The sequence below is a fragment of the Phoenix dactylifera genome, chromosome 11 (assembly GCF_009389715.1).
Source record: "Phoenix dactylifera cultivar Barhee BC4 chromosome 11, palm_55x_up_171113_PBpolish2nd_filt_p, whole genome shotgun sequence".
Classification (NCBI taxonomy): Eukaryota; Viridiplantae; Streptophyta; class Magnoliopsida; order Arecales; family Arecaceae; genus Phoenix; species Phoenix dactylifera.
This window is the reverse complement of record NC_052402.1, coordinates 12,750,458-12,891,961: the sequence shown is the minus strand read 5'-3', so window position 1 is coordinate 12,891,961 and position 141,504 is coordinate 12,750,458. Positions and strand designations below refer to the sequence as shown.

The following is a 141,504-nucleotide window of genomic DNA, read 5'->3' as shown; positions in this document are numbered from 1 at the left end:
CTCACCTTCACCAATGGTGTGGTTGATGCAACTTTTGGTGTATTTTATTATAACATATTAGTGAATCAAAAGTTTGTTGTATCTAGCTAGCCTTCTGACTCATTGGAGTTTTTAATATGAATTTACTGAAAATGTGCTACTTTTTAATCATCCACTAATGGAAAGGTAATTTGGAATAAATCATATAAGACCTAACTAATAAAGTGTCATCACTGATGAAGTGGCTACAGAATGATATATATGTTCGGTTTGGGGATGAAAGATGATCTCCTTTATCAAAAGTTTATTATTTTGCTCCTTATGTTAAACTTTTAAGAGTTTTGAGAAATTTCCTACAAGCTGCCTTTAGGCACCATGAGATTAAATTATAATTAATAAGATGAATCATCCTCCTTTCTAACGGGACAAGGAGAACAAACAAAGCTTCTTTTTTTTTTTTGCCACTTTTCCTCTAATACCAATGTCAAAGAAGAAACCTAAAAGTTAACTCTTTTTACTAATGAATCTATTGATTTTGTAATTAAAAAAATATACGGCATTTGCTTTTTTTTCTTATTTTCATAACATACTTTTTACCGGTACATACTACATGGTTAGATGATACACCACAAGCAAATTAATTACCTAGCAAGTCAATACACATCTCTAGGTAAATGATACACAATTTTGAGAATATAGTGTTTACTAGTACACAATATATGACCAGATAATATACACTTAGCAACTTAGACAAAGCTACAAAATTATATACTATGTATTAGTACTGATGAATACCATGTTATGGAAACTGTCTATCAATTTACTTAGATGTGTGTATTGACTTGTTAAATGACTAATTTGCTTGATGTGTATCGCCTGACTATGTAGTATGTACTAATAAAAGTATGTTTTGAAAATTGTGTATTGATTTATATATAGGTGTGTATTGGATTACTGCTAGGTGTGTATTAAAAAGGCTTGCAATGTGTATCAGAAAGCCGATGAGTGTGTATCACTCGGCTATATAGTGTGTACTAGTGTATATGATATTTTAGAAACTATGTATCAATTTGTTTGAAAATGTATATTAGATTATTAGATAACTGATTTGCTAAGTGTCTATAACTTGGTCGTGTACTGTATACTGATGAATATCATGTTTTGAAAACGGTGTATCAATTTATCTAAAGGTATGCATTAACTTGTTAAATGATTAATTTACTTGATGTGTATCACCTAGCCATGTAGTGTGTACATAATTAGATGTGTCTATGACTTTTAGATATATTTTTTTTTTTCAATAAGTATTCAGGAAAACATGACAAAATAAGAAGCACACTCCATATTTCTTTCTCTGGCGCCTGCCCCATATGATTTTTGTTCAGATGAGCGGGTTTTACAATAACCTCCTCACTTATGTAAATTTGTCTTGATGGAGAATTTAATATTGATACATGAGAGCTGGTGTTTGGGCCAATAGCTAACTGTATGATCTTCTCAAAAGTTTTTTTGTTAAGGCTCCTTAACTTGGAGTGGTGCTCCTCAATTGAAACCACATTTGATGGCTAAAGATTTTGATAATAATAATAAGTAGTTGTATTAAAGGCCTATAAAGTATTAACCCCAAAGCAATATCTGTTGGGTATAAGCAAATTTCATTATATTTTCTTTAAATGATAGTGCTTAATACATGAAAATGATCTATACATGATATAGAAATCGTAGAGTTTTGTTGCAGGCCAAATCAAACGCAAGTGCGAACCTAAATTTATATGTTGAGCGGTATCAATTGGAGGAGATGATATTGGCATCTATGTGCGCGCCCACACCCACACAAGCGCATGCACACAAACACATAAATACCGAGAGGAAAAGAATGAATGTTGTATGAGCTCCTTATAATGATGGGATGTTTCTGTTTAGCTTGTGAATGGAATCCACCTCACCAATTATCAAAAATAAATCCAATTCGCAATATATCAATAGCATTTGTTAGGATGTCATGCTATCCCCACGCAACTCTCCAAGAGAAAAACTCTATAATATGAATTTAGATCCTCCAATTAGATAATATATATCACATATCACGTCATACGTAGGTAGTTGTAGCTTTCTATCATATTTTGATTTTTGGTTTTTAATGAACATACTTTGATTTTTCATTTTGGATTTTTCACATATCACGTCATAGGAGAGAAGAGGATTAAGGCTCACAACTTTGACTTTTCTATCATACTTTGATTTTTCATTTTTGATAAACATACTTCGATTTCAATTCCACCTTTCTTTATGGTGCATGCGTAGGAGCGAAGAAAATGAAGGCTCACAACTTTAGACAGGTCGAAGGCATGCCTATTTGATCTTGACTAATCTCTTGCAACATCTACAATTTTTCAATAATCAAGAACATCGTAGATCATCCCCTACATGACAGGCAAATGCCTTCGTTTAACATTCATAAACGTTAAAACCATCAATGAATAGCTAGTCAGATATTTGATACCGGTAACCATGGTTTGCCATGTCGCCAATCCAATTGGTGATGAACTGATATGCAGTACAAAAGACGTATCGAGTATCGCTATGTCGAACTATCTCTCATATTGAATGTACTGATACAACAATAGAATGGTACCTGTATGGATATCGAGATGGTGAATTTTGCTGGTGACTACGAATCCCCAAGAACTTGTTCTTTCTTGAGGAAACAAGAAAACTAGTGAGATACTAGCTAGGTGAAAAGGAAGTAACAATTAAAGTGGAAAAACTGAACTCTACTCGTGGCATATGATATCACGTTGCTATAGCATGTAGCACTCCACTAGCTTAAAGATTGTATAAAAACTTTGTGTCTCCGCATAAAATCTAAAAGATACTACATGCCATGCGATAATGACCAATCTCTACTGCATTTGGGTGGCCGCAGCACTCTCCCGTTGGTCTCCCAATACAACGACAATGTGATCAAAGTCTTCAGCAAAAAATAATTGGGACCCAAGCTCCATTCGTTTCGTATGGCATAAATTAATGTATCTGTCGTGCCATTCTGTGGGCTATAAGTGAGCTTGTGCAAAGAAACTGCAGAGAGCTTTCATTTCCCTCAGTGCCTACCTCAAATAATTCATCGCACTTAATGAAATCTCTTGGGAAAGCATATGGTTAGGGTGTCAAACAGGCGTGAGTCTTAAACTAAACCTTGTGCCTTGGAGGAATTACGAGAGAAAGCAAAAGAAAGTTACAAACTGAAACATAATTTTCTGCTGCGAAAGACAGTAGCAAATTAGCTGGGTATTTTTCTTTTCATATATGTATCCCACTATCTGATGCAGGAGAAAGACGCCCAATCTTTAGGGTGTGCGCATGAAGTTTAGGTTTGATTCATGATCCTTCATCCCTTCCTTCTTACGTCCAATAGCTATAAACCATAGCCATTACATAAGAGAACATAGAGTAAGAGATCCCAATTCTTTCCCCTACGTCGTCACTAGCACGTGTAACCTCAAAAAGAAAAAAGAAAATTAAAAAAATACCTGAATTTATCTGTTTAGGAGTGTGCATGAAGCATGCCTCATGAAATAAATATAACCACTTGCTAGGATTCAGAGTTCCATGTCAAACAAAACTGGGTTTCGTCGAATAAAGAGACCAGACGTAAACTGGTCAAGAGGGAGACCTCATTCCCGCCTGCTCAACTACGTCACCAAGACTTTTTTTTTTAAAAAAAAAAAGAAAAGAAAATGCATTGAATACACCAAACAGCTACATGGACCCACCAAAACAATATATATGCTTTAGTACAGTGAATCATTTATTTTTATTTTTCTGATAAATCCATGTAAGATAATATGAGGACAGAGAGTGGAAAGGCGCAGGGACAAGGCTGATGCATCTTAAAACGGCCACCATCCAGGCCTTAGTTCCCTGTCCAGGGTACCTTTTACCTTTCTGGTTATCAGTAACAACCTAGAACTCCATACCACATAACTAACTGAAAAATATTTTTTTTAATTCGCCGATGTAAAACTAAACACATACCCGCACAGATCTTCACATACTCCTCCCAATACAAGCTCTGACGTCCTCGTTAAATTAAAGATTCAAATCCATTCAAATCTAATCACGTCCTTGCCAATTTAAAAATTCAAATTCATTCAAATCTAATTACAAACATCACAATCGACCCTCTATGAACTTGGACTATAATATTTCCTAATTCACTCACTCTGATACCATTTGTAACAACCAAAACTTCATTTAAAATAGCTAGTCAGAAAGTATTTTTTTAAATTTCTTAATCTTATATAAGTATTAAACATCTCTACGGCGAATAACCAATATGGGACTAACTACACGCCCGCACATATCCTCACACTAATAATTTCAACTTCTCGCATACACAAAAAGACATGGCTCACTCATTTCATCACCATCCAGCCAATATTCCATAGGCTCTATCATCTATTTTCAATAATCCCCATGCATTAGCCTCCCTCTGCTCGAGAAACTTTCTTCATCCATGCTCGGTAGTATATTGTTTGTGAACCGTTGCAATGCAAAATCATGACTAAACTGAAAGACCAAAACAAATCTCTCTCTCTCTCTCATAAGCTTATTAGAGAGATATTGCACTACTGCAAATATGCGATGCTTACGGCTGTTTGAGATGAAGACATATATAGGAGAGATGGCAAACATAAAACATTCCTGGGGTAGAAATGAGAGTGATAATATTGCCTGAAAAGCATTAAGCTGCAGCAGCTCATTTCTTCTACCAGATTCTTACATGTGACTCAAAGCTTGGCAGATGCCGAAGCTCTGAATGATTTTGTTGCTTAAGACTTCCAGATAAAAGTTCAAACCATGTCAATATAATAGACAGGATATTCATTATAACCGGCATCAGAGGCATTACAGAGATCCTATTTGTACTTAAAGTTACAAAATGAGATATAACAGCAAGAAAATGTAGAGTTAACAACCCTCTAAAGAATAAAATATAATATATGCAAAATAAATGACGAGACAAACATACCAGGCCAGGCACCACAAACAGTACCAGGTTAATCAGAATAATGAAGATGGTTTGAACTGAATGGGAAAACAATACTGAACTTGTTCAGGCTTCAGTGCAAGAAATTTCTAGCAGCTCCAACTCAATTGCATGCGAGAAGTTCATCTCCTGCACCATCACCAACGTCGCATGCAATTTCAACAGAGGAAACAGAGGTGGTTTACCAGGATGCAAGTGATAAAGTATAGCAACACTGCCATGTCCCATGTTGAACTCCCAAGTGGACAAATACTTGATGCACAGCCCAAAGAAAACAGGATTCGGCCATGGGTCCTGAATACTGACCTTACGTGCTATTGTATTGCCCAAGGAGTATTTCACTCTTTGCCATGCATTGTACTGATAATTTTCATAAACTTGACCATTTAAGAAAGCAATAGATCTCATTTCATGTTTTATGGTTTTATAAATGAAGGGTATTAAGCATGCACCATAACAACATGTCCATCAAAAACAAAGCCTTTGTTCCATGCAGAATATCTTTGCACTATCAACCTTTTATTTGGACTAGCATGTCATGGACATTCTCGCAAATGTTTCATGTACAATTCAGATCATCAACAGAAAATACCAAACTGAACAATTGATCACTCCACAATAGATTTCCTCCATTTGCCAAAAGTATCATTATATCCCATTATTCCTCCAGTAATTTCGTTGTTCCTAGGACAGCAGCGTATAACTGAATTGCAATAGATCAGATGCCAACAGTTAACCAAAAGCAATAAAACTTACATTTTAGATAGGTGAATCAGCATGCACCATCTATCTAACAGGTATAAGATGCATGATAAACAAAATCAACATACTTGGATTGATTTGGATTTTCTGCTGACCGTTTAATGGCTCCTGCTATCAGCCCCTGTAACCCCATTCCGATTCATTTTACTGAATTCCAGATACATCTCTTCTATCATGGGTTTCCATAGACGAACCCGTGCATTTATAAACCAGTTGGATACCTGAGATTGTGATAAAGAGAATAACTAATTAAAGGCTATGCTAGGTTGCAAAACCAATGCACAGGTTGGATTATTAGAGTGCAGTTCTAATTTGCCAACAACAAATGCATTGATTTCTAGCAGTAATATGAACTGAGCTGATCCTTTAATATAACATGGTCTTGATGAGGGAGACAACCAATCTGAAGCTATCCAAACCAAAATATGAGATACAAATATAGGAATGGACCTCATGCAGGAAAGGACCGTCCCCAGATGATAAATTCAGAATTCATTCTACCTGGCTCCTCGTCAATCCACTTTTTAATGCAAGCAAATGTTTCTCGTCGTCCTTTGGGTACCTGAGAGATGTTCAAAGCACATTCAGAATTAAATTTCGTTTTCACTTATCAAGGCCATTGTCACAATAACTATTTCTATTTTACAAGCATCCCAGAAGTAGGCAACTCACGGGTGAAGAAAATTGTGAAACATCCATGCTCGTAAAACTGAGACAGATTTTTCAGGCAAGCCCCTTTGGGGTCTCCAAGATTGCTGATCTTCCCTCATCTGCTGCAAAGCCCAAGCCCATTGTTTCTGGATTAAGGAAGATTCCAAGGTTTTCTCCTGTTCTTTGGTGCATTTGCTGCTTAGTTGTTGACCAGTGAAAAGAATCCTGCTTGTAATTCTCTCCCTCAGGTTTTTATAATTCACAGAGATTGTATGAAGAGCAAAGTGGGCATGCAGTTGTGGAGTTACTGACTCGGTTGCTTTATTAAATGCAGATATCACATTCTGGATCTGGTCTAAGCACTGATTGTATCTACAGTCAATCTGAATCTCATAAAGGGAGGAGTATGTTATTATTACTAACAAAAAGATTTGTGAATGTAATAGAAATCTGTCATAAATAATATGAATTAGGAACTATGCAAATGAAATATATTCCTCATAAATACTTCACTATCTTGTTGACCTTCTTATTTTACTTCTGAGCACTTAAAAAGCATTATCCTTTGTGTTGGACCTAGGCATTCCCAAAGCTGAGATGATCCATTGTCTAATTAAGAACTGAAGAATGCTGTGAACTTCCAAACTAAGCAGCTGAAACATTTCCTTTGAAGTGGGCACGCATTTATAGAGCACACGATTCCATTCAATGTGAAACCATGCATGATGTTGACATAGGAGAATAAACAGGACAAGGACATAGAGAGACAAGATACCATTATTACTGAGAAACAAAAAACCATGTGTTTGGGTGCATTCAAAAATTAATTTTTGCTAGAGTCTATCTACGATCCAAGCATTGGGACTTGGGTCCTGAATATGACCATACATGCATTCTTGGTTCATACATGCAAGCTTGAACCAATGTTGGAATTTCTAGCCAAACAGAGGCAACTCTAAGCTATAAATGACAAGAGAAGGTTCTTGGAAGATAATGAACCAGGTTGCTTGGTGAGTCTTGGAGCTTTGGATGCATGCTGTGGAGGGAGAGATTGGACAGGATTCCAATGAAGGGTAGAAGAAAAGCATTCCAACTGGACCCATAAGTGCCTCCATACTGAGTCCTACTTTGCCTTTAACTGCATCAGCGTGCTGATTGTAATAAACAAGCAATACTGATATGTACAGTTCCTACTACAGCAATAATTACTTAATTTCCAATTGATTGCAGGCTGAAGATCATAATCCTAACATGTTTGCATATTGGATCAAGAAGCCATTTACATGGTTTCACAAACTTTAATTATCCAATGCTGCAGATCCGCCGACAGCAGCCAATTCCCATATGCATAATTTTTCTCTTTGTAGGTCCAATCAGAGATCTACTTCAAGGCGTCACAAGAAGACCTATTAAAATCTTTGGCACCAAATTTCGTTCAGATCCAATGGCAGATCTGAGATCTGTGACTTTTACAATCCAGCTCAGTGAAACGAGATTCTGTGCAGGCCTGCAGGAGACCTAATGGTTCTGGGGCTTGATTCTAGGCACTATAGTCGCATCTTCATAAAACCAATCATCAATCCAGTTACAGGTCTGAAAGAAGGCTTATAGGACTTTATGATCTCAAATTTTCAGCCCAATCATTTAGATTCTGATTCAGTAAATTAAAGCTACAGTATGTTCATTAACACTTGCTAATTTAACAGCTCCACAGCCTATCTTATTAAAGATTTTCTTTTTTCAGCCAACATCCCATTGACAAAAGAATGTAATTTATCAAGATTCCCATGTTACACCTAATCCTTTCATTCTTTATCTCTTGTTTCTCACAAATAGTGCAACATCTGCTGATGATGTCTGTCTTGTTTTCTGGCGATCTACACTATATTTTGGTTCACGAGGTCGAATGTCATATGCCAGCAATGCCATTACCATCAAAGCACCGAAACAAAGAACTATCTGTAGGTTTCATTCTGTGACCAGATCAAGGTTATGTTTAGAATGGAAGCCCAAAACAAGATGAACTGTACCGAATCTGAATCATCAAGGGCATTCTACTGAAAAAAAAAAAAAATCATCAAAGAGCATCGGACAAGAGAGTAACAGATTCCCTGGTGCTAGTTACCTGAGTTCTCCCAACAACATGACAATGGGATTAGGTTTGCTATATATATTTATATGTCAAGTATCCAACTTCCATTCATGCAACTTCTACGAAATTTAATTTGCTGGCTTTCTCCAATCCCACGTCGAAGAGGTCTGATGTCTAGACCATTTACATCCTTTGACAAGTGACGATGCACTGAGAGAGGTTAACCGGCCTCTTCGATGCACATGCAATAAGTGAAACCTAGAAGATATTCAATCAAATGCATTGTGGATATTTTAATCCTAAAGCTAAGCAACAAAGTTTCAAAAAAAAAAAAACTTTTAGCTTAAACAGATTGAAAAAACAGAATGTGCAAGATAGATTATAAACAAGTACTACAACAAAATATCCATGACGCTGACTTAGGGGAGCAACAATTCATTATCAACAGGCAATATAGTAAGAGGGAGGAAAAATTGCAGGTAACTTTTATCGGAACCAGAATCAGACCAATTGAAACAAAGAAAATGGATATTTTATCGGCCACAAACAACAACCCGCAAAGCAATAAAATGAAAAAAAGATTGGATCTTAATTATTTTCTTTCTAAGCAATACCCAGGATTCAAAACCTGGACCTCCTGAAGGGCAGGCCATCAGGGTTAAGGCACCAACCAACTGCATGAACAATTGTTAGCTCATTGGATCTTAATCATTGAAATGTCAAACCATCTAATATAGCATTACCAATAAAGGAGATACATACCCTTTGAAGCATCACTAACAGCTGAGACTTCTCCTTTTCAGTTTCCAGCCTCTGCTGTCGGTCCATATGGTCCTGAGATTTGGTTCCACCAGAAGAAAGTGGGAACTCATGACAACCGACACTTACAATTCCTCTTTCACTGGAACAACTAGAAGAAAAGGGCATCCTTGCCTCACCCTTAATCCCACCAAACAAGCCATCCAGCTCTGCATAACTTGCAACTTCGGCGAGTATTTGTTGACCTATGTAGAGATATCTTGATCCTAAAAGAACGCGAGGAAAATAGAAGGGAGAAGAATTACGGTACAGAGATAGCTCTTCGCCAGTAGCAAAGGTTTGTGCAAGTCCCAGCGCCATTCCCACACTGACATTTTGCGAAGAACAGAAAACACGAAAGGAATCCTGCAATCCACTAGCATCTGGGTTTTCACCATCTTTTGATGAAACTTGAGTTAACTTGGAGCAGCTTAGTTCTGAGCACCGATCTGGAGCATTAAGCATGTTCATCATAGAAGTCTGGTAGGAGCCAAGCCTAAGGGACAGCTCATTATTAGGCACACAAGAACTTGGTAAATGATCAGATGTGATGGTAGATGCATTGGAATCCCACCCAGGTTCCGAGCGTCCTTTGACATGATAAGATGGGTGAACAATGCTTGTTCTACTCGAAGGAACTCGATGATCTGGAGTTCCATCACAATTCCAACCATAATCTAGTTTGCCATTCATATTGGCATCAACTTTTGGTCTTGAAAACCTAGCAACATCCTGTGTACCAAAAGTATTGCAACAGTCTCTGGATGATAAGGCTCTGATCTCACCCAGTGGCGATGCTGATGAAACACCCAAACCGGTAAGATCTTCCTGCAAACTATGGGAGCCAGGCAAAAGGTAGGCAAGTGAAGTAGCAGACACAGAAGCTCCGATCCGCTGGCCAGTTTTCCCAATAGAATCCTCGAAAGAAGCATCCCCCCTTGATGCATAATTGGAGATAGCACCATGGTTTGTTATATAAGGATTGTTCTGGACCTCTTCTGGCAATGTTGGGTACAAAATATTCCCACAAATCATCTGCTCATGGCTGTCATAATCTATCATACCTGACTGTATGAATGGACCTGAAAATATATCAGATGTAACTGCATCGATGTCCATATGATTATGATCTGTTTTTTGTAGAGAGGCATTAAAAACATCATTCTCCATTGCAATGGGATGCTGGAAAACTGCAGTCTGTTTCAGAGGAATTGTTAATAGAACAGTGCTGTAGACCAACTGAACTATACTTGTTTCAGAGTCTCTTTCATTAAGTCCTCGTATGGGTGGCAGTCAGATTACATCATACTATTGAAAAATCATAACATATAGGAAGGAAAATTGAAGATCAAGGTAATCCTAACTTCTATTCTTTCAATGATAGGTAACTGCCTATTCTCTTAATGATGCCCAAGTGCAAGTAACATAAAGAGATTCAACTCCAGATCAGACAGCACTTTCGGCTAGTGAGGTTTAAAATGTGCTGCAGTCATGATGCGTCCGATGTCTTCCGACATATATTTTCCTCTTAGAATCAGAATTAGTAAACGTGTTCCAAGTCATTGTATTACGAGGTCTGCGGATGATTCTTATAGTCATGTTCTCATATCCATTGTATTACCTGAAAGAATATAAGCTAATTAAGAACAGAATATCAAAAGCTGCAGCATTCAAGGAAAAAAAAGGGTTAATTACAACATGCAAAAGATGTGCCTCCAAATCATCTCCTATAAACCTACTCATACTCAACAGGCAGAGATAGATATTAGAACGGAAAAGGGAAACAATAACCTCTGAGACATTTAGGGACATGTATAAAGATATCAAATAAATTTCTGGACATGAGCATTAAATTGTAGAAAGATGCACAACCTTCACATATTAATAGTTCTTAAAGAAGAGACATAATAAACATGAAATTAAACACATAAAAATATGCTAAGATTACAGAAGTCACTTAAAGCATGACCACGTTCTTAGGGTGATGGTAAGCAACATATCACCTCAGAGACCTTTTTCAAACTTCCAGCTTAAGAGAAGATGGGTGCAAGAGAGAGTGACTGACATGAACCTGAAAAAAAAAGAGCATATATTTCCAGTTTCACAGGTGCAAAGTACCAGCTGGTGTAGACAATATGCTTGCTAAGTAACTAATGATCAATGCATGGTAGAAGATATCATAAGGAAAAAAATAGTTCCTTTCTTAATGAAAAGAGTTCCAAATGACATCTGTATCAAATGAAGAAAATAAGAGCGAGCAGTAGAGAAGTAAAGCTCAGAGATCCAACCTCCCTTGGGTGCATGACAGCACACAGAACATCCATGGCCATGGCCAAATGACAACTCGCAGGTAACTTCTTTCCCATATCCCGAAATATAACCAAAAGAACGGAGAATTAAACTAGGTTGATGCTGCCCTCCCTTTTCCTGTTATACAAAACCAAAAAAACCTTCTCTTTTACCAGCTAAGGAAAGTGATTCACTTCCACATCAAAAGCATACAAGATTGAATCGCATCATTAACCAAACGAAAGCAAGTGTAAAACAATCGAGCACCAATTTTATCAGACACATATCATCATTACATATGTTTAAATCAAGACTCAAAAAGAGTAATGCTTTTTTCTGAAAAAAAGAAAAGCATCCACAAAATTGGGATATTAAACACCGCACAAACAGAAAGAATGGTGTGCAGAGCTGAAGAAAAACTATGCATTCTCCCTACTCTACAAGCATAAAGCCAGAGGATACTGTCTGGAACATCAAATGACATGCTCTTTCTGATTTGATCAAAGAAGTGGGCTTTACTTCAGAGTTAAACCCCCAAAAGACAAGCATGAGATTGACCGCATACAAAACGATTCATCATTTTAACTCCCTATGATCGATCAAACCAAAAGGTTATCCCTAGCTTCATTAAAGCAAAAGCCAAAAGATAATATACACAAAAGGTGTTAGTTACCCTAAAGCCAAAGCAAAGGATTCAAGAGCCATCAAAGGTATGATGGGTTCTCACTCCTCCTATGATTCATCATGCATGGGTTCAAAGCTGAACGGGAAACTAATCATTCTCTCTTTTTTTTTCCCACACAGTGAGAGAACATAAGGTTGACATTTACAAGAAGCCCCCAGCCGGCCCCTTCCCCCTTGCAATTCTACCATTTTAAATCCTCAAGAAACCTCAAGAAAACATATCATACCACCAGGTGAGTCATGGACCCTCTCTCCGCCCCCTACCTTTCCACCCCAGCCACAAAATACAAACCAGAAAGCAGAAAAATAGGATTTTTTTTAAGACTTCCTTTTGAAGGACAGAAAATATAAAAGCAAAGCAGACCCAGAACAGGAAAAGAGAAGCGTTTTGAGGAAATGGCCAAGAGACTTTTAGCAGAGGAGAGAGAGGTGCATGGCCCATCAAATATCAATCAAAAGCATGCATCTGAAAAGGGAAAGAAAAGAGGAGCTACTCATGGTTGGAAAAAAGAAAAAAACAAAAGCAGGAGGGGGAGGAGCATTACCTTTGGTGCAGGCTTTTGTGGGGGGCCCTCCTCCCCCTCCTCTCCCCCGCTCATTTCTGGCGTTTCCACCTCCATCCCTTCTTTCAGGAATGATCATCTCAGCCAAAGTCATCAGGATTCTCTGTTCTTCGGCAGCTGCTCTCAGCTACACCTCCAAGGAAGGCTACCTTCCCTAGGATTATTTTCCATTCAAGCGAGTGCTTGGGATAGAAAGAGAAGGATGGAGGGGAGAGACGAGTCAACGACACCTTTGGCTGCAGTTCCAAAGATTGCTGCAGTGGGGAGGGAGGAGAGGACAGGGTGATGTCAGCAAAATCCATTGGGAAGATCTCTTACTCAGTCATGGTCAGAGTGTTTTAGGATTCTGAGTAGTTAAGATGTTTTTAGTGAGTAATTATTCGATGTTAATCCTTTTATTGAAAGGTGGCGGTATGGCAGGCCGCAGGAGAGAGAGCACGTCTGCAAGTACTGTGGGGGCACTGCATTGAAGGCAACATATGAAGGGATTAAGAGGTCAGCAGGAAAGAGTTTTCCTTGGGAAAGGGAGATAAAAAGCTTGCCGCCCCCTCCGGTTTCACCTGAGGGCATACGGAGGCATGCATTTGTTTGTACGCTAGCACATGCAGCGCCCTTCCCCATTGCTGCTTTTGTTGCGAGCTTCAAAGGTGCATGCATCAATTTTTTAATAAATAAATTTTCAATATTTATATATAATTAAAAAAATTAAATAATAATTTTTAATTAATTTTTTATAAGATTATAAATTATTATAAATAGTATATGGGAGGATCCGATCTATGATCTATATGGATTATAGGACACTACAGCACCAACTAATTAAGATTGACCATAAGTTATCTGGTGATTAGATTTGAATAAATTTATACATTTAGCCGGACAAGGACGTCAGAGTTTAAACGATGTGAGTATGTAAAGATCGTGCGGGTATGTATTTAGTCTCACGTCGATTATTCACTGGATAAATTTTGGATACTTAAGTTGAAATCACCACTTTTTCTAAAAGCTTAAGCTTATAGGATGAGGTAAATCTATTTATATAATTTATATTTTCTTACACTTCTTCTTATATGTGGGTCGGACTTTCATTTAATGGGCGAGCCCAACATGTGAAAATTTTAATAATGGGATTAAAGAGTGTAGAGATAGAATTCGAACTCAGAACCTCTGCTCTGATATCAAGTTGAAATCATTACTTTTTCTAAAAGCTTAAGCTTATAGGATGAGGTAGATTTATTTATATATTTTATATTTTCTTACAATTTATATAGAATTAAAAAAAATTAATAATATTTTTTAGCTAGTCTTTGTGAGTGATGTCTTGAATTACCATACAAACATCAAGCTTTTCCACCTCATCAACTAATGAATAACTCGGTATACAGAGCCAAGATAAAAATGTTGCAAATGGAGTGGCTCCAAGATTTAAAACGGCCATTGTCACAGTTTCAACAGCCTTTGATTAGATTATATAACGGTCATTAGTTTCAAAGGTAATCATTACGATTAAATATTGATAGTGAATACTGAAACATTAATTATTTTTTATTATAACGGCTAATAATATTATGACAACAATTACCAATATTGCACCCTTCACCCAAAATTTTGTGGCATTTGGAAAACACTGTTCGGATGGTCAAAAGAAATGATTTTTATTTGGTGAACGAGACAAATGATGGGGTTGATTTTTTTTTTTTCTTTTATTGTTGACTGTTATTTTCCACTGTACAGCCATTATACAAATTTTTTTACTTTAAATCCAGTACAAAACCCAATCTTATAGTAATTTTTTGACAAATAATGGTCACTTTAAACCGTTATGACAATCATTAACATTTTTGGTGAGGATTCATTGTAATGAGAATAGCAGCGTTGTTGAAACTTTGTTATATATGCATGATATAGTTTAGATTAACTAAATAATAATCATCATATAATTGTTATGGTACTGTATTAACTGTTATTTGTTGTTTTCGCTATTGGTTTATATACAAAAAATTTTATTTCCACCATCGAATTTACTAATCAGAATTGAAAAATGAGAACGTAAACTATTGTATGTGATCTATAAGTTCTAATATATTTACAATAAAAAGAATATATATGTTTTGGATATCACTCATCTGTATATAAATAAAAAGTCTCCGGGATTTTTTTTTATTTTATTTGCAAGCATTTTGGATTTTCATTGGCAGTTTTCATCATTGAATTTAACAAAAATGTTACACCCTGGATGTGTAACCACGTCCATGCATCAAATAATAAGCTTAAAACATAGACTTTTCCTTGGCGAAGACTAGTTAGTCATTTCTACCTAGGAGTCCATCCATGTCCAACCTAACTAATTGATATAGTTTAAAAAAATCTATAAAGTGAATTATTTTTTCTGCTACAAAGTTATAGTTATGCTATGAGAATTATATTAAATAATAAACAATCACCATGTAGGGTCAATGCATACTACACCAGAATAAGGAAAAAAAAAACCCATTCATGTCATATGGATGGCAATTTATGATCCAACCTATCAATTCGATCCATGAATGGTCCGATTTAAGCAGATTTAGAATTGACATAAACAAATTTGAATCGTAAATAAGTCAATTCGTTTAAACCTATTTGGCTATTTATTAAATGGATTAAGGTCAAGTTTAAATTTTTGAACCATTTAACAAAAAAATAGAAAGAATTTAAGAAATATTGCATATATTGTCTCGAAGAAAAAGACGTGTCATACATGTTGTCTTGACATATCTAGATAAACAAGTTGCAGCGTATGGGCTCAGTTTGGTTTGTGAATAACTTGGAATAAACATAAAGAAGTCCGTTCATCAGATTGTATAACTTGGAATAACTTGGAATAAACATAATTCCTTTGAATCTTCACCCGTTCAAACCTCTTCGACGGCCACCTCTTCTCACTATGAACGGAGGGCATCCAAACCCATTTCTCAACACAAAACACTGCTTCCAAATGGACCAAATCATCCCATCTTTCTTCCCCTTCTGACCCAAATAAACTACGAACACTTTCTATGACAGAGAAGAGAATTGGATAGATCTCGGCTACCTTTTTTTAGTTGAGGTCCTGAGTTAGACCGTGCTGGCTTCTGCAGATAATTGGAGGAGGTAATTGAGCTCAACTTGGAGGAAAGAGAAGTGGAGAAGAGAGAGAATGGAGTTTTGTTTCAGTTGAAGATGGCATTGCAGCTTGGAAGGAGCCTCTTTGAGATGAAGGGCTTCGCCTCACACTCATGTCAAGTTGGTGAAGAGTTCACAGACTTCGCCAGGAAGCTGTTCTGATTAAGCCAGGCTTCTATACAATCTGTTCATATATTAGTCCACGTAAATTGAGGATAAAACCAACTCATTCTTTTATTCGTTGATTCATTAATGACATTCTTATCTACAACCATTAATTGAAGCGACCATCACCATTATCTTCTGCCTTGAAGTTAAAAGTCTCTATATTTTTTATAATAGCCAAGCTAAAGGCTCTAAAGGTATGTTTAGTGCTTTGCAGGATCTGTTAGTATTATCTACATTTTCAAAAAACCTATAGCTGGCCTTCCGAAGAATTAACAAATGGGAAATAGAGTGCAGCTTACTAGCTTCCAAGAGGTACGCGCCCAAGAGAGTGATTTGTTTACAATTCAGAATACTCTGCACTTGGACGTACGAAACCACATGCTTCCCATTAATAAAACTATTGGATCTAACATTTCATTAATTTAAAAGCCCAAGCATGTAGCATGCTAAAAAAACCATAGATAAACTACATTATTTAAGAATAACTACGGCCTAAATTTGAGGATGCCAATTGACTCAGTTGGCAAAGTCTCTTGTATTGATCCAAGAGGCTTGAGTAGATCCTGCCCCTAGTCTCTGATATTTCGCGAGGCTTCCATCCATTCCCAATTCTCAAACGCCTGAAGCCTAAAAATATTTGCTGACCGTCCTATGGGAAGTGCTACGAAGATACTGCTCCAGTATTGGACCGAACGCTTGCATGAATCCGTAGGGACCTCTTTCTCATGTCAAAAAACCATCGGGTCTTTGTTGGAAAAGTTCAAAAGACATGAAATGGCAAAGGAAAATATTAAAGAAGCAAGCTCGATCTTCATCTTGCTCAGCTTGTCCACCGATAAAAAGATGCATATGATCGTGATGCAACAAAATTCAACATTTAATAATTGATTATTCAACATGTTTTTGTGGGGATACTCTTGGAACAGGTTTCGGTTAATTAAGTAGAAAGCCAATTATCTAAAGAAGGCCCCCACCCAAGGCTAGGCCCAAAACGCTTCACATTCCCTATGGGTTACCAGTTTTATAAGACCTCATGAGGTGTCACCCCCTATGAGTTCACACATCAAATGATTTGAGAAGTCCAACTTACAAGATCAAAAGCCGGTCTAAAGGCTATTGATGGTCTGGGCATATTTGGCTGAAAAGAATTGGACTCCAGAATGAGAATGAGAATAACTGACTTCCAATTCAGTTGTTTGGTTACGGAGAGTTCTGTTTTGATTCTGATTTAAGGAGGAAATGAAAATACCTCAATCTTCCAAAATTCAGTTTCGACTCTCCTTTAGTATTCAAATCTCATTTATTCCTATTCCAATTCATTCCGCTTGCAATTCAAATTTCAATTCCGGTTGCGAACCGAATGCACCCTTATTTCTTCCGTCCAACTATAGTTATCACTCTGGAACTCGACAAGGCTCACTCTCATCCGTTGCTCCTGGGAATGCTTTATAAGTTCTCGAAAATAGAAGAGCTAGCCTACTCTCTGGTAGCCAATGTGAGGATCCGTGCGGGTATGTGTTTAGTCCCACATCGGTTATTCACAGAGAAAATTTTGGGTATTTATACAAGACTAAGGAATTCAAAAAAAAAAATTCTGGCTAGCCATTTGTGTGGCGTCCTGAGTTGTTACAAATAATATCAAAGTGGATCTGGCTCATGGCCAAAGCTTAATAAGAGCCAAGATAGCACACAAGAGGAGCAAAAGGAGTGGAGCAAAGAACTATAAGCGATGAAGGGTGTTCTTGGAGTACTAAAGGGTAAGGATGAAGAGGAGTGCATGAGATGAGACCAGTTGCTGAAGTTGTATAGGATTTTAACAGTCTTGGGCCTCAAATTGCCGGTCTAGCTCCAATCAGAGCTGGTTTTATTGGAAGTCCAACAGTCATGCCATGGTCCATAGGCCCGCTGCGCAATCCATTATTATTTCCCCATCCATTGAAATCAAAAGGATGCATATGTTTTACAAAAGAGAACTTGTTCGATCCCATGTTGGTTGTGCGCTCGAAAAATCTTTATTTATGTAAAAACAAGCAATCTAAATAATATTTTTCAATTGATTTTTTTAGACATGGTCTTAAATTGTTGCTAATGCTATTAAAGCTAGGTTGCTAGGGTGCGTACAAGGAGCTATATGGGTACGAGGTCTAAAGATTCTTTTTTTTTTTGTTAAAAAAAAAAGGCAATCTAGAACTTGAGGGTGCATCCCAAAATGATAGAGAGAAGCTTATTATTTTTGATTAATTTATCTTTTTGTTGCACACTATCCATTCCCCTTCTTTTTTTTCTCTCTTTTTTTTTTTCTAAGTGCACCATATATACATTGCCTTTTGAAAATTTCGTAAACCAAACCCCATCTTAATAGCAAGGAGTAGGAGCAAGTGTCAACAGTAGGAAGCAACACTTGAATGAGGAATTCAAATAGTTGCCTAGCATTGATAAATAATCTCCGTTGCATGTAACGCAAAAGCCTTGGATGAAGATGATGCAAAACATCCATAACATTTCAAACTCCTAAAAAAAAAGAATCAACAATTCTATATACTTCCCATCCTTAATTAGCATTGTGTTACACCCTAGTAAATCTGATTCCACATATACAAGATAAATTTATACGAGGAGTAAATGTGTGTGACCAAGATTCTCCATGCAAATCATCCAAAACATCAGCCCCATTCACTCCTGAAAGGCTCTAAGAAGCGTAAAGAATCTAGGCAAGAACAAAACTTCAAATCGGATGGCAACCACGCGAGTCAGGACTAGCCCATCCTTTAGCCAATTGCACAAACGTTCCATGCAAGCGTTTAATCTACCATGCATATTGACCCCTCCATGCATGCATTTTTGCTCATGACCTGATTTCGTATACCATCAACCAATAAATCAAACGTCTATGCAACAACATTCATGCTCATCTATAGAAGATATCATTCGTTAGGTTGAAAAATCAAGTTACTTTTTTATAAAAAAAAGAAGGAAAAAAACCACCCAATCCCACAGGACTGCTATGGATGGCCCAGGTTGTACCCTTGTTTTGGAGTCCTGGATGGCAACCATAATCTCCTCAAAGACTAGAAAGGTGGGAAGGTCGTGCTTTATATTAAATTCCCACCTCACAAACACCAATGGAGGGATCAAAGTCCTGAGTGGATCACCAACAAAATACACTAGTTTTTGTAAGCCACATCCAAATTTAACTTAATCAACAATTGAAAGCCTAAACCAACAGCTGGAATCCTGTGGATTCGATCCCAATAGACACATGATCTCACCCATGGTCCAGCTCACTTTAGCAAGTTTAATTCATGTTTTGGGTCAGGCGAGTTTTTTTTTTAATTGGTTTGGACCCAGCTTGACCACAAAATCCTGGCTAACTTTATAATTTTAATCTAGTTTTAAGAACCTAGATTGGGCCATTATGATTCAAATTAATATAGACCTTTTCCAATCACATTGAAACCAGCAGAAACTTTTGCAAGCACTAACACAATTTTGTGACCCACCGGTCCTTCCAACCAGAATTATTTAAGACCATTTGGCTTCGCCAAACTTGCTCGCAGCACAAAGAACGCGACCAAAGCAAGCGTGGTACGCCGAAAATCTCGGCTTTTAAAGCATTTAGTGGTTTTCGCATTCGGATGGTGAGTTGATGACGTGGTAGTCATGTTGAACACTTCTTCCTCGCATTATAGGCTGCCGAATTCTAGGCTTGTTTTGTTTGCCTTTTTTATTGAATGATTAAGTTTTGTTTGTGTCAATGGGGAATGCATCTAAATCTTCTTTGATTTCCAGGGTTGGCACATGTGGGATTTGAACCCAGTAGAGCCCCATCAACCCTAAAAGAAAATGGAGGCACTAGGTCAACCTAGAATCAAGTTTTGGACATGGTTATGAATCCAACGTATTCTTTCCCTTGTTTTCCCATCCGGACTTTCTATTGGCAGCATTCTTAAACAAACAAACCAACCAAAATAACTCCTATTATGGTTCAAATTTGGCCCGAGGGTGACCACGCCGAGGAGTCGGGAGGGAGGGGAGAGGGTACCGGTCGGGATGGAGGAAGGACGTCGCTTTCTGTGCATCGGCGGACCTGCATAAAGTCTCACTGGTAGAATTCCGGTGAGAGCTCTCAGATGATTAAGTTAGAGTGGGTCTTAGCTGATCCAGTCAAAAAAGGTCCTTAGGCGTTACCTGATGGGGCTATTTATAGTCCCCGCGGAGATGCCCAAGTGGCGAAGGTATGGCCTGTCCTGATCATAGGAGGGAATGATGTAGGCCAGGTGGCGCATGTAGGTGCGCACGTGGATGCGGCCGTAGGTGAGGTCGGGTTCGCTTAGAGACTGTAGCATTTACTTGGTGAGTACTGAGGTCGGGCCGACTTAGGAGCCGCGATATATGCTTGGTGAGGGCAGCTTGGCAGACGCTAGGGTCGGCCTAGCTTCCTCGGCTCGAAAGTCAGCTCGGTAGGGCACCCCCGAGCTCGGGCTGGGGCGTCATTATGGATCCATGTGATCGATGGGGCTTCTTCGACTCTTGGTCGATCCTGCAGAGCGCCCTGAGCTCGGGCCTGGGACGTCGTTATATTAGAGGCGATCGACAGGGCCTCTTCGGCTCTTGATCGATCATACGGGCTCATGGCAGCAGAGAGATCTGGTCGAAGTTGGCTCGGCCTTTGATGAGGTCCAAGGTTGGACTGGCGCCCAACGGGACCGAGGTCTGGTCTGCTCGGTGCTGAGGTCTATTTCGCTAAAATTGGGTATTCCCACGCTGAGGTAGGATGATCCATTTTGCCTTCCATCAACTGCATTCATCTATTTGAAGTTAGGAGTTCTCCAAAGCCAACATATTAAGAGTTGTGTTGGGCTAATCTAGCCGATTTTAGTTTTTCTTTTTATTACTTTTTGTTAAAGTACTTTGTTGAATCGTTCATAAGCTTATGTCAAGTTTGTATGGAGATTTTTTTTTTTTTTTGGTTGGGGGGAGGGGGTATATATTACATGGGCAAAATTGAGACGAAAACCAAAACACAGAATGCTTTCAAAAAAAGAAACACGAAAAATTTCATAATGCTTTCAAAAAGAAATAGATTAAAAAAAATCAGAACTATGTTACCTTCTCCTCTACTTTGTTCAAAAAAAAACATGACCACAAGTTCACTGTAAATTAAGAAAAAAATCAAAAAAATGCTCTGATATTTAAGAAAATATTCAAATAATCAAAATTTTGTAAATAAAAAATAAATATCAAAATTATTTATAAAATTATGGATACTCATCTAAGTAAATACAAATATGAACAATACAAGAATTACGAACAATTACATACATGTTCATCCATTCTGTCTCTTGGTAAACAAGATTAGGAGGTGGTTAAGATTTCAAAACTAATCCGCATAAAAAACAAGAACGAGAGAAGAAAGAAGAAAAAAATAAAAATAGGTAAGAAAGAATGAGAAAAAAAAAGGAAAGAAAGGAATTGAAGAAAAATGAAAAAAATAAAAGATGAAGGAAAAAATAGATGATAAGAAGGAAAAAAATATATTTTAATGACAATAATTAAAAATAGGCCCTGGCTACCTGCCCAAAACATCAGGAGCAGTCGTCATAAGACCAAGAAGGAACGCCGGGGTCAATCCTTCTGGACTCCATCGTTCAAGAAAGGTAAGCCACGGAGTATAAGGCGGGCGCGGAGATCCGGCTGCTCCTATCCCGAATATTCCCTCCTCCCGAAGGCTCCAAACCATTGAGATTGCGCGACGGCGGCGTGCGGTCCACGCGTTCCCACCAAAGTTTCGGTGCTCCCCCGAATATTCCCATCCTATCCTCCCCGATTCTTCTCGGAACCGCGCCTAGTGGTGGCTATTCCACCCACTGTAGAATAAATCCTCAGGGATAAAAAAAGAAGAAGAAGAAAACCAAACAACGGCAAAAGAAAACCTGAGTCCGCAGCTACTCCCATTTCCCATCACCACGTGTCACATATTATTCCTCTGGCACCCCCTGCTCCCTATATATACCCCCCCTCTTTCCAAGCCATTGCATCCTCAAAATTCTCACAGAATAGAATTGCTATTCCAAGAGGAGTTGCGAAAGATTCGATGGCGGGGATCATCGTGGTGTTCGACTTCGACAAGACGATCATAGACTGCGACAGCGATAACTGGGTCGTCGACCAGCTCGGCGCCACCGAGCTCTTCGAGCGCCTCCTCCCGACCATGCCGTGGAATTCTCTCATGGTTTGTGCATCGATACCGCATCCCACCCGTTGCTTTCTTCTCCATTACAAATCCTATCCAGCTCAGTTCTCAGTGCATATTGTTGTCTTTTATAACTCTTTCAGGATAGGATGATGAAGGAGCTGCATTCGCAGGGAAAGACCGTCGAGGAGATCGCAGACTGCCTGAAGAAGGCTCCATTGGATCCTCATGTCATCGCGGCCATCAAATCGGCTTACGCTCATGGGTACGCTTTCTTGTTTCTTTTGCCATGGCCCATGGTTGCGACTCATCCGTTGTTTACGCATTTCTTGTGCTGATGGGTGGTTCTTCTTTGGTTTAGGTGCGAGCTGAGGGTGGTGAGTGATGCCAACCTCTTCTTCATAGAGACAATCCTCAAACACCATGGGCTTCTTGAGTATTTCTCAGAGGTTAATACCAATCCAAGCTATGTGGATGAGGAGGGGAGGCTTAGGATCTTCCCTTACCATGACTTCTCTACCTCTTCCCATGGCTGCAGCCTCTGTCCTCCAAACATGTGCAAGGTAACTATTTTTGTAAGAAATCTTTAATTATTTGTTCACTATGGTGTTTTGTGTCATCCAATGATGCAAGGTGGAATCCAATGGTTGCTTATGGTAAATATTCTCTGACCATGAAGAATTGAAGATAGAGGTTAAACCATGTCAATTTAGTGCCTTTTCAAGCCATAACTTCATCAATGTTTCCAAAAAATCTACAATTTTCTTGTTATTTAAGTTGTAACTTTTTTCTTTCCTCCCTTCCATAATGCTTCAGAAAAAAGAGATAGAGAGTAGATCAATTTGGTTTGAACTTTGGAGGTCAAAAGAGATTTTAATCACTTCCTTGAGCAAAGAATACAGAATATATCTTAGACAAATCCATGGCAAAGCATTGATGTAGACCTCTAAAACATTGTAATAACAAATTTACCACCCGGCTAAAAGCAAGATAATTAGGAACCATGGTTGCAACGGAAAGTAACAGTGTCTTGAGTTGCTATAGCCCTTCTATGAGTCTTGATTCTCTTATTACTTTGGCTCTCAATCCAATCCTTGATTTCGCCAAATACAGGGTAAGATCATCGAGCGAATCCAAGCACAAGCCTCTGTAGACGGAAAGAAGCGATTCATCTACTTGGGTGACGGGAAGGGAGACTACTGCCCTTCTCTCAGGCTAAGTGAAGAAGACTATGTGATGCCGAGGAAGGAATACCCTCTGTGGCAGCTCATCTGTGACAACCCTCAGCAGTTCAAGGCTGAAATCCATGAATGGAGCAATGGTGAGGAGCTTGAAAGGATCCTCCTGCAGCTCATCAACAGGTTGATCGCCGTCGATCGCAAAAATGCTGCCCAAGTATTCTCAGTAGATTGCAAGTTCGAGACAATTCCAATGCCACCCAATGAAGCTCTTCCCCTGCCTCTCAGGGTTCCTCACTAACCATGCTTGACTTGACCCTCAAATATCTCGCACAAGCGGGTCAATTTATTTGAATTATGGTCAAGGACCATTTTAGCACCATCCCTTTTTTTAAAAAAATTGTTTCCTCTTGCTTTCCTTTTTTTTCCCTCCCTCTTTCACCTCTCTGACCTGGTTTGTAATTTTACAGTGGAAAGAATGTCAGAGATGCACATAAATTTTGCTGATGTTTTATTTGGTCTAAGTTTCATGTAAAATTCACTGAAATTGTACTCTACTTCATAAACTGTGGAATTTTTGTGCAAATGCATGAAGTATACCATAACAAACAGAGTTCTCTAGTATGGTTAGTGCCTTCATCATTCAGCTCAAGTTAAAGTTAGGAAAATAATGATAGGAGGAAACTAATTGGATTATCTATTACAGAGTTCATGTCTCCTGAATTTAAAACTATGGATATTATTCTTTATAATACTCAGCAAAAAGTTGCAGTAGTGCAAAAGAAACCTATATATTCCACTGGAATATAAGATCAACCTGACAACAGTTCTTCACAGATAGCCATTTTGTGCTGCTCCTGTGGCCATTCTGAAAAGTTCTACATGTATTCCACCCAAGCGTAGTACTAGCAAACTTTCAACAAATCGGCACATTATGGCAGCAAAGTCATGATCACACTTACATTCTCAAAGAAGAAAAGAACTAGTAAACTGAAGAAAAAGATTTGGAAAGGCAGAAAATATAAGATGTTCCTTGTCAAAAGAGCATCATAAACCCAAAATCATAGACATCATGATACGGCTTGTTTTGAATTTCACATAACGAAAGACCAAAGAATGATCATTCTTTGCTGATTATTTTACTGCTTAATTTTATTTCCAATGTTTGAAAGTAGTTTCAATGAATATTCTGATGGCAGCAACCTCAAACGACGAATCCTTACTGAAATTGCCATTGATCCTTATAATAAACATTACTGCCATTATTTGTCCAGTCAGCCATTGTTTTTTTTGAGAATAAATCAACGTTACATCATCGAAGCCATTAAATCTGCTTATGGTCTTTGGTATCCTGTGTTCCTCATAAATTGCCTGGTTTTAGCTGAAAAAATCCTTTCTTTTTGTTTTTGTTGCAGCATTCTTGTTTTTAACATCTATTGGGTTGTTCTTTGATTCGAGCATGAAATGAGGGTGGTGAGTGATGCCAGCCTCTTCTTCATAGAGACAATCCTCAAACACCATGGGCTTCAAGTATTTTCACAAATTACCGAGTTAGTTTTTCCAAATCCCTTAATCAAGACAGATCGTATATCCAAATTAACTTATTTACGAAAATATCAAAGTACCTATATAATTTTGTACCATTTTCAGAGATAAAATACAACATGCTTAACCATTTAATCAAACAGATGCAGAAATCGTTAAAACTATTTTATCAGGCAATATAAATTAAAATTTTTCAAGATTTCTTAAAAAACACACTAAGATGTAGTAAATCGCTTATCTCATAGATGCCAATACCCAGGTAAATCTAATCACTTTCCTGAGATTCTTGAAACATGGTAATCTAAATCACACACATGCATACACATACCTACATACATATACGTGGAATCAGTACCAAAATGATATTTTTAAAATAATTATTCGAATCCTCTAAAATTCCAAAATTGTAATATCTAACTACTACTTTTATAACAGGGTAACGAAACCAGCCCTGTTTTCTGTCGCAGGGCGGGGGTATGGGAGGTGGTATGGTGGAGCCCCTTAGGCTTAACTGAGAGAGAACGAGTGTGTATGTGTGTGTGTGAGAGAGAGAGAGAAGGACAGAGTGCGTGTGAGAGAGGGCGAGAGGGAGAGGGAACGCGTGAGAGGAAGAACGAGAGGGCTGGAAGCTCTAAGAGAGGATGCGAAATTAAAACAAAGCGCCGCCCCTTCCTCTCGTTCTTATCCACGGAACAAAGGGATGGAAGAGAGGAAAGAACAAAAAAAAAGCTTGCTCTCTCTGACGCTTTGTAGAATTGTAGCCGGGAAACAAAGGGCCCGGGGCGCAATCGAGAGAAGGGAAAATAGGGGCGCCGTTTCCCCTTGAACAGGGGATTCATCCCCTGTTTTCTCAGATGAGCTTCTGTCAAGTTTGTATGGAGAAATTATTTTTTTTTTTTCGGTTGGGGGGAAAGGGGTATACATTACATGGGCAAAATTGAAACGAAAACCAAAACACAGAATGCTTTCAAAAAAAGAAACATGAAAAATTTCAGAATGCTTTCAAAAAGACATAGATTGAAAACAAATCATGATGTTCCGTGCAGTGTTCTTCACTTGGGAGCCCCACCCCCAAGCTTCTTTAAGATAAATTTTGACGGATGTGTACTGGATGGCGGAAGTTGGGGAGGGGTGGGCTTCATCATTAGAAGGCCGGACTCCAAAATGATTGCAGCTGGAGGCTACCAGATCTTCGACATCTCGGTTCCGCAGGCGGAGTTGAGGGTAGCCTGGTATGGCTTGAGTTATATCTGATGATTTTTGCCTATATGTGTTGTAGTACTGGAGCGCGAGGGGTGTGGGCGATAGCCACCCGTTGTTCAAGGATATTCGGGCTATGGTGCGTGGGCAGATGGCCGTCCAGGCTAAGCATGTGTATCGTGAGGCCAACGGGGCAACAGATTAGGTAACCTCTTATGTGACTAACCATTCTGGGGAGACTCTTTGGCTAGGGGATGAGAACTTACCAGGAGCACTCCGGAATGTGTTATCTTTTGACTTTGTTGAGTGTATCCGTACCCGTCGTATAGGATACGTTCGCTTTAGCAAAAAAAAAAAAATCAGAATTATGTTACCTTCTCCTCTACTTTGGGCACAAAAGAAAACATGACCACAAGTTCACTGTAAATAGGGGTGGCAAAATATGACCCGACCCGCCAACCCGACCCGTGTTCGACCCGCCATAAACAGGTTTGGGTTTGGCCTAAACAGGTTCGGGTCGTAAACAGGTCGACCCGTTTAACCTGTTTATTAATTGGGTCGGATACGGGTTTTAGATGTCTGAGCCGTTTAAACCGTTTAACCCGTTTAACTGTTGGGCAGGTTAAACAGGTCTAAACAGGTTAAACAGGTTAAACGGGTTAAACAGGTTAAATAGGTCTAAACAGGTTAAACGGGTCTAAACATGTCTAAACAGGTCGGATTGGGCAGGTTAAACAGGTTGGGTTGGACAGATTAAACAGGTCTAAACAGGTTAAACGGGTCAGGTTGGGCAAACAGGTTAAATAGGTCGGGTTGGGTTGGGTAAACAGGTTATCTGTTTATTAAACAGGTTAAACGGGTCGGGTCGGATTACCTGTTTAATAAACAGGTCAGGTTCAGGTTTGTAATTCCTGACCCGTTTAATAAACAAGTCGAGTTCAGATTTATAGTTTTCTGATCCGACCTGTATTTGACCCGACCTGTTTATGCCTGACCTGACCCGATTGCCACCCCTAACTGTAAATCAAGAAAAAAACAAGTCAAAAAACGCTATGATATTTAAGAAAATATTCAATTAATCAAAAATTTGTAAATAAAAAATAAATACTAAAATTATTTATAAAATTATGGATACTTATCTAAGTAAATACAAATATGAACAATATGAGAACTACGAACAATTACATACATGTTCATCTATCTCTTAGTAAACAACATTAGGAGGTGGTTGAGATTTCAAAACTAATCCGCATAGAGAGAGAGAGAGAGAGAGAGAGAGAGAGAGAGAGAGAGAGAGAGAGAGGAGAAAAAAAATGAAAATAGATAAGAAAGAATAAGAGAAAAAAAAGAAGAAGAAAGGAAGCGGAAAACAAGAAAAAAATAAAAGATGAAGGAAAAAAATAGATGATAAGAAGGGAAAAAAAAAGAAAAAAAAATTTTAATGACAATAATTAAAAATAGGCCCTGGCTACCTGCCCAAAAAATCAGGAGCAATCGTCATAAGACCAGGAAGGAACGCCAGGGTCAATCCTTCTGGACTCCATCGTTCAAGAAAGGTAAGCCACAGGGTATAAGGCGGGCGCGGAGATCCGGCTGCTCCTATCCCGAATATTCCCTCCTCCCGAAGGCTCCAAACCATTGAGATTGCGCGACGGCGGCGTGCGATCCACGCGTTCCCACCAAAGTTTCGGTGCGCCCCCGAATATTCCCATCCTATCCTCCCCGATTCTTCTCGGAACCGCGCCTAGCGGTGGCTATTCCACCCACCGTAGAATAAATCCTCAGGGATAAAAAAAAAGAAGAAAACTAAACAACGGCAGAAGAAAACCTGAGTCCGCAGCTACTCCCATTTCCCATCACCACATATGTCACATATTATTCCTCTGTATACCCACCCCCCCCCCCCCCCCCCCCCCCCCCCCCCTTCTCTCCAAGCCATTGCATCCTCAAAATTCTCACAGCATAGAATTGCGATTCCAAGAGGAGTTGCGAAAGATTCGATGGCGGGGATCATCGTGGTGTTCGACTTCGACTGGACGATCATAGACTGCAACAGCGATAGCTGGGTCGTCCACCAGCTCGGCGCCACCGAGCTCTTCGAGCGCCTCCTCCCGACCATGCCGTGGAATTCTCTCATGGTTTGTGCATCGATACCGCATCCCGCCCGTTGCTTTCTTCTCCATTACAAATCCTATCCAGCTCAGTTCTCAGTGCATATTGTTGTCTTTTATAACTCTTTCAGGATAGGATGATGAGGGAGCTGCATTCGCAGGGAAAGACAGTCGAGGAGATCGCAGACTGCTTGAAGAGGGGTCCATTGGATCCTCATGTCATCGCGGCCATCAAATCGGCTTACGCTCATGGGTACGCTTTCTTGTTTCTTTTGCCATGGCCGATGGTTGCGACTCTTCCGTTGTTTACGCATTTCTTGTGCTGATGGGTGGTTCTTCTTTGGTTTAGGTGTGAGCTGAGGGTGGTGAGTGATGCCAACCTCTTCTTCATAGAGACAATCCTCAAACACCATGGGCTTCTTGAGTATTTCTCAGAGGTTAATACCAATCCAAGCTATGTGGATGAGGAGGGGAGGCTTAGGATCTTCCCTTACCATGACTTCTCTACCTCTTCCCATGGCTGCAGCCTCTGTCCTCCAAACATGTGCAAGGTAACTATTTTTTTAAGAAATCTTTAATTATTTGTTCACTGTGGTGTTTTGTGTCATCGCATGATGCAAGGTGGAATCCAATGGTTGCTTATGGTAAATATTCTCTGACCATGAAGATAGAGGTTAAACCATGTAAATTTAGTGCCTTTTCAAGCCATAACTTCATCAATGTTTCCAAAAAATTTACAATTTTCTTATTATTTAAGTTGTAACTTTTGTCTTTCCTCCTTTGCATAATGCTTCAGAAAAGAGAGAGAGAGAGAGTAGATCAATTTGGTTTGAACTTTGGAGGTCAAAACAGATTTTAATCACTTCCCTGAGCAAAGAATACAGAATATATCTTAGCCAAATACATGGCAAAGCATTGATGTAGACCTCTAAAACATTGTAATAACAAATTTCCCACACAGCTAAAAGTAAGATTTTTAGGAACCATGGTTGCTATAGCCCTTCCGTGAGTCTCGATTCTCTTATTACTTTGGCTCTCAATCCAATCCTTGATTTCGCCAAATACAGGGTAATATCATCGAGCGAATCCAAGCACAAGCCTCTGTAGAGGGAAAGAAGCGATTCATCTACTTGGGTGACGGGAAGGGAGACTACTGCCCTTCTCTCAGGCTAAGTGAAGAAGACTATGTGATGCCGAGGAAGGAATACCCTCTGTGGCAGCTCATCTGTGACAATCCTCAGCAGCTCAAGGCTGAAATCCATGAATGGAGCAATGGTGAGGAGCTTGAAAGGATCCTCCTGCAGCTCATCGATAGGTCAATCGCAAAAATGCTGCCCAAGTATTCTCAGTAGATTGCAAGTTCAAGACAATTCCAATGCCACCCAATGAAGCCCTTCCCCTGCCTCTCAGGGTTCCTCACTAACCATGCCTGACTTGACCCTCAAATATCTCGCACAAGCGGGTCAATTTATTTGAATTATGGTCAAGGACCATTTTAGCACCATCCCTTTTTTGAAAAAAAATTGTTTCCTCTTGCTTTCCTTTTTTTCCCCTCCCTGTTTCACCTCTCTGACCTGGTTTGTAATTTTACAGTGGAAAGAATGTCAGAGATGCAGATAAATTTTGCTGAAGTTTTATTTAGTCCAAGTTTCATGTAAAATTCACTGGAATTGTACTATACTTCATAAACTGTGGAATTTTTATGCAAATGCATGAAGTATACCATAACAAACAGAGTTCTCTAGTATGGCTAGTGCCTTCATCATTCAGCTCAAGTTAAAGTTAGGAAAATAATGATAGGAGGAAACTAATTGGATTATCTATTACAGAGTTCATGTCTCCTGAATTTAAAACTATGGAGATGATTCTTTATAATACTCAGCAAAAAGTTGCAGTTGTGCAAAAGAAACCTATATATTCCACTGGAATATAAGATCAACCTGACAACAGTTCTTCACAGATAGCCATTTTGTGCTGCTCCTGTGGCCATTTTGAAAAGTTCTACATGTATTCCACCCAAGCTTAGTACTAGCAAACTTTCAACAAATGGGCACATTATGGCAGCAAAGTCATGATCACATTTACATTCTCAAAGAAGAAAAGAACTAGTAAACTGAAGAAAAAGATTTGGAAAGGCAGAAAATATAAGATGTTCCTTGTCAAAAGAGCATCACAAACCCAAAATCATAGACATCATGATACCGCTTGTATTGAAAGAATGATCATTCTAAGCTGATTATTTTACTGCTTAATTTTATTTCCAATGTTTGAAAGTAGTTTCAATGAATATTCTGATGGCAGCAACCTCAAACGACGAATCCTTGCTGAAATTGCCATTGATCCTTATAATAAAGATTACTGCCATTGTTTGTCCAGTCAGCCATTGTTTTTTTTGAGAATAAATCAACGTTACATCATCGAAGCCATTAAATCTGCTTATGGTCTTTGGTATCTTGTGTTCCTCATAAATTGCCTGGTTTTAGCTGAAAAAATCCTTTATTTTTGTTTTTGTTGCAGCATTCTTGTTTTTAACATCTATTGGGTTGTTCTTTGATTCGAGCATGAAATGAGGGTGGTGAGTGATGCCAGCCTCTTCTTCATAGAGACAATCCTCAAACACCATGGGCTTCAAGTATTTTCACAAATTACCGAGTTAGTTTTTCCAAATCCCTTAATCAAGACAGATCGTATATCCAAATTAACTTATCTACGAAAATATCAAAATACCTATATAATTTTGTACCATTTTCAGAGATAAAATACAACATGCTTAACCATTTAAACAAACAGATGCAGAACGTTAAAACTATTTTATCAGGCAATATAAATTAAAATTTTTCAAGATTTCTTAAAAAAGCATACTAAGAAGTATTAAATCACTTACCTCGTGGATGCCAATACCCAGGTAAATCTAATCACTTTCTTGAGATTCTTGGAACATGGTAATCTAACTCACACACGTGCATACACATACATACATACATGTACGTGGAATCAGTACCAAAATGATATTTTTAAAATAATTATTCAAATCCTCTAAAATTCCAAAATTATAATATCTAACTACTACTTTTATAAAAGGGTAAAGAACCTAACCCTGTTTTCCGTCGCAGGGCGGGGGTATGGGAGGTGATATGGTGGAGCCCCTTAGGTTTAACTGAGAGCGTACGAGTATGTATGTGTGTGTCAGAGAGAGAGAGAGAAGGACAGCATGCGGGTGAGAGACGGCGAGAGGGAGAGGGAACGCGTGAGAGGAAGAACGAGAGGCGGTGGGAGCTCTGAGAGAGGATGCGAAATTAAAACAAGGCGCCGCCCCTTCGACTCGTTCTTATCCACGGAACCAAGGCATGGGAGAGAGGAAAAAACCAAAAAAAAGCGCGCTCTCTCTCACGCTTTGTAGCCGGGAAACAAAGGGCCCGGGGCGCAATGGAGAGAAGGGAAAATAGGGGCGCCGTTTCCCCTTGAACAGGGGATTCATCCCCTGTTTTCTCAAAGTTGGATAAGACTGGCCATTGTCCCTTTGCATCCGGGCCTGGGCCGCAATTATGGGCCGGATTGTCACAGTAGTCATAATCATTCCCTGGAAGATGCGTCTCTTGTATTAATGGCAAATTCGCCCCGGGGCTCCAAATCTTGGAAATCTAAACTTCTTATGAATGAGAGAGCATTGGCAATTTGAGGGTTTGGTTTCATGCATTTAATATACCGAATGAGATATCAGACTAATTTTGTATGCAATTTTCTAGGGAACTGAGAGTTTGTTCTCCAGAATAAATCATTTTGAAGAATGCATCGATACCATCGTATGAATGAAACTATTTGTATGTGACGTGAGTCATGCCTGCATCCATACCTGTTTGTGGGAAAGCCCGACTGGTGGTCCGTGGGGGAGGCCGGTTCATACATCATAATAGCCGAAGTCCAGTTTAAGCTTCTCAGAAAATTACTTCAACTCCCTGGTTTGTCTTCGAATTACATATAAATCCTCACGTTGCTAGCTAAGGCAAAGACCGCCGAGGTCAGTTTCTGTAAGAACGATACGTTGGGAGAATATATATTTATAGTCCCCTGATAAACTTCGAAATTATTTGTAAGTGCCTAAGTTGTTTGCATGGTATAAAGTTGGCAGGCTATGCCACTTGATTCATTTAGCTTCAAAAATAAGCTTGATCTAAGTTTTTCTCAAGCTGCGCGATTCATCTGACAGACCTAGTGGAATAGAGGTTGGTTGTGGATATTTTGTTTCTTGGGCTGGTCTTTGCAAACCTTCTTTCAACCAAACCTCTCTCCCCCCTCTTTTGTAGTAAGAGAGCACCTCCTTGACAAGTGGGACAGACTCGTGTAGGCCCAGGCCCAGGTCCAGCAGTGTGGATTGGTCCCATGGCTAGGAGCCATGCTGCTCTCAGGTAGCAAGACCAGGGTTAGGCCAGTAATTGGCCAGCTGGATGGTCCTGGTCTCATTGCACTCATATATGGCTTGGGGCCCGTATTCCGCTTATATATGGTGTCCATGGGTTGTGTTATGATGACCTAATTCATTATTACCATGATCCTCGCTGTATTGTAAGTTTATCCATCTTGAGCTTAGCCATCTCTGCCACCTTTTCTTCTGAAAAATTATATTCTACATGGCATGCACCGCCACTCATCCTTATGGATCTCATTCATCAAGTGCTTATCTCATTGACCGTTAAAGAGATGAGCAGTTGTGATTGATGGTATGGAGAAACATGCCGTGCATGCCGTATAGGATATAATTTCTTCTTGCCTCTGCATGAATTATCTTGTTTCGAGCGTCATCATTCCTTGACCTGGCTTTGCGGTTGCCTCAACCAACTACTTGGTACATTGACGTTGACGAGAGTTAAAGCTTTAAGGGTTGGTATGAACAAGGGCTTCCTTGCCGCATCCTCCGCAAGCCCTAATATATTCGATTTAGCACAGCCTACTAATGATTTCCACAGGTAGCCTTGATGATGTGAGGACCAATAATACGTCACCACCAATAAAAATGTGGATGCCAGCAATTGAATTTAGCAGCTAGCAGAAATGATGGTGGTGACATTAAAGACCATTATCTGATATCGAATGCAACAAGCTAAATAAACTTTGGGTATTTTTTGACAGTGCTAATATCACCATGCACGACATTAGCAAGTGCAATGAGTGTGTGTTGGTGCGCCCCAAAGTGTTCCAAATTTTGGAGAGGACCGCATGGCACTCATTAACAGCTCTTCCCAGTGACAACATTCTTAATAAAGGTCAGAAAAAATAGTAACAGAAGAATAGATCTTAAGCAAGTGTATCAGGACTGAATAATTTATATTCAAGTCTGCCAATTTTTAAAACAATCCTTACGAGTTTCTACATCAGTAAGAAACACCACCAGTCAGCCAACATTCAAAGCATTGGATAAGAGCTCTTAAGAATATTACCTAACAATAATATAATCAAAAAACTTATCTATAACTAATGACAACCTTAATCTCTGGCTAATGCATGATTTCCATTGCTGTCCTGCATAGTACTCTACAAAGAAATAAAGAATTTCATCGCCAGCCATCCAAACTAAATGCTGAACTGTGCATCTAGGACTGAGTATATTGCTCATGTAATGGTAACAATTCAAATCTAAGATCTGTCATAGAAATCCAACATTTATATTGGGAAGTCATTTCCAAGCTTAAAGGGAGGTGACTTTAAGAGACGTGACAGGTATTGGAGGAGGCCCCTGAATAAAATGTATAGCTCCAGGCTGCACTGATCATATAGGCATAAATGATTCGAGAACTTATATCCACACAGCTTGTTTGATGCTTCAGACATCACCAAATGAACTACTCACTTCTTTGTAACCTCCGGCTACAAAAAAAGCTCAATAAGGCCAGCAACACAAATTCACCATTGAAACAGTTCCACTCTCAAGCCCTTACAAGAAACACGAAGTCAGTTTCTGAAAGCAAATAACAACAATTAAATAGAAGGTGTACCAATAAAGGTATGATTCTAGGGATCATGTGAATGACCAGAAAAATCACAACAATTTTATGATTACTAACCCTTTGCTTTCTTTAAACAAAAGAATAAAATAATTACTACAAGGACGTTTCCATTGAATATGAAACCACACAACACAAGTCATGATTGAGGATGCCACTACCTCTTATTGTTGTCAGCTCATCATGAATAATGCAGATTTTACAGGCGAGCATGATGCCTACAAATGAAAGGAATAGATTCTCTTTGCTGTCCATGCATTCCCCTGGCTGCCCACCAGAATCTTTTCCTTTGGCATCTACACTCCCTAAGAAATCCATCCTAGGTGTCAAAAGAGCTCGTATACATATTTATATTATCAGCTACAACTTCAACATTACAAAATGTTGAAGCTATCTTTACTCTTTCTAAACCTCGCTCGCTGACTATGCCCATCACTATCAAATGTGAAGTGACACCCTTGTCTTGATAGGCTTTAGCTTCACGCCCATGCTTTCAGGCAACAGCAGATCTGGAGATATGCACCATGGACTGAGCGGGCTGCGTGGGCTGCCAGTAAACTGCCTTGGCCTGTAGAGCCCATACCCTATGAAGAAGTATTCCATGGGTATCAGCATGGCATGGGGTTGCTCCTCTGTCACCACTGATCCACATGCCTGGACCTGCATTGTGTTCCCCAGAGAAACACAAAAAAATGCCAGCAGTGGGACTGAATAGAGCCCTTTCAAGCAACCATTATCCATAAATAAGGAAAAGCACCCAAGATGTACTGATTCAGTATATTACCTCGACCAAGGCACTGTATCTTCTGTCTAGTTTTGATGTCATGTGGAGGGCATCAGAATGGTATGGAGAATCTTCACCAACAAATATAAGTGTCTGACACTGTAGCTGATGTAATTGTTCTGTGATGTCATATCTCCTGCTTATAAATAGGCAAAAGTTAAAATGACAAAGGGTCTCTTTTAAAGTTGACATTTTATAGAGCAAAGGTGTACGGACATACCCATTAATTGATTGAAGAAACCGCCAGACATTTTCACTTGGCCTCTCATCCAACAACTACAACAGTGACAAAAATCATAGGAATCATTGCAAATGATCAAAAAAACCCCACCAAATGACAAAACAATGTAAAGCAATAAGAGTAAATCAAAACTCACACTTCTGCAAACTTGTACAATAGCTGACTCAGCGACCTGTCCACTTCCACGGACTTCCTGCCAACAAAGTCAGAAAGAAGAAACCATCAGACATCGGACAGATGGTAAAGTGAATCAGATATAAAGCTGTGAAACTGAAACTTGTTTACCTTACTAAAGTACCGCTGAAGTAAGAAATCCTTAACCAAGCCACACATGCCATAGAAATAGAGCAAATTGGAGATTACCTGAGGATCGGCGAAGATAGGATTCTATTCATCAGCTTAAACTGTGTTCTTTCTTAACTTACAAAAGGGATCTGACACGATACCTTATTAAACAACCACTCTGTCCAGGAGGGAGCCTTACATAGAGGAGAGACAAGTATCAGACCTGCAACACGCTCCTTATACTTTATCTGGAAGTAAGAAGTAAAACTTTAGTCATTGAAACAATAAACAGAGCAACATTTTCAAGTGGTACCACATACAGCAAAAAGGGTAAGGATATAAGCACCAGCCGTGACCCCCAAGCACATTACTGGACCTAACCTGGAAAGGATAAATTGAAAGGATGTAAAAATGTTAGATTTCAAATTGCCTTGCCACACATCTTCCATCCTAAGATCCACTCACACAAGCAGATATAGCACTTGAATATTACCCAAAAATATCAAGAACGTCAGCGATCTGATCCGCCAAATCATCGACAGAGGGTATGGGAACATCGGAAGAAATTGGAGCAGCTCCTAACTGCAACAACTCTTGAGGAAGATGACAAACTCATGTAAATACCATGTTCAATTTGATGGCAACAAACCATATTGAATAGAACTGTATGCAAGGTTATTTCTTATGGAAGCTGAAACCAAACTACTGACCTCGTGTCCTGGAGGACTAATATGATATATGCAGAAGTTGTGAAGAAGCAAAGAAGCAGCTTCAGGGCAAAAGAATAATCCTTGGAAGCACGATGCATCTGTTTATTTCAAAACAAAAGACAGAAAAGGGAGTAAAAAATCCCTGAAAACCATCAGGAAAATAACAAATAGGCAGTGTTACTGTAATTGAGTGAATAAATTAACTCAATCAAAAGGGAACCGGCGTAATTGCATTCTTGAATGAACCTTTAAACACGTACATTTTATAATCACTCCAAATGAAACATTAACAATGCACACATATGGAGAATAGGGATGACAAAAAAGAAAACAACGTTCACATAGAAAATGTTTCAGTGGAACTTACAGTTTAAAGCCACATCTGGATAGGTTACAAGTGCAGGCTTTTTCTGATCTCCAAACACAGCAACAGACACTGTGCCATGTCTTGTTTTTACAAAATGCTCCTGCAGGCCACCATAAAAATATCATTCTGTATTAAGAGACCAAGAAAGCAAAATGACGATGACTGAAATCGCATCCCATAAGAAAGATTGCAATAGAGGATGTTTAAAATAAACATTAGTGCAAAAATTAAAGTCAAAAAGATAAATAACAGATGAAGCACACTGTATAGATTTCAAGTTAATAGGTGTGTTGCAATAGGATTTTTTTTAAAAAAAAATAGAGTATTGGTTTGAAATAACTGCCAGACAATTTTTATATACAATATTCCCCAAACTACTTCACAGTAGAGATGTTTAACATAGAGCAACCAAATCAATGCAAATAGTTTAGTAGTAAAGAAGCTTGATATCTTCGGTAGCACCTGAATCAATCAACAGAATTATATCAGAACTCAATTTTACCGAGTCCCAACCTTGCAATAGAGAATAACAATATTGGCCTGTTGAGATTATCAAAGGAACGACATATAAACTTAGAAGCATAAGACATCAAAAGCAGATGATTGTAGATGGACCTAAGCATGGATCAATGGAACAATAGCATGGTGACGCTCAAAAATTTAAATTCAAAAAGACAATCCATTAGGGTTTGAAAACAACAAGAGCAGATTGAAGAATCGTAACAGAATTGAGACGAAGATCCACACAGAGAGCATCAAACTCATTGTGTAATTCAAGAATACAGCATAATAATAACTTTTGTGCCTTTTTATATGAACGAGGAAGTTTTTGCTACCTCTATTATATGCAAATTTATTTTTTGAGCAATAATATATACAACTTTATTTTAAAATTTTGCAATATGGAGACATGTCTTCTTGGCTTTTGGCTAGTTTAGAAGCCTTTTAATTTGTAATCAAGCAATTATAACACAAATAGTTAAAATAATACCCTGCCGACTTTTGAAGAAAGGAATAATCCTTTATTCCATTGTTCCAAGTAAAAAAAAAAAGAACTCAAGCAATCTAGCTTTCAACTGACTCTAGCATCATAAGGTCTAATATATATATAACTAAAACAATATAAAAAAAACTACAACCGAAAAGTACAGCCACATGAACATTAGCATTAACCATTAATAAATCAAAGATAGATTTACGTCTTCCAGTGATTAGAAATGTCAACTTATTTCTATAAGTTGAAAGAATTTATAAATTAAACAAAATCAAGAAAGGACGATTGTGTTTAGATTTTACGCCAACACACTAAAAAAGAAAACCAAACATGCAAAGCAACCCCAGTATTATCCCAGTTTAAAGTTTCCTGCACTTTTCCTTGAATTCCCCAAAAATGCAGCACTGATTAGAAGAACAAAACACTCCAATAACAGCTCTGCAGAAAAATAATACAAAATCCAAAATTTTATTACCAAAAAAACACTCCTTATCCAAACCACATTATGTCCTCGTAAATCCAAATAATCACCCAATAAAATCCTCAAAATCAACAAAATATAGCGGAAAAAAATCATAAACATAAAGAAACAACTTCTTATTGAAAGAACGTTATAATTTGTATCATCATAAATCCGGGTAATTCACACGATGAAACCATAAAAATCAACAAAAATAATAATAATAAAAAAACCAATATAAAGATCTGATGAAAATACATAACAGGAACATATACTTCTAAGAAAGAACCTGACCTTTCCACCGAGAGAGATCCTCTCCACATCGACCGAAACCGACCCACTTGATTCCCCCATTAGCCGGCTGAGGAGATTTCACGACCGATAACCGAGCCTTCCCTCCCCGGATCCCTTCCCCGCCTCTTCTCCGCCTCTCCCTTTCTCTCCCCGCCTCTCTCTCTCTCGGCCTCGCTTTTTTTTGTTTTAAAGCCCCCGAATCCCCTCCACGTTCTTGCTTATATACGAAGCGGCCCCTCCTCTAAATTTTATTTTTATTTTTAACCCCCCACCGACACCCCCTTATATTAATTTCTCTCTCCTCGACTCGAGTTTTCTCTCTCTCTCTAGCTGGCAGCCGGAGTCTTCCCGGCCCCCCGCACCCCATGAGCCATGAGTGAGGGTTGGATCACGAGAGGAACGATCAGAGCCGTCCGATTTGAGATGACGAGCTTTTTGGTGTTGTTGACCGGTTGACTTGTCGGAAACCGGAATGCAGGTGATGGTCCCAGGGTTTGACTGTATGAGCAGGACCATGGGAGATCGTGGTGGTCGGCACCGTCTGATCGTGTGGTACAACTGATGAAGGGCCCGGCTTTGACGTGATTGGATTTTTGGCTTGCAAGGGTGGTGCCGGGTTTCTTGCTATGCGATTCGGTGCATGACACCTGTCAAATCCAACGGTTGAAAAAGAGAGGAAAAATGGTTCGTTTGCCGGAGTTGGTGGCCGTCGCCTTCTTAAAAAGAAGGGAACATACGATGATTACGGGGAGCGCGATCGCCTTAAATATATGACGGCCGTGGCCACCCTTTTATTCTTTAGAAAAATCAAAGTTTGATTTTTTTATTTTTTATTTTTATTTTTTGTACTTTAAAGCCTTGCACCCCCGAGATGGAATATTGTTGTATTTTTAATTCATTTAATATATTAAAATTAAAATTGCATGTCAATTAAGAGGGCGAAAAATTTTGGATAAAAAATTATTGCAAACAGCATTCAGACGAAGTTTTCTGGACACATCAGGATCTTTTATTACTTTGGCATTTTTTATTTTTGAATTTTGTTGAAGGTACCCAAGAGTAATATAAACAGCCGTCGTAAAAAAAGAAAACAGTACAGTCATTTTTTTAATTATAAAAAAATAATTTTGACCACAAAAAATAAAAAAAATAATTTTGAAAATAACGGCCGCTAGGTATCTCCGTTAAAACGGCAAAAAAAAATGAGAGAGATACAGTAATCGGAGGGCACGCCTATGAATGGAAACCACGTTTTGCTTTACAAGACGGACAAAAGGTCTACCGCGAATCTCCGTACGATCCTGGCCATGTGATGATTGGACTCCAAGAGGGTCCAAATTAGTGGGGGGGCGTTCGTTCAATCCCAGCTGTTCTACGACAATCATGGCATCGCATGAATAGAATGTACTCACTGTATATGATGATACTCACGGACATTTAGAAATAAAAGTAGAAGGATAATATTCGTGCAATTTTATTTTTATATTTGAATATATATCTCTACATATATATATATATATATATATATATATATATATAAGTATTTGATTAATATTCGTTGTTTATATTCGTTAAAAAAAATAAATATGGATAGATAATTATTCGATCCATATCCAAATATTCGATTCTATGTGTAACTCTATTCAATTTTTATATGACATTTATTAACTTTTAAGAAAAATAAATAACTACATTAACATACTATTAACTTGATTTATCATCCACTTAATAATATCTTTGATTCTGTGGTCATAATGTTTAATTATCCAATTTATATTCGTATTTATATCTATATTTTTAGTATCCGACTTGTATCTGTATTCATTTAAAACAATTATAGATATAATTTTTTGCATCTGGCTAACATTCGTATCTGTATCTATATTTGTTAAACAAAAAAATATATCTGTATGGATATTTTTGTATCCGATCCGTATTCGATCCGATTTCATTCTTATACGAATATATTAGAAATATCTTAAAATAGACGTAAAGTTAAGCAAATTGTTTCCATACCAAAAACTGATGATTATATAGGTTGTAACGTATGCGAATCTACCAGCCCAACTAGGTTACACCACATGCTATCCCATGTATTCGCATAGGTCTAATCAATTATAATCATCATATAATATATACATAGTTATGATTGAAAGACTTCCTCTCCCTCTCTCTAGCTCAATCGTGAATTATAGAGAATCTTAACTTTCCAATAATAATATGCATACATATAAATACATGTTTCATGTGCACACACGTATGCTCGCATATATATATATATATATATGATTTTTTTTGCAATATAATCTTTGATTAAGAATTTTAAGAATTGAAATAAATTTTAAAGTTACTATATAAATTTTAGAAAACAAAGCCATAAATATTTTAGACTATAACAATAAACTATTTCGAACACAAATACCTTCTTGTTGCCCCCCTATATATGGACAAAAATTATTATTTCAAAAATTGTAATCAAACCAAAAATGTTTTATCACGAGAAAGGGCTGACGTAAGGCTTTAAAAATGGTCTATTTCCATACATTGCAGGTAGACTGTAAATAGGTTCTTGGACTAATAATGGAAGCTTCTTGAAGTTACCATGCAGGAAGTTTTGCTTTCCAAATCCGTGCATTTTTAACTTGGGCTGCTAAGAGACAAATGCAGCTGAGCGGAGACCTAAAAGTCATGCCATGTGTCAGTGTTGCATTGGAAGGTTGAGTTGGTCGAATTGCTGGCAAGTGCTCGTCACAGCCTTTTGATCAGAATAACTGAGTCCTAACGTTCAAGCATGATAGGAGCAGACCAACCTATTCAAACATTCTTGAAGCAAATTTTAATCTCTCTATGTTGCTTCTTCCAGATGACCACAGGATGGCATTTGGTATAGAGCGATGATCTCAAAATCTTAAGTGATGTAGATGGAGATGACGAGATCATCATATTTGATTGCATTCTAGTATTTCTATATGGTAACGATCCCAAAATCATCCTTACTCTTAAAATTACCACCCAACCCAGTGATCTTATACTCATCCTTGAGGACAGATTTTTAAGATCGCCCCGACAAGTTGAAATTTAGAAATAAAAATGCCCCTCGATCGAGTGAAAAAAATTATTTCCAAAAATGCCAATATCTGAAAAATAAAGCTCTTCTAGCTGAGAAGAATTTGATAATCTTTTTTTTTTGAAAAAAAAATCTCCAAGCTACGAGGTTCTGATAATTCTATAGAGTTACTTTGATTAGTTTTGATTAATTTTTGATCTTGCTGAATTAGTCTAAAATCATATGTTTTGATGATTTGATTTATGTTCATGTATGTTTTTCTATGATTTGTTTGAGAATTCTTTTTAATTGCAAAATAAATGGAATACATCAAAGGTAGTTTGGGTATTATATAGCTAGCGATTTTGAATTTTTATGATATACCAAACAAATTAATCATGGATAACCGAGGATATTTAATGGCTAGAACAAGCATACTAAATATGGCGATCTTAGATCATTAGAGATCAAGATCATCGGTGATCTAAGATCACCATGATAATTTCATTTGGGTCACCAAATACCATCAAAAGGTTTGAAACCTGTATCACCACTGCAATCATTAAGGAAGAAAAGAAAGTCGAGCCAATTATATACATCTATTGCAAAGTCATCGGATGAAGCTATCTTAGGATACCATCCAACTCACTCCGCAAATTAGCATAACAACATCGGCTTATGATGGTTCGTTATATGAATTTATTCAAACGTTAAACCATTCCTTGAACTACAAAAATGTTTTGCATTTATAGGTCGTTCTTCTCTCAATTTAACACGTAACTAGCTCAGCTTAAAGCAAGTACCTCTTTGTCTAGCAACTCATTGCTTTGAATATATGAGATGGATCAAATATGTTGATCACCTATTGTCCTTTTAGAAGTTGACATAGGCTCTTTCATGGATGGAAGGAGTACATATCATGTTATCTAGCTATGGAGATTGTATATTGTTATCTTACCATGGAGGAGTACATAGGCTCGATTTTGTTTCTACCACTCCTTTTGTTTCTAACTATAAATTTGAAATACAAAATGCATAGCATATATCAAGCCTCAAGAATATGAGAAAGAACAAATTTAAAAGCCAAAACCTGTGCATATAATCTGATGAATAAGAAGTTCGCTTGCCATCAGATGTCCCTGCATGTCAATGATTAAGCATAGCATTTATGTGAAAACTGCAGCCACCACAGGGAGAAACTAATTTCATACAATTCCATTCTTCAATTCAGGGTGAAAGGATATGAATAAGATGCAACTTGTCTAAATCATCTTCTATTTCACTGACTGAGTTTCATATCTGCCAATTGTCATACTTTGGTCCCGAATATTCCTGTATACATAAATGACAGCAAGAAAGCAAGTGTTCAGTTGTTTGGACATAATTTTTCAGGACAGTATACTTTCGAGCACGTCGCATAATATTGACATGCATGTTTTAGTGTTGAATTATTATGTTGGACCTTACATGCATGCTTTTACCCTTGCATTGCCTTTCAGCACCACTGTTGTATTTATAGTTTTACTTAAATATGTAGATAATGAAAGCTTCAGGAAAATATTTTAAAGCAAGATATTTTTAGCTTCCCATTTATGCTACGCTTGTTAACACAATAAAACTTTTGTTAGCCTATGGGGAACTTACTCTTAAGTGGAAAGTACCACAAACAATTATCAGCAGTGAGAACCGTGGTTTCGGACTTAATGCTTACACAAATGACAATTATCAGCAGTGAGAACTGAAACCATAAAGTGCAGTTCTTGTGGTGGCTGCTTCTGGAGTTGGAGCTACTCACTTCATTTGGACCTGACGAAAAGGACGCTGAGCCTTCACGTAAGCAAGCAAAGTAGAAGCAAGATGAGGAAGCAGAGCTACCATAGAAGCATTAGCTTCCCCCCCGACCTACTACAATACAACAGTTGCAACCATAAAATAATAGTAAAAAAAAAAACCTTTTTCCAAGCCTTTTAGTTTAAGGAACTCGATCTGGATGCGTAGATAAATTATTGTTGTAAATGGTTCAGATCTGAATGAGAATTTGCTTGAACTAGATCAGACCCAATCAGCCAATGATCGGATCTAGTCGGCATGACTAGAGAATCCCTTTGAAGGGCGAAGGAGGTGAGCAATGGTGAGGCCTCTCCGACGGCTCTCCGCTCTGTTTGCTTCTCCTTCCTATTGCTCTTGCTGCCCCAAAGAAGCCATCTCAGGCCGCCCGGACAGAAGACGTCCCCTTGATCAAGTGCCAGGTCTGTGTTTCTGCCCCAAAATAGTCCCTCCCGTCCTCCCTTCTTGATTCCCTGCTCGTCTTGCCAGATTGGCAGTGGATCTGGTTGATCGTTTGATCTTGTGTGCAACTTTTAGCTGATTTTTTTTTCCTTCTTAAAGATGTGATTGATATAGGTTTTGGAGTTTCAGATAATTGGGATAGATGAGAACATATTTAATCTCAAGAAGGAAGAGGTGGATTGGATTCTCCAGATTGATATTGTTGAGAACGGAGACAAATTGGAGGTAAAAGAACGATTTTTTTTCAGAGTTAAAATGTGACTCTCCTGGCATTCCGAAGTCACTTTGATTTAATGCCTTGTATTGACTAAATTATAATGGTCCTGCGGCTCGCTGCATATGAAGTTAAAAGGGTGTCTACATTTGATGAAATTTAGGGAGTTTTTCTTTTTTGTTTTGTTTCTTTTCTCTCTCACTTCGTAATATGTTGTAAATTTCCTTTCCTTAATAATTTCAGCAGCTTCCCACTTTCCCTCCATTTCATTTCAAATAAAAAAAGAGAAATCGAGTACCATAATATGAGTGTCTTGTACAAAAATAAAGGAATGGTGTTTTGGCAGAATATGCCTCATAATAAGTAGTTTTATCACAAAAAAAAATCCAGTCCTCTGGCATTACATACGTGGTTTTAATTGATAGAGAAACTATATTGCATCATAAGAGCTGTAAAAATGGGCGCTAGTTCACCCAGAAAGCACGAAATTCTAGTGATGCCCTGGACACTCTCTCTTTCCCTCACGCAGGCTGCAGCGAGAGAGTAATCGTTTCTTGTTGTAATTAATTCATTAAGTTATCTAGGACCAATTGATCTTACAAAGTTAATGACAACAATTAACTTCCTGTTAGGATCTATACCAGCCAGAATCATAGCATTAATCAAGAGTTTCACCTGCTACCATGGATGACTACCTTGGCTTAACTGGTGATAGTTTCCATCTAGGGTTAACATCAAATCTTGGATTGAAATGCTATGATTATTTTGTCGATGGAACAACAAAATAAACTCATCAAACATCATAACACATTGCAACACCAATTCTGTGTGCTGGCCTAACAGAATAAATTGTAACTTAAAAGCATGTCAATAAGTCATTGGGTACCTCTTGCAGATGAATGACGATCACAGGTTAACGCATTTTATAATGCTGGGTACTGGAGACCTGGCAATGTTGTCCATTTAATGAATACTTGAGCATAATCTCAATATCCCGTGGATTTGTCTTGTTGGGCTCCACAGTCATGCTCCCAACCAATGCTTCTCCCTCACAAATGGTCAGAACATCTTCAAGATACAGGACAGTTTGCTTCCAGTGGGTAGCTTTTGATCTTGGCCCTGTAGAGACAGTCTATTCGTTAGAGATCATCAAACATATGCAAAAGGTGAGAATGGATACAGAACCATGTAAAATTAAGAATATGCAGCACAAACAGGAGCTTAGAACTGAACATCTAATTTTCTGAACCATGAGAATGAGATGATCCTAATATTTGGAGAGGATGATGCACAATTAAGGCCTACAATTTGCATCATTCTTTTCATACTGGTACATATTGCTGTATTTGAACCAAAAGGAATGACAGAAATCTTATATATCAAATGGGTAACTGCTTATTACAATGTATGATAGTTCTCAAAATTGTAACCTGTCAACTATATCAATGACATAAACCACCTGGGCACCACACCAGCCGCTCAAAAGTTTGTGGGTTAACTATAGCTCATTGATTCAACTAGTTTCCTGACTCCAAAGACCGGGGCCACTATCAAAAATTCAATTTAAGAATCAGGTGAATTCCATATGACTCGCAGGTTTTGTAGTTGACAGGAAATTTTTTATTTGCATGAACATGAAATTCAATTGTTGAAGCAATGCTCTTAAAAGTATTTTACCCATTTACATAAACACAACTTTTCGAAGCATAATGGTATAGTACCATCTCCTGCTGTCTGGCCCAGTGAATTTCTTGGGAAATGCAGGTTGAGTTTGGGCGGAAGGCAGCAATGCTAAAATTCCAAAATGTTAAATAAAGAAAAGTTCACATGATACTCTTGTCAAAATGCATGCCCATTTTCAAAAATGCATGCCCATTTTCACAAGCTGCTGGAAGTCACAGTACATACATAGATCCAGAACATACATAAAATCTTCCAAGAAGTTCATGATTATAGCCAAGATAGAAAAAAAGAACCTGTAGAGAATCCCATCATCTTGTGACATTTGGTGAATGAGACATCAAAGTAAGCCACAAGAGCATGGATGTAATCATTGCGTTCTGCCACAAGTTTAAAAGGTGCTGTGAAAGATGCATCTCCTGGAGCCATTTTTGAAATATTCATAGTCTGAAAGTAGTGAGCAAGGAAAAAAATTAAGCAATCTGTTAATCAAATGAAGAATTAAGGCAACAGAGATAAGAAAAAACGGATCCACTAAATCACCTTGAGCAACTGGCAGTTGGTGACCATTTGATTTTGGTCCACGGTGTCAACAAGCGGTTCCATCATAGCCTGTTTCCTGATGCAACTCATGTCAAAGCCATATACATCATTCCAGACTGCAAGCAGAGAGATGATACACCATCAGAAACAGAATTAAGCACGACAAACAGTGTCTCGGCATAAACTTCACAGTATGTTTGAAAGACAAGAAGTTCAAAAAATGTTCTAGGGATATAATGTTCCCATCTAAAGGTGTCGATTATAAGTATGCAGAAACCATAATTTAAAAAAAAAAAAATCAAAAGACAAATAAGCTCACATTCAATCTTATCTTCCTTATATTCAGCATCCTCAATTGCTGTCAAATATAGAGAGGCTTTGTCTGGTAGCACAATTCCATCATTAATCTGCATGAAAAAAGGGACGATAAAAAAACCAAATAAGTGATGATATGGTATTCCATTTACTCTTGGATAACTAGGGTTCAATCAATATAGTGATCAGACATAATGAGACAGGCCATTTAATCGCCAGAAGATATCATCGACATGAATCAACACAACTAAACGTAATCAAATAACTAATGTAAAGCCATAAAGATTCAACTATCATCACTGTAAATCTTATTGGTTATGCAATGGACAGTCTTCGATGGTTGGACTCGGCTTTCTGTGAATGAAATCATATTTTGCCAAGGTTACAAGTATCAATGTCAGTTGGCATGCTGATCACCCACCTAATACTATGTGCCATGCTGTGCCGGCACACATACGCTATTGTACCAAAACAAATAAAAGAAAAATAAAACCCATTTGTAATTAAAAAATATTTTAAAAAGGGTATATTTTTAAGAAAGGATTAAATAGGTGCCAAGTCGAACTGTATCAGGTGCTGATATTGGCGCGATGCAATATGTGCTGACCAGAACAGACCAGCATTTGAAACCATGTACTTCACATAGCTACAGCAATATGCAATATGTGCTGACAAGCACATACCAGCATTTGAAACCATGTACTTCACATAGCTACAGCAATAAATGCAATGAGGTTGACTTCAAATCTAGCAGCATGATATAACAAATTTAATATGCATTGCCATCATGTGACAGACCTAGCTTATTCAAAACAATTAAACCGCGGAGAATTTGAGTGACTGAGCTGCATCTTCATTCAATCAAATTTCAGTTAAGATCATTACATATTAGACGTTCAATGTCACTTCACAATATTTTACTAGTAATGTCCTATTGAACTGCCTCATATATGAGAAGCATTTGCTTCCACTATGCTATCACAACCTTGCACAAACTGCTAGGATGGTGAAAAGTGGACCATGCAACTGCTAAAATCAATCTACATGTTTAACTGGTCACTCCCTTTTGATAGGTTACTGCTTTCCAAAAATCTATTTAGGATCTCATTGAGGCATAGCCATGTCTAGCCTATGCTTACTCTGAGTTTTGGACTAAATTGGTCAGACCTAAATTCTTTCTCGCACTGGATATTGTCCTAGAAAAACCATCCAATTTGGAGACACAGCATGTGAGACAAGAAGAAGAAGGTAAAATGAATGTGAAACATCACTTACGAGCCATTTATCACGTGCATACAGCACCGTGTTCAACATATTCTCAAAGAGTAGGAAATAACCCATCCATTCAGAAATAATGACATCTACATGGGTGACTGGAAGCTCAATCTCTTCAACCTTTCCCTTCAAGACTGTTATGGCTGTAACATTTAACAAAAGCAATTAAGATGCATAGCAGTGGCAGAAAATAAAAAATACAATGTACAGGAATGACCATTAGAAAATCCATTTGCTTGAACAATTTCTTTTGCCATGTCAGCCATGTGGGAGCACTCTATCTGCAGAAGGGTTTTGATTGCAATAATTAACAACATGAATTAATTACTGATGTAAAATAACTTGAAAATTGAAACAATCATAAGAGATCATCAGGGGAAAAGAATCCATGCTGCATGGCAAACAGTTATCTGGGGTAAAAACATCACTTTTGCATGATATAAACGGAAAAGAAGCCCCCTATGTCCAATTTTACTCTATCCACTTGGAACTCACCAGCCACCTCAGATGTCCTTCCACCTTTTTGATGTCAAACCATTGAGCTCAGGCATTTCAAGGCCTAATTTAGTATTTTGATGAAATTCTCACTCCATTGTTAGAAAGGGATAAGGAAAACAAGTTCATGCAAAGTCTATTGAACCATTGTAACAATGCAGAGGATTATTTGCACCACTACCAAATTGCTGTGAAAAAAGATGGACCTTAATATAAAATCCAAACTTCCAATGGAAAAAAATCAGAATTTTGTTGTTATATCTAATTCTAAGTAAGATTGTGATTAAAGAAACAACTCATGGAGATGATGAAGGATGCACTTGGATTTCTAGTGAATAGGAAAAAGAAAGAAATGGATTACGAAGACGGGCACATTTCTGCAAAAAATTGTATCCATAATCTAAGCAGGGTCCAACTTAAAAATAAGGGAAAAATATAAAGGATAATCCTGAATTGCTGATATAAGATAATAATGAAGTGAGAAGAATAAAAAGGCTGTCGGCAGCTGACACATAAGACTACATTGCTAATATTGATTCTATTTTAGCTAACTGCTGCTGCCATACAGAAGAGAAGTAAATAAAGAAAGAGAATACATGGAAAAAAAAAAGGTTTAAAGAATAGAAGAATAACAGATCTGAAACCTACCACAGAGGAAAATCTTTTGTTAACAACCATAGAGCATCCAAATTGAAAACCTAAATCATTAAACATGATTTACACTACAAAGACATACCTAGAAAGCAGAAATCATATATTTTGATGGTTTCTAAACTATACATTAAGTTGGTACAAAAATAAACAGTATCAATTGCACTAGTACAGTAACACACATTATAGGGCACATAAATTGAAAATCCATTTTATGGATCATGATCCACACATCTTAAAACAAGTGATTTTTTAGATCATAGTAAACTATAGTATTTAAAACCATCCATTTGACACCTACTTGATTAAGTTACAGATCCTCAATTTCTATACATTTTTTGTCGTGTATATCATGTTACCGACCAATCTGACCGCTCATTTCTTGAAAACAAGCTCCTAGAAGCATATGTGGTCCTCAGTCTCATCAAGTCAGTCAGCCTTGTCACATGTAATAATGCCAAATAGAGAGACCTAGAGAGAGAAAAGGAAGGAAACCTACCGCATAAACATGTTTTGCTCCTGCTTTCGCACAGAAAAGAGAAAGAATTCCTGTTCCTGCACCCACATCAAGAACCACCTTGTTCTTGAAGAGAAAGGTGTTCTGATAAATAACATTCTGATAAGTCTTTGTCCTGACAACGTCTTTCAACATTTCCTGCAGGATCAACATAGTCAATCGAAGCATTCCAAGCTTCCAAATCAAATAGTAATGCTTGATAGGAAAACACTTAAAAACTTAATGGTGTCTCTTCAGTACGATAAATGTAGCAGCATAAATTCAGAAGATTCATTCAGATAATAGCCCTCATGAGCTGGTTTATAACCAACATTTTCATGGTTGCCAATATGTCATTTTTATGAAAGAATAGAAAAGTTCCCTTTCTTACAATAAGATTTTTTCAAAAAAGAGGGCAAGAAGACAGTAAAAGAAAAGAAGCAACCTAAAATCTATTCACAGAAAACACGACTGATCATATGGAATTAACAAATAGCTATCATAACTCTCAAAAGATGCATCCTATTATTCGATACATTTCTATTCACATTGGATAAATCAACCTTAAATCACCTTAGCAGCCAAAAACACTATTCAAAAGAAAACAACGAGGGAATAACTTACTTTGAATTCAAACATAATAAAAGAAAAGATTGCCTAAAAACAACCTGCTTCTGTGAAATAAGAAAAATATCCTTGAACTGACAAATCCGGAGAAAAAAAAACTTGCAAATTATGTAGCAAAAATGTTTCAAGAGATGGAAATGGGGAATGTCCTTAATGAAATAATGAAAAACTAGCAGTTGGCACTTGAAATGGCCTTGAACATTTATGCTCCCAAAATAAAGCCTCTGAACATTTATGCCGCCACAAGTTTGAACTATTTAGTGATGTCAATTGATCTCGACCTCCATTTACCTCCTGACTCTCAACATAACATGTTTAAATAGATTATGAGGACTCAAAATTTCTCCAGAAACAGACCATGATAACATATCTTCACTGAATACATGAGCTATAAAAAAATCCCTTCCTTAAAACAAATCAAATAAAGACCACAGAATCTCTGATGAGAATAACTAAATTAATTACTATTACAATTGCAAATTCCGAAAATTAAAATACTAGCTAGTCTCAAAGATGTTAAAATAAAAGGTCCTGAGCATCCTTGTTTTATACAGCTACCAACTTGAATTGCTAAACTGCTTTCACTAAAGTAACACCTCAATAAACTGCCATATGCACCTGAAAACGTACACAATATCATATTACACAGCTACTTCAACATGATTGAGCTATTGCAGCCCACAAGCTCCCATAGGAGCAGCAGAAGGGTAAAATCATGGATAGCACTGCCAAAGAGGAATATATGAGTTTATAGTACAAACAAATGTATCCTCAAATTTTGGAAGCATAAACCAAAACTGCCTCTTACAAGTATACCGCACCTCCCTACTCCCTAAAAAGAGAACTAATAGGATTATGACTTGTCTAAGCACTTAAATTATCATGAAACACACTTCTAGTGCATAAATAATATCAAACACAATAACAGATAATCCACAACTCACTATTGCAAAGCATTATGTACATTTTCTTATATCACAAGTTGGAAGTACATGTAAGGATTTGAGAGAGATTAATTCAGGACACTTCAGAGAAAGCAAAACAGAATATTAACCAAAACATTCAGATGAGACTTAATAGACCAAAATAAAACATGATAAATCAGCTGGAATCAATGTCTGCTGATTATCCATTAGAGTTGTTCTTTTTGTATTAAGTTTCTTGATGACAAGAAGGAAGATACAAGCATGGTAGCTAGGAGGTAATAGATATTCTGGTTCCAAGCTTAAAAGAAAGTTAAAGACACTAATAAAAATCGTAGGGCTACATACTAATAAATCATATTTTAGCTTAGAACCCAAATCTCACATAACAGTTAATAATTAAAGCAATGTAAATGTCTGTCTGTCTGTCTCTCTGTCTATTCGTTAAAGCCATATGATCCTCTCTTAAATGCCAAAGAACAGGAAAAAAGTTCACTTTTCTAATAGAACTATAATTGTATGTAAGTCCTTTCATATCATCACCGTTCACAAACCATCATTACCAACACTTCTTCTGAAAGCTGAATGTGACGTACTTACTTCATGAATGCCTGCATACAAGGAGAACAGAAACGTAAGTTGCTGTGCTGACTGAGCTACAAACAACAAATTCAAGAGCAACTCTCACATATAAGAAACTCCTATATCTAACTCACGAGAACAGAAAATTATACTACTGGATGCCTCAAGTCATTAAATAAACAAAAATTGCTTTACCTTTGTCTAAATTATGATATGAAAAGTAGATAACGAGAGAGAGAGAGAGAGATGAATGAACAAAAACATTTTTTTTATTTTGTGAACGAACTAGTGCCGAGACTCTACATTCTTAAGAAAACCAGAAAAAATCTTCCTGCAGAACAGCAACAATACTTGGCACCTCAGAATAAGAATTAGGCATCCAATGAACAAAACAAATATTAAAAACAACAGCAGTATGCAAATGAATTAAATCTTGAACAACAGGGCAAGCAAAAAACACGATATCAGATCAAAAGATGACAACTTTTTTCGATTTAAACCACCAAAATCGCCCAAATGCACATAAAACCGCATCGAATTCGAGTCACAACAACGCATTACCGAAGTGGGAGTAGGAATCAAAGTAATAGTCGGCGCTGGTTTTATCGCTGCTGGATAGGGCTAGGGATTCGGGCGGGTTCTCGAGGTTGGAGCTCTCGGTCCTCTCCTCGATCACCTCGTCCACCTCCTCCCCGCCGGCGATGCTCGTACCGGTGGCCGCGTCGTGGAGGCAATTACTCGAGCTGCACTTCTGGCTGCCTCCCGGAGCGAGGCTCTTGTTTCCGCCCTTCCGCCGTCCCATTTCAGGAAAGACGGGGGTTTGGGGAGGAAAAATTAGGGCTTTGGGAGTGGGGACGCCCGGCTACGCTTGGAGAGCAGCTTGAAGCGGCTTCGGACTTTTGGACCGAGGGGCGACTGGCTTATATAAGGGTTCCACCATGGAGGCCGTGTTGTAGTGCCTAAAATGTCTCGCGGAAAAGTATTAGCGTGATCACGACTCACAGTACATTTACGGCTCGATTGGTGGGAATATTTTTTTTTATAAAAATATAATTTTTGAAAAGCAAATTTTAAAAAAGATAGATACTTAAAAAAATAAGTTTGGTATGTTTGGTTGATCATAAGAAAGTGACAAATTCACAGAATGCTGTTGTTTGGTTGACCATCCACTTTTCTAAAAAAGTTATTTATAATTTTATTTATATCCTTAATAGAAATTAGGTCTTTAATGTTTTGGATCAAATAAGAATTTTTGATTTGATGCTGAAGGACTTTTTAAAAAAAAAATAAAAATGTTTTGATTTTTGGATTACGGAAAAGTAATTTTTTCATATTGCTCATAAGAAAGACTTTCTCATGAAATGTGGAAATCATATTTCCACGAGAATATAACTTTTCTGTCTCTCTCCTTTGAAAACTCCAACCAAATAAGAGGCATCTCTTTCCTTTTCATTGACCGCACTTTCCTCTTTTTTTTCCGCGAACCAAACGAGCCCTTAGGATTTTAATGAATAGGCTTCTGTTAGATCTTGGGTTGAAGTCATTAAATCCCTTGGTTGTTGTATACTTCAAATCTCCACATGTATGATGCATATGACTATTTGATTAATAATGTCTAGTGTTGCAGTGTATTAGTAAGAAATTTATAGACCTAAGGTGGGTCCAATGCAGTTGGAACTCATTCCAATTGGAATCACATGAACTATTGATACTGATTCCCTTGTTTGGAAAAGAAAATTATCAATATTGGTTTCAGAATGCAGATATGTTAATAATTTGAGATGAAGAATAAATCTTGTGTCATCATCATTAGTCTGATGACCACACAAGGATTGTTAGAAATACAAACTTTTTGGAAAAGAAATAAAGGGAAAGAAAGACAAAAAAAAAAAAGAACAGAATGGTAATACCGTATAATGATTATGGTGACAAAAAGAAGTGAGTCAGTTGAGATCTTATTTAGTATATTTATAGGTTATTAATAATCACTTATGAAAAGATGCATTCCGTTACCATCGTGTCCCTTACCAACAGTCGTTTATAAATATGTGCTTATTGGTTCAAACCTATCGCATCCATTCACTATCATATTCCTTATCATATTTTTTTATTGCAACCATTGTTATGTCTCCTCATGACATCTCTTGATTTCAATTTTTAGTGCAACCATCCATGTAGAAAGTTCCACACATGGGTTTTCCATCTCACATATCCATTTTTACAATATTTGGATGCAATCATCCAAATTACATGCTGATTATATTATAATCTTGCATCATATAGCTAAATGATATATAATTAGTATGTGCCTTCAAGATATTTATTTTTTCTGTTAACGCCTATAGCGCACGCTTCAATTGAGAGTTGACTTTAGATAGATACACGATAAATTATGTTTTATAAAAGCATTCTTATGCTTCATAAATGGACTAATCCTAAAATGGATCTTGGATTTTTCATTGACTTGTAGGATTTACTATAACAGTATATTTATTATTCAAATAAGTTTTAATTAATATAGAAGTTATTAAAAAAAACTTAGAATCTTTTCTTGGGGGATATTATGAAGTGCCCATTTCTAGGTCACAAAAAAATTCCTTTACCACATGACATGAGGCAGTTGGTGCAGGCTTTTATATTTTGATAGGCGAGATTTTTGACACTACAAAGTTTAGAAAAGTTTAGAGATACACAATCTTATCCATTGTGTGGAAAGGCTGTTTTTCCATTTTGAATTCATACTATCTAAGTCATAATAGAGTAACCTTACCATTGCACCAAAATCTTGTCTTCTTGGATCTTAGTTTCATCAAATTATTTAAATCAATAATAATAGATAGCAAAAATTGCCCTGATTACATCCACATTATTTTATTTGATGAGCTATAATTGCTCACCAATTAATCACTTCATTCTCTGCAGTGTTGCTCAATCCATACATGCAAATACAAATAGATTTCTATTAGAGAGAAGGGGGGAGATGACAATGGACATCATTGTTATATCTGAGAAAGAGTAAATTAAGCTTCATTCTGATAAAAGATCATGCGGTGATATTGTTGTAGCTGATTCTATAATTCTTGAACAATAAATCAGGGATATAGTAAGCAACCTATAATCTATTGTTTTATAAATAAGTTTCATTAGATTCTTTTGCCTTTTTTAAATATGTCATCAAACAAATCAATGCACACGTCATTAAAATAGTTGATGAAAATAACTTGGTAAATATACATGGAAGGAAACCCTAACACCATATAAAAATAGCTATAGTTTTTTGTTTTTCAATTTCCATACATAAGCCTAATTAGATCTCCCCGTAGAGTTTTAAAAAATGCTGAATTTTTATAACGAAAGGATTCTTCTACCGGCGGAATCCGAAAAGAAGTTTAAGAGAATTTTTTTTTAAAAAAAAGAATTTTTTTGATTTTATCTTTAGAAAAACTAAAATATATTAAATAAAGTTTTGAAAAACTTACAGAGAAAGAATTTTAAAATCCAAGCTACATTATAATGTTTCTAAAATTTCTTATCCCATATATAAAATCTTTGTTACATTTGCACATAAGTTATAACTAGTATCGATTATACGCACAAATAAAAAAAATTAGGAAGAGGGGAACAATCCATTGCAGCAAACACATACTTCCAAGTTTATGCATGGAGGACTAAGATCGAGCGAGCGGAGAACTTTTGCTGCTGTAATTGTATATACTTTTTGTTTAACTTTACAAATGCAGCAATCTTTCTTAAATCATACATTTAAAATTTGCAGTATAAATATTCGATTTTTATTTTTTTGGGCATGAAACTCCCGTGGATATAATTTTTGAGGCTCAGCGGCAGAAGCGAAAACATCCAATGCCTCCTCGTGGCATTCCCTATGTTGGGTTCCTCCTTTTCAAGAGCCATGTCAAATATTTACAGGAAATTAATCCAGAGGACACGAACCTTTAGGCAGCCAACGAGTCCGCTGGAACCAAACTCCGCCGCTCACCACCTCTCCTCCCCGCAAACCGTCTCCCGCGTCCCGGCCCCAGCGCACAAGTTCGCGCTACCACCGCCCGGGCCATCGCCGCCGCCGCGACGGCGAGACACGCGGCAGCGCACCAGCGGCGTCACGCTGCGTACGGGGGTAGCCTTCGCGGTGGAGGATCGCCTCCGAGGAGGCGAAGATGAGCGCTTGGAACGCATCTAGCGGGCGGCGGAAAAGGACGATGGCGGGGAGCTCGGCTAGGGCGAGCCCCACGACGACGGTGGCGCGAAAGATCAGGGATTCTGGCGCGGTCGAGCGAGGGAAGGGAACCGCGATGCTGAGCTATCCATCGCCATAGAATTCGAAGTGGGGGGCGGCCGTGAATGGGGATTCCGGTTCTATAAAATCGAATCGGAGTTGGAAAGCTTCGGGTTGGGTTTGGAAGAAGGGTGGAGGAAGGGGGGATGACAGCTCTTTCTAGGATTTCGATTTTGGGATGGGATCAAAAGGGAGTTTCCTGCGTGAACCTTGGCTGGACTCGCAAAATAAATATCCAATCTCACTTATTGGAGAATTCAAGTGCCAAATGATCTAAATTTGAGCACAGAATCCTAGCCTCCATAATTCGAACCCTGTCAGGTTAGGGTGATTTCATGAAGAGCCATGCTACTGAAATTCCGGTACCAGTTCGATCAGGATATATAGCATGGATGACTCACCGATATTTGGTATGGCGAACCGGCTTGTATACCAGACGTATCAATATAGTAATACAATGGCACCGATATAGAGTCTGCTATCGGGATGGCGTATTTTGGTTATGAGATAATTGACATAATTTATTCTTTATGTTAGCTAATGCATCGGCTCTTTCTGAATCTGAAGTACTGCTACAGATCGTCCATTTCTCACCTCGTCAATGTCTCACCCTCTCAGTTCGCTGGGTCCTAAGTGGTGGTTGGGGATTGTGCGATGCTTAGAGGTTTTGGGATGCAGATCAGTTGATCATTGACTTCCACGAGATCATTGGCATAGACATTGGTGATATGCATCTTTCTTGAATGCAGCTTAAGTATGAATACTTAGTATTATAGAAAATGTGAGAGGCACTGGTTAGACTAGCGTGGGAGCAGTTAGAGTACATAGTGTTATAGAAAATGAGAGAGGCAATGGTTAGACTAGCGTGGGAACTTTACATATATATAGGATAAGATTTGGTTGTCTGAGGTTAGAAGCCAATTATGGTAGTTGGATTTGGATTGATTGTGTTGTCCAAATCTTTTAACCCGAACTCGACCCAAATCAAATTGAACCAGCCTGAACCAATATGGGTTACATCTGGTTGTCTCCAGGTTAACCTCGGAGAGGCAGCAGGTCTAGAAGCGTCGCTATTTTGAGTTTTGTTGGGCTTGTCTTCACGCAAAGCTCAAATTATGTATGAGAACAATAAAAGAAGCGCTTGTTACTGGCATCTGAATTCAATTCGGTCCAAGAGTTTCCACTTCGAGCATTCAGTTGACCCAAAGTGGAGCACTTCGACGAAGTAGGCTCCTGCTTAACCTGCTTATACCAAACCAAGCAAGCAATCTCCACCCCCTGCTTCAACTCCGTTCTGATTCACTGAACACTTCTTGGCTACTACGCTCGGACAGTCCAGCCCTTCTTCTGCTACTCCCTCTTTTAAATAAATACTCTCCTTCGTACAAACTCTTCAAAGAAAGAGATGAGGAAGCATGTCATTGAAAATTGTGATTATAGTTATCAAGTTTATTGGAAACAAATTGATTACTTCCACCATAGCCATTATCAAATGCTCCCTTAGATTAACCGATTCATATGGCTGACAACTGTGTAAACACAACCAATACTTTTAACATATGATGTATTACTTGCAGATATTTTTAGCTATCCCCGTCAGAGGCTAGACTAGAATAGTTCTAGCTGTACCTTAAAAATGTTATTTCAGTTGAAATTAGCTCATACTTATTTGACAATGCTTACAAAAAAAAAATCTATTGCCAGAACATGCAAACATTAAAAAAAGAACAGCAATAGAATAGCCACAGCGCTAAGAAGCTGTAAAGGGCTGGCAAGCAGTTTCAAGCAGTTGCCTTTCACGAGCTAATCACGCATCAAAGCGGACAAGCAACAGTCCACGGATAAACATTTAGCCGCAGGAGACAGGCATTACCTGTATCAAGTTTCATGTATAAGACCTACTAAAACGCTTTGGCTTTGCCACATTAAATCAAAGATGATCTCATCATCGCAGCGCATAAACAATTGATCACTCGCCGAGCACAACAGCCAACTCATTTCTGGCTGCATTCATCGAGCCGTCTCAGCAGAACCAGCCAGTTTGCTGCACAGAACCCATAATCTGGAGGAAAATTCAACAAGGTGAAGGACACTTTCTGATGATCACCGTGCAGTCTGACATGTTACTATGAGGTCCCAAGTCTCCAGAATTTTAATGATGGCAGGCCTGTCTCGAACCAAACATGCCTGCTAACAAGACCTACTCAATCTCAGCCTTCATGCCCATCAAGGGCATCACAAAAGCTCATTCAACATACACACACCTGATTATTACTGCCCATACAGGAAACAACCATCATTAATATATGAAACTCCAAGACAAGAGGCATATTTAGGATGAGGCCATCCATCCCTGGAATCCCAAATTTAGGTACAAGTGGTATTTGACATTAAATAGTTAATCATAGCCTACCAAGCAAAAACCCAAGCATTCAGCTATCAGTTATTCTGATGATAGACAAGAGCTGACAACTCTTTCAATATTTAAAAAAAGGGTTAGCACAGAAATGAACAATAATAATAATAACAGCTTTCACAAGCCTCAAAATGCTTGTCCTGAAGATACAAGCCCCGACACCCCTGCATGACAGGCAGCAGAACAGCCTCTTCATAGCATCTGAGACACAGACCCTTGATCAGCCTCTGGTTTGATTGTAGGAGAGCTACAACCACACCTTGGGGCTTAACTGGACATAATAATGAAAGACGTGAATCTTCTCCATAAAAAAGAAAATAAAAGGAAAGAAAAATCAGAGCTAGGCTGCCCTCCCGGGAACAAAAGACAGATAACTTCCTCATGGATTCTGACAGCTCCGCTGGCCCCAATTTCAAACACGTGTGACCATCCAATGGCACATCCTACTCCCGGTTCTTGCTGGTTTCAGGAAACGAGAATAGCTTCCACAAGAAGCAACCCCCTCAAAAAAATAGTTTGCTAATTCATTTCTTTCCATGGCCTTCTCTAAGCATAATACATGTACAAGCTGTTTGCAGCAGCACAGGCAATCGAATTCTCAGTTGGGTGCCATGCTAGATGGAGCAACTTGGTTGTGAAATCATATGAGTTTCCATTTGCATCAATGCCTGAGGTTTCTGCTCCTGCAACATTTTGGTATATGTGTTAAATATTATGAAGTGGAGAAGATTTCTGAGAAAACCTCAAACAATTATGCAGCATAGGCTGTTGCGAGCTACTAAAGTTAATGGGTGAACACTGACCTCGTCTGACAACACGTGTCAAACTGCTCAGAGACCTTGCAGGCCTTGCAGGGTTTTGGCCTTGTCTTCTGAATAACAACAAAAAGGCAAGATCGAGTAAATATGTTGGCACAAACCTTCCGAGTAAGGCATTTTTTATCAGTTGCATTTTTTATCAGTCACATACACAGTCACCCAATACCTGTTTGACCAAGTACTTGTTTCGTAGACCACCAGCAAAGAGTTGCAGTACTAAAGAAGAAATTGATAAGTAGAAATTTCAGAACCTTTAGCATTTTTTTCTGTTGTAATAAACTAATGATGTCAAACTAAATTTTCTATGATTCAGAAAACTTGTAACTTAGGGGTCATCAATTGGTGCAATGGTAAAAAGCTTGGGTTGACAAGCAAAATGGCACATGTTCAAGTCCTGGAGGAGCAGCCACTTTGTGTGAAAAAATGCTAAAAGTTAGGTCTGTCCCCCTCCCAGGATCCCCAGTTTGTTGGGACCATAACGGGATAAAGGCCTTTTTTTTCCAAAAAACCTATAACTTTTTTTATCAATGTCAATGACATACAGACATGCCAAGCATCTATTATTGGCATATCTGTGTTTTAAAGACGACATCAATGCCACATCCAACAACTCGCACTCTATCATCTCTGAAGCGCCCAATCACTTTCTTCAAACCCAAACCCATCATACCAGTAATTCCATCATTCATCTTGGTAGGGTTGTACAATGCATCAATAACCACAGCGATCCATGATGATGTGATCCATGCCACATAGCAATTACTACTGTTGCTATGTTATCGATCCACATAAACAATAGCAAAATTACAAGAACAATTTTAAACTTGTAGATTCTCAGACACCATAGTATCATCGGGTACCAGCACTTGTACATTATCGACATTAATCCCATAGCTTTCAAAACTAAACCAACAATTTGGGTTGACATTGCATACCCTTCCCCATCATTCACTAATATAAAGGGCTAAATCTTTCCCAAGTCCATATCCTTGTAATTGAAGCTACATATATATTAAAAAAACAGCATGCAAATTTTCAGCTAATATGATTCTAATGTGAAGTATAAAATTTTCATGTATTTTCAACCATATAAATTAAACATGTATTGGCCAGATCTGGATATGCGCTAAGATACAGTGGCTGCATATTATGACATTTCAGCGAATTCTACATCAAGAAAAACAAAAATGTTCATCTAGTTCTTTTCTACCCGCACCACCCCCCCCCCGCCCCCCCCCCCCCCCCCCCCCCCCCGCCAACACACACACAAGAAAAAAGGTTTTGAGTCTAATCATTTTGTCAGTAATAAGTATGTAAAATTACCATGATCAATTCAACTATACCTCATGGGATTTTTGCTGGCCTCCAAAGTCGCTGCCTCTGTGCTTCCAGCAACGCAACCAAACACACGGAAGAGATTGCTGGTTGTTGCACAAACAGTAGCAGCACTATCAATATTAAGGAAAGAAATAGCAACAACCTAACAAACAGGCCAGTAGGACGCACACCTGTAAGAACCAGTTGCTACCCGTAGTCCATCACCACTTAGGCAGCACTCAAATTTGTCGAAAATGGAGTCACTTTCATATAAATCACATAGCTGTATGAAAATAGAACCATCATAACCAAAGTACATGGTGCATTACATCTTTCTGCCAACTATAATTAACATGAGCTAAACTGTAACAAAAACAAATTACCTGAGGCCTTAAATATTCATGGACCTGAAAAGTTGCAACAGGACCAGAGTCCATGTTTATGTCCCATAACTGGAAAAATCGCATAAGAAAAAAAAAAGAAAAGTAAATCTAAATGAGACAACAAAATAAAACAAAAACCAACATCATGAGCTTCATAGGAAGGACTGCAAAAGATATAACAGACTAATGCTACAAACAGACATCAAAATAGCTACATGTAAATCCTACAGACACCAGAAATAGTTACACAAAATCAAGGTAGAGCTGCAATACTGCTAGACAAATAACATCATCATTCTTCATATTAAAAAATTAGCAAGGGAAGGGAAAAACTTTCATGTGTCTCAATTAAAGGGCAGAATTACTAGCTTATAAATGAACTAGAGCAAAGCTGTGCCATATATTTTACCAATATTTGTTTTTTATTGTGCCAAAGCCAGGGGACAGAAGAAAAAAAAAAGAGTTCAACCATTTGCTACCATCACCTAGCGCACATGAAGCATGTATGATGATTTCATAAAAATGTGTGCATATGAACGAGAGTCTGTGCATAAAGAGTATCAGCCTCACTCAGCCCAGGATGATGGGTGCATGACTTCAACCAAGGAGATGGGTATTCGACTTTTACTTTCTATGAACTTTTTTCATGATACAAAATGGAGCAAAATAGGAATTCGAGGCTTTGTCGGTACTTCTCCATACTGGGCATCCAGATTGAACCAGTGACTAACTAGGTCCTGGGAGAAGCCCAAGACCCTGATCCCTCAGACCCAGACCATCCAAGACTATATCAACCAAAACAAAGCAGGACAAGGACCAGCACCAGCTGGTTCTGCTGAATACCATCCTGGGGCCCTGAATGCAGTCAAAAAGGCACCAGTCCCATTTACTTTGTTGATGTTGGAATTCAAACAGGAAGAGGAAAGGGGAAGGGAGAAAAAGAAGAGGAGAGAGTGCTCAAATTCAGCTAGCAGAGCTCAGATCTGTCCTCCTCCAAACCCTTTCTAACACCAATAATGGACTAAAAAACCTCACCTGACCCTAATTTATGCCCCCCCGCCCCCCCCCCAAAAAAAAAAAAGAAAAAAAAAAGAAAAAGCCCTAAACAACAACAAAAAAATCAAAACAAAGGAAAAACATAAAAGAATTGATGTATCCTTACATACCGGGATGCCAACATGTCCCAAGTATCAGTATGGAACCACCCTAGTATTGTACCAACCCAATCTGCAATCAATACTGGGACTAGGACTTTAAACCTTGCAGCAAGAGAAAGAAAGTGTGTTTATATCCATAAATGCTACATTATTGATTGCCTTGAAGTAGAAAATATCATAATTTTGTATAACAAGGAGCTCGTGAATCCTCATTTGCCTACAAATTAGGAAGGATCACAGATTGTATTACAAGGAGAAACCTCATTTCTCCAACAGAAGTGTGCACAGCTTAAAACATTGACAAAGTCCATTCTTTGATCTTTTCAGACAATGGGAAAGTCATCATAGACTTGAAAACTGAAAGGGTCAACTGCAAAAGTCACATTGCTGCTCACAATCATGGAATACTGTCTAAAGTGACTTCCAAAGATCTAGAATGTGCAATCCAAAAGAAAGCTGCAGGAGTTTACACAGCATAAGGACAAAAGTGAAATTACATAAACATGTGAGATGAGTTAGTTGTGCCTCTTAGGCACTTAGGCTTGCATGACGGATATAGTTCTCATATCTGAACTTCTGATTCACAAAATTGCTCCTTATTATACTGCATTATATTACTTCTTCCTTTTATGCACCTTGTCAACACCATTATTACCATGCTCTAGTGCCGTTTGGGCCAAAGAATTGATAACTCACTAATAATATTAGACAATCTGTAAAAGAATAGGCAACAAGTTCTCTTGTGCAGTAATGCTGAACAGTAACATGAAATATCATAATCAAATACAGATGTTGCGAAAGTAGTGAGCTCTTCAAATAAATGGATTTGAACCTCTTGATCCCAGTAGTAGTAGGTCATTACCTTAATGTGAAGAATCCATTTCATCTGACTATTAAATTTTTAAACCACTTCCTTGCCTATTGCAGTAACCAGAAATTACTCAAACTACCAATTCAAAATTATGCAACCAAAACAACTAACAAAGCTTATGAAAAAAAGGAACAAAGTGTCACTTTACTGATATATGTTGAAGCCTTCGCATCAATGGCATCTTTAGAGTATTGTATTCTTAACTGCTTAACAAAAACCAAATAAAAGCAAAGTTTCACCTATTACTACAAAAACTCATATCATTTAGCACAACATCTCGAGGATTCTTGATTAATTAAAATGATCCATCATGTGCTTAAAAAAGGATGTAAAATTTATCAAATATTATGTTCAAAATATTTCTGACTTAGTTCCTCCATAAATACTAATTAATTATCTTGTCTCCAAAATTACTGCTCAAATTTAGAAACCACTGCACACAACTTCCAAAACAAAAGAATATTTTCTGGAATGTGTTAAAATGTAAAAGCATGACACGTTGCCAGCAAGCATAATTCATATTGCTAATCCCTCAAGAAAAAGCAAATAATTAAGAAATTAAATTGCAAGAGGGATACAACTGTATGAACCTTAAGCGTCATATAATCACGACTTAGGATGTGCCTTCCATCTTGTCCAAATTTAATATCTGAAATTGAAGCAATGATCTCAGTAAAAAATGACCTTGAACCTGGAGCCTCCTCAAACCTGTATATGGAGAAGTCCCATTAGCTAAAGCAACACCAGACATGCTAAAGAGTCTAAAAGACACTTGTAACTGGGCCAGTAGATTGCAATTTCATTGTCCACTCAACATAAGCACAGTTAGTTGCAAGATTTCATGCAAAATGCAAAATAAAATATGAGTGGTTACTTACAGCTGGGAATGATTATCGCATAAAGCAGATTGACGCAGATCAATAAGTCGTATTGAGCCCTTTGAGCTACTATATGCCAATGTGTTGCAACGATTCGGGTGAAACTCAGCAGATGTAATCACCTCTGGTAGTGTCAGAAAATGAGTTAATTTCATTTACTTTCATCACTAATATAATACATAATGGGAACCCAACAAATCAGTTGAGCTTAAGTCATATTTCAAACGAACACCAAAATAATGCATATCACAGAAAAGGGGCATGCTATATCAGGTGTTGTTTGTAGGCTGGTGCAGTCCAATCAGACAGAAGGCCCACCAAAGAAATAATCATCTCGAGCTCAAGTACAAGCCTGTTGGGCTAGCCATGGACTCAAGAGACAGGAAAAAATAACTCAGGCCTGATTTATGCCCAGCCTAGAATAAGAAACCTATGCTCAGGCTAGCTTCAGAGATGGTCGCTCAGGAATAAGGTTTGGACAGAAATCAGGTAAATCAACCAAGCATAGCCCATTGATACCCCTAATTTTACACTTACGATCAAAACCAAATGAGCTATGGATTAGCATCAAATTCTCAACATCTGTAATTTTATCAAGAAGTCCACATCCTTACATATGTTTGATTAGCTTCAGAAAATTATGATGCTTGCATAAACTTGAAAATTCCAGCCTCCAAATTTATAAGATAGAAGTATCACCTACTCGGGCCAACTATTCATAGTTTCATACCAGTTAGATCTTCCATATTTGCGGGTTTCACATCAACAATGTTAAAACTCTGGTTGCTAATTTCCAAATTCCAAAGGTTTATTCGCAAATCATCTGCTGATATGAAAGTCTCACCATCGCTGGCAAATAGGAAAATAATGAAATTACGTAAGTGATCATCAAATAAGAAATTTTCAATAAGAGAGCATGGATATCCAAAGAAGTAAAGCTTGAGTTTGTATCATGAATTACACAAAATTAAATACTACATCGTCCTGAAAACTTTTGAAGGTTACATGTTGCTGTCAAGACATACAAAACATACCAGGTCAAGCATAAGCCATAAGAATTTAACCATAGTTTTTTATATTACCACTAAAGTCCCATTGAAACAGGTCGGGTGGCCCAAGAAGTTACAAGCAAGAAAATAACTTACAATTATCAATAGATCACTTGATTTAATTATGAAAGTTGCATACAAATGATAGTCCAGTTCAGTAAATTATTTTTCTTCAGCATAAGAAAAAAAAAAGACAAAAGGGTTCCATCCAGACTCTATATAAGGAGATAAATGTAAATCAATCCAAAAAGAAATGTAAGAAAACCATACTCAGTTATTGCAACATAGTTGACATAGGCAGTACTATCCAATCTTCCCAAAAAATAAGCCACTGCCAAATGTTTAAATGAACACTTATTACATCACATTTTCATAACCTTGCTAAGTCATTTACCCTCTCAGGAGACCTTCCATACCAAACCAAACCAACTTCTCAGTGGTGAAATCTATGGCCTTTCTCAAATAAAAAAATCTGCATATAACCTACTTTTAAGTTTTTCAAGATAAATACTAGGGTTCAAAAAAAAAAATCTAGGGGCATTTTTTTCTTGTTCCGCTGTCCATTTCTAAGCATTTAGCTTAATCAATAGTAAAACTTACAATCCAGATTAAGAAGTACCTAAATTGTCCCTTAAATATATGGGAGCAATTAACATATAACTCAGCAAGACTTTCAACTGTTCCCAACAAAGAAAAGGGGGAAAATATATGAAATTTGTGCCAAAAATTTCCAAACCAAGTATAAGACATCTAAAGCAAGACCAAAGAACTGATGACACCACAAGGAAAGGTGAAAGGTGTGACATGAACCTGTTATTGGAAATTGAATTGATGTGATAATCATGTGCATGAGCATATATTCTTCGACATCTAGCAACAAGGCTTGTTTCTTGGCTTGCTACCTGTTCGTATATAGATGCATGCAAGACATCTTAGTGATCATTTCTAAAGATGGCAACAACTATAACTAAATGAAAGAACATAAGTGCATTGATAAATCATAAGAGGATCAGGAAAAAGAGTTAACAACAAAAGAATATATTGGATGACATAAGATAATTAATGCACACAATGCTGTGAAATACAATGCAAAAACTCATGCAAAGATATACATCACACGTGAGACACAGACATTTGCAAGCACATGCACCCCTCTCCTCTTCTCAATGAATGCATATATATGTATATATATATATGTATATATGTATATATATGTATATATAAGTATATATATGTATATATATGTATATATATGTATATATATGTATATATAAATATATGTATGTATATGTATGTATGAGGTAGATATTTGCTGGGCTGGGCTGAGCACAACTACCGCAGGCAAACGTAATGATGGAAATCCTCCAGGAGGAAAGGAAAAGTCGTTGCTCATATAATTGTATGAACATCCACCATTTGGAAGGCACACTCTAGGGCTGGCAGTACTTGAGCTAGCAATGCTACCATTTGCTGCAGCTTGAGAAGGATCCAAATTCATCTTAGAAATTCTTTTCACCTTCTTTTCTTGCACCTGTATATGTGCAAAAAAAAATCAGAAATTTAACAGGAAATATTTGTAAGAAGGTCAAACATAAAGCACAGACAAACCTATCCACAAAAAAGAGAAATGAAATCACTTCCAAAAACAGCCAACAGCAGGCACCATGAGCAACTATTTCAAAATTAGCAATTCCTAGCTCAGATCTATTCTAATCCTTACAATATGTGCATAAAGACAGCTAGGCATGGCTTTTCTCAGGTAATTTAAGAAAGATCAAAAGGTTCAACATGAATTAATATTCTGATAAAAAATATTTGTTATAGAAAAGAGACAACAAATATTCCTTATTCATGACATTGTCGAGAAAAAATTTCACGGTATGCAATCTCTATATAGATTATTATTGTCGTCCAGAATAGTTTTGTTTTACTTAATCCAACTAATTGATGCTTGAGATTTATCAATTAACCTAGAAAAATATCTGAAGAATGTCTTCAGCAATAAATCTATAAAAAAAAAAAAAATAGGAGTTATAACAGATGGAAAGCATGGATATATTTTCAACAAAAGAACACCATTAGATTCTAGAACATATTGCAAGATTATAATGCTTTTGCCGATTTGTAAATTCTGATACTTAAGTAGAATAATCCAGTAAACAATATGTAAATAACAGATAAGGGATGATATGATAGTTGATCACTACAAATAGTCAAAATATGGTTTGCATTGATGGCAGTGTAACAAATCTTGGAGTGATGCACCGTGAGATCCAAAGATGGATTCATGAGTCATCAGAAATATGTATAGAAGCTCAGTGGTAAACAGACCAGTGGGGCACATGGGAAACAAATTCCCCAGCAATCATGTTAAATTATGATTCGCAAATATTATTCCAAGAAAAGTAACAGATGCTAGAGGGAACTGCAAGCCTGCCTTCCAAAATTTGATTGTTTTATCATTGGTGGAGAGAAGAAACAGTGCACCATTAGCCATTTGGCACCATCGGATCTTGTTGATCTTCTCTTCTATTTCCAAGCTCTTAAGGTAGTCAAACTGATTGCACAAACATGAAACTAGACCAAGTCACATCAAGCATGAAGGATCATATTTCTATCAGCAACATTCCAAAAAGATGGTACCTCCGGTTCATGGCTTTGAAATTCTGTTTTATAGCGGAATTCAGGATGCCTGCTGATTGGATAGTCTAGGCTCTCTAGATCCCTTCTGCAACCATGCTACAGATCAAAGAGACAGAAAATGTGAAATAATATCAGAAGAAGGGGAAGCACAACAAGTCAGACAGAAAAAGGCAGCAAAGAGATAATCTGTAGAACATACATCTCTAACATCTGTCCTTTCAAATAAAACTACACGACCACCTCTATCTCCAGTAGCAAGATGGTCCCCAGATTTATCGAATTCTATTGCTGAAATAATGTCGACTGCAACAAACAACAATATTAAAAGCATCAGCAGGCACACAAAAAATATCACATTCCTTCCAAGAAACCAAGAAACACACACACTAGCTACTGGGCAACATGAGACACAGTATGACATCATAAACTCAGAATTCAAATTGAGTGATTTCATAAAATAATCCATGATAGTCCACGCATCAAGTGGCATATATGTGGGGGGCGCAAAATAGCAAGGTTCGCCTCTCGGTACTAGATCCCGTACCGGTACCATCCTGGTACAGTGTCAATATGCCTGGTATAGAGGTCGGTTCGGTGTACCGAAACTCTGTACAATACCCCCTACTAAGTCTCGGTTTGGTATTGATACATAGCAGCATGCATTAATACTACGAATCTTGGAAAATAGATAATTTGATGTTCATTCACAAGTGCTACTTTTTATGATGCTTCCTTAACTATTGATCCAATCATATTGTGATGTATGAAAATCCAATTTGATGATTTTGGAATTATTTTTGAGGGTGTTATAACAAAACAATAGATGACTCTATGAGTTAAGAAAATGCACAAAAAAGTGCTTAAAAATGGGAGAGAAATATTGGTTGTAAGGTGCATTCACACTATTAAGGTACCTATACATTTTTCTGTTTCAACTATAACTGATATAATAATCTTGTGACAAACACAAAACCACTTGAATAATGAGTTAGAACCATGGTCAGCGGAATCAACCCAAACCATCCGGTTCGGGTGTACTGAACCATACCAGTGGCGGATCAGAACGGTTCCGACAACTAAAATAAGAAACTGGCAACAGAGGGGAGGAAAGCAAAGGAAGGAGAGGAAAAGAGAGAGAGAGAGAGAGCAGAGGAGGGAGGGAGAGGGAGAGGAAGAGGAAGAAAGAGAGGGAGGGTGGCGGCCGGCCGGTGAAGGGCCAGAGAGCCGTGCGAAGGGGTGGAGGAAAACAGAAAAACTAGAGGTGGAGCCCCTCCTCCACCCCTTCACGTGGCTCCTCAGCCCTCCGTCGGCCTCCTTCCTTCTCCCTTCCTCTATCCTCCTCTCTCTCTCTTTTTTCCTCTCTCTCGTTCTCCCTCTCCTCCGCCCCCTCTACTGTGTTAGTATGGGCCCAACATAAAACGACATAGGGGCGTACCAACCCATGTCACCGGGCAACCAGTGCAGACCCCAGTTCCAGCATAGCAATCCTTGGTTGGACCATATAAGGATGGACTCTCTCCTCCATAGATAGGACAAAGTGATAGTACATTTTAAAAATAAAATAAACATAAGCACTTGAATCATTGAATGAATAACACAAGTCCTAAGCTTGCTTACCGCATGCATCTACGGATCTAGAATTATCTTATCATCTCAACCTTGTTTAGGTTTTCAGCATCCAAAGAGGCTGAGACAGATTAAAAAAATTATGGTTGGATAATCATGAATATCAAAGTTTTCCTTTTAAGTTAGTGATCAGACACCTTAAACTTTCAATATTCATCTAGTTATACCTTCAGAAAGGCAAAATGCTGACAGCCAAGAATTGCAAGGATATCCTGCAGCACTCACCCAATTTGCACGAAATTCTTCCATGAACTTAATATGGCCTTAAGCCTAGAGACCTCCAAAACCCTGAACTCTAAGAATATATAAGCTATCAGACTCAAGAGAACAAAATTGTAACCCTAGAGAAAAATTCAAGAGATTTCTGTTGGCATAATAAGGCAAGATGAATAGGTGTTGCCCACATGCATGGATAATGAACAGCCTCTAGATCAGATGAGAATATAGGTGGGGCCCCCTTCCCCAGGGATCCATCAGACCTGTTGTTAGATGTGAACTATTCTCATGCAGTGCACAGTTTCATGACTAAAGCACCTTTAGAGATATGCATCATGAACCATGATTTGACATTGTTAATGTGAGAAAGTAGTGCTCATGGAGGTCATGGATAGTTATAGAAGGTGATCCATGCAACAAGATGGCTGGGACAGAGATGGTATCGATGCTTCCGTCCTAATGAGTTGAGTCATAACGGTTGTAATCTCACAAGGATTGGCACGACATCTTCTGCAGATTGAGACAAGCATTCGGTAGCTTGTTGATAAAGCAAACACTCAATCCATGTTCAAAGACTGATCATTGGATGCATTTTCTAAGGTCAGGAATGATTGCAGTAGCAATGCTCGACTCGTTCAATAGCATTAGACAAACACTCAACCCTTTCAATAGCATTAGGCAAACATCAATGTTGAGCCATCTCTAATTTGATAACTAAGATCTAGGTTACAATGTCTCCCAGTTGTTATTGACGGTTAATAGCAAACCTTCCAATTCAAATTCAGGTAAGACTTTTTTAATTCGATTAAATTTCCACAGTTCTGGGCAAGTTGGGCTTCTTGGTAAATAAAAACATGGTCAAGCAATTCTTACTCAATGCTGATGTCAATTGTTGTTCCAAAAGCATCTCAGAGTATATAGGTAGAATTAATTGAATTTTCAAGTTTGTCCTTCATGTGTTCCATCAATAATGACTAAAGGGAAACCAAATCCAAAGAATTAAGCAAGAACCTCAAATAATGTAAGAAAGAATTGATGAAGTGTGAAAAGATAATGGAAATTCACATCCAAAACAATGAGCTCGTGCTGTCGCTCGAGGTCTTTAATCCTCAAGGCATGAGCTTCACTACTAGCAAATAAGACGGGATTCTTTCTACACAGTGCCCTCCAAGATTCATAGCAAGCCCCCCTCTCTTACAAGTTGCATTAACCAGGAATTAAGACCATTTAATAAAGGATTCACGTCAAATAGATTACCCATCTATAACATTTCCTTTCTTCATACATCCATATTTTATTGGCATCTCTTAAGGTTGCAATCTATTCCTGTTGTTCATCATCTACTGCATAGGTTTATAACTTTATCCTAGAGTTCACAGAGAGACAGAGAGAGAGAGAGAGAGAAGATGAAGAAGATTTTTTTTTTTTGCACCCACGAACTGTACACCATGCAATAGAAGATAGAACTAGAATCTGAAAACCAGTTAAACTGTTGACAAACACAACATACAAAATTTTCTGTTCTATATGAACTAAGTTCGGTATTAAATGGCTACGGAACCCAGCTAAACAAACACATTCTGATGAACGTAGACAAGATATCACTAAATCCAAAACTCATAACAGGTCGACCATATGAAAACAGCAAGCACATCGTGACATTCGCTCAAAAAGGCAATTCCTCTCAGCTATAAATAAGACTAAAAACAACAAAAGTAATGACAAAGAAGTGCTTCCACACATCTATGAGTGAGTTGTCGTCAACCAATGAGAGAAAAAAATATTCATGGGACTCGCAATGAGGAAACGAAACAGTACCAAGGGGAAAGAAGGCCAGATTCATGAGACAACTTCCATTCTTTTTTTAAAAAACATGCTAATATACCATTACTTTTTCCATGACATCTTTCACACTTTTATCAATAACTAATCAGATCAACAAAAAAAAATGAATGGTTTCGTCACAACCATATCAGCCAGATACAAGAAACCCTAAACCCGACTGCGGCTATCGGAAGCCGCAGAGTCTCAGCAATCGAGCGGATCTAGGAGAGGAGCAAAAAAAAAAAAAATCGTACCTTCTTGTACTTCCTCTCCCGCGGCACGCTCGCCGAAGACCTGGGAGAATTTCCATTCAAGGGGGGGCGGCACCGCCGGAGCCCTGGCGTCCTCGGGTCCTTTCCCGTTCATCGATCGGAATTCCGGCGAGATCGGCGGCGAGGCGGGCGGGCATCAACGATCCAGGCGGCGATCGCGGGGAGATCAGCTGCCGCGGCCGCTGGGAGGGCTCGCCGGGGCGTCGGTTCCGGTTTCCGCCATGGGAGAAAGACCGGAGAGGGGCAAGAAATGGCGAGGGGTTTGGGCGAGACCGGGGGAGGGTGTGGTGGCGAAACGGATTGGCGTCCGGGATTGATACGACGGAGTAAAAAAAAAAAAAACGAAAATAACTCCCCTTCGCCTCTCTTTCTCCCTTTCGCCCTAGCGAGGTCCTCGGTCTGTTTTCGCTTTTGTTTTTTCTCTCCAATTTTTTATTTAATAATTTTAGATCGATCCCCTGCTGAGTGCTGAAGGAGTTATATGAGACGTAAAATGACCAAAAAGCCCTTATATTACGCAATCAAATAGGGCTTCACGGCTCTAAATGGCTCGGCCCGTTTGGGAGAACTTATAGAGGACCAAAAAGCACTTTCTAGCCCTCCAAAATACTTTTGGATGAAAAAAGATATTTGGTAAAAATTTAAAAAGCAGTTTTAGCTTTTTCAGAAAGCTAAAAACAGCTTTATGAAAGAAGCTCAATTTTGGAGCTTTCCGAAAAAGCTGTTTGAACTTTGTCGGAAAGTTGTTTTTTTATCAAAATATTCATAATAAAATATAACAATTACATACTTTGTCCCTTTATAAATCTAAAAATCTGCTGGAGCCATAACAACGAACTCTAACAGTGGATCGGACTCGCTTTCGTGCAAGAAAAGATAATCTTATTTCCTATTATTGTATTATACTATAAATATAATATTATATTATATTATATCATAATACATTAATATTATGTTAAATAATTTAATATTATGTTATATTATGAATAATGTATGCTAATAATTATAATATTTTGTACCTTTATTATTGTATTATATTATAAATATAATATTATATTATATTATATCATAATACATTGATATGTTATGTTAGATAATTTAATATTATATTAAATTATTATGCTATAGTATACAATATTATATTACTATACTATAATAATATTATATTATATTACAGTAATATTATACTATATCATATATTTATGTATTAATATATGTTATATTTTATTATGCTCTGTTGTATAATATTATGCAATGTCCTTTATGGTAATTTTGTCATACAAAAATATTTTCTCGGTTTGTTTACCAAATATATGCTAAAGTACCACATCACTTTAGAAATGTAGTTACCAAATAGCAAATAGTTTTTTATTAAAGCTTTACTTCCAAAAGTTTTACTGCCAACAGCTCTCTCAACTAGAGCCTCAAATGACAATAACTTCATTGTTATAATAATTGCGCTCGTCATATATATTTTTTCCAACGCGTATGTTCACAAGTAACTTACAACTAGAATCAAATTGCTATGTCTTGAATTATCTTTTGATATGATTCTTCTTATAAAAGATAAGAAGAAGCAATTTTAGGACTTATTTGGTTCATTAAAAAAAATTAAAATATTTTTTTAGAAAGGTGATGTCTAGATATATAATATCTGAAAAATAGTTTTTCATGTTTAGTTAATTATGAAAAAGTGGCATATTTCAGAATGGCTTTTATTTAGTTGAGCATTTATTTTTCTAAGAAAATTATATAAAATCGAAATTAGGTACTCGAAAAATCCTTTACTTTTATTAAATTTGTAACCTTTTACACTGGCCCAACAAAGACCAAACAAAAAGAAGGTACATCAAGCTTGGCTCACTCGAGCAAAAAGAAAAACAAGCGAAAATAACGAGGTGGAAGACTTCATTCTTCACCCTTGCCCCCATTGGCGCTTTCATTGTGGCCGGCATCCCCACCTTCATTGTCGTCAAGGTCACCGCCTTCACCAGCTACACCATCATCGACATTGAGGACAGAGAAGTCCATCCTCTGGAAAAGCTGGTGAGCTTGAGCTTGGCATGCTTTGAAGCCCTTTCCAAGGGCATAAGTTGTAGTCTCCAAGGCCTCCTCTCGAAACTCATCTGAGGCACAGTACTCTTCGACTGCTCCCACAACCTTCGCTTCGGTGCAAAGGGCCTACTTGGTAGCCTCGGCAACCCGTCGGTTAGCCTTATTGGCCTGCCGCTCGGCCTCCTCAACCCGACACCCTTCCTCATCAACTAGTTGCTCAACTTTGTGGCCCGTTGTTCACCCTCTCGGGCCCTCTGATTAGCTTAGGACAGCTCCACGAAAAGGTCTGCCACTTTTTGATCGGTAGCTTTAAGGCCTTTCTGGTCGGGGACAGCTGGGCCTCCTTTACCTCCACTTGGGTTCGCGCGATCGAAGCACGGACTCTTGCCGACCTGGACTCATCCTTAGCCGACTTGGTCCTCGCCTTGGCCAACTTGGCCTTTGCCTCAGCCACTATAGTCTTCGCATCGCATAGCTCGGCCCACTCAAAGGCTGCTTTCCATTGCCCCTCGAGCCTCAAAATATGGTTCAAAAATTTATCAGGTAGACACTCCATCTTGCTGACCATATAGGCATGCTGGAAAGGGACATGAGAATCGGAACTAAAGTGAACGACCACACCATAATACATCAAATGGGCTGGACTCTTTTTGCCACATTTCCACTTATGCCCATCTTAAAGAGAAAACTCGGAAGTCAAATAAAGATAGAATTTCTCTTAGTAATGAAGTTCGTAAATTCTATAACTTAAAAAATAAAAAAAAAATCACGCATTAATAAAGACCGTGCGCAAAGAAAGATTATGCTCTTTTTTTTCTCATCAAGTGATACACACTCATCAACTTCCTAATAGATATCAAAGTTTTTTTGACACAAACCTAGTAGCAATCCAATGCATACCTCTAAGTAAGTCGATATATAGCTTTTAGAATATGATGTCGACTAGTACATAATATATGGCTAGTCAGTGCATACCTAGCACCAATATCCCAATACACACCTCTAGGTAAATCGTTATACAGTCTAGAATATGATACTCATTAGTACACACTACATGGCCAAGTGATATACATTTGTCAGCTTACTGATACATACTGTAAGTTTTTCTAATACACACCTAGCAATAGGGGTGGCAATCGAGTCGGGTCAAGCATAAACATGCCGGGTCAGATACAAGTCGGGTCAGAAAATTATAAACCTGAACCCGACCTGTTTATTAAACATGTCAGAAATTACAACCTGAACCCGACCAGTTGAATAAACAGGTCCGAAATTACAACCTGAACCCGACCTGTTTAATAAACAAGTCACCTGACCTGACCTGTTTAAGGAAAGGAAAGGGTGGGGGCTAGCTGGCTAGGGGGATGGGAGGGGAAAAGACGAGAGAGAGAGAGACGAGAGAGAGACTGAGAGAGAGAGAGAGAGAAGCGGGAGGGTAAAGCTGCAAAGGAGAAAAAAAAATTTCCTGCTCATCTTCTTCCCCGATCGGCCTCCCTCGCCAGGGCTGCGCCCGAGCCACCACCTCGCACCGTCCGCGGCCTTCTCCTTGCCGCGTCATCGCCGGAGCTTCACCGATCGAACCACCGCCTCAAGATCTGCCGCGACCGCCGCTGCCGCCATTGCAGCGCCGCACCGAGCCGCCACTGCTAAGCCCTCCTCCTCTTGGCGGCGGTCGGCCTCTCGGCCTGGACTATCGGGTTTGCCTGCGCTCGCCCCTGCCGCACTCTGCTACAAAGCTCCGGATCCTTGGAGGAGATCTAGAGTTAGGGTTTCATACCTCTCATTCTTCGGATCCGACCGTAGAGAAGCTCGTAGAGGAGGACGCAGCGCTGCCATGGGACTGTGGGAGCGGCCGGCGGCGACCTCGTGGGCGACATACTTGTGGGTGCCGACGAAGGAGCAGGATCGGGCAGCGACCGGCTCGGCGACGAATCGGCGGGAGGGGAGGGAGGGGGCCGGCTTGTGGGGGCAGAAGAGGCGGTCGGGGAGGTAGGAGGGGTCGTCAGCGCCGTTGGAGGGGTCAGAGGCAGCGGGCTCGAGGATGGGGGTGGAGGTGGACTAGAGGGAGAGTCGGAGAGGTCGAAGCATCGAACAAAAAAAAAAGGGCACCGGTACCCTAATGACCCGTGGGGAGATTATTTTAAACGGATCCTTGTGGGCTGTGGGCTGTGGACTGTGGATAAGGGCCTTATCCAACCCGACCCATATATTAAATAGGTTATTAAACATGTTATACAGGTTAAACGGGTTAGATATCTTAAACCTGTATCCGACCCAATTAATAAACAGGTTAAACGGGTCAACCTGTTTATGATCCGAACCTGTTTAGGCCAAACCCAAACCTGTTTATGGCGGGTCGAACACGGGTCGGGTTGACGGATCGGGTCATATTTTGCCATCTTACCTAGCAACAATACAACACATATATTCAGGTAAATCGATACATAGTTTTCAGAACATGGTATTAATGAGCTGCATTTTCAAATAATACACACCTAGTAAAATAGTCATCCAATGTTCTAATTCATACATTTAGGTAAATTGAAACACAGTTTCCAAAAGAAAGGAGGAAAAAAAAAGTCAATTGGAAAAGAAAGTCCTCACGAATGAGAGAGATGACTTGATGGAGAAGATGATAGAAGGAGAGACTCGACGAGAAAAAAAAAAAAAGGATGTCGATAGTTTTTTTTCACATATGTTCTCTTTTGATGCATGTAATTTTTTTTAATTTTTTTATATTGAAGATTGATGAACTTCATGAGTGATAATCCTATTATTTATATTTTTTTAAAATTAAGCATAAAAAATAAAAAAAGTCGTTTTTATAATTTTTTTTCCTATGCCGTCCTTACTGTATTATTTTTGTTTATTAAATTTCAAAAACTAAAAGTGGTCACGAATTTCCCGAGACGGAGGGCCACCCTGGGATGAACTAACGAGGTCAAAAAGGGGTCACACGATCAATGAAGTCCCGCTTCCAGGGTTTCCACGAACTTCGATCTCCATCGAACTTCCACGCTTCTCCCGTCCTACCCCCAATTCTCTCCGAACCTCACTCTCTCTCATCCCCTCTTTTATTAATTCCGAGCGCTCCTCCCTCCATACTCCGCGACCAAGCCCTAACCCTAGATGGCTCTCCTCCCGCGAACCGCCCGCCTTGTCCTCCTTTCCTCCCAGCGGGCGGCGGCCGCGATCCCGGCGTCGATTCCCTACTCTTCATCCGCCTCTTCGCCGCCGTACCCGGCACCGTACGCCCGCCCGGCGCCGCCGTCCACGTCGTCTCCGACCGGGCTGTCGAAGGCGGCGGAGTACGTCATATCGAAGGTGGATGATCTGATGAACTGGGCCCGGCGCGGGTCGATCTGGCCGATGACCTTCGGGCTCGCCTGCTGCGCCGTGGAGATGATGCACACCGGCGCCGCTCGCTACGATTTCGATCGGTTCGGCGTGATCTTCCGGCCCAGCCCTCGCCAGTCCGATTGTATGATCGTTGCTGGTACCCTTACCAACAAGATGGCCCCTGCCCTTCGCAGGTAAAGCCCTAACCCTTTTATTCCTTTCTAACATAACGCATATAATCCTTTTAGTCCTTTCGAAAATAATACATTTAGATCTCTGTTTTATCTGTTTTTGATATCGTTATGGATTCGTTATCATATAGTCTGCTTGTTTTGGATATTTATCAAGGAATAGATTCTTTTGCGATCATCGTTATCAAAATTTGGATTTTGAGAAATTATTTAATGGACCTTATGAGAGGAAAGGATGGGCCAAGGATCTTCGTAGTAGAAGGCCGCTTTTTGTTTCGTGGATCTCACCACCTATATCAACCAGTTAGCTTGAGCATTATTAAGTTGGAATTACACAGGCTATCGAATTACTGCTCAGCCATTTCCTTTGCTGTCATTTTATTTAGCTTGGTATAGTTTGTTATATAATGGACTCAAAAGAAATTTATAGTTCAGTTGAGAAAAATCTTTGGTATCTTCTGATGAAACAGGGTGGATCAGCCATGTTTTTGTTCCACGAGAGAGAGGGAGAGAGAGGGTATGTTCTGCATAGATCTTCAAAAGTTGTAACTACCTTTATCATTAAGATAGCACAATGCAGCCACTTAGATGAACACCACCCTTTTTTTGGGTTCATCAGGGTATTGAGGGGTTGTTTGGTAGGTTGGTTTGACTCGTTGGATGATTTAACGGAAACTGTAAAGTGTAAACTATCTGTTGAGTTTAGGAGTTGGTCTTAACTGTAAGTTCACTATTGCTATCTGCGGTGGTAAAGATTGTGGATACACAAAAGCATGGACCACCTGCAGGGGGGGTTTCATCTGCAAATTAATTCGAAGAAGAGTAATTCATAGAGATCCAATTTGGAGGGTTTAACGTTTGAGGAATTGAGGAAGCAGGGGGCTCTCAAGTTTGAAAGGTATTTCCATATTTCAGAGGATATTAGTGATGTCTAGTTTGGCATAGAAGGAGAGAAACTTATAGGCCCTAATGGTTTTGCTTCTATATTATATCAAACATTTTTGGACCCTAGTAAGAATGATTATTTAGATTCGACAATATTGCTCCATGTAGGTAATGTGTAGATAAGGTGTTGAGTTAGGGCTAAATACATATCAGATATTGGTATATCCATACCCATATCCATATTTTTTAATGGATAGGAATATAGATACTAGTCTTCATGTTTGTTCTAAATGGACACAAATACAAATTGGATATTAACCATATTTTTTTGTTTTAAATCGATATGGTTACAAGTCAAATATTTGTTATATCCATTTTTCTCTATTCAAATATGGATATGTTGGATATTTTTCAGATATAAATTGGATTTCGAGCAGACTTCAATAATCAAAACCAATATAAATGGCATAGTCATGAAACATTGGTATGGAATCCAATATCAAAATTGTATGCAACACACAACTACTTAGGCAAGGGTCTAAATTATAGTTGCTAAACTCACATGCAAGGTTCGCTGTCTTGGTATCGGACTCCGTATCGGTGCCACGCTAGCACAGTATCGATACGGTATAGTACGAAATTTTTTTTTCCCAGTATGCCACTCGTACTGAATACTGGTACCGAGCCGGTACGGTATGCTCCGTACTGCCTGGTTCGGACCGGTACGACATATTATGCTCGCATGAAGACCGAACGATGAAAGGTCTGGATTGGATCATTGGCCCAATTAGATATGTAAAAATATATTAGAAATTAGTTTTTTTAAATGAAAATATATAACATAAAAATGATCAAGAATTATCTATTTTATAGAGAACTTGCAAAAGAATTATGTATAGATGTAAGGATATGTTATATGTATTGATATTTTAAATAATTTAAACAACCAAGTTTTGAAAATATCATAAATGGAAAACTGAAATATTTCATTTTTCATAGTGAAAAGGATTGATATTTTTCAAAATGCATATGTGGATTCATATCTGCTTGCAAATTCAGATTCGGATCCATTGGATTCAAATATTCCTATCCAAATTCAATCCGAAGCTGATACAAAAATGGATATGGCTGGATAATATCTGACTCATTTCCAATCCTAGGTTGAGTTCACCCCTTTCTGGATGAGGGTGCAGAAGATATGATTGATCAGGGATGAGTTAGTTGCTGCATAGTGCCTCCTCCATGATTTTAAGGAAAAACATCTATAAGAATGGTTTCTGGAAAGTTGGTGTATAGTAATTGGATTGCTTTTTATCAGAGATAATGCATTTTTCATGGTTTAAAGTGACCTTGAATATCAGCATACATCAATACTTGAGAATATTTTCATAGATTGAATATTCAGGGAGGGCGTCTGATAATGTTGATCGGGGTTGCTTGCTTTGTACTAGAAAATATGGTCTTTGCTAATATCTGGTGGTAATTGATTTTTAGTCTTGTTTTTCTTTGTTCTAGTTTCGATTGAAGGTTCTCCTTAATGGTAATTTGGATATGGAAAAGGGTCACATCAGGAGATCTATCAATTTTTTTCACTTTGTATCTACGCAATCAACAGATTTCATTAGAAATTTAGAAGCATCTTCAAGCAATGTGTTGAAGCCCTTTTCTTCTTGGTCAGGACTTGTAACTCTTACTTCTTTTGCTTGTCTTGATGAATTCACTATCCATTAGTGGATCAAGAGAACCTTGCACTCTTCTTCACATTTAAGTGGGTGATGTGTCTCTTGGTTAGTTATGGTTAGACCGTCATTTTTAGAAATAACCTCAGGCTCCTCTAAACATTTTTTACCTCCTACGTGAGGATGTTGCAGAGGTTCATGAAAGAACGCCAAGAGGAATTTGTATATATAATCCTTCCTCCCCTCCTTTGTGAGGAGTTGAACTTTGACCTCCTAAGCTGAGTTGAACTTGCACCTAGGTTTCATTCATATCTTTATTTAATATTAGGAAATAAAATGTGGAACTCAATAATTGAGCCTGAGCTTTTTGATCAGTGAAACAACTCCCAAATTCCCTGTATACCTGGGGTAACATGTTAAATGTAATGAATATTATTAACTTATATAACCAAGATTGAACTTAAAAAATGCACAAAATTGAGAAGTTCATACATGATACATGTCAACTTGAGCAGTATGAAAAAAGGAGAAATATAGTGAGGCCAACAAAAAGTTTGGTCTGAACTATTGTAACTAGGGAAATTTGTAATTTGTGGAAGAAATTAAAAACAATAAAGGCCACAAGTGATGGAAAAAAATCTTAAAGTATGAAGAGAATGATGAAAGAAATCGAATGAAAAGACTGGATGATGGTCAAATGGTATGCCGATCAAAAGAGAAGAAGGATATCGCTGGTAAAAGTAATTTGTCAATCAGGAAGAACTTGTGCTATTATCTAAGCCTTGCAAGAAAGAACGGTCATTGAAAAATTTGCATGTTTGAATCCAACTGTTGCTGTGTTGAAGAAGCAGCATTGGTGAAGGAGAAGGTGAAGACAGGTCGACTACATCCAAGCAAATTCATTAAAATCTATGTTTCCTTCAGCCCCATGGTGCATCTACTATGAATAAAGGCTGCTTTGTTGGAGGAATCCGAGATAAGGAAAGCAAAGGGAATGAGATGGATGGATGATGTGGGTAAGGAAAAAAAGGGAAAAACAGAGGCCATGGGATAGATGTTGGTTGGGTGGGGGAGGTATAAGAAAAGGTAAACAGGGATGCATGGGTGTGGAAAACAAGGAGAAGTGGATCTCTTCATTGACTTATGCCACAATAGCTTACAATTTTAAGTTGTGCCTTGAGAGCCCTTGGACCATTATATCACCATTACAATCTCAACTACTAGGACTCTTGCAATGTTGATTTTCACTTATGTAGGCTCTACTCACGATTTTAAAAGTATTTGTCACCTCACTTGAATGTATTGTGATTGCTGCGTATTAATTTAAGTGGGCATGTACACGCCCGACATGACCGGTAAAGTGATTACTACGTAAATAATTTTGGAGTCTCTTGATAACCTTCTTAAGGATTGGCCCATGCTTAGATGGAGAGAGTTGCTAATAATTGGTAATCATTGTTAGTTTACATTACATGCTGTTTGAATGTGTGGATGGGTAAGAGTGATATTGAGGATTTTGACAAGTCCATCAAGAGAGGTGATGGCACATGTCAACAGTCTTGGCTGATGTTGCGGAATGGGTAAAAAGGTGGGATGACATCAATGCCTTGACGTGTGCAGCTTGGAGTTCAATAATTTTTATTGTGTTTCTCCTTTTTCTTAAAACTTATCTTGGGTTGCTTGTTCTTGAAAGATGTGAGGGATAGGAGTGTTTATCCTCCAATGTGTGTTGAAGAAATGAAAAATGATAGACAAATAATGCTTCGTTTTTCTTGTCAACTATTTTTAACCACATTCCTATCTTGAATAATTTGTCCGTGTCCTGACTAATAGATTTTAAGAAAGCAACAGACTTTTGCTTCTGAAATGCAATTCATTTTAACTGAAGGGATTTTGCCATGGTTGAGCAACCAACAATATCTGAAGAAGTTCGAAGATACTGCACTACAAGACTTCATTGCTGTAGAAGTTTGAAGCATGAATTGATACTAAAAATGAACGCATTATGGCAGCACAAATATATTGCACGACTGTTGAAATCTTATATTTGATTATGGGTGCAAAGTGGCCGGTGGTGCTTTACTCATGGTGTCATAGGTTTTTAGTTGAATTGATGTTTTACTTGAAATTTAAAGTTTTCTTCATTTTGGCTTATGGTTATTTTTCAAAGTAGTCTGAAGAAGAAGTAGGTCAGACATGACCATGTTTGTTTATAAATAGAGTGATGGAGGAGCCTCCTCTGCTTCTATTCCTCTTCACCACATTCTAGTCTTGGGCCCCTGGGTCTGATTCTTATAGAGATTTCTCTTTTTACTTTGTAATATATCATCTACTTGTTATCTAAGGAAATATCAATATTCTTCCAATATAAGACTATTGTCATTTCACGCTTGTTCTGGTTTTGAGCTTATTTTACTGAACTATTGGTACTGGATGGTTTTGAGCATTGTCTTTGGTTTGTTACCCTTTCATTGCATGCTTGTTGGTTTTTTTATCAATACAAGCAAAGGGCAATCAGGATTATTAGATTAGTGAGATGTTAGTTTGTGCTCGTGTCAGTTATGAAATGCAGGGCTAATACTTCTGTGTGAATGCAGAGCATCATTGTTTTATAACACAATGGCTTGGATTTGATTTTTGCAATTTTAATACAGTCGTTTACCCATTGAAACTGAACAAAAAGATTGGAGCCTAATGTTGTTGTGTTGGGGTAGTTTTTATATGGACCGAGCAGTTTGGTTGTATTCTTGTTTCAGGTGAAAACAAGCCCCGATACAGTCAAACAAGTGAGTATGAAACAGTAGAAATGCTAAATTTGGCTTTTACTATTATTTACACGTAGGTACCATCTTTTATCAAAACATGGAGTATGTAGGAAAAATTAAATTTCGAGTATTGAAAAGCAGATTGCAAGAAGTCTTTTCGTATGGAATAGTGAGTGTCAGATCAAATCTGTTATTGGATTGAATGCGGGATGACAAATTACATGTTTAGCTTGTTCCCTGTACGGATGATGATCCTGTACAGATAATGATGAAACTCTGGTGTTATGGCTACAATATTTGTGGGATAAGAAGAGTTTTGGTTGATGGATTTAGACAGAACAGGTTTCCCAGGAGGGCAAGGGCTGAGATTGATAGGTTTAGGACGCAATAGGTTTTGTAGGGGAGAGAGTTTTCTTTATACCTATCTGCAGATTTGCTGTTCAGAATCATATCAAACTTAATTTCAGTTCTGATGGAAAACTGATAAAAAAGGGGTTACTAGGGCTATCGAGGTTTGAGATGCATTGTAGACCTAAGCGATAAATAGGATGATTTTTGGGGGCTGAGTTCAGTCTGAAATAAACAGTGAAAGGAGGTTGAGGAAGGAGGAAGAAAAAGCGAAACAACATGCAGAAGGAAGAAGGTTCAAGCCAAGAACATCTGCTCTTTAATGGGATGTCTCTGATCAAGTTACCCAACAATTATGCGGTGTGTAGGTTGAGTACATCATTGTTCATGTTTTTGAAAGCAATACACAGAAATATCAACTTACATCTTGCTGTGAACATTGAATAGAAACTGGTTTGTTTGTTTTTGTAAAGAGATGACCAATGTTATGCACTCAAAATGGCTGGTCATTTGAACCTAATGAAATTGTTATCTTTTAATGTATATAAACTATAAAAGGCAATTTAAATGGTGCTGCAACTGCTTTTTTCTTGCAGGGTTTATGACCAGATGCCTGAGCCTCGCTGGGTCATTTCCATGGGCAGCTGTGCTAATGGTGGGGGATACTATCACTACTCGTACTCTGTTGTTCGTGGCTGTGACAGGATTGTCCCTGTTGACATCTACGTCCCTGGATGCCCACCCACAGCTGAGGCTTTACTCTATGGTGTTCTCCAGCTCCAGAAGAAAATCAACAGGCGAAGGGATTTGCTTCACTGGTGGACCAAGTGAAACCCACTGAGCTGTTTGGTTCACTTGAAAGATTTCTTCCCCATCTTGACTTCCATGCTAAAATAAATGATAATATGCAGAATTATGCATCTTGTGCTTGTTCTCAGAAGTCCTTGATAAGTACTTGTTTGTGTTTTTCTTTGTATTTCTAAGGGAGTCCTGGTTTGTTTTAATGAAACCCTGGATCTATGTAATGGCTAATGATAATATACTTTGAAACCAACGCTTGTAGTGCCTCGTCCCCTTTTGTGTTGTAACTGCTGCTTGATCCTGCCTACATTGCTCTTGGACTGGACGCTTTGAGGTGAAGGAACTGAGACCAGAGTTCGGTTCGTTCTGAGAAAAAATTTTTTCCTTGAAATTGGTTTTGGTAATTGTTTGTCCTGCTGCGGGACGGTTAGATGCATGAAGTCTGCTCCGAAGTTTCGGAGATACAATGGTGTTATATTATAATGGCACCTCTGTCGAAAACTGTTATTTCCAGTCTGGAAGGAAAGAGTTGTGGTGAGAAAGCAGTCATGGGCTGCTGCTCCAGATTTTTCCCCTTTAAATTTGTTTCTGCATTGATGCAACATCAAGTATTCAGGAGTAGTTTTCGGAATTTAAGAAATATTAATTACTTTCTGATCTTTTGCTGCCTCAACATGTAAAAAGAGAAGTGCATGTAACAAGAGGCGCAAAGCATCGCTGTAAGGGACACAACGGCCTTAATCATGTAGTTCACCCTGGGATTCAGATTTTTGTTGAGGCATCTATCTCAGAAGGTGCAGCCGGCTATTCTTGTGTCATCTCTGGCTACCGCTGCATCTTTATGTTTTTTATCGGATTTCGTATCGGTGCCGCACTAATATAGTGGCACGAAATTTTTTTTGCGAATCAAAAATCGGTACACAACTGTACTATTTTGAACTGGTATGATATGGTATGTGCAGTATGGTACAATATATTATAATTTGAAAAGAGTTGAGTTGTTGGTTTGTTGAATTTTAGCTTTAGGAGCTTAAATTATTTGTTTGTCCTTGCGATTCAAACCCGATTGCATTTAGATCTCATCATCTAGGAAATAATTTTGTAAATTTAAATAACTTTGTTATTGCATGGTAAAATCCACGTATAAGCCCTTGTGGTGGCTTATTCTAACAGAAAAGGTGGCTTCTCCTAGAATGACGACTGCTTCTCAACTTCCAATGCATTATGCCTGCCTTTTTAAAACCTTTCACAATGTCTTTTTCACCAATTATTTTTTTGCATAAATACAATATTTCTTTTTGGATCTAGAACTGTGACATGTGCTCGTCTTCATAATCTTGTTTCATCTTCCAGAAGTTCATATTATGTCCCATTGAGCTTCTCAACTAAGGCAAGAGGTTTAAGATAATATAGGAGCTTTTTTTTATCATCATGGAGGCTGTAGATCTCAAACTAAGAGCAAAGTCTTGTAATAAATCTGATTCCAAACCATACGAGCTCGTTTGGTTTGCGGAAAAATAAGAGAAAAAAGTGTGGTCAACGGAAAAGTAACGAGAAACCTCTTGTTTGGTTGGAGTTTTTAAAGGAGAGAGACGGAAAAGTTGTATTTCCATGGAAATATGATTCTCATATGTTATAGAAAAATTACTTTCTCATGAGGCGGGAATCACTCTATTTTTATTTTTTTCCAAAAAGTCCCTTTAGCATTAAGAGACATTAAAGACCTAATTTTTATTAAGGGCATAATAGAAATTATATATAACCTTTCCAGAAAAGTGGATGGCCAACCAAACATAAGAAATTTGTCACTTTTCCATTATCAACCAAATATACCAAAAATACTTTTCTAGGCATCCTCTTCCTAAAAATTTGTTTTTCAGAAATAAGAGAAAATGCTTCACGCGAACCAAACGAGCCCTATATGTTCCTGTTTGGTATTGCTTTTGTTTACTATTTTTTCTTTTAAAAAAAAAACTAAGAAGAAAATAAATTAGACTGGACAACATGTAGTCACGATGAAACCCCTCTAATTTTTGAAGTTATTTGTAAAATCTTCTAAAATTCTTAAAGTAAATATTCATTGCCGGTGCAATCAATGCCAACATCCTTGTATAATATTAATCTACTCTATTGATGGACAAGGTATAATACTGGGTTGCCATTTCTATCAAAAAGTTCCTTTCATGCGTTACAAAAGGATTGATGCTGAGTGGTATAATTTGCAGCGAATTGATTAAATCATGTATTCCACCGAAAATACTATATTTGTCTATACTTCCATATAGTACATCTATTTATTCTCTTTTGTATATAAGTATTTGTAATTTTTTTCCTCCTATCTTCTCAAGCATATGCATTACATGTGGATTCTAGAAAGTTACTATCTTGATATCATGCAAGCCCAATAAAATCCTTTAGCCGTGCCCTAAAACATTTCCCTTCGATAAATAATACAACACATAAATTATCACAAAGCAAATTAGTAGATGGCAACATATGCAGGATAGTCGACTCATTTATCTTAAATCCTTCTCAGCCTATATTAGAACCAATAGCCAAGCTTAATTGTCCAAATAAGGTAGGTCGGGCTAGATGAAGCGACTTTATTTAGATGGACTATATTTTTGTCCCGTCTTCTTTGCGGTTCATTTCATTATGCTGGCGGTTTTTGGGCAAGTTCCACACCCGTGTGAGCTGCCAATGTGCCAAAAAAAAAAAAAAAAAAAAAAAAAAAAGAAAAAAGAAAAAAGAAAAAAGAAGAAGCCCAAGCCCTCACACGCAGAATCGCACTCATCCGACGGCTATCATCACTCCAATCATCATCGCTCTCATCAATCGTACGGTTCATTTGAAGCAGCCCACAGACAGGAGAGACCATGGAAAGTGGAATCGCCCCGGATGACCTCGACACGGAGAGCGGAACTTAAGTTCACCAGATTGTGCGCCCATCGTCAAACTACAACTCACCCTTTTGTGGGCCCCACCGAATCAAGGTTTCTTCCCGAGTCCTTTTCTCGAGTCATTGATGAGTTCGTATATATATAATTCCACTACAAATAGCCGAGGCTAGGGTTTTTCGAGCATCTCCTCTCCACCGCCACCCGTTTTCCCCTCTTTCGTCTTTTGATCTCCGAGCTCCGAACGCTCCAATGGCGGAAGAGCTCCAGTTCTCTTCTCGCCTCGACAACAAGCGAAAGTTTGATGACGCTGCCGGATCTCCGCCGTCGCCGGTCGCCCAGCCGCTGGCACGGCGGCCGACGGGGTTCTCGGCACCGATCGCGTCGCCGGATGGCCACTCTGCCGGGGGCGCGCCTCCTCCGCCATACAACAACGTCCCGCCGCCTGCCGACGGGATCCAGCTCGCCAAGCAACGGGCGCAAGAGATCGCGGCGCGGCTTTTCAGCGATGCCGAGGCGAAGCGCCCTAAGGTCGAAAACGGCGGTGGCGGCGCGGATGATTCGGCCGATAAAGGGTTTAGCTCTGGTGAGTTCTTTCTTGCTGTTTTATTTGGCGATCTTGCCTTCGGATTGGGAGGTTTTCTGGTTTCGTCCAAGGTTTTGCGTAATCTTAGGGTTGATTTTTTGCGAGTGCCTTCGATTTTTAGGGTTTATCTAAGGTATTGTATATTGTTTTGTTGATCATGTGTTTAAACTCTGGACTGCTGCAGGCTCCGGCTATGGATTTTTTCAGTTTTATTTTCTTGATCTTCTGGGTGCTTTGCTCTATGACTGATGTTGATTTGAGTTGGTTGATTGCACAGGGTCGAAACATGTTTGCTGATATCTTATTTGGCATCTTGATTTAGTGGGTTTGCAACTAGAAATGCTTCTAATCTATCAATTTTGGGATCTGTCTAGTGGTCAGTTTACTACTGGTGGTTGATACATTTATTGCTTGATTGGTTGTAGGGTCATGTTGTTATGTTTCGGCAATTGATTTTTCTTTTGCTCAGGGGGGCTTGCGTTTTTTTGCTTTCTGTATTGATGGTGTAATAGCCTTCGCTTTGTTATGGGCTTGCCTTTTTCTTTTTGTGGTGATGCTTTGGTTCCATTACCAGAAGAACATATTAAGGAAGCCGATGTACCAATTACCATTGCCGTTTGATTGAGATAGTAGATATGTTTTGTGTCTAAGATCCAAATTCCAAGTTCCTTATAAGCAGAAGAAAGTGACGAATGACTTCTTATTTTCCATAATCCATATATTTAAGGACCTTTTTATTTGGGTAGCAAGAACTTGCTAGGTTTTCCAACTACCAATCTAGAACATTTTGAACTCTCCTTTGAATATGAAGCAGGAGTTGTATAATGCAAACAAACATTATATGTCAAGATGCTAATGAGTAGAATGATTTGCTTCTGTCATATTCTTTAGCACAACTTGCTCAAGCGTTCAATCTATTTAAGTTTTCTGACTCCGTGGTTCCATTTTTTTGTCTTCATGTATCAGACCATTTGCAGAAGCCCCTTGGTCAGCAAATGGCGTTACAAGGTGGTGTGTCCGCCCCTCTCCCATATTCCATGTATGGCTATCAAGGTTCAAGCAAGAAGATTGAAATTCCTAATGGAAGGGTACTCATTATTTCCTGCTGAATATATTGCTTGTCTCCTTAGTGTGATGTGAAATTTTGTTGTTTGTTTACTGAATATTCTGCAATTACTGCACATGCATGGACAATGGCTTCTTGTTCCCTTCTCAGGTTGGTGTCATCATTGGTAAAGGTGGAGAGACGATTAGGTATCTTCAGCTACAGTCAGGTGCCAAAATTCAAGTTACTAGAGATGCAGATGCTGATCCTAATTCGCTAACTAGAACGGTGGAGCTTATGGGTACTCCTGAGCAAATCAGCAAGGCTGATCAGTTGATTAAGGATGTGCTTGCGGAGGTATTACATACGGGTTTCTTGGTTTAATTGTTGATGCATTGTGTGGCCTATTTTAGATGCATGGTTATTCACGTTTCCAAGACATGACTTCTGGTGCAGGCTGATTCTGGGGGTTCTGGCATTGTTGCTGCTCGAAAATTTAGTGGTGGACAAGTTGGCGCAGAGCAATTTGTAATGCAAGTTCCAAACAACAAGGTGACCTAATTTTTGATATGCACTGATTTTTGGCAATTTTTTATTCTCTTATTTTTTTACAGGCTTTAATAAATGAGCTTATTCCAGGTTGGTCTGGTCATTGGTAAAGGTGGTGAAACAATAAAAAACATGCAAGCGAAGACTGGAGCTCGTATCCAGGTCCTTTTCTTTTCCTTTAAAGTTTTATTATTATCCATACATGATTGCATTATAATGTAATGTGATGATAGAATTAATCAAACTTTGGGCCTCCTTTGTTAACATGATTTTGAAAAGCTGATTCAATGGTCATCCTGGTGGGTGATCGACATTGAGGTGAACTGAGATCTCGGTTGATCTTGGTCGGGATGGATAGTTGGAAATTTGGAAAGATCTGAGACTTTCTGAGATGTTGGCCTACATTTTTGAACTGAGGTATCTAACTCTAGGCCAATATGGTATATCCAGAATTAGTAAAAATTGATTTTTTGAGATTAGTAGTTTAAGGGAATGGGTTACATGCGACTGTGGTAGTGTATGTGGTTCCCCATTATTGACATTGTATTTGCCTATGACTTTGGATTTATTAGTTTATATTGGCTGATATGATAAGGATTGATATTATCAATATATCATATCAGTGCTGATACCAATGCAAACTGAGATCCTGGCAGAGATAAAAGCCTCGTTCAGTAATCCTATATATGAGTATTGCATAGTCCTCAGTTGTGGCAGTGAGCTCTTGCACTTTAAAGATATGGCACAAGATTTAAGGAGTACTGTAATGCCTGCTTCTACACTCTGGGTTCTGGGATAGCTTAATGCATTCGTTAGTTCTTTGATTTCTTTGGAAGGAAGCAAGCACTTGATTCTCCTTTTCATTTTGCTGCCATTTTTCCATGTATTCGACATAAAAGAGCATCTGGCATTCAGTGCTACTGTAATAGCTTATTGGATTGGATTAATAACATGTGATAGTTTGAACATCATTTCAGTATCATCTTCATGCTTATTCATTGTTAAGGTGCATATGATAAACTACTTGTTCAGAATATTTTCAATTCTGAGCTCCATAGAACTTCAAGTGATCTCTTAATCTGCTATTTTTTAATATTGTTGCCATTATAGTTCTTTCTAGTTTTCTGGATTCAAGTTTATTTGCCATGTTTTGGTAATATATTTACTTTTTTGAGATTTCTTTTTTTTTTAAAAAATAATCTACTATATGCTCTTTGCATGAATTAGTCATTATCCAACTTTTCTTAGGCAATATATCTTTTCTATCCTTGTGTTTATTTCCTTTTCTTTATAGATCATTGATGCCTAGACATAGACTTTGGTATACATATATTTTTTAATGTTTCCTGTTGTTCTGCCATTATGTTTAGATACTGAACAATGACCATTTGCCTGTTTCATTTTAGGTGATACCTTTGCATCTTCCTCCAGGTGATACATCGACAGAAAGAACGGTACAGATAGATGGCACAAAGGAACAAATTGAGTCTGCTAAACAATTAGTCAATGAAGTCATTAGTGAGGTATGTACAAAGGCCACTTGTTGGGCTGTTAGTTTACACATTAGCTCACTATCTGCATGTTGTGTTTCTTGAGCTCTCATATAAAGGATTGTGAATGCTTGATTTCTCGGATATACTGTTACTATCAGAGATATGGGGCTTTCGTCCAGATTTGGTCCCTTTAGATCTGCATTGCTTAATAGATGCTGGGAACAAGCATCATAAAAAGAATTGAATGTTGCATGCAGGGTTTGGGCCATTTTATTCAAATATATCAAGGAAATTATCTGTCATATTTCTTTCTTTCTGGTACCCAGTTCGGCAAAATCATAATAACAGGGAAACATGAACTGAAATGACCACTTATATTGATTTCTTCTGATATTAATTTGTTTGTCTAATTTGGAGTATCGATCAACTATTCATCCACGATTTATGTGTGCACAATTACATATAATCATATACTATACATATACATGCATGCCTTTATATGTAATCTTTTTCATCTTTGTTTTGTTTGGTTGTTTCTTCAAATGCATTGTGTTATACTTTTGACTGGAGTTAAGTCCAAGTTTCATGAGCTTTCTCTTGTCTGAATATGTACTATCGTGTCAAGTTGTACTAGTAACTTGTTCTACTCTGCTTCTGATAATTTTTAATCTTTGATTGTCTTCAGTTCGCAATCGTCTGGTAAGTATCTTCTGCACTTTGTATGGTATGAGGGTTTTATAGGTATATGATTACACTGATTGAGATTGATAACACCTTTTGAAATGTTTGCTTCACTAAAGTGAAGATTCTCCTGATTGTGAAGTTGATATTTACATTTAAGAGTTTGCTGGATATTGAAGGAAAATCCTGATCATTGTAGCTGTACTGTTATATCCTTGGTCTTGTTTATTAATTTATATTGTATCATGTACAACTCGCTTGTAATAGAAGAGTTGCCCTTTTCGTGGAGATTGAGAGGATTACATCTGCATCCTACAAGGAAACAAGAATTTGTAGAGTTACCGTTCACAGTTTAAGCGTTCAGATTGATCGCCAATGGTAGTTCTGCTTTTTATGCGAAGCAAAATTGTTGGTTTTAATTGGAAGCAAAATTTATCTGGAGGAGCAAAAGTGATGTTCTGATGGTTTATGGGTGGTAAAATTATGAAGAGTATTGTTAAAGTTTTGAGTAAATTGGAGGTATCTAGGAGTAACATAAGGGGGTATAGAAATTGCTGGTCTTAGATGGAGTGGATGAGGGGACCTGATAAGGGGAAACATAGTTCCCAGATCTCTTAAATGGAGCAAACTAGTGTATTGATTCTTGTTTTCAATCTTGGCTTTTATAAAATGTTCAGGAGACCAAGCTGATGTATATATGCTAGGTTTCCATACAATGTACTAGATGGATTTAATAGTTCTGCTCAAGTTACTCGTATTAGGCTTATTAAGTTAATAACCTGAGGACTATTGATGAAATTTGTTAATTTATTAGTTGGACAGTCATTATTGCTTAAATGTGATATTTTATAATTAGATCTCAGGAGGAGCGTGGAGAAGGATCCATTGCCTAAGCAGACAATTTCTTCATTAAAATCTTCAATCACAACATTTTCCTTGTTTAGATTTCTATCTTTCATGATAGCTAACTTGCTCTCAATGTAAATATATGTCAGAATTATGGGATGTCAAATATGTGTTTTTTTGATAGAATGCTTCATTTTGTAGTAGATATGCAGTTTGTTGCTGTTCTTGCTACATGGCTGGGAATTAGCATTTAAAACTATCTATAAAGTAACCTGGAATTTATCATTGGAAGTATCTGTTTAATCTATTTGTTATGGCAACGTACCTTTTTTTGTCTCTAGAGCATTTCTATTTTGTGAATCTCATGCCTTCCAGGATATTGTGCTGGAGTTCTATTGGCACTTCCAGGTTAAATGTCTTAGGCAACCTTATATCTGCACCTTTTGGAAAGATGAATGATGAAATCAATGGATGAGTACTGATTTTTTGTAATAATTTTTGAGCTTATTGTTCTTGGGAATCATTGTAGGATTAGCATTGGGCTGGTGACCCCAGCATGGTGCAGGGGTATAGGCAACCCATAATCAGTCTTTTCATGGCTTTTCTTGCTTGGCACTGGTATGGTCTTGAACCTCCTCTCCAGAATTGATAATGATTGATCTCTTGAAGGAGATATTGAGTAAAATAGAAATGTTGCTGGGATTGCTTTACTTCTAACAAAACACACATTGAGGTTTATTTATTTTTTTGCATTCAATTTCATAGTCTGTAGTTTGAGTACCCTGTACCTTGTTATGTTGGTCTGCAAAGAGAAACTGTTATAACTTGCTCAGCTAGGCTGAAGTATTTGATATAAGAACCTTGCAGTTCTTTGACTTATGTGAATGTTATAACTGTTCTAACCTGAGTGTATCCCTTCATCATGATGATCCTCCACTGCAAGTACAAATCTAAATTCTCTATTTCAAATTCCTTGATCATTAATTTCAAACTGCTCTAAAGCTGATTATTTGTGTACTTTTTGTTTTTTTAGTTGCACCATCTATGTTGTCTCAGTATTGAAAGGATATTATTTCATGTGCAACAAAATTGTACTCTAATATTGTCTTACAGTCAACTATATGTTCTGATATCTAAGCCTTCTGATAGTTGACTTTGGCAGGAGCAATGGGGTATAATTCCGGTTTAATACATTGTGCAAAGTTGTTACTTGTTGGTCATAACCATTCTATTATTTATTGTTTAATTTATCTCTGCTGTCTTGCCTTTCCTATTCTATTCTTCATTAGAGTGCTTCCTATAGTTATTTTTGTTAATCTTCAATATCTAGAATGCTATTTATATCTGAGCATATAGACTGCTGAGACCTTTCTTTGTTATCCACTTTTTTGTTGTCTTATATCTTTCTGTGTTGGTGGTCTTTGCATTTTGTATAGCATTTATAGTTTCTTCTGTTAGAAATGCTAGCGCATTCCTTAGTAATGCTCCTGTCGAATCCTGTAACTGTCTTGTGTTCCTATTTCTGATCAATACATTGATGCTTTGCCATCATAATAATGCCTCTGTGTATATTAATGTTTATTTAGTTTTTTCTTGTTAATGTCTTTTTGCACCACTTAAGCAGTGAGCATCATAGGCATCAAAAGACAATATGGAGTACCTTTTTTTATTGGCTTGTAATGCTTCCACTAAAAAAGCATCAATTCCAAGGATGGCGGAATCGATACCAGGCACCGTATCGGTTGTCCGACGGGACGAGTCGATACGGGCCCACACTGTGCTGTGTCGGGCTCGTACCGGCACATCTTCTACAGTGGAGGAGAGGAAGAACGAGAGGGGAAAAGGGAGAGAGATAGCGGGGGAGGGAGGGAGACAGAGAGGAGGGAAGAGAGAGGCTGGCCGGGGAGCCTCCGTGCGGAGGAGGCGGAGCCCCGCCCCTGCGTCTCCCTGACCTCCCCCTCCTCTGCGCGGAGGCTCCCCGACCTCCGCCAGCCAATCCCGGCTGGCTTCTATTCCTTCCTCTCCTTATCCCTCTTCGTCCCTTGCCCCCTTCTTTTCCTCTTCTTCTTCCCCTCCAGCGAGGCATCTCAGTTTCAATGGTGGAACCATCCCAGTCTGCCGCCGGTACGGCTCGGGACACTCCGAACCAGACGGTTCGGGATGGTTCTGCAGACCTTGATCAATTCCATAGTATTGTCGTTTGTCAATAAGAATGGTTACTGGATTGTGGCATGCAACTGCAGCAAATTGACCATCCTATATATTTGATGAAACTGACTACTGAACTTTAATATTTTTAGGTTGCTGCCATCTACATTTTAATCTTGTCAGATTCTTTTTCTTAGCTGGGAATATTTCTTGTTTGCTTTCTCATGTAGGATGGGATCTTATCCATTCAATTGATTGTTTAATTGTACTCTTCATCTTGAGGGCTTATGAATTTCTTTATGCCTTTAGTAACTGGCTTATGTATGCCACCGTTGCAATCTTAAATTGAATACTCAAATTACCCAAGCTTGAGCTTTATATCACTGTTTATTGATATACTCATAAAGCATATGCTTTTATGTAATAATGTTATTTTAACATCTTATATAAAATTCTTCTGATCTACCTTTGGAACGACTCTATAGTCAGGATAATTCTTGCATCTGTTTTCTTTTCATGAGGGTCAAGCTATTAATTAGACATCTGTTTCCACCTTCTATATGGTTGGCATTGTCCGTTTTGTATCATTTTTATTTTTTCTGGTTGGCCTTTTTTAAGGATGTTTTAAGAAAAAGGTTTGTTTGTTTTATCAATTGGTAGCTGTTGATGATGGGGACATTTTTTGCCTTATTCTTTATTCATCTCAACTGTCATCGTGATTTCTCTCTCACTGTAATGTGCTTTTGTCAAATTTTTTTTGGTGGCCCCTCCTTATAATGGTAAGGGGAAACAATGTCATCTAGTCAGGCCGCAACTCAGCTTATTTTTCAGTAGTATAGTTTTTTTTAAGTTTTTTATGCACTTAATCATCAATTCTGGTACAACTGTGGCCCTTTCTGCTGACTGTGGAAAATGCAACACTAGTACCGTATTTAATATCAGTTATCCATGTCAATTATAGAACGTTTGTTGCCTGTTTCAATATATGGATTTTGTTTGAGAACATTTCTAGCTTTTGCGACTTCTCTATCATTCAAATTTGTTTTGGAATGTGGAGAGGATGGACATCTGCTGATCTAGCTTGATACAGTTTCCTCCAGTGTGGTACGTTGGTGTTAATTTTTTTTTTAAATCTGCATATTTGTGATACCTGGGTCCTGCATTAGAATGTGTTTTTGAATTGTTGAATTCTTTCTAGCATGACCACTCTTTAATTGCTTTGTTCAAGTATACGTTATGTTTTTCTCTTCTTTGCTTGCATTGAAAAGGATTTTGCAAGTTTAAGAAAGACATTTTTGTGCAGAATCGAGTCAGGAATCCACAGATAGCTGGAGGATATTCTCAGCAAGGTTACCATCCGCCCCAGCCTCCTATGAGCTGGGGTCCACCTGGAGCACCCCCAATGCAGCAACCTGGTTATGGCTACATGCAACCTGGTGCATATTCTGGGCAGCCTCCTCAATATAACATGTCCCAACCTCCTTACGGAGGCTACCCTCCCACATCTAGTGGATTTTCTTCTGGCTGGGATCAGTCATCAAATCCTCCAACTCAGCAGACCACGCCAGGAAGTGGATATGATTACTACAACCAACAGCAACAGCCACAGCAGCAGCAACCTGCTGCTCCAGCAGACAATACCACTTACAATTATGGCCAGCCACCTAGATACAGCTCACAAGGGTCATATGGGAGCACAATGTACTCCCAGACCACTGTTGGCCAACAGCAAGGTTATGGGCCAGACAACTATTCTGGTGGCTATCAGGCTCCTGCATCGCAGCCAGGATACTCTCAGTCACAGTCAAATCCCCCAGCTGGCTATGATCATCAGCAAGGTTATGGATCCACGCCAACATATGCACCACCCACTAACCCAAGTCAAGATGGATCTGCCTCCACTTATGGAGCTCAAGGTGGGCCTACTCAAGTGCCCTCATCTCAACAGGCTCCACCAGTTCAGCCTACTGGTCCCCAACAAGGGTACGCTAGTCAACCACTAAGCACAACATCTCCAGCCTATCCTACACAGGGGACTGCACAGCCTGGATACGGTGTGCCCCCAACTTCACAGTCAGGGTATGGGAGCCAACCCCCTACTCAGGCTGGATATGGGCAGGCCATGCAATTTCCCCAGCCTGGCTATGAGCAGTCTCCTCAATCCCAGAAACAACCTACCCAGCCAGTTTATGGTCAAGCCCAGCAGCCACAGACCACTCAAACTGCTTATATTCAGCCTGCTCCAGTTCAATCAGTTTACTCCCATGGGCAGCCACCACCAGCACAATCGGCATATGGGTCTGTAGGTCCTCAGCCTGGATATGGGCAGCAGCAGGTATATGGCAGTATGCCACCACCAGGCCAGCCAGGCTATGCCCAGCAGCAGCAGCAATACACTGATTCTTATGGTGGCAATGTTGGTGGGTATTCAGAGCAATCTGGTGCTGCGCATGGTTCTTATGATGCTCCTGCTGTGACACAGGCTGTTCCGAGTGGGGTAGCAAAAGCCTCTCCTCCGAGTTGATCGTTGATATCATGTAGCAAAGTCTTTATGTAGTGTTTTCATCTTAATAGTTTCTACTGCTTCTTAGTGGCCTGAATTTCGGAAGACTTCAGTTTCTGTTATTGTTAATTTGCGAAGATTTCATCTTCTTGAAGTTTTTTTCCCCTCCAAAATGACAATGCCAAAAGTGCCTTTAAGTTGTTTAAAACTGGTGGTAGTTTTATTCAAACAACTTTCAGTTGATCCTGTATTGCATTTGATGTGCTTTTGTGTTAAAACTGCATGCTGGATTGCACTTTAGCTGATTACATATCATAGTTGATCCTGTATTGCATTTAATGTGCTTTTGTGTTAAAACTGCATGCTGGATTGCACTTAAGCTGATTACATATCATAGATGTTTGCACTTGTCTCTTTGGAGTTCATTCGCGTGAATCAACTTGAGTTCGACTTTATACTATAGCAGCCACTGATGGTTGCCTCAAGTCTCCAAGGTGGTTGACATTGTCGAGGCATTTGAAGGCTGGAGTATTGCTTTAAACAGTAAATTCTGTGCATGCTGTGACTTGGATTGTTCAAATATGTTCGGCAAAATTATTTTTTGTGCTCTTACTTATTTTGAAGATATTTGAATGCCATTGGCTCAAATAAGCAGCAGCGTCGGTGCCATGCATGTACTTGAATCCAATTTATGTTGTTTTTCAGTTGTCTCTGCATCCTAACAGCTGTTTGATAAAAGGGATCCAGATTTGTCCTATTTTCTGCCTCGGCTTCTGGGAGTGCAAACTGGTTTTAGATGGTCTTTTGTGATCGAAGCAATTGCTTTCTCATTTCTATGCTGCGATTGTTTTAAGAAAATACTCTTAGGAGGATTAGATATTAAGAAAAATCAGAAAATTCATATTGTTTTGCGAATGTTTCTTTTAAGTGCTTATATTCCTAGTTATCTCTTAAGAGAATGGTACGAGGCTATCTGGCAATTTTATCCCTTGGATCGGCTCCTCAATCATGTGCTTTTTGGTTATTTACACCTCAGAAAAGGGCAGACAGAAGCGTACACATGTAGGTAGGAATTTGTGTTTTTTGTATGTTAGGAATTCAGTATAATATTCAGTGGTGAAACTTAGGACCAAGACAAGAATGATGGAAGTGAATGTAAATTTCAGATTTTTGGAAGGATTTATGTGATTCTATCTTTTTAAGGCAACAAGGGATTCTTAAAAGATGAAATGTGGAAGTTTTAAAAAAATCATACCCAAGTTTTTTTAAATAAATACCTGAATGATTGTTTGACTTTGTGGAAGTTTTTGCTTTCAACGTTTTAGTTGGTTAACTTGTGCAGGGGGAAACGGCCCTGGCGCGAACGTGGCCTGATGGGTTGTTGATTCTACGGTATTAATGGATGCAATTGGCATCACCTGTGCTGACGATGTAATTCTTTTCACGCACTATGTCACCTGATCTCATTGGCGGTAAAATTTTACATGCCAAACTATACAAATAAAAATCTAGGAACTGTGATATAGTGGCCTCTGGTGACTTATTGATTGGATATATTGCTCAAAGAAATCTCTGGCCGTGTAGCTTATTGTGAATTATCCTGCTAACTCCTGCCTGCACTAGCTGTCCTCACAGCAAAATGCAGAAGCACTCCCTAAAACCTCCTGACTTGAGCTAGATAGGCTGTAGTAATCTACCTGCTCATCAAGATGTAGGATTGCCTTGACAGGGATGAGCTTGGTAATATATTCGTGAGGATCCATCTAGACGTGTTTTTAGTCCCACATTTGCCATGCATCGGATAGAACTTGCATATTTATGCAGAACCAAGAAACCTAAATAATACTTTGTGGCTAATCTTTTTTGGATAAGATCCTGGGTTGTTTCAAATAATTTTAGAGCAAACCCAGCCCATAACCTATGTGGATTAAAGGACACTGCAGTATGAATCGATTAAAGTCGATCGTGATATTTGTGATTGGATTTATGATACTTGCAAATAAATTTGTATGAATTTGGATTCTTAACATAGTGAAGACGCTAAGACTTAAATAGAGGAAGTATGTGAGGATCTTGGAGGCATGTATTTAGTCTCATATTGGCTATGCACCGGATAGATTTTGGGTTCTTATACAGAACCAAGAAATCCAAATAATACCTTTCGGTTAGATTTTTTGGGTGAAGTCCTGAGTTGTTATAACTTATATTATTCAGACCAAGCAATAAAAAAAGAAAGAGGAATTGGGAATCAAATTCGTTACCGAGCCAAAATTTATTGCAACTTACTTTGTCTAAAGTGTTTTGTTTGCAATATACATTATTAAGATAGAGTAGACAATGAAGAAATTGTACCTTAGTGCCTATATTAGCTTGCCTTCCACGGCGTAAATAGTCAATTGCTGCCACATATTTTAGATGAGTGCCTAACACAAGCTACATAGTTAATTTGGCAAATATTTCATCTAAGAATCTAGCACTTGGCTAGCAACGGTTGCCTAGTTCCCAATACGAAATTCCTTAATAGACTAAATCAATGATAATTATCCATCAGGGTGATAAAATTATCACATCTTAGTCATCATACCTTAGGCTGTTCTGAGAAGTTTGGGTCCATACTCAGTTTTGCCTTTGGTGGATCCATAACTGGACAATGAGGTTGAGTTAATGGCTGAAATTGAGCCAGGCTGAGGCATGATTACTGCACAATCTTAGCCCAAAAGCCTGAGATACGTGTAGCATAATTACAATATCAGGATTCAGGAGTAAGATTCCTGTAGTATATAAACAAGGGTCCGGTTTTCTCTTGGGCGTCCTCAAAAGGTTTTTAAAGAGAGCAAGATATCTATTTGCGTGTAATTATCTAAGTTTGAATTCTTGAAGATGCCTGAATTTTTGGAGATTCATCACTTAAAGTTGAATCCAAAATTTTTGGATTGCTAAACAAGAGGATCTGACCACCCAGCAAGCCCCGCTTTATGATATTCCCACAAGTTCTTAAAATGAGAAATTTCACACTACTGATGGATTTAGATCTCCTCCCAAAGGCCCTCTACTTAGGGTGAAGATAGGTTGGATATTCTCTAACTAAATTTATTCCTATGTTTGGTGCGGATTGATTTGGATAGTTGCATCCTATTCGGTCATATTGATATTATCAATATCTGGTCAAAAAAACCTATAAACAAAGAGATTTTTTTTTAAAAAATACAAATTTGCCACTTTGGCTTGGTAACAATATTGACTCCTATTATACAAATACTTATTCAGAATATAATCATTTCAAATATATTATATTATTCTATATTTTAATAATTAATTATTTAAAAAATTGAATCTTTTTTATAAATAAATAAATAATTTATTTTATTTTTTTATAATTTTTTGTAAACTTCTTTGCTTAAAATATTTAAAAATATCAATAATTTGAACTTATTTTTATATCTGTATATATTTTTTAAAAGTTGTTTAAAACTACTGAAATTGCACTTCTCCAACAAACCACTGTGCGTGCTCCACCGAGCATGAACACAATTACGGAATTACCCTTTGAGGACCGAGGATATAAGCCGAGAAACCCCAGCATTCTTTAACCACTCTCCCTCGCTCGCTCGCTCGTCTCGGAGCCCCCCCTCTTCCTATTTTCCATCTCTGTCGCGACCCTGAAAGAGGTAATTTCTTCATTCTCTCAGAGCTCAGGATCTAAATGCTCTTGATTCGCTTCCGAATCCTTCCTTCCGTTGTTCTTTTTCCCGATCATCTCCGACAATCTAGGGTTTTGTGGGCACTTGCTGATCCGTTCTTTCCCCTCTTAATAACAGGGTTTTCTCCTACATGTTAGGGTTTTTCTTGTGATTTCTGACTTTAAATCACGTTTTCAGTTAGATTATAGATTTCGTAAGTTCCAGATTGTGGTATTGGCTTCGCGTTTTGAGTGGTATAGATCTGTGAAGAATTTGACGGGAGTTTCTCAGTTTATTTTTAGGGGAACATTGGGGATTTGTTTTACCGTTGTGTTCTTTTCCTTTGATGGCGTTCTTGGGATGATTGATTAATGGAAGGACTTCCCTCTTTTGTTTTTGGTTGTTGTTGACGTGTTATTTAGGAAGTGGATGGCATCTAAACTGCACCAGCTTCGGTCCAAGGCTGTTCAAGCCTCAGAATTTGTGGCAAAGCATGGAAGCGCCTACTATAAAGAGCTAATGGAGAAGAACAAGAAATACGTTGTGGATCCACCCACCATTGAGAAATGCCAAGAGCTGTCAAAACAGCTCTTTTACACACGTCTTGCAAGGTATTAACGAGATTTAACTTCTCTGAGGCGCAAATTATTGATTTGATAATATATATCTTGTTGGTCCGATCTTGCTTACTGAACCTAAGCAGAAAATTACATAAATAGAGATTGAAGCTTAGCTTTTCTGATACATGCAATGTGCTTCTATCGTTTAAGTATTCTATGCTCAGACAGGGTCCTTTCTTGTTTCTTACTGTGTTTTTCTGATTTAGATCTTTAGGTCGTAGTGACTTGCCCATGTTAATTTACTTAATGTTCATTTTCTCTTTTCTTTGTGCTTTTGCTTATAATTTCAGCGTACGGTGTCGTTTTCTTTTGCTCGGGAACAAGTTTTGCTGAAACTCATCGTTTCTGAGAAATGATGACAAATTGAGTGATGAGAGATGAATTGCACGGACACTCCTTCATGTCCTTATATGTGTATTCTCATTTTTCCTTTTTCTTTTCTGTCCTAGTTCTTTTGCAGGTAAAAAGTTGCGAACATGGGCTTTTTGATGCAATCTAACCTTCTTTACCTTTGTTTCAATTTTTATTATGACTGTGCAAGTCAAGGTTCACCGTACTTTTACGTACACCCTGTACTGTGCATATCATATTGTACCAGTACTGAACTGATATAAGAGGTGTACCTAGTCTCGGTACGCCGAACCTTATGTTGGGTATACCGACGTTGTACCAAAATGGTATCTGTATGGGGTTCGATATTGAGATGGAGAATCTTGATGTAGGTTTTATCCTAATCCATTTCATAGACAGCTTGACATAGGTGTTTGAAGGCCTCGATCTGAACTTATATATTCGATGTTTTTTCAAGTCTTGTTTGTAGACTTAGATATTAACCTAAAAGAATTCGTGGTTATAACATATTTGAGATGTTTGATGTGGAAAATGAGTTCGTTAAACAGTTACAAACATGCAAATCTTTGAGGTTTTCGTATAGTCACATTGTTAATTTATTTGAGAAATGTCAGTCACTAAGCGATACTGCTGAATGGATTTTGCTGGGAAAAGCTCATGCTTACATGATATGTTTGTCGCTTGGCTTTTGATGGAGTTTGTCTTGTCAAATTTTTGCCCTCTTGTCTATAGGAGCTTTTGGAGTTTGTTCCATTGTTGCTTGAGTAAACTACATAACCAATTAACTCCTAGTACTTGTGAATTGGTTTTTTGGGTTTCATGGCTCCTACCCAAACTTAACTTTACTTTTAATTCCATACAAATTTGTCAAGCATGAGCTTCAGTTTAAGAGCCATTTGTAAATTTTTCTTTAATTTAGTTGGATCATACCTTGATCTGTAGTTCATAATGAGATCAGGCTTGTTGGTTAAGGTCCAATGTTGAGATTTATATACGTGCTTGCATTACTTCAGTTTAAGAGGGAACAGTAAATTTTTCTTGAACTTTGATGGATCATACTTTGATTTGTGGTTTATAATGGGATTAGGCTTGTTTGTTAAGATGCAGCATTGAGATAAACATATAGGTTTATATACGTGCCTGCATCTACATGTGTTTTCCTGTTGATCAAAAAAATTTTGTTGTTGAATTATGGGTTCTGGCTTATTTTAGATTGTTCATATATTCTTTTTCTTCGAGCGCTGTTCTCATCATTTTTGCTGTTTTTACCTGGGAAAATTCTTTTGACCGTTTAAGTAGTTGCTACTTGTATGTGGCAAGAGACATGCTAGCATAAATGCACAGCACTTAACCGTTGCTGTTAAAAGTTGGCCAAGACAATTTACTGATGACTGTTCATATCATCTTTTGCAAAATCAAATTTCTTTTCTCAATTAGATCTGATAGTGCATGACTATCTCGGCACTGTTTAGAATAGGTTTATCATACCCTTGATATCACTGTCAGTCATTTCCTGACTATCATGGCATTATTGTATAGGATTTGGAGATAATGAATGTTCAATTTTGTATCATCCAATTTCCAGATTCAATTCAAAATTTTGGTTTTGCATGCTTAGTGAACACCATTCATATTTTTGCTGAATGTTTAGTTATGTTGTAGGTCTACATTTATTGACATTAGGTTTATATGCACATAATTTTTTTACTCATTGACATGTTATGTTCTAAAAAAAAATTGGCATTTGCTTGATAGGGATGTGTGTTTGTCAAGTGGGTGGTGTTTTATCACTTTTGGGCTGGGTCCTTCCCTCAAAACCTCAATAAGGAATTTAAAAGAATTTTAGAGAACATGAGAAGCAAGGGCAACCTACATCCGGTGGCTTTTCATAGGTAGTGGTGATCCTATGATCTAACAATCCCATTATGGATTGTTATGGAATGACCTATTAATAAATCAATAGTTCATTTTGGGATGGCTATATATCACATTATTTCGGATGAATTTAAGATTTGAGTTTCTAGCAACCTGATATTGATGGTCTTGCAGGTTCAAAAATATATAAATGAAAAATGGTTGTATTCAATAGCAGATTCCACAACTGCTAATAATGATCGTCATATTGTATCATTCACAGAAATGGGAAGGCCACAAACTTCAAAAATATAAATAGAAGAAAGGATAATAGAAACTGGCAACCTATTAAATGACCTACATAAAGAGAAAATGGTAGGAAGTAACTTCATCCATCTCTTCATGCAAGTTAGATGATATATTTGATCTACTTTGATGCGAAATCCACAGTGAAATGTGATAATTCAGGTGAAAGAAAGGTTGATCTATCTTTATACCTAGCTATGAACCCTTTTCTTTCTTCTTTTGATCAAATCCCTTTGTTCTTTATTTCAGAATGACTTATCCATTATTAGTAAATATCATATTTGACATATTTTGCACAGCTGTTTTGTTCTTTTATTATCAGTTTCTTTATGAGAATACTGTGGAAGTGCCGCTAGTCATATTGAAGATATGATGCAAGTAACTACTCAACAGTGTATTGTAATGATTGCCAGTGTTATACAGCCAACTTCAATTCTCTAAATGCCTCTGCTCTGTTTTAGCACTCCATTATTTGTCTGAACTATAAATCAGCATTAACAATCCCCCAAAGATCGATAAAACATTACCTTGTCAACTGTTCGATTATCTAATGTTGAGTATGCAAGGAAATTGGTTTAGGGTGAAGAAAATTTTGAACTCTGCGCACTGAGTGTTTTATCTTACAGCATTCCAGGCCGTTACGAGGCATTCTGGGAAGAGCTTAATGGTGTGAAGCACATATGGAGAAACAGGAATGAGCTCAGGGTTGAGGATGCTGGCGTTGCAGCTCTGTTTGGACTTGAGTTGTACGCATGGTTCTGTGTTGGTGAGATTGTGGGAAGGGGGTTCACTTTCACTGGTTACTATGTCTGAGAAAGCAGGCTTGCTTCCAGTTTTCCCTGTTTCGAGTTTAATGTCATTGGGGTGATTTTCTGACCTCATTTTACTTGCAAAATTTTGTCTACCCATAAATTTTTGAAGCTGGTGGTCGGCAAGACAAGCATCGTCACCTTAATAATTTGCAGCCTTGTTTGTATTCTTGGTGTCACATCAATCAGACTTATCGCACCATACTGGTCTCTTTCATTGAAAATCTATATTTTATTAGGTTAATGGTATTCATGGGTCATGAAGTCATTGCTTGGCGTTGTTATTTTCCAACAATTCAGATCCTTCAGCTTACATCCCAGCAATAATTAAACCTCATTTATGACATCCGCCCCTTATTGAAATTAGGGGTGAAATTACAGGCATCTACAGCATGTTTGTTAGTATATGCAGATGCCAGTCAGTATCCTGATGGTGAATAATGATTCCTTCGTGTTTTTGCTACTCCAAGAATCAAGCAGGCTAAGCGTTTGTGTGTTGTTTTATTGGACATATGAATTTAAATTTTGCAGGTGGGGTGCCAGATATATGTACTCTGATTGCTTTCGCTTGTATATGTTGCTGTTCTGATGTCAAGATGCTAAAAATTGCACATTTTCTGTGAAGGCAGTTTTTCTAACAGTATCATTTGAACCGTCTTAATCTAATGCGTCTGGTTGCTCGAGGAACTTGAGTTCAGAGGAGAAAAAGACGATCACAGTGCATACTGGAAAGGTAAAAATCCAGAAGGGGGGACTGAAGCCATGTTGCACATCAACAGTCTCTGCTTGGACCTCAGGAATCAGGAAATTGTACCTGATACGGCTCAGGACTTGGCTGGGATGATGGGGAGATGGCACATCAGAGCAGGGCACCATGCGCCGCGTTGCTCGGTGCACGAATTTATTGGCTAATTAAACCACAATGAGCCTCAGTCGTCTTCTCTACTCGCAGGAGTAAATTGATGGTGTTCGCCTAAAGCCAGTCTTGATTCAGAAGGCGTAGAGTTTGGCAGGGCTAGTGGGATCAGAGTGAAATGCTTTCTACTAGCAGGAACAAATCGATGCTTCTAAAGCCAGTTTTCATTCAGAATGCCCGAACAGCAGGTTATTAAGATGCTCCAACGGCAGTAATTCTCATTCTGGAGCAATTCAAAAAGGGGAATCCCATGCTTTCTGGTGCCAATAACGCACATGGAAAGTTCTCCAAGCTGCCCGATGCTGGCATGTAACTTTTTATGCAACCATCTTGCATGCATCACATAATCTGACGTGGTCAGTTCCTTCCTAATCTAGAACAGAAAAATGCTTTCCAATGCCGGTTAAAGCACACGGCAAGTTCTCCAAGCCATCTAATGCTGGCTTGCAACTTCTTACTTGCAATCATCTTGCAAGTATCAGCCCAATTCCCGCAAAATTCGCATTGATCCGCCTCATGCCACGGGGTAGGTGGAACTATTTGTGTGCATGGAACCACCGTCCTGCGTGACTCTTAAAATTGTGGCTGTCAGCCTGAGACCACCGAAACCAACTAATACAGATAACCTTCAAGCTGTAACGGCTGGGGAACTAGCAAATTTGCACACAGCCTTCTTGAATTAAATGTCCACGCACGCAAGAGGAAACAGGAAACTGGGTAATTCAATTGCTATCATGAATACCATAAGACGGGGGGTCTGAAACACAGATGCTGCTCCAGCATTAAATAAATAATAATAATACTAGTGATGATGATGTTGATGTCACAGGTATTTGGCAATCTGAAACACAGCTGCTGCCCGTCATAAATAAATGATGATGATGATTATGACAATGATAAACATTTCCCTGAAGTCACTACTTCATCTCCCAAGCACTTCCCACATGCTTTCCTTCTGTGGCGCAAAAGGATCAAATCAGTTCCCTAGAAAAATTACCCAAGGTCATAGTTGCATTGGTCATTGGGAATCAATAATATAAGAAAATCCAAACAGGTTTTCAAGATTATGCATCTTGGTGACATGTTCCTGTGACATAGCATTCTGAAGCTATGGGAATTAGTAATATAGAAGCACCAAAAAAATGGCATGCAAAAAGAAGCTTCATGAAGATGAATTGTAGAAATTAGGCATGTTTCTATTCCTTGCCTATGATAATTAGTTATTCATTTGAGAATTGTTAGCTCTCCTGGATTTGCCAATAAAGCATCATCCATAACCTCTATTCACCGAGTCTTGTACTTCAGACTAAACAACTTGTCCCATGAAATAATCAATAATTTCTGCAGAATTAGTCCCAAGCTTTAATCACTTGTTAATCAAAATAGTCAGTAAATAACATTTCCAAAGCAGAGTATAGTTGATAAAAGTGCTCAAGGATACTACCCCTTAAATTTCAAATTTACTTTCTTAAATAAGATTCTTCAAATCTGAACTTCAGAATCACAAAAAAAAGTTATAACAGAACTCCAAAACTATTCTAAACCACCAAGAGGCCACAATTACTAATCTAGGAACCCATATCCCTCATATTTATAAATACATAAATAAACCTGATATTTTGTTTAATGCAGGTGCCAGTGTGTCCACAGGTGCAGCCACATCAAATCCTCTCTCACATTAAATTACAAAATGCATCATCTCAGTGGGGCATTTAAGGCATGCAGTTGTCTTAATGACCAAATCTGTGAATAATATTGGCTCAACTAGAGTTGGCTACTGTAAATTTCTGAAAAGGTGAAGGTGTGAAAGGGATAAGCACAAAATAAGGAAAAGCCACATTATATGGATGACCAATTCATATTTTAGAATTGTCTGGATGACCAGCAACAGTCCTCAGAAAATTGAAAAGGGTCTCACATTGGACAAAGCTGGGGGCGCTCCTTGCGTTTAATGTCATTAAGAATATCTAAATATTGTAATCCGATCAGGATTTGTTTAGGGTCCATATAAGGACCGGACTTGCATCCAAACTAAGGTAGGTTAAGTGTGAGACATGCTGCATTCCAACAGATTTTTTATGTCTGAATAATAATTGGTGGTGGATTTCAAATATCCCACCTCAGCCATGTCTGAAACTTCCAGTTCTTCATTTCCTTTTTTCGGTGGTATTCTTCTTTATTTCCTTTAATATGTATTTTCTTCTAACTAATCGTCCTAAAATGGGCAGAAAAACAAGAACTGATCTGGGTCAAAGCTATACAAATTCTAAATTATAAGATATTGTTGAAGATAAAATGAGGACAATATGAAGAGATAACATCCAGTTATACACCTTAATACAACATGAAAAATAGCTGTCAGCCAAGTAGCCTATGCAATGTCTCTCGAGCAAGATGGTGGCATGCCTGTAAGTCCCAAGATTTAATATTGACTTTGATCGGGCATTTGACCTGTGATTCATATACTCAAAATGGTGTTTGCTATATTTCTTAAAGAAACAAGTTCATTATTTTGTAAACATGCTTTAGATAGCACAGAAAAGATTTTGGTAATTTTATATGAGGAACAAAGATATTGCATGATTCCAGTCTACAACCATGATTTCTTTAAAGATTAGCGCTATTGCTTAGTAACTTAAGTGTTTGACATAAACTTTAAGTATGGTTTGTACTTTTGGAATTTCTAATTTGTCCAATCAAGGTCTTGGTCCTTTATCAAGGCAAGTCATCTCTTCCTAATCATGGTCTTAGTTCTATTTAGATTCAGTTCAGCTCGGCTTCTCATTCAACCATCCATATACATACAAGGCCCATCTATATCATGGCATCTGTCAACCTTAGTTACACAAGAGTTATGATTCTCATAAAGTTTTCATAAATTAATCTGCTTTTGGTGCAATCTGCCTTCAACTCTCCTTACAAATTCATCCATCCTGAATTTGGTGACATCCAACCCAATAGTGCACTCATCAAGCTCATCTTAAATATTACAGTGGGAACCAGGCTTAGCTCAGCAGGTTGGCACCCTCACAAGTTGGGTGAGGTGCAGGGTTCGAACCCCGCTGGTGTCTCCATTGTATTTTTCCCAAGAAAAAATTCATATATTTCCTTGAAGTGCCGCTACCATACAGTGGCAACACATAGGTCAAGAATGAATTTATTGACCACTATTTCAATTCTCAGTGTATCCCCTATTCTCTTTCATAACAGGTACTGGGTGACTCCACATAAAGAACTAATATCATATTTTCAAACCCTTGCTTTCATATGACTACTATTAGGACCCATATCCTCCCTCATTTCCTACCATAAATTCAAAATAGCAATAATCCATTTTGTCTTCTGATCTGTAAACATTGCATTATCTACATCATCACTGCATCAAAAGACAATCGTGATCAGAGAGAACTCAAGCAAATCCTTCGTATAGGCCCACAGGCAACGTTAAGTCCATAAGCATACCACAGCTAACCCTTAAACTTTGCTGTGTCAAAGATAACCTCTCCTTAACTTCCACCAAATAAGTTTATGGGATGCTCTATCAAATGCATTATCCTAACCAATATAAAAAAACAATATGCAGATTCTTCATCCTCAGCAAGGAAACAACATCTACATGAAGCAAATGTGATATTCAAAGATAGTTTTCACCTATCTTATTCTTCTTGCAGCTATCTCCACAAAGCTTGATGTACTGTTGCAATTTTATACATCACTTTACAAACATGTAATTCATCACCTAGCATTTGGTATTTCCTATTTCACAAATTCTCAATTAGTCATTGAACAATGACAAAGCAGTAAACATCTTGTTTAGATTTTTCTCTAAGCATTGTCAAAATTTTACTGATTATTTGATTACCTGTGGGCCAGTATTTCCAGTGATTACATTTGCTGCTATCAAATTACATCAAGATGCTACATAGAAGCTCCATATTTTTTTGCGCATGATAATCCACAGTACAAGGAACCATGATGAATGAGTTCATATCACACAACTGGAAATAAAATTCAATGGCCTAAAAACAAAGATATCTATCAAAACGGATTCTTTAACTTTTGACATGCTAGAACCTATAATCAGTTAGAAGTATATAACCAATGCACATATACAGATTCAGAAACACTATGTAGATGCTGACTTGTTCGCGCCAGCACTCTCACATGCTCAACTACCTATAGCATAGATCCAGAAGCATTGTCCAAGTGCATCAAACTCTCAGTATCTCTTCTCAAATCAGCATATGAGTGCAATGTGAGGAGTTTTAAAAGCTCGCCTCGGGGCACAAAAGATCTCCACCTTCTTTGGATTTATTCCATAAGACCCGAATTTTCATCCAGCAAAGCATAGGCCGCATATCTCAATCTCAAACGCAAGAGAAAAGGTGTGCATCTCTTAGGGCTCGTTTGGTTCGCAGGAAAAGGAGGGGGGAAAGTATGGTCAACGGGAAAGTAATGAAATGCCTCTTGTTTGGTTGGAGTTTTCAAAGGAGAGAGATGGGAAAGTTGTATTCCCATGGGAATATGATTCCCATATTTCATGGGAAAGTCTTTCCCATGAGAAACATGGGAAAGTTACTTTCCCATGAGGTGGGAATCACTCCTTTTTTATTTTTTTCCAAAAAGACCCTTCAACATTAAAGAAGCATTAAAGAGGCATTAAAGAACTAATTTTTATTAAGGGCATAATAGGAATTATACATAACTTTCCTAGGAAAGTGAATGGTCAACCAAACATGAGCACTTTGGAAATTTATCACTTTCCCATGGTTAACCAAACATGCCAAAAATACTTTCCTAGGTATCCTCTTCCTAGGAATATGATTCCTGGAAATCATATTCCTAGGAGGGAAAATACTTCCCGCGAACCAAACGAGCCCTTATTACTTTAGCACAATGTCCATTTAACTAAATCAGCTGCTAAATAACAACAATATCTTCTTTTGAAATATCAAGTTACCAAATTGCTTCCAAGGTTCGAAGATTCAGTTTGGTGTTAGTCAGCCTTGCCAAGTTTTGTTTCCCACAGTTTAAGTTGTTTTGGTGGTTCAACTTAAGTTTTAAAGTTGCTGCTGGGATAAAAATGAAGAAGAGATTAAAAAAGGAAAAAATAAGAGAAACTTGAAATAAGCAAATGAAACATACATTAAATAGTTTTGAAGAACCTTCTATTGTTTGTAATCATCAAGTTTATGGTTTCTTTTTATTTTACATGCTACATGCCTGAAAGTATGGCCAATTGTAAAAATCTTGGAAAACGAATGAAGTGTTGAAAAACTATAATTTGATAATAATCTAATTCTTGAACAGCTAATAAGGTAAGCATTATAATAGTAAAATATACTAGCATAGAACCATGTATCAATTTGAAATTTGAAATAATGATTTCAACCATATGACATATCAAGTACTGGCATGTAACTTACAATCTAGAGGTTACAATCTAGAGGGTATTAAAAAGACCATGACTGGATATATCTCATCAAAATATATTGAATATTTAAGATCTAGCAAACCCAAACTTATATCCTGTGATGAGCCCGGCATTTTCTCCTCAAAAAATATCTTAAGGAACCAAGAGATTTCATATGTAGAAAAAAAACTTTTCTTGAAATTTCTTAGAGCCAAACACCCAAATGGATTTATTTTTTTAAAAAAACATCCGAAAATTTATGGTTAATGTTAACAAAGTACTTGTTTCCAGTGGCTCAGATTTGCCATCTGCAAACATTCTTACTTTTAACTGAAATAAGAAAAGATAGCCTAAACTTGTCATTAGTTAGTCCAAAGTTACTTACATTAATGAAGAAATGACCTCAAAATACATTCAATATCAATATTATGAATGAAATAGGATGTATCTTCAATTTCGGCTGGAACTGGTCGAAACCAAAAATTTTGGTTAATTTCTAATCATTTCAAGGAGAAACTGATCTATCTAAGCCAAAATTCAATCCCTGATTTCTTCCTTAGCTCTCTACTCTCAAGGCTTTAGTTCTAAAAACTATAAGGACAAGGTCCCTATCTCCTTAGTATGGTTTCAAGTTTCAACTTTTAACAAGTAGATAAACATGTCACTATTTTGCCTTAAACCAGTAGTATTAGCTAAAATTATTTGAATTAGATATATGTGCTTAGTCCTTGTCCTTCTAGGTTCCACCATTTAATTCTATCTCAAATCCTCACTTCCACTAGCTTTGCTTTAGGGCTTTCCCAGAGATTTAGCTCCTACTAGGTTTTAATCTTTAAATAACCACAGCCGTTGTTATATGCTTGCGCACTTCTCAAAGTTCTTGGACACCTCTTCTTTGTTGCGCCTCCATATGTCCAGAAATCCATTTGCAGTAGATAGGGTGCACATAGAAGCATAGGCATCAGATCCCAAACTCTATTTGACACCTGCCTTTGTAGGCATATGTTTTTTTGCAGCTTGCAAAATGCAAGTTTAGATGTTAAAAAGATATTACAGTGTGTTTTTTCGCCAATGAAGGTGGTTGAGATGATGTAAGCGGACTCCATTGAGCAAGAGTTACCAGAGAAAGATGCAACTTAATGATCTCCATGAGACCATCTTCCAGACATGATATCGTGTCATCAAGCTTGAACGATGTTACTGGTTTGGGATGCATGATTGTTTTGAAATGGACAAAGTCGCAAATGAGGGGAAAAATACAAAGTTCTTAGACTGTACATTCTGAGCCAACATGATTTGGTTCATATTGATTGGTATAGAACCTTACTTTTCTATTTGGGCCACAGCATGTGACAGACATAACATTGTATGGTACAACAGGTGTCATGCCAGCCTATAACTATCATGGATACACCATGCCATACTTAAATCCATGTGCATGGCTATGTTTCACGGATCACTCAAATGGAGTGCTGTCAAATGGCCGAGCTGTTTGTGATTAGGCTTCAAAATATGGCTCGACACGAGCTTGCTTCATTAGTAAATGAGCTGAGCTTAAGCCCGAGATCTTAGCTTAAGCTGGGCAAGATCTTTCCGATCCGTGTAGATTGAGCTCAGCTAAGATTGAAATAATATATTAATTTAACTACAATTTATTAAGTAAAATGTAATTTTTATAATTATTTTGATATGTCAATATACTGCTCGTTATTAAAAGAGGATTCCAATCACTAGATATCAGCCTAATGACCCGGACCTAGTAGGTGAGATATTAAAGACTCAAATTCATAGTCCTCTCAAGGCTACTGGGCCCATTTCCACACATCTTGATTTTTCCAATCACCTCAATGAAAGAACCGGACTTCAACCAAGGCATCCCTTCTTATGAAGTGGGAGTGAAGATTTCAAAAGAAAGTGAAAAAGCCATTCATATTCCTCATCTTTGGCTACTAAGTACCTCTCCAATGGCTAAAATGGATTAACCAACAAACTCCTTAAAACTTTTGCATTTGGAAAGCTCCAGTTTTCTTAGCCTTAGCATTCCTAAGTTGCTCAACGCCACCACTCCCATCATGCTTGTCTCTCTCTCTCTCTTCTCTATTTCTCCCTCCTCCAAGACTCTGAGCCTTTGACCTCGCTTTGTTGCTAGTGGCGATGGAGAAACTAGAGGAGAAACCATCTGCCGCTTCTCCATCTCACTAACATCGATGTCTTAGCCTATAGATCTAATAGAGAGAGAGAGATGGGGAAGAAGTCCTTGTTGCTGGTTTTCGATTGCCAAAACTCGAGAGCTAGTGATCCTTGTTAGGACTGATCACCATCACTCATCACCTCCATCCCATTTTCATCCTCCAGCCCAACCTTACAAAGCGAGCTGATTTTAATGGGAAAAACCAAGGTCCGCTGACCCGGTTCCGGTTGGCGTATCGGTGGCGGCCCGAACCGGTTCCGTACCGGTCCCGTACCGGTTTCGGATTCAATGCTGATCCACGCTAATCCAATACTGGTCCCGTACCGATTTTCTAGCGATAAGCTATCGGTACCGGATTCCACACTGATCCGGTACCAGTCCGAGGCAGGACTGGTACGTACCGACCCGTACCGGCTGGTACGCATCGATATGGTAGACCATAGAAAAAACTTTAGATTGACCCAAAAAAAAGCCGAATTCAACCAGAGCCTTTGGAGCTCACAACGAACACGAGCTAAGCTTAGGCTAGGGCTACTGACCATTGAACCAAGCTCATGCTCCAGCTTGCTCGAGCTCAAATCATGTAGATCCTTATCTAAACATATAAAGTCGTGCAATTCGATATCCATTACTCAATAATCACCAATGTGAGCATCATAAGGGATTTTATATGATTGGTTGGAACTTTTGATTTACCAACTAGCATGGGTCCATTATGAAGGTGATGTGTTTAAGGAGCAATGAGCTAATGCCTACAAAGGAAAAAAGTAAATAATAAAAAGAATTTGGTATTAAAAAACGACTAGAGGCAGATAAAGAGCATCAGGGATCCACCAAAAAATTGTACTACAAGCTAAATGTAACCTATAAATTAAATCCACCCTTATAAAGAGCCTACAAAAATAAAATCCCTAAACCCTAACCAAGCATCAGTACTAACCTTGATCATAACAAATCTACAACTCAAGGCCACTGATAACACATTAACATCTCACGCTAGTTTTAAATCAAAGCAATCCAAACAGATTCTTCCAACAGTATAAACTTAAGACATTTTGAGAAATATTTTTTAATTGCAAAATAAGACACCTAGTCCAAATCAAAGCAATCTTGATGGATACTTAAACCAAAAAGAACTTAAGGCCACAGGAGATACACTTCTAAATCAATTAACAAAAAAAATAGAAATCCTAAACAAATTCTTCAAAATCTACTCCTTGACCATTAGACATGTATTAGGATTTGATGTAACTTAAGATCAAGCTCCAAGCACCAGTCAATTAGAACCTCCTAATCATTCATGCTTCCTAAAAGTTTACACCTAAAGAAATACTTAAGCTTCAATTGATCTTCAAGATTCCAAATTTATGAGATCTCGCATCTTGTACCATTAAGCATCTTTAGACTAATTTTCACAACATTTTAACAAATGTAGAGTACAAAAGACATTGCAGAAGGCCTCAAAATTACCCCCTCCAAGAAAGAGGAATTTGCATTCTCGGGGCTACAGATACCTCTTTCTACCTAAAAGAAAATATAGAACTTACAACTAGAGTTGATCATGGGTTGGGCTTTGGCACATAAAATGTCAAATTTTAAATAGGCTCGGTTCGGAGCCTGACAAAAAATGAATATAGTTTAGGCCCAAGGCTCGGCCCATGATCGGCTCTACTTACAACCAACTACAACAACAATCATTATCTATCTTCAAAATGGATACAGCTCAAAGAACTAAAAAAACCTCTTATTTACCTCACAACATCCAACAAACATGCACCTAGATGAAATTACAAAAGAATTTGATGCCACAGAAACTCTCATAATCACTCAAGGAACAGAAAGTATCATAAACTTACATATGACCAATGTAAGTCAAACAATAATGAATTTTGGATGGCCTTTGAATCCCTCCCATCTCCACCTTGGGCACATCTTATTGAACAACTCCATAATAAATGCAACTAAGAGGTCACGTGGCCTCAATCACTTGTGACTATCCACAATTCAACTCCATTTTCTCTATCAAACCACTCCATTCAACACCATTATATTGATGGAACTTATCTTATATCAAAACCAACACCTAAAAAATGAGAGAAACTAATGCATAGTTTTTGCAAAAAACATTATCCTCTTCGTCGAAACATACATGCATCTGGACATGTACAACACAGTGCAGGCTATAATAAAAACTTCTAGAAGAAAATATTTAGGAATTCTCTTACAAACTGAGGCATATATACAAATCCCACCATTGACAGCCAGTACTTTTCAAGATACTGTGTGTAGCAGTGCTGCGAAAACATCTGCCAACAAATCATCAACTAAATATGATTGAAAAATTTGGAAAAAAAAAAGTCATCACAATCACTGATTTCCTTGGAAGGCTACGAATTACCGGTCGCTTTACGAATCAAATGTATTGGGTGTGGTAAACATGCAAGGGAGGTATAAAAAATGAAAAAAAAGAGTAATTCTTTCTTTCATACTATAGGAGCCATCCAAGATGCAAGGTCATGCCTGATTTTGGATGAAAGAGACACATGATCCCCTTTCCTCCTCCTAGCCTCACACACTAGTAGTTGCTTTTTTTTCTATTGCTCTGAAAGTAGCAGCTTTAATTGGTGCAACCTCCTGCAACCGAGGAGAATGGTTTTGAATAATATGACGAGCTCGTGAAACCTTGGAACTGAAAATATGACACTTCGATTGACCAACCAAGAGGAGTCCAATGGAAAAACAACATTAAACCACAAAGATTTAAGTAGTTAACAATTCATTCAATATCGTTTTACTAGTGCAAGGATTTCATAGGCATACAGTTTATTAATTAGTGCTAAAGACAGACAAATAATAAGGTGTGTTGCAAAGTAGCTCTTGTTGCAATGACCCCATGCACATTGGATGCATTGACAATAGTAAGATCGCTAATATCACATTTCAAAACATACCACTATAATCTCATCAAAAGTTCCACCGCCAACATGTATTACTAGTTCGGTATTGATCATTTTTTCCCGAAAATATGCCATGAATGGAATCAGTACTCAGTCTTTCAAAAGTGTCATACTCAATCTCATGGATATAATCACAACTGGACAAGAAAACAAAAGCCAAAACTTTTATTAAATAACCAAAAACTTACTATAAAATATTAATACTCAGTATTTGATTCCTTATAACATATCAGAGCAACTCCAAGGATAAAGCACCAATCTTGAAAGTTGAGTTACTCAAAGAACAAATTTGTCGGCAATGCTGGTTACTACAGCCCAGGATAATAACACATAGAAGGAAGCTGAAAATAGAAAACCATGTATACAAGATAAAATATCCAACCTACCTCATCAATGACAAAGTCTGATAGGCTTCAGGTAGGTCCCATCAGCCACTTTCCTCTACGAAGCATACTGTGGCAACCTGGCTGCCATACTCGTGACCTGAGCCTGCACCTGTGCAGCCCGCACCTTGGCCAACATCGCTCGATGGAAGAACTGGTCCCTCGACAATGCCCTCACGCTCTTCAGATACATATCGAATGGGATCGACCCCTCCTGCACTGCCTTGTCCAGCGAGTAAATCGTGTCTTCCACTGCCAAATCCGCCGCCGTGCACTCCAGCATCTGCCTCGACAGCACATCCGCAGGCTCAAACGCATCATCCACATTGACATCCCCAGCCCTCCGCCTCCTTCCCTCATTCTCCCTCACCCAACCCTCCAACACGTCCGTATTCATCAGAATCAGCTGCAGCTGCTGCTCCAATCCCTCCTTCTCCTCCAACATGTCCCTCAACCCCCTAGAAAGCTCCTCCTCCCGCCGCCTCAACTCCGCCTGGGTACTGAACAGCCCCTCCATCTCCGCCTCCCGCGCTCTCCGTAAACCCGCCATTTCGTCATGCACCATATCGACAACCTTGCTGATCGCGTTGCGGCGGTAGACCTCGGCCGCGTCCTCGGTCCGTCTCGTCGCCGCCGCCTGCGGCGAGGGCGGGAATCGCCCGCCATAGGGCGACAAAGATGAGTAGATCCGTGATGGAAACGACGAAGATGACGAGGATGGAGTGGGGGAAGGGGATGGGGATGGGGATGGGGATGGGGAGGGGTGATGGGAAGAGGAGGGATTAGGGGTAGGGTTAGGGGTAGTGGAATTATTGGGGTTTTGGCGGGTGTAGAGGGGGGGATCGAGGCCGAAGAGGTGGGAGAGGGAGCGGACGAGGTCGACGAGGTTGGAGGAGGGGAAGACCCAGGAGCGGAGGTAGGGGATGAGGACGGAGCCGGAGCTGTCGACGTGGGGGTGGCCGGGCTTGACGACCATGTCGCGGGTCGGGGCGACGAATACGGCGGGCGGGGAGCGGGGGTAGGGTTCGAGGAGCCAGATCACGGCGGGGATGTTGTAGACGGCGCCCTGGTACACTATGGGGATGGTGCCCTCCGCCTCGAGGAGGTTCACCGTGCGGCCGTCGTTGTGGGTGAAGGCGGAGGCCTTCGGGTGGAGAGAGGGGTAGGACTCGGCCAGCGCCACCAGGTGCTGCCGGATCAGCCACTTCGCGTCCTCCGTGTACGGCAGCGCCGCCGGCCCGCGCTGAGAGAGGACGGTGCTCAGGAACTGCTGGGCGTACTGGGCGCCCGGCGAGGCCGGGACTACAGGCGGCGGCGGAGGGGCCATAGATGGACGAGGGAGCCGACAGGAGCGACGTGTTGTAGCCTCCTTTGATTCCTTTTCTCGTTCGTGTTCTTATTCTTATGGGCGGTGCCGTGAACGCGTCTGAGACACTGAGAGGAACCGAGCGGTTAGGAGAGGGGTTCGGACCGATCCATGGGTCGCGGTCCACTGTAGCTGAGTGAAAGAATAAAGCCTTTTGCTTCATATTAGTTTGATTTAGAGCGAAAAAAGATTTTGTTATATGTCTTCTTATATCCATTTCTCTAAGTACTTAAAAAAAGCGAATAATAATGTAATTATTAAAAGGTAATAAATTAAAAAAATTACTTAGCATTATACAAATGCCATAAGATAGTGATATGAAAACCCATTGTGGAGTAAGGACAATCAAAAAATTACAATAAATTAAGTGTAGTAGAACCAAAGTCGAGAGATGATCCGAATTACTAAAGCTTCAAATGGGTTGCTGACAGATTTCAAATAACTCCTCTAGAACCTGCAACGTAGGAAACTCCAACAATCAAGCTACAGGGTAAATTTTTTATTGATTGTGTAACCCTAGTTTGTACCGGATACATTTTAGAACCAACCATAGCCAACATAGCAGACCGACCAATAAAAGCTCACCATATAGCCTCCAACCAATCAGTCAAAGACCGTCACGCGGCCGACCTAGAGATCCGCGGAGAGTTCTCTGAATTTCAAATTATCTCCTCAACTGAAAGCATCTTGGCTATTATCATGAGCAATTTCCATAACCGCGTGGGTGAGATGCACGGGCGAAACCCCCACGCATGACCTTTAGGACATGTAATAGCTACCAAAAACGGCCGATCAACATGCCCAAATTCCTCGGTGATGGATATTGACACTCGCCTATATAAACCATTCCTAGGAGACCGTTCAAGTAAATGCTCTCGAGCCCTCTTGCACCCTTGTGCTGCCGCTCTCACAACACCTTTGCTCTTCCTTGAGAGTTCGTCTGACTTAGGCATCAGAGTCCTTCACCAAACACTCTTCAACAAAAGGATTTTTCTATTTTTGTTGTTTCAGGTTAGATTCGGCGTCAAGCAAAAATCCGAGCACAATCTCCACTGCCTAACATCATCTTAGGAGCAACCGACATCATAGCCATCACAAATCGTCCAAATTTCTCTAGTAACTCAGCCAGCTCGGCATGTTGATTGGACCAATTCCTAGCAGCAATAGTACCTAATCTGCTTGTAGATTGATTTTATTTGAAAATAAAATATGGACTAAATTCGTTTTTGGCCTATCAAAAACTATAATATACCTAACTTGGTAAAGTTCCTTTGGATTAGAGAGGATCAAGGCCATCCTAAATAAAAAAGAACTCTAAGTCAGTCATGCATGGTTTTTGTATATTTAAACTTAACATGAGCAATCTTGTCATGGCTGGTTTACGTTGTAATTGTCAACCATTCATAACCATGCACTAAATACTCCTTTTTCTTAAAATAATTAAGCAGCGTCAATAAAATACTCCTTCCTTTTTACTCAATTATGTAACCAGGCTTGAAATCAAGAGACAAATTTAGGCCCGATCCTCTTTTGGTTTCTTCGATGAGCCCGACCATTTATAAAGCTCGTCTGGCCAAGGAACTTTAAGTAAGTTACAGCTCCGTATGCATTTGATTAAATATAGTATGCATAAGGTTCAGCTGTTTCTAAACAAAAGCAATGTCAACAATAATTAACTTGGACCAGCACTAGAATTTATGAAGCATTTAGTTTACGTTCCATAATTTTTATTTCCCTGTCCAGGGGCCATGAGAGTATCTTAACAGCTAGATTTCCGAACTTTTTTTCCAGCCATGGCAAATATAAAGAAGGTACTGAAAAAATGCCAAGAAGTAATAAGCTACTGAGTACAAAGAAGGGCGAACGTTTTAAGTTCTGAAAGTAAAACATAAAACAAATATCAAGCACTGACAGAGGAGTCCGATCTCTGACGTCAGGAAAGAATCGTCTTTGACCAAAACATCTGGCTGAACCGAGCCAGCAGATGAGGTTTCACCTGAAAGGATATCGACGGAATCACCCTAGACTTCTTCCATTGCATGAGATCCTTGGCTTCCGATTTTGTCTTTCCAGTAGTAAAGTATTCTGGGAAAGCTCCTTCTGAAGACCTGGGAGAACAGTGCCGTATCTCCGATTAAGCTCTTTAACCTGTTCCTCCAAAACTGCATCACTGAGTATTCTTCAACTGGTTGCTTAACCTCTTTCCAAGGACAACGCAAACTGCGCGCCCTTTGAAACCTCGTTCTTCGACTCATTAACATCCATGCCTTTGATAGGAACGTCAACTGCAGAATGAGCAACCTCATTTTTCTCACTCGAACTTGGCTCCGGTCTTAGAGAAACAGCACTGTCTTTCTCATAGGACACTTCAATAAGATCTTCAAGCATCTTCTCCACGGCATCAACACCGTAAACCTCCAGGTAGCTCAATGTGCATTAATAATATGATCCATAATGGCTGACCAAATACTTTTTTTTGAATGGAAAGGAGGTAGCAAAGAGCTTCCCCCCATGTTATTAAGATCAGGAACATTTACAGGAGGAGGATGGTAATACAGATGAGGAGGGATGGTTTTAGCGGGGTAGGAGAAGGGGATGAAGAAAACAAAGATCCGGTACTGTCGCCAGCTTGCTCCATAGCCTCTGATGTTTGTCCCCCACTTTTGAAGAACAAAGATGCTCCCATGTGTGGAGAGTACGAAGAATTCTTTGCAGGACCGCGTATATGGAACAATGCTTCCTCAGAAAGATTTTATCATTTCGCTCTCACCAAATTCTCCAACAAATGGCAGCAAAAGTTGATCTCCAATTCTTTTGTCCAATGGTAGATGGTTTCTACTCCTTCATTCGGTCCACAGATTATGAAGGTTTGAAGGTCAGCCTCTAAAATTCAGTTGAAACAAGATAGAGGTTTGTTGATTAGGCTGGTCACCACCCGAGGTATGCTGGGATCGGCCTTCGCCGAAGTGGAAGGCATGACAAATTGGCCAGAACCAAGGTCATTCACCTTGGCTATGTTGGAAGTTGATAAACTTAATTATGCTGAAGAATCCAAAGGGTCATATGAAGTATTCAAAGGGTCATATGAAATATCCAAAGGGTCATATGGATAATCTAAAAGGTCTTATTATGATGTACTTATTAGGGGAGTTAAAAGGTCACTTCTAGTGCCTATAAATATGTGGCTATCATGAAGAAGAATGTATGGAAGAAAAAAGAAAGGAGTGGTAGATAGAGAGGGCTTGAGAGAAAAATTGTATTCCTCTTTAAAGAAAAGTTGTACTACTCCATTATCTTATATAAAGTATTTTTTTTCCATGTTCTTGTGTTTCCACCACCATTGCATATTCTATTAAAGTGGTATCAGAGCTTGGTCATGGCTACCGGGATGCTTCCTATTCCTCGTCTCACCAATACCAACTATGAAAATTGGAGTATCCAAATGAAGGCGTTACTTGGATCTCAAGATATTTGGGACATAGTCGAAAAAGGCTATGAAGAAGACGGAGATAGAGCGCAACAACGAGAGACTTTGAAGAAAGATAAGAAGGCTCTCTACTTCATTTATCAAGGCTTAGATGAAGCCGCTTTTGAGAAGATTGCTGGTGCTACCAACTCAAAGCAAGCATGGGAGATCCTCAAGAAAGCCCATAAGGGTGTTGAGAAAGTGAAGAAGGTGCGCCTCCAAATATTGAGAGGCGAGTTTGAGACTTTGAAGATGAAGGAAGGAGAATCCATCTCGGATTACTTCACAAAGGCTCTATCTATTGTAAACCAAATGAGAAGAAATGGTGAGAATATAGAGGACAAGCGTGTGGTGGAGAAGATCCTAAGATCCTTGGATCAAAAGTTTGACTATGTTGTGACAGCAATTGAAGAGTCCAAAGATGTGGATACTATGACAATTGATGAGCTCATGGGTTCTCTACAAGTCCATGAGCAGAGGATCTTGTTGCGAAAAGAAGAACCTTTGGAGCAAGCCCTGAAAAGCAAGCTCACCATCAGTGAGAAGAAGGAAGGCCCAACTGACGAGGACAAACATAAAAACCATGGTCATGGTTACAGCCATGGATATCATCATGGACGAGGTCGTGGACAAGGACGAGGTTTCTTTGGACGTGGCAGAGGAAGAGGAGGCCTAGGACTTCCATCAAATGAAGAAAGCACTCAAGATGGAAAAAAGCAAGGAGGTTTCTCAAAAAGAGGACGAAGGTATGATAAAAGAAATGTTAAATACTTTATTTGTGGCAAATATGGTCATTTTTCCTCAGAATATTATCATAATAAGAATAATCAAGTGCATGAGAAGGCCAACTATGCAAGGAAGGAGGAAGGAGAAAATGGTGTGCTACTACTAGCAGAGAAGGGGGAAGAAGCCTCCAATGAGAATAAATGGTACTTGGATACCGGTGCAAGCAATCATATGCGTGGGCACAAACATATCTTTAAAGAGTTAGATGAGACAGTGGAAGGCAACGTTTCTTTTGGAGATGCCTCAAAAATTCAAGTGAAGGGGATAGGTAAGATCCTAATCCAACTCAAGGATGGTTCTCAACAGTTCATTTCTAATGTTTACTATGTACCTAATATGAAAACAAATATCTTAAGTCTTGGTCAATTATTAGAAAAAGGCTTTAATGTTTGCATGAAAGGAGGATGCCTGTACTTGAATAAACATGATCAGTTGATTGCAAAAGTACCTATGACCAAGAACCGAATGTTCGTGTTGAACATTAAGTATATCAATACAAAGTGTTTAAGTCCGTGCATGAAGAATAACATGTGGCTATGGCATTTGAGGTTCGGGCATTTGAACTTTAGCTCTTTGAAGCTCCTCTCCTCAAAGGCGATGGTGAAGGGGTTACCTCTCATGGAGAATACTTGTGAAGAAATATGTGAAGACTCAAGATCAAGTGGCTGATATATTCACTAAATCCTTGAAAGTAGACCTCTTCATCAAGTTTAAAAGTTCTCTTGGTATGATAAAGAAAGAACAATTAAGTTTAAGGGGGGGTGTTGGAAGTTGATAAACTTAATTATGCTGAAGAATCCAAAGGGTCATATGAAGTATCCAAAAGGTCATATGGATAAGCTAAAAGGTCTCATTATGATGTACTTATTAGGGGAGTTAAAAGGTCACTTCTAGTGCCTATAAATATGTGGCTATCATGAAGAAGAATGTATGGAAGAAAAAAGAAAGGAGTGGTAGATAGAGAGGGCTTGAGAGAAAAATTGTATTCCTCTTTGAAGAAAAGTTATACTATTCCATTATCTTATATAAAGTATTTTTTTCCCATGTTCTTGTGTTTCCACCACCATTGCATATTCTATCAGGCTAAGGCCGAGACCAGGAAGATCAGGATAGTTTAGAATGACTAATATTTTCTCCATCACTTTATTTGCTTCTAGTGAACAAATGATTTATAGATTCTGGGTCCACGTACCCCCGCACTGTCATTCCATTATTTTCTAGCAAGAAATTCCCGAGTGTGAAGCTAGCTTATTTCTTAAAGCAAGTCATAAGAAGATTTTCACTTTTTCTGGCGGCCATCTGGATGGTATTTTGATATAGACGCCTCAAAGCACCATTGTTAATGAAGTTGTAATAAGAATCAACTGTGAAAGAGCCAGACTGGGCGAGTTTGTATACAAGAGGGTTGGACAAGAGAGAATGCCCTGAAGGGTGTGCGGCTGACTCATTCGTATTGGATCAAGGGACTGATCCTCCAAGAAAGAGATCTCCAACTCTACTGAGACTGGCACAAAGGTATTCGGCTTAGGAGCTCTTGCATAAAGATCTCCGAAGAGGGAACAAAGGGCTCGTTTGGTTCGCGGGAAGCATTTTCCTTCCTAGGAATATGATTCCTGGGAAACAAATTCCTAGGAAGAGAATGCCTAGGAAAATACTTTTGGCATGTTTGGTTGACCATGGGAAAGTGACAAATTTCCAAGGTGATTATGTTTGGTTGGCCATCCACTTTCCTAGGAAAGTTATATATAATTCCTATTATGCCCTTAATAAAAATTAGATTTTTAATGCCTCTTTAATGATTCTTTAATGCTGAAGGGACTTTTTGGGAAAAAGTAAAAATGGAGTGATTCCCGCCTCATGGGAAAGTAACTTTTCCATGTTTCTCATGGGAATAACTTTTCCATGTTTCTCATGGGAAAGACTTTCCCATGAAATGTGGGAATCACATTCCCATGGGAATACAACTTTCCCTTCTCTCTCCTTTGAAAACTCCAACCAAACAAGAGGCATCTCATTACTTTCCCGTTGACCACACTTTCCCCCCTTCTTTTCCCGCGAACCAAACGAGCCCAAAGAGGCACTGAATCAATTCATGAAATGATCTTCTCGTGTACCTTGTCCATTTGGTCCCCCGAACAAATGGCTGACCAAATTCAACCTCATGCACCTTGTCCATTTTGGCTCCAAAAGCATGAATCTTTGTGCATGCAGAACATTCTCTTCAGCAGTAGGTCCCAACCATGGTCTCCTCGGTGAGCTCAAAGGGCAACGAACTTCTCTTGAATCGAACAGTAGTTTCTAAGCTACTTGTCCTTGTCCCTGCTTAAGGTATGATCCACCCCTTTCGCCTCCTTTGCAGATGATGCATAACCATATTCCCCATTTCCAGGCTCCAGCCTATGTATAACTTTCTTTTCTCTGCATCATCAAGTTCCGGAATTCATATAGCTCATATTCGTAAACTCTGTGGATGGCCCAATCTTCTCTTTGATTGGACCATCCTTTTTCTTTCATAATTTCTTGTTGATGTACTTTGTGTTTCCCCTTTAAAAAAAAATGCACTTTGGGTTCTGAGGTCGTTTCATCCTCTGCATCTTTGGCCTTTCCAAGCCCATTTATTCCTCTGACAGGGTTTCGAGGACCTTGCGAGCAATAACTAGCGAACCATAACTAGTGCATTTTTATAAATAAATTATATCCCACACTGCATTCATCAACATAATCATGCATCATGCCAATCTGCTCGTCTCTCCTTCCAATGAATTAATTACATTAGCGCATAATGAATAAAGCCCATTAAAAGAATATAAGATAATTGGCGTATATGGTGTAGAATATAATTTTTTCAACCATATAAATCTACATACATATCACCAAATTCAATATTGTTTTTAGAGTTGTGCCGACAGAAGTCGAACATTTCCTCCAAATTTATTAATAAAAGCTACAAATTCTCTTTTCTTGTAAACCAGCTCGTCTCCAGCTCTCGCAACTTGTCGACCGGAACCAAGTTGCCTGTCATATGGAGCCTAAATTGCGCCTTTTATATGAGCATAGTCCACATCCTATAAATGATACCTTCCCTTTGGAGTCTATCGCCTATCTTATTAGTTCATGTGGAGACAATGTTGTGGTTCTCCTTTGCTCCATCTTTTTCTCACCTTTGTTCCCACATTTGGAGCTCTGGCTCCCAATCCCAAAGCCATCAAAATCGAACAAAACTCGTCAGCAAGCACCGAGAAACCCGAGATATGCATCATATAAAAGGAGATCCACTAGCATCTTCGCGTGCTTGCTTTCTTTAATGTCATAAGCTTGGCTTGTGTCACGAGAGTGGCAGACACAAACACCGCCTACAAGAATCGCCACCCATTTTTTTCCCTTTTGGGAATAGAGTCGGCGGCGAGAGCATGACATGAGTTATGGCAGGGGCAATCTCTTGCCTTCTAAGCCTTCACTTGGGCCACATGTCTGCTTTTATTGTTCTCTTCTAGCTTCTCTTTTCCTTGCCCCGCGACTTGATTCCAGGAATCGTTTGGTTTGCGGAAACGACGGAAAAAATTTTGTTAATAAATATATATATAGTTGAAGATCTAAAAAAAAAAAGTTAATTTTTATATTTTATGAAAAAAATCTATATGGATATAAAAAAAGTCATTTTTCCATGGAATAAAAATTTGATAATATTTTTAACAAAAATATCCTCAAGCCGTTATTATATTCTTAATAGCTATTTTTAATAGTTAATCTTAAATTACTTAAAATATACTATTAAAAATTATTACAAAATTAAGAAACTGTCTGACTATCAAAAATTGTTAGAACTCTAAAAATTCATCTTAATGAATATTTTGAATTCTTATTTTTACATATTTAAAAATATTTTTAAATAATTTGAGCTAAAAATAATTGAAAATAGATATTAAAAATTATGCATGTGATGTTTTACATATATTTTTACAACTTTATTAAGCATATAGTAGGTATTTTATATAACTTTTTCAAAAAAAAAAGATGCTCAACGGAATATAAATCATTTCAAAAAATGTGTTTCTTATATTATTTGGTTATGATCGACTAAATATGTAAAAACTTTTTGCTCATTTATTATATACCCAAGTATTGGTTTTTTAGAAAAAAATATTCTAGCGATATAAAAATTTTCTGCGAACCAAATGAGCTCTTTGGGAGTAAGAGGATATTGGTGTTCTCGTTACCTTTGGGTTGCAACAGTTATGGTGGCGTCCAAATAGCATGTCACCTAGCAAGTATCCCTGATGAAATTGTTAGATGAATGGAGACTTTTCTAAGGAATATCATTTTCTAAATAATCAAGTTTTAAATATTGGATATAAAGACCGCCGGTTTCTCACACACAAATTAGACAATTATAGGAAAAAAACTTTCGAATAATCAAGTTTTAAGTATTGGATATTGTTGCCGTTTGAAATCGGCCCGATCAAGATGCTGAGCCGATTGAGCTACTAGAGGGCTTGTACGATTTGTAGTTTAGACTGTGGAGGTTGATCAAAGACCGCGATATGGCGGTTGCCGTGCTTAGATGGGGATAACTCCAATGCTGGTCGCTCTCAAGATGGTAGTGAAAAAGAAAAAACCGTGCTCGAACCTTTACTTCAATACTTGATCCGACCTAAAATAGTAAAAATGAAAAAAATTTATTACCAAAGAATATCCAGCAGAAGATCCTCTAATACCTAAGTCAGATAGACTCTTGACGAATAGTGAAGATATCATGCGAGTGGCGGAGTGGCATCTTAAGAATATAAGAGGACTCGAGAGCATTTACATAGAGGGTCTCCAAGGAATGATTTAAATAGGCAAGGGTTGGCACCCGTCACCAAATTTCGGGCACATGGATCAGCTATTTTTGGTAGCCCATCGTCTTGAAGATTAGGCACTAGAATTTAGTCCATGCATCTTGCCCAAAACTGCTTACAATGATGGCCAAAAAGTTGATAGGGAGATATTTTAAAATTCGAAATACTCTTCACGGGCCATTGAGTTGGCCATATTGCACCAAAACCAAATTGGCACGTCCTTTATATGGAGATTTTTGGGGAAGCGTTGCAACATTGATAAGAAAATCCTTGTCCTCTACCATAGGAAAGAGATATACGAACAGTTAGTTTGTACTAAATCCTTCATTGGCGAACCATGGCATGTCCTAGTACCAAGAGGCTGCACATCTCATTGTAGCCTATGACTAAAGCACTTGCATATTTCATTGCTTCCAGCACAGAGCAAACACCATGAAGCTACAGTCATTATCAAATCTACTCATCATAAATCTCCTTCTTAAATGACTGACAATGTAGGTAGACAAAGAAGCCATCGAAATTAATAATTGATGCTTCTAGGTTGGAAGCCATCAAAATCACCCAAGTAAAGGAGTCAAGAAGACATTATTAAGTCAATAAAGAAGTCATCGAAATTAACCTTCTCAAGAGCCCTTGTCCGGAAGAAACATAACCATAGATCAGTTCCCAAATTACATAAAATTAAGATTCGATGTAAATTGAAATCAGGCAGGGGTATTTCGTGCCATAGAAATATTTATTCGAGGTCTACACTCTACTGCAACCCCAAAACCCAAATAACTTTCATTAATTACTTAGCCGTACCACATCTCGCTTTTAAATACGACAATCACTCCTCACCTTTCTTTATCCGGGCTCCTCTGTCATGGCGATGGCGGTGACCAGACCTTACCCCTTCTTCGTCTCTCTCCTTGCTATCCTCCTTGTCGCCATTGGCGCTTCGAAGCGCCTCGAGTACCAAACCCTAGTCGTCAACCCCCTCCGGAGCTCCCCCGCCTTCCTCCCTGACGACGACTTCCTCACCTGGACTGCCGACTCTCAAACCCTCGCCGACGAGACGGACCTCCCCAATGCCGGTGGGGCCGCCTTTCCCTCCTCTCTCCACGTCAGCCTCGCCCATAGGGACTCCCTCCTCGCCGCCAACTCCACCCCGGAGCACCTCCTCCGCCTCCGCCTCGGCCGCGACGCTGCCCGGGTGGCCAACCTCCACGAGATCCTCGAGGCGGCGACGGCGGCGGGGAACGCCACCCGTGCCGCCGGGGCTCGGCCGAGGGGGTTCAGCGCCTCGGTGGTGTCTGGGCTTGCCCAGGGCAGCGGGGAGTACTTCACCCGAATCGGGATCGGCACGCCGGCGAGGTACGCGACCATGGTGCTCGACACCGGCAGCGACGTGGTGTGGCTCCAGTGCGCCCCCTGCAGGCGTTGCTACTCCCAGACGGACCCCATCTTCGATCCCCGCCTGTCCCGCTCCTACGCCGCCGTCCCCTGCGAGGCGCCGCTGTGCCGCCGGCTCGACGAGGCCGGGTGCGACACCCGCCGTCGGTCGTGCCTCTACCTGGTCTCCTACGGTGATGGGTCGATCACCGCCGGCGAGTTCTCGACAGAGACCCTCACCTTCCGCGGCGGCGTCCGGGTGGCGCGCATCGCGCTGGGGTGTGGCCAGGATAACGAGGGGCTCTTCGTGGCGGCCGCAGGGCTGCTGGGACTCGGCCGGGGGAGCCTCTCGTTCCCGTCCCAGGCCGGCCTGCGCTTCGGCCGCCGGTTCTCTTACTGTCTGGTGGATCGGACTTCCTCCAGCTCCGCCGCCTCGCCGGTGAAGTCCTCGTCGCTGGTGTTCGGCGACTCGGAGTCGGCGGTGCCCGGGCCGGGGGCGGCGGTGGCGTTCACACCGATGTTGCGGAACCCGAAAGCGGACACGTTCTACTACGTGGAGCTGACGGCAATCAGCGTGGGGGGTTCCCGGGTGGCCGGAGTCTCGGCAGCGGGCCTTGGGCTGAACCCGGCGACAGGGAGGGGAGGGGTGATCGTGGACTCGGGGACGTCGGTGACGCGGCTGGCGCGTCCGGCGTACGCGGCGCTGCGGGACGCGTTCAAGGCCGGGGCGGCGGAGCTGAGGGAGGCGCCGGGCGGATTCTCGCTGTTCGACACGTGCTACGACCTGGCCGGGAAGACGGAGGTGAAGGTCCCGACGGTGGTGATGCATCTCGGCGGCGGGGCGTCGGTGGCGCTGCCGGCGGAGAACTACCTGATCCCGGTGGACACCAAGGGGACCTTCTGCTTCGCCTTCGCGGAGACCGACAACGGGGTGTCGATCATCGGTAACATCCAGCAGCAGGGGTTCCGGGTGGTCTTCGACGTCGCCAGGTCGAGGGTGGGGTTCCTGCCTCGCGGGTGCTAAATTGCCAATCTCGGTGGGGGCGGCGGTCGGCGTCGGGCGGAGAGCTCAAAAGGCTTCTCTGTCGCGCCCGGTGTCGTTACCGCGCCGTTACGTTCTATCACTAGCATCAAATTCTGTTAAGCAGCTTGAAAAGAAGCGAAAGAGTGAAGTGTCGAGTAAAATAGCACTGTGACCTGGTTTACGTTTTTCGCTAACTTAATGATAACTTTTGTGAGGTTTTTTTTATTAGTGCGTTTACTGTTGCTTTCGAGTCCAGTTTTTGAGATTGGGACGGTGGTTTGATGGGGTTACTCTAGAAAGGGACGTTTTTTTTTTTTAAAAGCTGATACGGAAGTACCAATGTGAACCGATACAGCAAAAAAATCAAAAAAATAGTATATCACAGGAGGCACTCGGCACCTCCGTCTCTTCTATTCATAGATAGCCTCTTTAGCCTCTACATGATCGGCAACAAAAATAGTTATTCAATCTGCAGCTCCATTCATTTTTTTAACACATGCTTCATCTTAATAACCATTTCATCACACAGCATGGCTTGAATATCTTTCAATAGTAAAGGATAGCCACGAGTCATTCAATGGTGGAGGATAGCCACGAGTCATTCTACAGCTGGTAACCTTCGGCTAAAATTTAAGCTTCTGATGATAAAATTCGCACCATCTCTCGCTCTCCATCCTGCAGGAAGGGAGCTGTTTGAGGTATCATTGTTTTATACACAAATCTCCATATCGGATAGCTTTATCGCAGCGAGAGCCATAGAAAGCGGGATTGGAGAGTAAACCGGTCGGAGATGGTGGCGGGGAGGTTAGAAAGGACGCACATGGGCCTGTCGTCTTTCTTCTGCCTCGGGCCCTGTGCGTGGGACCCAGAAAAAAAGGATAACCCTTAACCGGGCGGTGGTGGGATCCGGGTGGCAGCTCGTTACAAGCGCCTAAAGCCATGCGGGTGCGATTCCCGAAGCCAGTTGGATGTCAGCTCTTGCTATGTCACGTGTTTTGCACGCCTGTGATGATTAGTTAGGAATGATATGTATCATTATTCTAATTGCGTTAATAATTTGCTGAAATCATTGAGATAGGTTTTAAGCTGCCAGTTTCGACGCAAGTCTCCATGAGAAGGTTTTCCATGACTAATTATAGTTCTATTAAGTCCCTGTAGCCTACGGCTGATTCCATGGAAGCTGCGACTGTATCTGTCTGTAAAATAATGTGATGACAACCAACAAAAAAACACACACACACACACACACAAAGCAATTGTGGTTAATGGGCCCTTCTACAGCATGGAAGTTTTCCATCCAAAGTCGAGGTAAAGGGAAAATTAGTTCTGAACTGATGGCTGGAAGAAGCCATTGGTGGTGTACTGGCAAAGACTAACATGTCATCAGGAACATCTCATAGTCTAAGTGGATCATCATCAGGAACAGAGAACAATGATGTGATACCAATTACAATCATTTCTTGCAGATGATGATGGCAGAATTACCCATGTCAAACATTTCGGAACACATAGCAATAACGCAAAAACCCTCACATGAGAAGGGGTGTAACCCTTGTTCACTGTTCTCATCTATCCATCTTAACTAGTGACAGTTCCAATTTTACACACATATTGCAAGAGTCTACCCTTGCATGACAATAGCTACAACTTTTTTCAGAAGAACGATCGTTTTAGATCTGTCAAATGTTCATGATTCATTATGGACTGAATTCTACTAGAAAACACTAGGGTGCACTTGCCTATTTGAAAGAATAGAAGTGACTCTCCCATTTGGTAATGTTTCAAGGTAAATATCATGAAGAAGAAGGAGAAGAAGAAGAAGCCGTCGGAACACTTTTAAGTCCTTGATCCAAACAAAGAGGTAATTGTTAATATGCTCAGATCTCGAGAATGTCTCAAAGCAAAACAGCACTTGCATTACTAAACAAGTAATTGTCTTTTCTTTCTTTCTTTCTTCTTCTTCTTCTCTTTCTTCTTCTTTTTTTTTTTCTTTTTTTTTTTTGGGTAAAAACAACATTTCATATAGCTCTCAAATGAGTATAGCCAACCAAGTCAAAAAAAAAAAGTAGTATAAGGAAAAAGGAATATCAGTAACCTTAACCTAGATGAACTCTCCGAAGTGCCAAGCAATAAAGGAGGCAACCCAATCTGCAGCTTTGTTTGCCTTCCGAAACACATGTGCTGCCTGAAATGACTCTATCTCCCTAGCCAATCTACGGGTCTCGCCAATCAACGGGTGTCCATCCCTATAACGGTCGACTCTCTGTACCTATCCAATCACCGTAGAGGAGTCCCCCTCAAGGTGTACCCTATTAGCTCCAAGAACTCTTCTTGCATAGGAGATGCCCTCCCAGGCGGTCCGAAGCTCCGCCTCTATAGCATTCATGTCGAGGATGCGCCGACTTTCCGCCGCAACTAGCCTGCCATGATGGTCTCTAATCACAAATCCCGCTCCTCCACTCTGTCCGCCGCCATGCAGCCATCGAAATTAACTTTGAGATGACCAAGAAGTGGAGGTACTCAAGAACATAGGACAAACTTGGGTGCTATGATAGCGTAACAAGTGATCATCCTTGAAGATCTAACAGCCACACGTTTTTCTCTGTATATTTGTTTGCTTTTTTGGCACAATGCCGTTATTTATGTTTCTGTATGGTAAAATGATCGGTTTCGCAATTTTCTCTATTGGTTTTCCAATTTTATTTCTTTTCAAGTTCTTATAAACCCAAAAAATGCCCTGGGGAAACAATGCAAAAAGTTGTTTCCAAGGAATGATGTGAGTTCAGGTTCTATTTTTTATATGTGTTTATGCAATTAAATGTTTTGATCCACCTTCCTCTTTTCTACCATAAAAAAAGATGTCTGAAAAGCTGAAAAGATTTTCAAATAAGTTATTCTGATTTTTGTGTCAAGATGCATTTTACTGAAAAGGCTCTGTGGTTGATTGCGAGGAAAGCAATGGCTAAGAATACTGGGTTTAAGGATTGCGATAAATATTGTAGAACATTTTGACACAAAAAAATGTATGAGGTGCAATCTTTGTCTTCCGTTACCTAGCTAGTTTCATCATGAAGCAGGCACATTTTATTTTATGTTATTTTTGTTCCTCTAGTCAGTTGAAAAAGGGAGCTGCAAAACATACTGGTGCACAAAAAGGAACATTTACACTCTCCGTCATTTACTATCACCAATATTATGGCATATAAGCTCTGCATCATGAATTTAATGGCAGTTCTAGAAACTTATCCTTAATTTTACTGGCCCATGATATTACAGACTTCAAACATTATCATCAACTTTGTTAAAAATTTTACAGAAGAAGAAAAAAATATAAAAGAGAGAGAGAAAAGTAATTTTATTTCTTTGTTCCATCATATTCGGTATATCTCAGGAGTTATATATACTTGTATACAGACTTCATACAAGAAAAATAATATGAACTGATATAAGATCACATAATAATGAAAAATATTACTGACTGGTGCAAGTTGTTACGTGAACTCTAAAATTATGCTAATAAGCTTATTATATATTTTTACCTCTTCCCCTAGATTCCTGACACAAGAACAAGCAAAAATTGACACTGTTGTGGTTGATAAAGATTCTGTTGGATATATATATATACACTCGCTTGGATGTGATGCTAAAACTCTTTACGGTGAAGGTGCACTCGAGCAGTATCTTTCTCAACAAAATGCAAAAGACTCGGTGGTATTTGTCAGCAACTCGAATCGTTCTTTCTTTGTAACTTCTGCTTGTTATTAACTCTTTCTTTTATGAAAATGTGTTTGTATTACATGTTTCATTGCTTTGCCACTGTAAATAGATGGATCATTTGCTAATATGTAAGGTGGGCATTTTACTTTTACTCTGGGTTGTATTCAATGTGAGCAGCAGTAGCTGCCAGAAAAAGAAGAAGCCTCTCAAAACCCCGGCAGTGCATCATACTTAGGATTCCATTACTTAATTATTTATTATAAATCTTGTGGGAATTTTTCCCTTTTTTCTTTTTTTTTTTAATGTGTGTGTGTGGTCTGCAGGGGTGCGGAATGAAACACTTGAATTGTATCTTTTAAGGACTACTATATTGTGAATGACTGGATGGTAAACAAATGAGAGAGCAGGTTAATTGTCATCAAAGCTGGGATTGAAGGTTAACAAACAGAAGATGAAACAAGATGGCTTGAGTTCAGATGCTGGACTGAAACCGTTTACCGGACGATAGAAGGTGTTCATATGGCAGGAATCTTACTCGCTTTAAGTTAATTCTCCACAAATTCTGAAAATTTTTATCGATAACAGATTGAAGTCTAAAAATCGGACATTATTCTTCAACATCAGCCATCCGCAGCGCTTCATCTTATATAACAAGCTAGGTCATTTTCGCCATATGTGTTCATTGTTATGTAATCACCTTGAGAATCAATTAACGAGCATTGGAGAAGATAAACAGACATAAGTCTGGATTCTGAATTATAAGAGAAACCTATTGTATAATTCTACAATCTAGAGCCCTTTTAGGAAAGGTGGGATTTGAACCTTGGTATTTCTCCTTCCACAAACATTGCATAGGAAATGTTGCCAACTCACCAGAGGCTGACTCAATCACACATCTTGCTAGCATCCTATAAGGAAAGGGATTACCAAGGAGAAAGCTTATGGCAATTGCAGAGCCAAGATGTTATTTATCTTGGAGAAGGACGACCGCCCACCATTTTATCCATGTCTTGTATTGCACGTCGCACCGAACGAAACCTGTTTCATTTCTTAAGATAAAAAAAAGACTATCAGCCTTTCTAAAATGGATGATGTGATAGCTATCCAAACGTTACCATTCTATGTGATGCAAATCGTGCAACATAGAAGGTTCGTGCTCATGCTTTTTTAGGTTAGACCAGGAAATTATCCATGCAACCGCAACAGGTGCACGGACCCTTATGCACACATGCCCATCTCCATCTAGCATTCAATTAGATCATTGCTGGTTACCAAAACCCCCATTTCCATGCCCCACCTTGATGCTACCAACCTCCATCACTCCAAGCCCACCACCAAGCAATGGATAGATTCCCTTCCCCTGCATCCCCCAACATCATGAACAAACTTTATTAAGTAGCATACTTTTTGTTGGCCTACTACAATATTATTAGACAAGAGCAGTTACTCTCAAAAAAAAACTCCTGTTAACTCTGTAGAACTTTTGGTAGCCCCCTTCAATAGTTTAGACATAACTCCCATCACTACCACCAGGCCCTTGTAACACACCCAATCTCAACCTTGCTTTGTGACCCAGCCACCCCAAAGCAAGCAAATGCAAGTATGTAACCATTAATTAAAAATAGCAAGCGTTTTAATCTTCGGGCCCCAATCGCCAAGCGTCTCCTCCTCTCCATCCCCCTTACTATTTCTTTAACAAATTCGACGGCGATCCGCTTATCGCAGGTAACCCGGAGCCAAGCGAAGGAACGGCATAAAACCTGGAAAGGCGACGCCTTTGGGCTTCGGCTTCGATTCCGAGAGAAAGAGAGAGGGGGAAGAGGAGAGAAGGGAAGAGGGTAGGAAAAGGGGCGCGGGGGGCGAGAGATCTCGCTCTTTCTCTCTCTCTCTCTTAGAGCAATGGAGGTGGACAGCATCGACTGCATGTCATCGTCGGATGTGATGGATGAGGAGGCGGTCACCCTGCTTCACCACCACCCGTCCTCGAAGCCCCACGGCGGCGGCGCCGCCGTTCCGCCAGGGATTTCTCCCGCCGCCACCAGCGTCCACGAGCTTCTCGAGTGCCCGGTCTGCACCAATTCCATGTACCCCCCGATCCACCAGGTTGGTTGGTTGGTTTCATCTTTTGGATTGTTGAGTGCTTCCGAATTTTAATTGCCGGGTTCCTCTTGATTTCTGGGCTGAATGCAGAATTTGTTGATCTAAAGGTGCGATTTTTTTTATTTTGAGTGGGTTGGGTTTTCTTATTGGCATGGCGAAATTGGGGGCAAAGGTGGGATCTTTCGGGTGTTTTAGCGCATTCGGATTTATGGGTTCGGTTTTTTTGCGTCGATTGGGTTAAATCCAGGGATACAAATGATTGAATTTGATGTTCTGTACGTATTCGAAATCTAGACGGCGGAATGATTGGGGGACATGTGAATTTGGGAAGATTTCGATTATCTGTGGCTTCGTTCTTTTTGATTGTTTGATTCTTTTTAGGGGATTATGTCATTTTTTATCTATTTGGTTATGCGTGTTCGAAAAAATTATTCCCGATTATCGCGTTTCAAATGTGGCGATAAAATTGGCACGGAGTATGATCGTCTATTAGAGGCTCTGGTTGATCTCTTTCATGGTTTTCCTTTTTGTTTCGGTACTATGAAAACGTTGAATTCTGGTTTTTGTTTGATCATTAAGGGATATAGGTTACTTTATATCTGCTGTGCAACGTTCCATTTAAAACTTGGGCATAATACAGTCATTGTGGTTCTAAGTAAATCATTGATCTGATATCTGGGTCCCTTTGTTTGCTTGTTTGGCTATTGTATTTTAGAAACTCTAGGTGATGATGGGTCTGCCTTCATGTTTGTCCAAGTAAATCTGCTGCAAAGAACTCATTAAGTGAATTGATTTGTCAGGTGGTTTTCTATTGTAGAGCCAGATGCCTATCATTTTCACTTTCTAAAATGCTTTTACTATGCCCATTTGGCATGTTATTACTGATGGTTAATTTGGACATTTGGATAAATGCAGTTTATTTTCTGGTTGAACATCTTCTCTTTTAATACGGGGTATTAATCGGAAATAGATGCTGTATGAGTACCAGAATATGGAGTGCAATTTTCCCTGTTTGTTGGGATTTTTCATCAGTTTGTTATTTAGGCTGTGTATATGAATCCAGGAGCTTGTTGAGTTCTTTTTCGTAGTTAACTATAGCTGACAGTCTCCGGCCATTTGCCTATTTTTCCATTCGTTGTCATTGGGCTGCCAAATATTATTAGATATTTTTCTTATCTTAAGAATTTTTTTTTTCAGATGCAGGGTCGTATAAAAACCATCAAACCATGTTTTAGAACAGTTAGTCCCATGTGATTCTTTTGTTTAGGGAAAGAAAAGATATGCATAGTCACTGGTGGTTCAAAAGTACGTCTAACACATAGCTGTCTTTCCTGCCGGCCTGGGTCTTATTCAGCAACAGTATGAATCTACCTATTCAGTAAAGCAAAATTTTACACAAACATTTAATACAGCGCAATATATGGTTTAAAAGTCTGGCTTCTTCTTCTTGGTCATCAATAATTGCATGGTATCAAGTTTCATTTGCCAGTCTTGCTATTTCCAGAGAGTTTTGCGTACTCACGGAATCAGAAACAAGAGAGTAGTTTTGAAACATGTCTAAGGGGCATTTCCAATTTAGTTAAAAAATTGCATGTGAAGTTATTCATAGAACATTTGACAAAAGAGAAGTTTGCTTCATCACATAATCATTTGTTTAGATTTTTTTTCTGGATACTTCCAAATTAGCATTATGTAATTTGTTTGTCTTTTCATAGATGTATTTAGAAGGCAATAAACTAAGATTGGCATTTGGTTATTCTTTTTACATAATTGATCTTGTAAATCCTTGCTGAGCATTTTAGTTTGGAGCAAGGTTCGCAATCTCAGTACCGAGTACCGTATCGGTACTTTATCAGTTCGTTTCGGTACGATTCGGTACTCCTCTTTGTCGAAATAGCTTTTTTACCCATTTTCTTAATTTTTATTTCGGTACGCCTCGGCACGAACCGGTACCCATCTCGGTACACCTTGGTACAGATCGGTATGCATCGTTATAGGTCAGTATGCCTCGGTATAGTTCGGTACACCTCAAAACGGGCGGTACGGGGCTTGTATCGACTTGAAGGGATGTTTCGTACCAGTATTCTTCCGGTATGATACGGTATGCCCTGTACCGGGTAGTACGAGGTGGTCCGACAGACTTTGGTTTGGGGCCCTTTTATTTAACACGAGAGGTACATATGCTAATGAAAAAATAAAGGCCCATATAAAACCTTTGTTTTGTTTTCTTGAGGGAGGCAACACGTAAGAAACCTTCATAATCAGGAGATTCTAAGAGTTCAAAGTCCTTGAAATAAAATGAAATAGATACGTATAAGAGAGAAAGAGGCACTTGATACTTGCCCTAAAGATCCCACAGTAGGACCAAAGAGCAACAAAAGGAATTCTAATAAGGTGGAATAATAGCCCAACAAACTTCTCGACTAGCTTGATCATTTTTATCTATTTTTAATCTTTCCTCAAAATATGCCTGCATATGTCTTCCAGATGAGTCATATTAGGCATGATAAGATCAAATCCACTTGGTTTTTAACACCCTGTTAGCTTTGGTTAACTCCATACTTCTGATTTCTTACAACATAACCAAGTTGTTAGGTTGCATGTAAAGTTGGTGGAGGTCTGGTAATATCCTAGATTTACTGAGCTACCAGAAAGGGTAAGGGGAGACAATTCTCATCAACTATATTACATTAATTGCATATTTTATCCACTTCCCTCTCTTAAGGTGTTATTAAAGGTCATTTTCCTTAACATTGCCATTTAGGGGGAACACTTGGATGTTTTAAATGGTGAAATATTTTCAGCTAGTCCTGAATTTTGGAGCAAATTTTCATAAATATGATGAGAAATGACAAAATCCACTAAAAGGAAAACTCCTTTAGCAGATCAATCCCAAACTCATGTCACTTTTCTCAAGATCATCAAGCCCAAGTCTGACCTTCAACATGGTGGTTAATTTCCTAAGATTTTAACTCCCCTGGTTCCTTGTAATCAGATGGCCTAAGTACATTTCATCACCTTGCATCTCATAATAATATTGAACCAATATCCTCCTCTGACTCTCTCAAAGCATGTGTAATTGCAAGTTTAAAGAGTGACGTCCAAGGGATGAGGACCACTCTCAACATCCCTCTTAACTTATTTTCCTTTACCATCTTAAATCCAATCTATAAAGGCATCTAATTCTCTAAAAATATTCACCAAAGCGAGTTGTGAACCTTGCTGGTTGGGCACCTCGCTAATTCAGCCCTCCCTGTACAAAAGTTCTCCCCGCCTTTGAGGAGTGATTTTTCATCCTCACCTTCAGTCAGCCAACTTTTGAAGCCATCCTTTAAGTGAACAAACTTCTGAACTAATCTTTGAGTCTCTTCTCATTCAGCCTACCTTTACCATACAAGAAAAAGATCGTGCACATTCATATTATTAATCTTCCATTTGTTCCATGCCGCTAGTTCAGGGTTGTGTAGGCTGTACTGCCTTATTTGGCCCAAGCTCCATATGCATATATGCTCTAATTTTTCTAGCCTTGCCCATGCCCCCCTCATGAAACAGAAAAAAAGGTGTTGACAGAGGTTTGGAGTTGTCCTTGCTGTTGTTTCTATATTAATGGATGCCTTGGTACATATTAATGATGCTTGGTTATGAGAGGTGAAGGGCAGGTGAACACCATTCTTTTGATCGCTAGTGAATCTGCTTCTTCCGTGTAAGGATTATCGTTTCATTAAAAGCATTGGTCTTAAATAATGAATGTGGAACTTACTATTTTGCCAGTAACTGTGCTATGCCTTTCTATGTTGTGGATAACTTTTCTTTTTTGTCATGGATTTTATGCATGCTTTGTTAAGATTAACTTGGAGATTGTTTGTTATTGACGACGAATTGTTGATTGCTTTGAACTGAACTGTATCTCTTTTCTTACTCTATGTAGCAAAACCACGTTGGAAATTACACTATTATCTGCTTGATTTATGTCTTCTGTTCTTTTCCTTGGCCAACATAGCTCTAGGAATCTAGATAGGCAAACTCTTGAAACATTGAAGTTATTGCAGTAGGAAGAGGTGGTGTTTGCCCATCCATGATGTTGATTTTCCACCCTTTGTGATTTTCTTTGTTCTTGCCTTCAAGCGAATTATTGGGAGCAAATTGAAACCTGAACAAGAAAACAGAAAATCCTATAACTGAGCAGAGTTTGCTGTAGGGACTGATTGTTTTGATTAACTGATCACATGGTTGACTGCCATTATGTATGATGATCAATTTCACTGTTAATTTGCTACATTCATGAGTTTTCTTCTTGATCTGCATAATAAATCCGTTCACAGCTTACGAACATAAACCGCTCTGTGGCATTCTCAGTGGATAATCTAGTTTCTTATGTGAAATAGATCCATCAGTCGACTGTCCAAACTATTAGGTTCTCGACTTTTTACAATAGAAATTGCTGGTGTACACATTTGCAATGCCAAAATTATAGGAAGTCTAATAGTTCATAGTCACTCCTTTTTTTTCAAAAAAAAAAAAGAACTATGGTCTTATATTTGTTAGGATGTTGTAGGTTTATTTGGTTTGTGATTACCTATCACATGGTTTTTGTGTGCAATCACTTTGTTTGCTGTAATTGGTTTTCAGTTGATAATAATATGCTATATTTACAAATATCATCTTGATCATAAAAATCATACTTAAATTCATTTGAGACTATATACTAGTAGGATGTATCATTAACTTATTACAAAAGTTATTTTCAGTGGATGCTGTCATGTTCTTACAGATGTCTTGTGGTGGATGGTGAATAAAATGTCTATTATCTCATGTATAAAACAAGCAAGTGTAGTTTTAAATTTCAGTTGACATTGAATTTTCTCTTTAGTCTGTTTTAATCTCTTGTTGTGTGATCTATTTGGTGCAATTTTGATCTCCTATCATGTTTGCTCTCATGTAGCTTTAAGCCTATGCTTTCTTATTATCTGTTATGATGGGCAAAGAGTTTTCATTCCTGGGGTATAGATTAAATGTTTGATATGTATATGACAATCACATATAGCTTGAAGAAAGCCAGGCTCCTTGTAATGCATATTGTCATAGGTGAAGTTATTTTGAATATCAAAACACCTCAGTTGTCATGTCATTAGGAATGCAAAACTAATTAATTATTACTCCTGAAATTTCTGCATCTTTTAGATTTCATTGCTTGCTGCAGTGGCTGCTTCTCATGAGTTGCCGACTTTTGCAGTGCCGGAACGGGCATACACTGTGTTCAGCATGTAAAACAAGGGTACACAACCGCTGCCCTACTTGCAGGCAGGAGCTTGGAGATATCAGGTGTCTAGCTTTGGAGAAGGTGGCTGAATCACTTGAGCTCCCCTGCAAGTATAGCTCACTAGGGTGTCCAGAAATCTTTCCCTACTACAGCAAGCTCAAGCATGAAGCTCAGTGCAACTTCAGACCATACAACTGCCCATATGCAGGGTCTGAATGCTCTGTGGTTGGGGACATTCCTTTCTTGGTCACACATTTAAGGGATGACCATAAAGTAGACATGCACAGTGGATGCACATTCAACCATCGGTATGTGAAGTCCAATCCACGAGAGGTTGAAAATGCTACCTGGATGCTGACTGTAAGTACGCTTATATTCATGGTATTGCCAACTGAATATGCTTTTCTTCATACATTGGCTTCTTATTTGTTATAAATTCACAGCAATTGCTTAATTGTGCAGCGCAACATGCACCTATGCATTTTTCATCCCTCAGCAATCATTTTTCCCTCAATAAAATGTACACCCGCAAGCATCGGGTAGCAAGTTACATTTGTTAAAGCTAAAAATCCATGAACCTGTGGAAACATTTGAAATTTCAAGATCAACCATGTTGGTGGTCTTTTCTTTCTTCCTTCCCCTTTAAAAATATCTATTAGTGAAATTTATTTGAATTTTCAAGTAGTGGTTTTTCTTTTATTTATCATAAAGGAAGTAGTGAATGTGTTCGCTGATATAACATTTAAAAGTAGACAGGCTGCAAATCACCATCAGCTGCAACGCCGTTTGCTTCAAGCTAGTACTGAACTTTGCCTCTGATTCTGCCCAGGTCTTCCACTGTTTCGGGCAGTACTTCTGCTTGCACTTTGAGGCATTCCAGCTAGGAATGGCCCCTGTGTACATGGCATTTCTGCGCTTCATGGGCGATGAGAATGAAGCAAGAAATTTCAGCTACAGCCTTGAGGTTGGGGCCAATGGCAGAAAGCTGATATGGGAAGGCACACCCCGGAGCATCCGCGACAGCCACCGCAAAGTGCGGGACAGCCATGATGGCCTCATAATCCAGAGAAACATGGCACTCTTCTTCTCCGGGGGAGAGAGGAAAGAGCTGAAGCTGCGGGTTACAGGTCGAATATGGAAGGAGCAACAAAACCCTGAGTCTGGAGTGTGCATACCCAATCTCTGTAACTGAAAGAAGTATAGCTGTAAAATTTGCATCTCTCAAATCCACAATGTGTGACTGTTATCGTTGTGAATCTGTGAAATTGGCATCTCCCAAATCCACCTTCTGTCGCTGCTATCATCGTTACTTGTTGACAGCACTGTTTGCCATTTTATATTTAAGTCAAGGATGGAGGGAGAGATGATGTGAATTCTTTAATAACAGGATTTAAGTTGTGAATTGTCTAATAAATATTAAGGCCTTGTCTGGGATTGCTGCTGGCAATGGAGCTTTTAGAAATTTTAGAAATAAAGCTTTCGAAAAATAAAATTTTTATAAAAAGTTATTTACTGTTTGATAACTATATTTTAAAATTATTGTGAAGCTTTAACATATGTTTGGTAATTAAAATAAAAAAATACTTTTGCTATGGTAGAATGACAGTAAAGAATATTATATAGTAAGGTATTGTTGGGGATGGAGGGGGGTCATACTCTTTAGTCCCATACTGCTTGAGTAGTGGAAAAGATTGTGCTTATAAAGGGTCGTCATCTTCTTTTCCTCGCAAGGCGTCTTTTGGACAGATGTGAGGAGTATCCTCCATTTTTCTTGCCTCTCTAAAGCAGACAATACTTTATGACAGGACGCAACCTCTTTTTTGCTCTAACAGATAGGGCAC

The 141,504-nt window shown here is 38.8% G+C and overlaps 12 protein-coding genes and 2 long non-coding RNA genes across 26 annotated transcripts; 8 read left to right on the top strand and 6 right to left on the bottom strand.

The window, feature by feature from the left end:
• Positions 1-5,497: 5,497 nt before the first annotated feature.
• Positions 5,498-13,066, bottom strand: LOC103711195 (homeobox protein ATH1-like). 5 transcript variants are annotated; one of them, XM_039131658.1, is made up of 9 exons: positions 12,295-12,567; positions 12,084-12,210; positions 11,621-11,787; positions 11,336-11,403; positions 9,297-10,953; positions 6,464-6,825; positions 6,293-6,353; positions 5,860-6,012; positions 5,498-5,732 (listed from the first exon to the last, which is right to left on the bottom strand). In XM_039131658.1, the coding sequence occupies exons 5-8, from the start codon at positions 10,500-10,502 to the stop codon at positions 5,890-5,892; spliced, it is 1,752 nt and encodes a 583-aa protein (XP_038987586.1). In that variant the 5' UTR covers positions 10,503-10,953; positions 11,336-11,403; positions 11,621-11,787; positions 12,084-12,210; positions 12,295-12,567; the 3' UTR covers positions 5,498-5,732; positions 5,860-5,889. The 5 variants fall into 5 exon arrangements, with proteins under 5 accessions (XP_038987586.1, XP_038987588.1, XP_038987587.1 ...); XM_039131660.1 differs by lacking the exons at positions 12,084-12,210; positions 12,295-12,567 and adding an exon at positions 12,851-13,066 and having other exon boundaries at positions 11,621-11,759; XM_039131659.1 differs by having other exon boundaries at positions 11,621-12,210.
• Positions 13,067-22,206: 9,140 nt separating this feature from the next.
• LOC103699233 (inorganic pyrophosphatase 2-like) lies at positions 22,207-24,156 on the top strand. Its single transcript, XM_008781278.4, has 4 exons — positions 22,207-22,412; positions 22,517-22,638; positions 22,735-22,936; positions 23,487-24,156. The coding sequence occupies exons 1-4, from the start codon at positions 22,275-22,277 to the stop codon at positions 23,850-23,852; spliced, it is 828 nt and encodes a 275-aa protein (XP_008779500.3). The 5' UTR covers positions 22,207-22,274; the 3' UTR covers positions 23,853-24,156.
• A 4,044-nt stretch (positions 24,157-28,200) lies between these two features.
• Positions 28,201-30,154, top strand: LOC103711193 (inorganic pyrophosphatase 2). Its single transcript, XM_008797249.3, is given in 5 exon segments — positions 28,201-28,434; positions 28,539-28,660; positions 28,757-28,958; positions 29,475-29,718; positions 29,721-30,154. Coding segments are annotated over 5 exon segments (816 nt in total). The 5' UTR covers positions 28,201-28,296; the 3' UTR covers positions 29,831-30,154.
• LOC120112392 lies at positions 28,981-31,860 on the bottom strand. Of its 2 annotated transcripts, XR_005513906.1 has the most exons (3): positions 31,504-31,860; positions 31,292-31,354; positions 29,958-29,981 (listed from the first exon to the last, which is right to left on the bottom strand). It is a non-coding gene; the product is annotated as an uncharacterized LOC120112392 (long non-coding RNA). The 2 variants fall into 2 exon arrangements; XR_005513907.1 differs by lacking the exon at positions 31,292-31,354 and having other exon boundaries at positions 28,981-29,981.
• A 2,595-nt stretch (positions 31,861-34,455) lies between these two features.
• Positions 34,456-38,725, bottom strand: LOC103711192 (protein NDL1-like). 2 transcript variants are annotated; one of them, XM_008797248.3, is made up of 11 exons: positions 38,542-38,725; positions 36,794-36,893; positions 36,427-36,524; positions 36,210-36,298; positions 36,037-36,097; positions 35,878-35,964; positions 35,717-35,794; positions 35,568-35,624; positions 35,411-35,466; positions 35,191-35,326; positions 34,456-35,113 (listed from the first exon to the last, which is right to left on the bottom strand). In XM_008797248.3, the coding sequence occupies exons 1-11, from the start codon at positions 38,599-38,601 to the stop codon at positions 35,042-35,044; spliced, it is 894 nt and encodes a 297-aa protein (XP_008795470.2). In that variant the 5' UTR covers positions 38,602-38,725; the 3' UTR covers positions 34,456-35,041. The 2 variants fall into 2 exon arrangements, with proteins under 2 accessions (XP_008795470.2, XP_008795469.1); XM_008797247.3 differs by having other exon boundaries at positions 34,456-35,066.
• Positions 38,726-42,646: 3,921 nt separating this feature from the next.
• On the bottom strand, positions 42,647-52,591 carry LOC103711191 (probable protein arginine N-methyltransferase 1). 2 transcript variants are annotated; one of them, XR_005513904.1, is made up of 11 exons: positions 52,239-52,591; positions 51,696-51,706; positions 49,549-49,704; positions 48,121-48,184; positions 47,904-48,046; positions 46,633-46,720; positions 46,314-46,429; positions 46,067-46,217; positions 44,977-45,209; positions 43,299-43,393; positions 42,647-42,919 (listed from the first exon to the last, which is right to left on the bottom strand). XR_005513904.1 is itself a non-coding variant. In XM_008797246.3 (10 exons), exons 1-9 carry the CDS (start codon positions 52,477-52,479, stop codon positions 45,004-45,006), a joined length of 1,176 nt encoding a protein of 391 aa, XP_008795468.1. In that variant the 5' UTR covers positions 52,480-52,591; the 3' UTR covers positions 42,647-42,919; positions 44,977-45,003. The 2 variants fall into 2 exon arrangements, 1 of the variants encoding a protein (XP_008795468.1); XM_008797246.3 differs by lacking the exon at positions 43,299-43,393.
• Positions 43,395-44,563, top strand: LOC120112391. Its single transcript, XR_005513905.1, has 2 exons — positions 43,395-43,836; positions 44,006-44,563. It is a non-coding gene; the product is annotated as an uncharacterized LOC120112391 (long non-coding RNA).
• Positions 52,592-58,417: 5,826 nt separating the features above from the next.
• Positions 58,418-71,869, bottom strand: LOC103711232 (serine/threonine protein phosphatase 2A 55 kDa regulatory subunit B beta isoform-like). Of its 4 annotated transcripts, none has more exons than XM_039131652.1 (14): positions 71,424-71,869; positions 67,703-67,806; positions 67,504-67,599; positions 67,298-67,417; positions 66,194-66,391; positions 65,671-65,762; positions 64,542-64,660; positions 63,812-63,935; positions 63,524-63,641; positions 60,906-60,974; positions 60,714-60,805; positions 60,549-60,626; positions 59,191-59,258; positions 58,418-59,070 (listed from the first exon to the last, which is right to left on the bottom strand). In XM_039131652.1, the coding sequence occupies exons 1-14, from the start codon at positions 71,533-71,535 to the stop codon at positions 58,934-58,936; spliced, it is 1,527 nt and encodes a 508-aa protein (XP_038987580.1). In that variant the 5' UTR covers positions 71,536-71,869; the 3' UTR covers positions 58,418-58,933. The 4 variants fall into 4 exon arrangements, with proteins under 4 accessions (XP_038987580.1, XP_038987581.1, XP_038987582.1 ...); XM_039131653.1 differs by having other exon boundaries at positions 66,197-66,391; XM_039131654.1 differs by lacking the exon at positions 67,298-67,417.
• Positions 71,870-76,448: 4,579 nt separating this feature from the next.
• LOC103711190 (NADH dehydrogenase [ubiquinone] iron-sulfur protein 7, mitochondrial-like) lies at positions 76,449-83,769 on the top strand. Its single transcript, XM_008797244.4, has 2 exons — positions 76,449-77,029; positions 83,300-83,769. Exons 1-2 carry the CDS (start codon positions 76,626-76,628, stop codon positions 83,532-83,534), a joined length of 639 nt encoding a protein of 212 aa, XP_008795466.1. The 5' UTR covers positions 76,449-76,625; the 3' UTR covers positions 83,535-83,769.
• Positions 83,770-86,575: 2,806 nt separating this feature from the next.
• LOC103711189 (far upstream element-binding protein 2-like) lies at positions 86,576-96,512 on the top strand. The gene is made up of 7 exons (XM_008797243.4): positions 86,576-86,987; positions 87,954-88,075; positions 88,204-88,389; positions 88,489-88,584; positions 88,672-88,743; positions 89,988-90,104; positions 95,053-96,512. Exons 1-7 carry the CDS (start codon positions 86,654-86,656, stop codon positions 96,271-96,273), a joined length of 2,148 nt encoding a protein of 715 aa, XP_008795465.2. The 5' UTR covers positions 86,576-86,653; the 3' UTR covers positions 96,274-96,512.
• A 3,305-nt stretch (positions 96,513-99,817) lies between these two features.
• LOC103711188 lies at positions 99,818-104,125 on the top strand. Its single transcript, XM_008797242.4, has 3 exons — positions 99,818-99,920; positions 100,355-100,543; positions 103,690-104,125. The coding sequence occupies exons 2-3, from the start codon at positions 100,362-100,364 to the stop codon at positions 103,874-103,876; spliced, it is 369 nt and encodes a 122-aa protein (XP_008795464.1). The 5' UTR covers positions 99,818-99,920; positions 100,355-100,361; the 3' UTR covers positions 103,877-104,125.
• Positions 104,126-105,491: 1,366 nt separating this feature from the next.
• LOC103711187 (protein ELC-like) lies at positions 105,492-117,142 on the bottom strand. Of its 3 annotated transcripts, none has more exons than XM_017843799.3 (2): positions 115,736-117,141; positions 105,492-105,772 (listed from the first exon to the last, which is right to left on the bottom strand). In XM_017843799.3, the coding sequence occupies exon 1, from the start codon at positions 117,057-117,059 to the stop codon at positions 115,791-115,793; it is 1,269 nt and encodes a 422-aa protein (XP_017699288.2). In that variant the 5' UTR covers positions 117,060-117,141; the 3' UTR covers positions 105,492-105,772; positions 115,736-115,790. The 3 variants fall into 3 exon arrangements, with proteins under 3 accessions (XP_017699288.2, XP_008795463.2, XP_026662091.2); XM_008797241.4 differs by having other exon boundaries at positions 105,492-105,743; positions 115,736-117,140; XM_026806290.2 differs by lacking the exon at positions 105,492-105,772 and adding an exon at positions 109,674-115,026 and having other exon boundaries at positions 115,736-117,142.
• Positions 117,143-126,815: 9,673 nt separating this feature from the next.
• Positions 126,816-128,841, top strand: LOC103711186 (aspartyl protease family protein 2-like). Its single transcript, XM_008797239.4, has one exon. The coding sequence runs from the start codon at positions 127,054-127,056 to the stop codon at positions 128,584-128,586; it is 1,533 nt and encodes a 510-aa protein (XP_008795461.2). The 5' UTR covers positions 126,816-127,053; the 3' UTR covers positions 128,587-128,841.
• Positions 128,842-133,973: 5,132 nt separating this feature from the next.
• Positions 133,974-141,092, top strand: LOC103711185 (E3 ubiquitin-protein ligase SINAT5-like). Its single transcript, XM_008797238.4, has 3 exons — positions 133,974-134,406; positions 139,637-140,023; positions 140,493-141,092. The coding sequence occupies exons 1-3, from the start codon at positions 134,203-134,205 to the stop codon at positions 140,853-140,855; spliced, it is 954 nt and encodes a 317-aa protein (XP_008795460.1). The 5' UTR covers positions 133,974-134,202; the 3' UTR covers positions 140,856-141,092.
• Positions 141,093-141,504: the final 412 nt, after the last annotated feature.

Bases quoted from the DNA above. Each gene is read 5' to 3' on its own strand.
- LOC103711195 (XM_039131660.1), bottom strand. From the start codon at position 10,502: ATGGAGAATGATGTTTTTAATGCCTCTCTACAAAAAACAGATCATAAT. The intron at 6,354-6,463 runs GTGAGTTGCCTA...AACATCTCTCAG, and splicing joins TTTCACAATTTTCTTCACCC to GTACCCAAAGGACGACGAGA. The intron at 6,013-6,292 runs GTAGAATGAATT...TCACAATCTCAG, and splicing joins GTGGATTGACGAGGAGCCAG to GTATCCAACTGGTTTATAAA.
- LOC103699233 (XM_008781278.4), top strand. From the start codon at position 22,275: ATGGCGGGGATCATCGTGGTGTTCGACTTCGACAAGACGATCATAGAC. The intron at 22,413-22,516 runs GTTTGTGCATCG...TAACTCTTTCAG, and splicing joins TGCCGTGGAATTCTCTCATG to GATAGGATGATGAAGGAGCT. The intron at 22,639-22,734 runs GTACGCTTTCTT...TCTTTGGTTTAG, and splicing joins AAATCGGCTTACGCTCATGG to GTGCGAGCTGAGGGTGGTGA.
- LOC103711192 (XM_008797247.3), bottom strand. From the start codon at position 38,601: ATGGGGGAATCAAGTGGGTCGGTTTCGGTCGATGTGGAGAGGATCTCT. The intron at 36,894-38,541 runs GTCAGGTTCTTT...GGTGGCCTGCAG, and splicing joins GGATCTCTCTCGGTGGAAAG to GAGCATTTTGTAAAAACAAG. The intron at 36,525-36,793 runs GTAAGTTCCACT...TGAAATAAACAG, and splicing joins TCCAGATGTGGCTTTAAACT to ATGCATCGTGCTTCCAAGGA.
- LOC103711191 (XM_008797246.3), bottom strand. From the start codon at position 52,479: ATGGGACGGCGGAAGGGCGGAAACAAGAGCCTCGCTCCGGGAGGCAGC. The intron at 48,047-48,120 runs GTCATTCCTGTA...TAAATGTTACAG, and splicing joins AGCAAATGGATTTTCTAATG to CCATAACAGTCTTGAAGGGA. The intron at 46,218-46,313 runs GTGATTTAGTGG...CACTACTTTCAG, and splicing joins CCAACTGCCAGTTGCTCAAG to ACTATGAATATTTCAAAAAT.
- LOC103711232 (XM_039131652.1), bottom strand. From the start codon at position 71,535: ATGAACGGGAAAGGACCCGAGGACGCCAGGGCTCCGGCGGTGCCGCCC. The intron at 60,975-63,523 runs GTTCATACAGTT...CGATTTTTCCAG, and splicing joins GTGATTATATGACGCTTAAG to TTATGGGACATAAACATGGA. The intron at 59,259-60,548 runs GTATAGTTGAAT...GTTGTTATTCAG, and splicing joins GCCAGCAAAAATCCCATGAG to AAGACAAGGCCAAAACCCTG.
- LOC103711190 (XM_008797244.4), top strand. From the start codon at position 76,626: ATGGCTCTCCTCCCGCGAACCGCCCGCCTTGTCCTCCTTTCCTCCCAG. The intron at 77,030-83,299 runs GTAAAGCCCTAA...TTTTTCTTGCAG, and splicing joins ATGGCCCCTGCCCTTCGCAG to GGTTTATGACCAGATGCCTG.
- LOC103711189 (XM_008797243.4), top strand. From the start codon at position 86,654: ATGGCGGAAGAGCTCCAGTTCTCTTCTCGCCTCGACAACAAGCGAAAG. The intron at 86,988-87,953 runs GTGAGTTCTTTC...TTCATGTATCAG, and splicing joins CGATAAAGGGTTTAGCTCTG to ACCATTTGCAGAAGCCCCTT. The intron at 90,105-95,052 runs GTATGTACAAAG...ATTTTTGTGCAG, and splicing joins TCAATGAAGTCATTAGTGAG to AATCGAGTCAGGAATCCACA.
- LOC103711188 (XM_008797242.4), top strand. From the start codon at position 100,362: ATGGCATCTAAACTGCACCAGCTTCGGTCCAAGGCTGTTCAAGCCTCA. The intron at 100,544-103,689 runs GTATTAACGAGA...TTTATCTTACAG, and splicing joins TTTTACACACGTCTTGCAAG to CATTCCAGGCCGTTACGAGG.
- LOC103711187 (XM_026806290.2), bottom strand. From the start codon at position 117,059: ATGGCCCCTCCGCCGCCGCCTGTAGTCCCGGCCTCGCCGGGCGCCCAG.
- LOC103711186 (XM_008797239.4), top strand. From the start codon at position 127,054: ATGGCGATGGCGGTGACCAGACCTTACCCCTTCTTCGTCTCTCTCCTT.
- LOC103711185 (XM_008797238.4), top strand. From the start codon at position 134,203: ATGGAGGTGGACAGCATCGACTGCATGTCATCGTCGGATGTGATGGAT. The intron at 134,407-139,636 runs GTTGGTTGGTTG...CGACTTTTGCAG, and splicing joins TGTACCCCCCGATCCACCAG to TGCCGGAACGGGCATACACT. The intron at 140,024-140,492 runs GTAAGTACGCTT...GATTCTGCCCAG, and splicing joins ATGCTACCTGGATGCTGACT to GTCTTCCACTGTTTCGGGCA.